Source organism: Stomoxys calcitrans, chromosome 2, assembly GCF_963082655.1.
Source record: "Stomoxys calcitrans chromosome 2, idStoCalc2.1, whole genome shotgun sequence".
NCBI classification, from domain to species: Eukaryota; Metazoa; Arthropoda; class Insecta; order Diptera; family Muscidae; genus Stomoxys; species Stomoxys calcitrans.
In genome coordinates this window covers 176,152,653-176,296,831 of record NC_081553.1, presented here as the reverse complement: position 1 = coordinate 176,296,831, position 144,179 = coordinate 176,152,653, and the positions used below count along the sequence as shown (strand labels likewise).

The window sequence follows — 144,179 nt, the reverse complement described above, 5'->3', positions numbered from 1 at the left end:
AGAGTAAACGCGGAGCAAGGCAGACAGCAAGCTGATTAAAAGCGAGAAAAGAACAATGTTTACATTATTGATCTTTACTTTTCAACGTGCAGTCGTGTTCTTTAATATTAAACAAGTAAAAACGTGCTAAGTTCGATTGGGTCGAATGTTATATACCCTTCACCATGAATCGCATTTGTCGAGATCTATGCGCCGCATCTCTTCTTTGGCAAAAAAAGTATATAAGAAAAGATTTGCTCTGCTATTAGAGTGATATCAAGATATGGTCCGGTTTGGACCACAATTAAATTATATGTTGGAGTCCTGTGTAAAATGTCAGCCAATTCGAATAAGAATTGCGCCCTTTGGGGGCTCAAGAAGTAAAATAGAAAGACCGATTTATATGGGAGCTGTATCGGGCTATAGACCAATTCAGACTATAATAAACACGTATGTTGATGGTCATGAGAGAATCCGTCGTACAAAATTTCATTCAAATCAGATAATAATTGCGACCTCTAGAGGCTCAAGAAGTCAAGATCACAGATCGGTTTATATGGCAGCTATATCAGATTATAGACCGATTTGAACCATACTTAGCACAATTGTTGGATAACATAACAAAACACGTTGTGCAAAATTTCATTCCAATCGGATAAGAATTGCGCCCTCTAGAGGCTCAAGAAGTCAAGACCCAAGATCGGCTTATATTGCAGCTGTATCAGGTTATGAACCGATTTAAACCTTATTTGGCATAGTTGTTGAAAGTCATAACAAAACACGTCTTGCAAAATTGCATTCAAATCGAATAAGAATTGTGGATCAAGAAGTCAAGATCCCAGATTGGTTTAAGAAGTCAAGATCCCAGATCGGTTCAATATCAATGTTGAGATATTGAGCTGAAACTTTGCACAGATTATTTTTCTGTCCATTGACAGGTTAAGTTCGAAGATGGGCTATATCGGACTATATCTTGGTATAGCCCCCATAGAGACTGATTAGCCGATTTAGGGTCATAGGCCCATAAATGCCATATTTTTAAACCCCTTTTTTTAGACCCTCCACCATACGATGGAGGGTTAGACCCTCCACCATAGGATGAGGGTATACTAATTTCCTCATTCTGTTTATAACTATCCGAAATATTCATCTGAGACCCCATAAAGTATATATGTTATTGATCGTCGTGTCATTTTAAGCCGATCTAGCCATGTCCACACGTCCGTCCGTCTGTCTGTCGAAAGTACGCTAACTTTCGAAGGAGTAAAGCTAGCCGCTTGAAATTGTGCACAAATACTTTTTATAAGTGTAGGTCGGTTAGGATTGTAAATGGGCCAAATCGGTCTATGTTTTGATATAGCTGCCCTATAAACCGATCTTGATTCTTGACTTCTTGAGTTTCTAGAGGGCGCAATTCTTATCCGATTGGAATGAAATTTTGCACGACGTGTTTTCCTATGACTTCCAACAACTGCACTAAATTAGGTTGAAATCGGTCAATAACCTGATATAGCTTTCATATAAACCTATCTGGGGTCCTGACTTCTTGAGTGTCTAGAGGGCGCAACTCTTATCCGATTGGAATGAAATTTTGCACGACGTGTTTCGCTACGACTTCCAATAACTGCGCTAAATTAGGTTGAAATCGGTTAATAACCTGATATAGCTTTCCTATAAACCGATCTTGGGTCTTGACTTCTTGAGCGTCTAGAGGGCGCAATTCTTATCCGATTGGAATGAAATTTTGCAAAAAGTATTTTGTTATGGCCTTCAACAACTGCGCCAAGTATATGGCTCAAATCATTCCATAACAGGTTGTAGTTGCCATATAAACCTATCTGGGATCTGGACTTCTTGAGCCTCTACAGGGCGCAATTCCTATTCGGTTTGGCTGAAATTTTGCATGGCGTATTTTGTTATGACTTTCAACATCTGTGCCAAATATGGCTCAAATGGTTACATGACCTGATATAGCTGTCATATAAACCGATCTGGGATCTTGACTTCTTGAGCCTCTAGAGGTCGCAATTATTATCCGATTTGCCTGAAACTTCGTTCGACGGATCCTCTCATGACCATCAACATACGTGTTTATTATGGTCTGAATCGGTCTATAGCCTGATACAGCTCCCATAAAAATCAATCTCTTTATTTTACTTCTTAAGCCCCCAAAGGGCGCAATTCTTATTTGAATTGGCTGACCTGTTCCACAGGTCTCCAACAAATAATTTAATTGTGGTCCAAACCGGACCACATCATGATATCGCTCTAATAGCAAGGCAAATCTTTTCTTTTATCCTTTTTTTACCTAAGAAGAGATGCCGGGAAAAGAACTCGATAAATTCGATCCATGGTAGAGGGTATGTAAGATTCTGCCTGGCCGATTTGCCTTAATTTTGCTTAATTTTGCATTCCTTTACAATTTGGCCCAGATCGGTTTAGATTTGGATATAGCTGCCATATAGACCGATCTCGCGTTTTAAGGTTTTGGACCCATAAAAGGCGCATTTATTGTCCGATGTTGCCGAACTTTGGGACAGTGAGTTAAGTTAGGCCCCTCAACATTTTTTTGCAATATGACAAAGATCGGTTCAGATTTGAATATAGCTGCCATATAGAACGATCTCTCGATTTAAGATTTTGGGCCCATAAAAGGCGCATTTATTGTCCGATATCGCCGAAATTAGGGACAGTGAGTTGTGTAAGGGCACAATGACCACTCAATGTCCGTGTCGAATTTGGTCCAAATCTGCTATGGGGGCATACGTTATGCATTTTCACCGGATTATGACGAAAGGTGGTTTACATACAATACCCGAGGTGGTGGGTATCCAAAGTTCGGCCCGGCCGAACTTAACGCCTATTTACGTGTTCTTGTATGTCGCGTTGCTGTCTTAACAGCCAATAGCATTGTGGTTGCATCGGTATTGCAGTATAAGGCAAAGGGTTGTCGCGCAGTTCTCATGGCATGGTGTTGGGTGGATGATCGCATATCGTAGCTATGCATTTGTTTTTCAACAGATGGCAATAATAGAGAAAACTGTGACATTTGCAGGACTTTAGAACGAACTCAGCCACTTAGACAAAAAAGTCGTGTTTCATGGTTTGATATCTCGCCGTTGAGGGTAAAGTTTCTTCCACGGTCGTTTAAAACGAAAGTGGGACCGAAGATGTCACCAGCCCATAAGCCACATCAAACCGATAGTTTTGTTTCTTTGCGTATCCATTTAGCTTTAAATGAGTGTTATAGTTGAATAAAAGTTTGCTATAAAATAATGGATTTTTTCGAACAAAAATATGGACCATACGAATAGACCAAATGGCTTGGGACGGATTAATATCCTTACCCTCTTTTAAAGCTCACCTAGCATAACCTAAATGAATGTAATAAAAATTTAAATATATGATGCAAATTTGAGTGTTTTATAACATATTGAAAAAACCCCTAAAAATCACCCTTAGTTCTATTTTAAAAGTGTTTTCTATTTTACAACTTACAAAATACCTTTTAAATGACCGACTTGAACTGAAAGAAAAGTTGTCCCAAAATATAAGATTTTTCCTTATTCGCAGGATCTTAGCATTGAAAACGAGCCAAAGTACCAAAATTTTAAAATAAAGATGCTATCTTTAAATATAATTTCCCATTTACTAACGGGACCATCCGTTTCAAATTTTGATCGCTTATTGATTCTTACTTTAATCCATAGATAACTGCCCAATTTTTGAAAAATTCTTATTTTAAATGTAGCATCTAAGCCTAAAAAAAATAATCATTTAACAACGCTTTTATAGGTAAGGCTATTTTTCGTCTTTAACTACGGTTCACAGTTGTCTTGTCCCAAGGAAAATTTCTTTACTTTCGACGATATTTTGAACTTGATTTAAAATTGTTGTCTTTAATACCAAGACACAAAGTTGAGTAAGTATTAACCGACCATTAAAAAAAATCCTTAATGTGAAGGAAAACATTTCTCGCCAAAGGGAAAGTTCCTTAAAACGTTGAAAATTTGATCATCTTTAAATTAAGTTTGCTCTTTAACTCGAATCTTTAAAATTAGGACAACAATTTTTTCAGTGTGCTCTATACCTCTTATCATTTAAAAATCTCCGCCTAAAACTATGCTACAGAAAAAAGTTTAAGTTCTATTTTGAACCATTTGAGCCGAAATTTGACATCCAATTAGGCATATAAAGAAAACTTATGTCATGATTAAAAAGAAACATTTTTGAAAACGAGTCTCAAAAACTCAAGTTTTACTTCGAATAAAATTAAATCTTTAAAAATAAGATATTGCATTAAAACTTCGCCTTAAAATCTATAGCATAGAATGCTGACCAATAATGATTCCACTATAATCAAAAACATAATAAAGATCAGTAACACCAACCAATTTATTATTAATTTTTAAATGATTTTTTTTCGTTGCTGATTATGTGTTTTTTTTATGCCATTGAAATTACTTCATTCATCTATAGATTTGCATTTTCAATACACTCTTTCCCCACAAAGCACACTATTTACCCCCCCATCTGACCACCTCTCATTAAAACATGAACTCAAATCAATACGCTGACGAATACGATCATTAAATGGACCACCTTTTTCTACTCAAACAAAAATCATTAAATAAATTGAAAAAAAAAACTACTATAGTCCCTAAACTTATCTACATACATCGTAAATGTATATCAAAAATACAAGGAAAAACTACCCAAATTTTAAAAACAAAAAAATATAAGAAAATCATATCAGCAAATAATCGAATATTAACTATAACCCGATATATTAAACATTTTTGCTCATTACTCTATAAGTAAAACAAGGAATATTTGAAAGAAATCTCCCACAGAAGAATTAATCCAAACACAAATATGAATGTTTCAAACAAAACTACCAATACACCTAGAAGAAGACAAAAACAAAAACATACATATTCAGTGTCTATTTACGTGATATTCGCAGTAATAAGCAGAAAACATTAATTAAAACAAAAGAAAATTAATAATTTCACACAAAAATTTTGAAAAGATGCGATTATTTGGAGTTGGCAATAACATTTTTAAGAAATTTAAGACTTAACGCTTAAACCATTTTGAGGTTTGTCCCAGCTCACGAACTTTATTTCACTGATCCCTGCAGAACCATCACCATCATTTTTTTTGCTTCGCAGCACATTTCATTTTTTGCCTGTCCCACTAATTTTGTGTGACTCAAGTGAGTGACTTGACTCACGCAAACACCTGTTTTTCGTTTATGAAATCAGCTGGTTTTGATGAGAGCGAACGAAAACCGCCCATTTTCAGTGACACAAAGTTAGTGGGACTGGCAGTTAATACGCTCGACCTAACTGAACTGGAACTATTTCGGTTTCAGAGTTTGGGGTGGTTAATTCCAAGTTAGGGAATAAGGCCAGTAGAGCAAAATCCGTCAAGGGTTAAGAGTTCTCAGGCCAAATAATTTTAAGGAACCTTGACCAAAGACGAAAGACAGATGGGGGGATTAAGGCGAATTCTTGGTTGCATCTTAATAGTAACCCAAAAGACATGCCCCGAACAGCCACATTGACAGATTGGTACAATATTTTACATTAATAGGGAATATACTGCAGTAGAATACGAATCTCATATAAAAATCAGACCCGAGTATGGAGACGATATGCTTGAAGAAGCTTTCGTGTCTAAGGGCCAGGACCACTAACATTTTGCCTGTCGATTCGTTCCGCAAATCATTGAAATCATTTGTTTTCTCTCTAGAAAACCCCTAAGTGGTTAAATGAAAAAACAAGTAAAAGCGTGATAAGTTCGGCCGGGCCGAATCTTATAAACCCTCCACCATGGATCGCATTTGCCGAGTTCTTTTCCTGATATCTCCTTTTAGGCAAACAAAGGATAAAAGAAAATAATTGATTGAATATTGGAGCTATATCAAGTTATAGTCCGATTCGGACCATAATTGAATTGAATGTTGGAGACCATAGTAGAAGTCATTGTGTAGCCAAATCGATTAGGAATTGCGCCCTTTAGGGGTTTGAGAATTAAAATAGAGAGATCGGTTTATGTGGGTGCTGTATCAGACTACAGGCCGATTCGGACCACATTTGACAGGTATGTTGAAAGTCATGGAAGAAGTCGTTGTAAAAAATTTTAGCCAAATCGGATAATAATTACGCCCTCTGGAGGCTCAAGAAGTCAAGATCCCAGATCGGTCGGACGGACGGACATGGCTAGATCGACATAAAATGATATGTCGATCAAGAATATATATACTTTATGGGGTCAAAGACGAATATTTCGAGGAGTTACAAGCAGAATGACGAAATTAGTATTCCCCCATCCTATGGTGGGGGGTATTACAAGAAACAGACATGCGCGCTCTAGAGTCTCAAGAAGTACATTCGGGAGGTTGGTTGATATGGGAGCTACACCAGGTTCTGAACCGTTACAGACCATATTTACCACAAATTTTGTAGGTGATAGCAGAATTCATTCGGGAGATCGGTTTGTATGGGACCTATATCAGGCTATGCGCCTGTTCAGACCATACTTTGCACGAATGTTGAAGTTAACAGTAGACATAATTTTGCCTAGTTTCAGTTAAATCGGTAAAGAATTGCGGCATCTACGGGCTAAGGAAGTCACATCGATGCTTCGGTTTATATGGGGGCCTGTGGCATCACCAGCCCATGTGTCTAGGGGGCTAAGCCCGAATGAAAAGCATACAAATTAGTAAATTTTGTCGAAAACAACTTTTATTTTTTTCAATTCTAGGGGGAGGAAGCTCAAACTGTTATGGGTGCTTAGCCCACCCCTCAGTGATCTTTCTACGCTTATTATGGCGGTTATAACCATATCTTGACCGATATGTCTCATTTTCAATCCCCAAAGACCTACCACGCTACGAAGCATGTGTGCAAAATTTCAAGTGGCTAGCTTCGCCTGTTCAATCGCTATCGTGATTGCTACAGACGGACATGACTAAATCGACTCTATAGGGTACCAGATCAATATTTCGTGGTATAACAAAACAGAATGACTCGATTAGTACACTCCCATCCTGTGGTGGAGAGTATACAAATCTAACTCAGCAATTCCGAGGTACTATCAAAATTCCTTAATTATTCTCCATATCAAACGCTTAACTTGGTATTGTGTCCATCATGTCTAGTATTGTGTCCTCACTTAAGTGCCGGATCTGTTAGCTGTGAAAGCCCGGGAAAGACATAGGAAATACTCCAAAGTCTCATCATCTTCTTCCCATGCCCTACAAAGGCTGTCCCTTGTCGTACCTATTCTGCAAAAGTGAGCCCGTAGTTCTATGTTCCCCGTTATGATATCGAAGCTGTGAAATCTAACGGATCTCATTCACACGGTCAGGGTCTCCCCACAGGATTTTCGTCGTACCAACGATCGTTTCGCTGATCCACAGTGTTGCAAGCGCGTCTATCGCCTACGCCCTTAAATCGGACTTTGTCGCTTTGAAAAGCTTCGGCCGTCATTGCAGCATCGTCTGCACTATCCTTCCCTCTTAATCCTCTTGGCACGGCACCCTGATGGCCGTTGTTGTTGTTGTAGCAGTGTGTTGTCCACTGGGGCGGCAGCCCTTGCCGATGAATGATTCCATCGGGTCAATCCGGTACGTACAACTATCTGCCATGGCCGTGCTGGTTGTTTTGTATCCGTAAAGATGTTCACGCGCGACGTCCTGGCGTTAACACCATACAACCTGAATAGTAAGATCTCTGTTTACGGGATCTCAATGTAGACCCCAGGCCCTTCAATCTTCTTTCTTTGATCCATTTGTGTAGAATGAACATTCAGAGGGCAATACCACATTTACGTCAATCCAAGACTGTACTGCTGCCAACAGTGCCTCACACTCGACCTCAAGCGCCTTCTCAGGTTTCCGATCGAAAACCTCTTCATTTCCTTCGAGGTTTCCTATCGTCACCTCGATTATACCGCCATTCTTGATTATATATCCATTCTCCCATCGTTTTAACTCCCATAGTGCAGAGGCCGCCTGACATTAATCTGTATGTCTATGGGTTGGATATCTAGAATTGTCTCCTATGCCCTAGTGGGCGTGGACCTCATCGCTCCGCCTATGCCAAGGCAAGATGTTCTCTGAACTTGTAGTATTATCCATGCGTTGCACCTTTCCTCCATCGCAGTCCATCAAACTGTTAACTACTACTACTAGAGCCAGTGAACTATCCTCTGATTCCGGTCCTATTTTGAGCCTACGGCCCTTCTACATAGTGCTCAACACCTGTAAGTCTTCTGAATACGCTCTTGAACGTAACTCTTTCAATTCACTTTAAAGTCCAAGATCACTATCGTTAGTTTCCCATCACCTGTATTTCAAACGAAAATGAGAAGTGAAAATCCGAAGATCGATCAAATAAAATCAAGGCTAATAAAGTCAGTTGGAAGTCATGAAAGAAATCATTGTACAAAATATTAGTCTAATCGAATGAAAATTGCGCCCTCTATAGGCGCAATGTATCTTTAATGATATATTCAGTGTCGTTTAGCTTAGTTTTGTTTAGTTTTGCAAAAAAAAATTTAACTTTTGCTATAGTATCCGGAAAAATATTATCGATATTCAGCTAAAAGATTAAATATCGATATTGTCATCGATATTTTGCCAGCTCTACCACCTCCTGAACAGGCAGATTTCAGTCTTCTCTGGGTTAACATTAAGACCCCCAGATCTAACCCAGTCGTATCCATCTGAAAGACCCTTTCAACCATTCAGCATAGCTGTTTCGGATCCTTACCCATTAGAAGCATTATAACATCTCATCCCTCCTCAGTTAGCATCCGTAATAGGTTATTTATGGTTGTCATTCATAGGAGGGCCCATAAAATGCCCCCTTTTCTACCACCTTTTCCCTTATATTTATGTCGTGGGACCCACAATTTATCCACCTGTTCCCAAGCATATGGTTTATCCAATCTCGAAGGACCGGATCCACCCGGTACTGATATAAGGATTAGATCAGTGTGTCTTGGCATCGAAGGATTCTTCTCTTTCATACACAACATCGTGCAGAGGTCTCCACCGGACCTTCCCTTGGCAGAGGTATGCTGTTTTTATTTGAGCAGTTCGCTGGATGTCCTATTATTAATCATGATATTCGCAATACGTACCATAATTTTGAGTAGAAAGGATGTAAGGCTTATAGGTCTGTACACCCATAGGAAAAATCAAGTACTGTGTCTATAGAGCGATCACATTCGTTCATAAAAGTAAATTAGAACACAGATGTTATTAGATCAACCATAAATGTTTATAAACCAACAACAGCTACATACGTGGACAAAACGTCGACAGCCGTTCATATTCTGACAACCTCTAGTGCACAATTTTTTAAGACTTCCAAAAAGTTTTTGTATGCCCCTAAGTATCAACCTTGAGTTCCATCAATCCCATTGAGTTTTTACAAACACCTTACGACATTGCACCACGGCCGCATATGCCTTGCCGGGTTTGGGTTTAAATGCCACCCTTGCCAGGTTTTCGGGTTACAAGCAAGTCCTAGGCACGTGCAGTCGATGTGCCCGCTTTAACCCCATACCACATCACCATTCTGTGATATCGCGGAACTCTGTCTGAAGGATCGTATTATGATTAGGCAATGGGAAACAGAACATATCTAATTACTTGGGATCTTAATGTAGATCCCCAGGTCCACTCTGTCCTATAGCTTTGATCAGTCGGACAATGACAAAGGAAATGCTCCAACGTCTCATCATCTTCCCCGCCTGCCCTACACATGATATCACTTGCCGCACCGATTTTACATAAGTGAGCTCGTAGTCCTATGTGTCCCGTTATGATACCAATAGCTTTACTGACCTCCTTCTTTCTTCCTCTTAGCAATGGCCTCTTCTTCTCACGATCTGGATCCTCCCATAGGATTTTCTTATTATTTGCTTGGTAAAGGAATTTTCGTTTGCGACTACCGAAACGCTTTTGCCATTAAAGAGTTTACGGTTTTACAACAAAATAAATAACCTTTCACCGTAGGTAAAGCTGCTAAAGGTTTTACGTTTTTGAGATTCCATTGCAGGATATTGTCCGGCTTTAAACCATTGTTTAATGCTTTCTATTCAAAGAATAGTAAAGCAAAAAACATTTTTAAAATCAGCAAAAGTGTGTGTTGCTAGAAGCATTTGACTGGTTATGCCGTATTGCGATTTCCATTTCGACCCAGCAATATTATTAGCGGGTCATGTCAAATGAATCATGGTGCTTTACAGCCATCCCTACTAAAGTAGATTATAACGTACTCAACTGAATTTAAACAGGGATCGGTCCAGATTTGGATATAGCTGGCATATAGACCGATCTCTCGATTTATTGTTTTTGGAGACATAAAGGGCGCATTTATTGTCCGATGTCGTCGAAATTTGGGACAGTGAGTTGTGTTAGAGCCTTCGACATTCTTCTTCAGTAGGGCGGTCCAGATTCATATATAGCTGCCACATAGACCGATCTCTCGATTTAAGGTCTTGGGTCCATAAAAGGTGCATTTATTGTGCGATTTCGACGAAAATTGCGTCAGTGAGTAGTGTTAGACCCCTTTGATATCTCTCTTCAAATTGGCCTAGATCGGTCCAGATTCGGATATATTTGCCATATAGATCAATCTCTCGATTTAAAGTCTTGGCCCATAAAATGCGCATGTATAAATCGATTTCGCTGAAATTTGACACAGTGACTTGAGCTAGGCTTGTCGATATGCTTGTCTTATATGGTTCAGATCGGTCTATATTTGGATATAGCTACCTAAAAGACTAATATTATGTTCTACAAAATTAATCAATGACTTGTTCTTATTTGACAACTCAATGTCCGTGCCGAATTTGGTCCAAATCGAACCATATTTCGGTAAAGCTGCTATGGGGGCTTATATTGTGCATTTGTCACCGTATTATGACGAAGGGTGGTTAACATACATACCCGAGGTGGTGGCTATTCAAAGTTCGGCAGCCGATTTTCCTTGTTTGTTATCTTTTTGTTTTTGCCAACTCCTAAAACATCTTTTCATCATACAAAATCTTTATAAATTATTCAACAAAAAATTCAAACTAAACTTTGTGACAATATAAACTATACATTCATATTAAGACAACAAAATAAATTATATATATATGAAAATAATAAATATTTAGAGAAATTAAAGAATAAAAAAAACCAAACGAATTAATCACATATAAAAAAAAATAACAAAAAATTAAGATAGAACAAAACTTTAAAATAACGAATTTAAATATTAACTTTAACAATTTGGTAATGCAAAAAATACATATTCGGAAAATATCAATTTATAGAATAAACATATCTTCCATAGAAAAACTGAAAAATCAAATACAAAAAACTAAAGCAACAAACTCCAAATTTATTTAAAATTTATCGAAACAGCAACTTCAATTTTGAATATAATTTTTTTTTACAACTTTTTTACCCAAAAACTATTTACTTTACTTAATTATTTTATTAAACTGCCAATAGAAATTTGCCATGAATTGCAGAAACTTAAAACATATCCCCCTTGAAAGAAAAGAAAATGCAGAAAAAAGTCTTCTAACAACGATTTTTGATATCTTAAAAAAAAACAAACTTACAAATAATAATAATGGACTTTTATTAAGTACATGCCAATTAATTTAGTTATAAATTAGCTACATATTTATTAGAAATAATCATAAATAACCTAAATTGCCATGCTAAACTTCTTAAAAAAAAATAACCTAAAATAATCACGCGACAGTTTTATTGAGAACAAAAATTGATTTGCATTCCACGAGAACTAAACACAGACTACAGGTCTAGCATTGCAATAGAAGTCTTTTATACACATTAACAGCTCTCCCAATACTGAGAAGAAAAGAGAGAGAGAGAGAGAGAAACCAGCTTATAGTAGTCTACGCGATAATACTCTATGTTGGCTTACGACTGCTGTTTAACTTATTACAAAGCATAAACAAGTAAATGCTTGCGTTTTATGTCGCATTGAAAATAAAACAAAACCAAAAACACCCCACAGTATTGCATTTGATGTTGAAAGCAGAATTTAAATATATATAATGAAAAATAATTTTCTTTTTGCATGAACTACTTAAAAACATAACAAAATGTAGCTTTTAAGCTTTATATACACCAAATATAAGAGAATTTTTCTTAGGCGAACCAAACCACAATCCTTTAGTAGAACGAACGTCGTACTAGACTACTAGTCCCCTAGTTAAATTAATCTGAGCCCCAAACAACCTTACGATTTAAGTAGCTTTTAATTGAACCAAACAAATCAACCAGCCCAGAACGTAAGAAAATCAAATTTCAAAGTAACTCAAGCTAAACTCAAAAAAAAACAACTCTCCTAAATCAAGGCTTTATTTATCTCAAACTTGTATTTAACTCATAAAAGAGAAGAAGATGGGAAAAACTGAAAACCTCTGAGTTGTGTCTCAAAATATTTAAGTTTTTATTTTAAATTCAGAAATTTGTTTTATAAATTGTACCTATGACTCTACAATTTTAATTTTTTCTATAATCTTTTGATACCACTGATCGATAAGAAGTACTATAACTATAAAAATTATTTAAAAAAAAAAAATCATAAGCATAAAAATCCTATCATAAATTTGATTTTAAATGGGAATTTAAAAGCAGAAAGCAGCAAACAAAACAAAAATCATGCATACATACATATTTATACTCATATCCTCTTAAAATAAAAAAAAAAAACAACAACAAAACAAAAAGACAACAGAAAAAACTCTATAATTAAATTCTAAAGAAAATATATTATATATATAAAATATAATTATAATAAATAATATTTAAATCAGTAAAAATAATCAGTCATATATAAAATATATAAAAATTTACTATATGATTATATCAAGTAATATAACAAAAACGTTTATACAATAAAAATCGTTAAATATTAAAAAAAAACACTTCAAGAGTTTTATTTAAATTAATAAAGTGAGGGCAGAATGAATAATGGTTTGTATATCTTGGGCGCTGAGCTCCGATCATAGGATTGCTTATTTGGAATGAAGTTTTTACATGATAATCAAGAAAAGTTGATACCAAACATGCTCATTTCAGTACCATACGGTATTGATAGTAAACCAACACCGTATGGTATAAAAACAATACCGGATGGTATGGATGAAACATTAAATGATTAGTAGCGTTGGGTACTAACCTTCTTTGGAATGAAGTTTCTACACGATTATCAACTGTACACCAAGAGAATAGTTGATACCAAACATGCTCATTTCAGTACCATACGGTATAGATAGTACAGCAACACCGTATGGTATAAAAACAATACCGGATGGTATGGATGAAACATAAAATGAATAGTACCGTTGGGTACTAGCCTAGAGTTTTATTTCCATTAATAAAGTGAGGGAAGTATGAATAATGGTTTGTATACCTTGGGCCCTGAGCTCCGATCATAGGATTGCTTCTTTGGAATGGAGTTTTTACATGATAATCAAGAAAAGTGGATACCAAACGTGCTTATTTCAGTACCATACGGTATTGATAGTAAACCAACACCGTATGGTACAGAAACAATACCGGATAGTATGGATGAAACATTAAATGATTGGTACCGTTGGGTACTATCCTTTTTTGGAATGAAGTTTCTACACGATTATCAACTATACACCCAGAGAAAAGTTGATACCAAACGTGTTCATTTCAGTACTATACGGTTTTGATAGTAAAGTAACACCATATGGTATACAAACAATACCGGATGGTATGAATGAAAGATAAAATGATTAGTACCATTGGGTACTAGACTAGAGTTTTATTTCCATTAATAAACTGATCATAGGATTGCTTCTTTGGTATGAAGTTTTTACTTGATAATCAAGAAAACTTAATACCAAACGTGTTCATTTGCTTTACTATCAACACCTACGGTATAAAAACAATACCGTATGATATGGATCAGGATTCACTAATAGAAGGTTAGGTCACATGCAAAACACAAAGTGGATAGGCCCCATAAACATCATTAAGGATGTCAAATCTGACGATTGAAAATGTCATCATATAGGAGAAAACGTAAACAAAGAATGAATGTAAAAAGAGAACAAGTTGACATCCTCAATGCCAAGTACTGCCAAATATTAAAAAAAAAGTATATCGGCTGATCGCTTGGCTTAACCTTATTCAGTGAATCCTGGATATGGATGAAACATAAAATAATTAGTACCGTTGGGTACTAGCCTCTTTGGAATGAAGTTTTTACATGATTATCATCTATACACCCATAGAAAAGTTAATACCAAACATTCTCATTTCAGTACCATACAGTATTGATAGTAAACCAACACCATATGGCATAAAAACAATACCGGATGGTATGGATGAAACATAAATTGATTAGTACCGTTGGGTACTAACTTTATTACCGAATAGGTATTGGTTTTAATACCAATATGTTTTTGGTTTATGCACCAGACCGTTATTGGTTTTAGTACAAAAACCGTTTGTACAAATCCGGGATAGTTTGCTTAAGCTGGACTGGACTATATGTAAGTATAGGGCTTCTAGATATGTAAGGCAGTGCAATAAAAGAGAAATGAAATAAAAAGGCAGGTTTGTAGTATTCAATGTGGCAGTTGTGGGTTTTTAATGTTGGAGGCAGCAGCTTACCAGTTTGGATGTGTAAGCCCAAGTGAGTTTAAAATACAAATACGTCAGGCAGATATACTGATTTAGAACATACAACAATTAATTTAAGTTAATTCAGCAAAGAAATGGACAACATGTTAACTTCAATTGAGTAAAATGTTTCTCTATGTAACAGAGAAAGGGTTGAATAAAGGTGACCGCTTTGTTCAATTAATGGTATCTAAGAATTAATTTCATTAAAAATTTCAGTTAGTTCATATTTTTATTTCAAAAGTTCAATAATTTGGGGGAAGGGAGTTCAACAGCGTTATTGATTATTTCACCTCCTAATGAACCAAGAACAAGTAAAAAGGGGTTAAGTTTAACCGGGCCGAACATTGGATACCCACCACCTCGGTTATATATGTATATGTAAACCACCTTTTTTAATAATCCGGAGAAAAATTCATAATTTATGCTCCCATAGCAGCTATATCGAAATGGTCCTATTTGGATTGGTCTTTTTGGTAGCTATATCTAAACATAGACCGATCTAAATCATATGCGACACGGATGTTGAAAAGCCTATCATAAGTTAGTGTGTCAAATTTCAGCGAAATCGGATTACAAATTCGCCTTTTATGTGGGCCAAGACCTCGGACAATAAATGCGCCTTTTATGGGCGCGAAAACTTAAATCGAGAGATCGGTCTATATGGCAGCCATATCCAATTCTGTATCGATCTGGGCCAAATTGAAGAAAGATGTCGAGCCCTTTACGATTTTCCGCTGGCTCATCACCGAAGACATGGCGTATACCATAATTCGCAAATCAAATCGGAAAGGCAGGGAAGTGAACGCTGCCTTGAGTTTTACAAATCCAACTAACGCAATGCAATGGAAACCAACCACTTTGAAAGAGTTCGGTGCATAAAACAATGCCTTAGATTCGACAATGTAAATAAGCGACAAAAGCGACTAATCAACAGCAAAACTGCGGTTATTGAGGATGTTTGGCGAATGAACAGTTATTAGTATACAGAGATCATACCCGCTTCACACAATGCCAAAAACGCTTTAAACCAATCTTGGCATTGTGTGAAGCGGTATGGTGGTTTTGCGACTGAAAATCATATTATCCTGTCAAAGGAAAGATTTACTCTGTGAAATTGCCCGCCCAGGCACGAGATGTGAATCAAGGGCAATTTTCTCACAACTTTGGATTTGGTGCCTACTTATGTTGGAACAGTGCGCTTGAATAAGACATGTATGCCTCGGGAATTCCAAAAAAATCAACAACACATTGTTCGGCTTGAACGAAGACAGTATATCACTATGTTCATATGTGACCTAGAAGAACAAAGCGGTAATTTTTGGATTACAACACAGTTGATACAATGGACCAGATGATTAGCACATATGCCATTCAAGCCCTCAACAAACCGCTGGCCATTGGCCATGTTTTATAATAGGGTTGCTGCATTGACTGCATTTATTTCAAACAACCAGATGAAGCTAGTAAAAAGCAGTGGCAGACTACGGTCATTCCTTCTTATGCTGACAAAGCAAATGGCACTACCAAACATAGAGGAACGAGCGCTGAAGAACCGCATATCCAAGTAAATGAAACGCAATGGAAGCATTTGATGTTAGGATAAGAAAAAACAATTATAATGTTCAATACGGCCAGATGTCGCAGAATGAAATTTTCTGCCTTTCTTAGTCTTCCCAATCTTGAAAAAGACAGCTTTGCTCCCGTAGTGCGCCATGCCTTTAGTCTTATCCAAATTTTTCACGGAGACTTGATCAATGCCAACCACAATGAGAGTTCCTTCCTCCTTCTCGTCCAGTGGAAGACCTCCCACTTCTCGGGCAAAACCTTCGTTTTGCTTGGCCAAAAATCCCAACATGCATTCCGTTGCAAATTTGCTGCCCCATCGCTTAATGAAGACCGTAGCCTTTGTGAGCTGAGGGATATCCATCTTTCTCACCAGGTCGAGCTGTCGAGCTTTGCGCCCTCCCAGGGAGCGTGAATACCTCCGACGAGCTATTTGACGGTACCAATGCATTCCGCCGACGCAAAACTCAGTGTAAAGATGTCCGCTCTATACTCACAGCTCATAATTTGTATGGGTGGTCCCTCTACAGAGTTACACACATGTTCAAAAATCGAATCGTTAACCAGATCCTCCACTTGGGACCGATGATCTGGTGGATTTCTACTGGATGCATAGGCGATGTTGATGACTGCATAAGTCAGTTCATCTCTGTTGTTGATGTAGCAGTGTGTTGTAAACTGAGGCGGCAGCCCTTGCCGATGGAGAACTCCATCGGGTCAATCCGGTACGTACAACCGGCTGCCTTGCCACTCTGGCGTAAGAGGGCGGCTCCTTACCATTCTCAGCGATCATCTTCCCATTTCGCGATGGTTGTGGCCTTTTGGATTTTATTTTTTACAGTCATTGCTTTATTTTTGCCTCTGTTTTAAAACTAACGGCACTAACCATACGAGGGTTGCCTTTTATATTCGGGAAAACAAATATTAATCAGCTCGCATTGTGGTGGTGAAGAAAGGTCCGTCTTCGACGGTTGGTTTTCCAGGTTTCTTGAAAGACAACTGGCAAACAAATGGTTGTGTACCACTCAGAATTGATTGTTCTGAGTTGTTCTAGTGGCACGATTGCAACATGTCCAGATTTTCCAGATTTGATTCGTGCGCGAGCAACTTTTGTTGGATTTGGTTCATCTTGAAACACCCATACAGTCGACTGCTGATTATTTTCGGGCTCATACGAGTAAATCCACAATTCATCATATGTCACAATGTCATAGGCGTGTTTCTAAGCACCGCGATCGTATTTTTGGAGCATTTCTTTCGACCAAAATCGACAGGAGCCTTTTTTTGAGCCATTGACAAATTGTGAGGGATCCAACGCGAACAAATTTTTTTGACGGTCAAATGTTCATGCAATATGAAATGTATGCTGGTCCCACTAGTGCCTAAGGTTGTCTCAATCTCACGATAGGTCACATGATGATCTTTGGAACAACAACTGATTTTCGACGACCTTCACGAAATTCGTCTTTGAGTGAACTACGGCCTCAGTTGAATTCACCATACCATCGATGAAAACTTCTCCTTAATGGAGCTTCTCCGCCAAAAATTGAATTAAGTTCATCAATGCACTGTTGTTGAGTTAATCCATGTCGAAAGTTGTATAAAATATTCCCACTAAAATGTTCACCATTCAATTCCATTTCCTGGGAGAGTTGAATCTTTTAAGCTACTGTAAACAACACAAATAACGCTCGTATGTCAAAACGTTCTGAGTACTTATAACCTCAAAAATTTCAATCTTTACGATAGAGCTGTCAGTTGGCAGATTGCAACACAAGGGTTGTCCAATCCTGAAATATAAAAGGCAACGCTCGTATGTTCATGTCTGTGACACCTGACGTTGCCAAAATAGCTTTCAGTTATGTCATCTTTATGATCTCCTTCTCTTTTGGTAGATTTGTTTATTTTTGCCCACCGGGGCAACACTGTGCGAGGCGTCCCTGATCTCCGAGTACATCCTAAACCCACGTTTTCTACTCTGGTCGCTGCGCATAAAAATTGCCTGTGGGGGACCCTTCCCCAACGAGTTCTAACCTTCATTGTTAAAGTTCAAGTGAATTGATTGATTTTTGTCTATATCGATAAATGAAAATAATTCTGGATTTGTTTTTGTAAAACAACAACACACACATTGTCTTTATTATTAGTTTTAACTTCATTAAAAAAATATACATATTAAAAAATATTTAAATAAAATTATGAATGTAGAATTAAGTAGGTCAGAGTAAATGAGTGAATGAGAAAATGTAGTGTAGAGAGTGTGAGTGAGTAAGATCTAGGGAAAACATAAAACCTACACTGGACTGAATGAGCCATATCTTGTAAATGGTATTCTGAAGGTTATAGTGAAAGTACAGCACAGAAGTGAAATGAGAAAGAACCGATAGCAGTAGTTCCTCAACTCTATGTAACAAGGAGAAAAACAAGAAAATACAGTTAAATAAATACACAAATAGAAGAGAAAAGCTACTACGCAGAAGAAGATTCGTAAAAAAAGAAAACAGTTTGGGGAGAAAAGATTGTCGTATAAAGTCGCCGTATGCTGTTTAAAACTCTTGTCAAACTATGGATATTTTTCGTAGAACAACAGAGATGAAGCCAAGCCATGTTTCGTTTTCTTATTTGTGATAATAGGGACCATAATGAGCATGAGGATCAGCGTGAGCATAGGGCCCAGGTGCCAAGGCAGGGTAGGCAGCATGAAAATGTGGTCCTGGCAAAGGTCCTGGCAGTGGACCAGGCGCAGGTGCTGGTGCTGGAGCCACATGGTAGGCCGCGGGGTAAGCCACTGGATAGGGAGCTGGTGCAGGTGCTTTCGGTACTGCAGGTAATGGAGGCGCTGGAGCGGGCGCTGGTGCTACAGCAACTGGTGCATGAGCCTTATATGCCAAAGGCTCCTTGCGCACCACAGCATTGAAGCCATTGTGTGGATCAGCAGTATAGTCGACAGTACGTTTAGTGCCATCGGGATCAACAACAGAGTAGCTGCCTTTCACCACATCACCATGACGAGTTTCATGCTGACTCTTCAGATCGCCTGTATAGCCATCCTGAATGTCATAGCCAAAGCTATACTTTGGTGCAGGATCATAAGGCTCAGGAGCTGCCGGCTTGGGGGCTGAAATTAAATTTGAAGGTATTTATTTATATAAGAAACAAAATAAAGGGTGATTTTTTTGAGGTTAGGATTTTCATGCATTAGTATTTGACAGATCACGTGGGATTTCAGACATGGTGTCAAAGAGAAAGATGCTCAGTATGCTTTGACATTTCATCATGAATAGACTTACTAACGAGCAACGCTTGCAAATCATTGAATTTTATTACCAAAATCAGTGTTCGGATCGAAATGTGTTCATTCACCGTAACGTTGCGTCCAACAGCATCTTTGAAAAAATATGGTCCAATGATTCCACCAGCGTACAAACCACACCAAACAGTGCATTTTTCGGGATGCATGGGCAGTTCTTGAACGGCTTCTGGTTGCTCTTCACTCCAAATGCGGCAATTTTGCTTATTTACGTAGCCATTCAACCAGAAATGAGCCTCATCGCTGAACAAAATTTGTCAAAATTTGAACACATTTCGAACCGAACACTGATTTTGGTAATAAAATTCAATGATTTGCAAGCGTTGCTCGTTAGTAAGTCTATTCATGATGAAACGTCAAAGCATACTGAGCATCTTTCTCTTTGACACCATGTCTGAAATCCCACGTGATCTGTCAAATACTAATGCATGAAAATCCTAACCTCAAAAAAATCACCCTTTATATAAAATTTTGAAATCTATTACATTTGATATGCAAAAAAAAAACTCACCTGGAGCTACATGTGCTACTGGGGCTGGATACGCTGCGTATGGTCCATAATGCAAAGGTCCTGGGCCAGGTCCATAATGGGCATATGGTCCGACAACTCCACATTGACCTAAAGTCAATAAAGTTGCCACAAAGAGTATCTGAAAGAACCAGAAGATGAAATGGTGCGGGATCGGATTTTGAGAACCCACGACAATGGATTCTGCAAAAAATGTACACAAAATAAATTGTGTTGAAGGGCTTAATTCTACTAACTACTATATTTTTGCTAAACCAGGAAAGAATTAAAGCTTTTAGGAGTAAACCCTCCAATCGAAAGATCGGTTTATATTGGAGCTATAACAGGTTGTTAACTCATTTGGACCGTACTTGACACAGTTTTTGAAAATCGTAACAGAACACTACGTGGAAAATTTAAGCCAAATCGGACAAAACATACGTCTTCCACGGGCTCTAGACGTGATCGGTTCATACGGCTTGTAGGGGCTCATGAAGTCAAATCGAAGGACTTCCTTATATGGGAGGTATATCCAAATTTGAGTCGATATGGCTCATTAGCAATCCCCAAAGGCCTACTTCAATAAGAAATATCCGTGCAAAATTTGAATCAGCTAGCTTTACCGGTTCGACCGCTATTCTGATCCGATCTGAACCTTATTCGGACACCGAGGACTGTAGTGCAATTCACTGTTCCAAATTTCAGCGAAATCAGTTAACAAAAGCGGCTATTATGGGCTTAAGATACATCATTCGATCGGTCTAATAACGCTTAATATTGGAAACACCGCTATCTTTGTTAATAGGAAAATCTAATCGATGAGGTTCAGGATTGGAGGTTCTACATGGAGACTTCCTCCTCAGACCATCGCTACATTAGGTTTAGAATAGCATGGCCGGCGCCAAATTCGATTAGTTTCCGCAAAAAGTTAAAAATCAACGGGCCAAAATTCGGAAGACTACTCAGAAAAATACTTGGGCAAAATAATTGAGATTTTCCAAGCATAGAAGACATTGACGATAATTTCAACAGAATAACGACTACACAAGTGGAGTCTTTGGAAGATAGTTGTACTCTTCGAGAAAGGAAATCAGCCCTAGAAAAACCCTGGAAGACCGGGGAGATTCGCAAAATTGGGAAAGAGGGACGCAGACTTTATAACAGAGCTCGTCGTAAAAAAAGCGGAAATTTACTGGGAAGTGTACTACACAAGGGAGGCCACCGTAACGCAGAGGATAGCATGTCCGCCTATGACGCTGAACGCCTGGGTTCGAATCCTGGTGAGACCATCAGTAAAATTTTCAGCGGTGGTTTTCCCCTTCTAATGCAGGCAACATTTGTGAAGTACTATGCCATGTAAAACTTCTCTCCAAAAAGGTGTCGCACTGCGGCACGCCATTCGGACTCGGCTATAAAAAGGAGGCCCCTTATCTTTGAGCTTAAACTTGAATCGGACTGCACTCATTGATATGTGAGAAGTGTGCCCCTGTTCCTTAGTGGAATGTTCATAGACAAAAATTTGCATTTGTACTACACAAGGCTCAAGGAATACAAAAAGATTACCAGAGCGGCAAAAAGTGCCTCCTAGAAGCTTTTATGCGACCAGGTAGAAAGCCGTAATGACGCCGCCAAGATGAAAAAGTTTCTTCTTTAAATTTAGCAGACGGCATGGGAGTGAGAGCGGAGACAACGGAGGATATTTTGAGGCTTTTGATGAAAATATATTTTCCACGGGATACGACGGGACTAACGGAGACACTGGAATCTTGGAATAATGATGTTGATCGAAGGCTTATTAGTACACAATTTATGGTGAAGGAATCCTTGAGGAGCTTCAAATCATTTAAGCCACCCGGACATAATGGAATATTTCCGGCATTAATATAAAAGGAGGCCGACTATCTGGCCACTATTTTCACGGCTTAACTAGGACTTGCATATACTCCCAATGCCTGGCAGGAGGCAACGGATGTATTTATACCCAAGCCCGGCAAGGTAAGTTACGCGACACCAAAGGCTTACTGACCTATAATCCCTTAGTCCTTTCTACTTAAACCATGAAACGCATTGTGGATACCATGATAAAAGTGGGACACCTGGCGAACAGCTTAAATACAAACAGCATGCCATTGTCAGACTGCCCTGCGCGAGGTTGTGCATAAAATAGAAGAATCCTTCGATACCAAGACGTACAAATTGGCGGTTTACATTGACATCGAGTGGGCGTTTAACAATGTGCGGACTGACATACTGATCCAATCCTTAGAATAGTATCGAGTGGACCGGGTCCTTTAAAACTGGATAACCATATGCTTAGGAACATGTGGATATATTGCGGGTCACATGACATAAGCATAGGGGAGAAAGTGGCACAGGTCACTCCTCAGGGGGGCATTTTATCGCCACTCTTTTGGGTGACCACAATAAATAACCTATTACGTATGCTGACTGAGGAGGGATTTGAATCCGTCTGCTATGCAGGCGATGTTATTCTACGTCTTAGAGGTAAAGATCCGAACCAGCTTTACAAAAAGGTCGAAAAGGTCTTGCAGATGACAGACAAATGGACTAGACCTATTGGTCTCAATGTTAACCCAGAGAAGACTAAAATATACCTGTTTCCGAGGAAGACGAAGGTGGGCCAATTTGACGGACCACGTTTCCTCAATAAAACCATTTCGATATCTGACAAGTTCAAAGGAGTGATCCTAGAGTCCTAGGAGTGATCTTGGATAGGAAACTTAATTGGAAGTGTCACATTCAGTAGCGTACTGAGAAGCCTCACAGATATTGGACACTATGTAGACGGGTCGTAGGCTCGAAATGGGGCCTGAATCCGAGGTTATACAGAAGCGTGATTAGATCAATATTTACTTGCACCTCAGAATTTTGGTGGACTGCTATGGAGAAGAAGTGCAACATATAGACCATACAACGGGTTAGGAGAACATGTTGTCTTGGCATAGGCGGAGCCATAAGGATCACGCCCACTAGGCAGTAGGGGGACTATTCTATATATCCCACCTATTGACATACAGATTAAATGTGAGGCAGCCACTGCGGCTATGAGACTTAAGATGATAGAAAACCTGAGACGACACATGAGGTTGAGTACGAACGCTGCTGCCAGCGGCACAGTCTTGGACTGATTGAAACCTAGTATTGCTATCTGGAAGGTCATGTTACACGGATGGATCAAAGCTAGAGGGCAGAGTGGGCTTGGGTGTCTACATCGAGAACCCATAGTCTGAGATCTGTTTGGAAGAAAACACCTGAGACGACACTTGAGGTTGAGTGCGGACGCTGCTGCCAACGGCACAGTCTTGGACTGATGGAACCCTAGTATTGCCATCTGGAAGGTCATGTTACACGGATGGATCAAAGCTAGAGGGCAGAGTGGGCTTGGGTGTCTACATCGAGAAGCCATGAACTGAGATCTATTTTAAACAGCCTGATCCGGCCCGGCCGAACGGCCGATTCTTATATACCCTCCACCATGGATCGCATTTGTCGAGTTCTTTTCCCGGTGTCTCTTTTCAGGCAAACAAAGTAAAGGAAGGCATAAAAAACGAGTAAAAGCGTGCTAAGTTCGGCCGGGCTGAATCTTATGTACCCTCTACCATGGATCGCATTTGTCGAGTTCTTTTTCCGGCATCTCTTCTTAGGCAAAAAAGGATAAAAGAAAAAATTTGCTCTGCTATATCAAGATGTGGTCCGGTTGGGACAACAATTAAATTATATATTGGAGACCTGTGTAAAATGTCAGCCAATCCTAATAAGAATCGCGCCCTTTGGGGGCTCAAGAAGTAAAATAGAGAGATCGATTTATATGTGAGTTGTATCGGGCTATAGACCGATTGAGACCACAATAAACACGTATATTGATTGTCATGAAGGGATCCGTTGTACAAAATTTCAGGCAAATGGGATAATAATTGCCACCACTAGAGGCTCAAGAAGTCAAGATCCCAGATCGGTTTATATGGCAGCTATATCAGGTTATGAACCGATTTGAACCATACTCGGTATAGTTGTTAGATATCATAATAGAATACTTCGTGCAAAATTTCATTCAAATGGGATGAGAAATGCGCCCGCTATAGGCTCAAGAAGTCAAGACCCAAGATCGGTTTATATGGCAGCTATATCAGGTTATGGACGGATTTGAACCATACTTGGTACAGTTGTTGGAAGTCATAGCGAAACCCGTCATGCAAAATTTCAGCGAAATCGGATAGGATTTGCGTCCTCTAAGGGCTCAAGAAGTCAAGACCCCAGATCGGTTTATATGACAGCTATATCAGGTTATAAACCGATTTGAACCATACTTAATACAGTCGTTAAGTATCATAATAAAACACTTCGTGCAAATTTTCAGCGAAATCGGATAGGATTTGCGTCCTCTAAGGGCGCAATAAGTCAAGACCCCAAAACGGTTTATATGACAGCTATATCTGTTTATGAACCGATTTCATCCATACTTGGCTCAGTTGTTGGAAATCATAACAAAACACTTCATGCATAATTTCAGCCAAATTGGATAAGAACTTCTTCCGCTGGTGGTTCAAGAAGTCAAGATCCAAGATCGGTATATATGGCAGCTATATCAGGCTAATAACCGATTTGAGCCGTACTTGGTTTTTGGAAGTCATTTTCATTTTGGAAGTCATGACGAAACACGTCGAGCAAATTTCACCCAAATCTGATAATAATTGCGCCCTTTAGAGGCTCAAGAAGTCAAGACCCCAGATCGGTTTACATGCCAGCTATATATAAAGTCCGATTTCAACAATCCTTGGCACAGTTATTGGAAATCATAACAAAACACTTCATACAAAATTTCAACCAAATCGGTCTAAAATTTGAGCCCGCTAGTGGCTCAAGAAGTCAAGATCGGTTTATATGGCAGCTATATCACAACATTGACCGATATGGCCCATTTACAATCCCAACCGACCTACACTAATAAGATGTATTTGAGCAAATTTTCAAGCGGCTAGCTCCTTCGAAAGTTAGCGTGCTTCGACAGACAGACGGACGGACATGGCTAGTTCGACTTAAAATGTCATGACGATCAAGAATATATTTACTTTATGGAGTCTGAGACGAATATTTCGAGGAGTTACCAACAGAATGACTACTTGTGCCTCTATTAGCTCAAGTAGTCAAGACCCTAGATCGGTTTGTATGGCAGCTATTTCAAAACATGGACCGATATGGCCCATTTACAATCCCAACCGACAAAATTTCAAGCGGCTAGCTTTACTCCTTCGAAAGTTAGGGTGCTTTCGACAGACATACGGAAGGACGGACGGACAGACAGACGGATGGACAAAGGACCGGACATGGCTAGATCGTTTTAAAATGTCATGACGATCAAGAATATATGTCGAAATTAGTATACCCCCATCCTATGGCGGAGGGTATAAAAATATAACTCAAAGTGTGCTTCCATAATAATAGCGTATTAGTGCTTCTTCTCTTGTACTTTTACCGTCGGATGCGAGTTGTATGCTATCCAATTGCGAAACATAATTTCGATGGATTAACATTAGTAGTTGCCAACACGGACTGTTATGCCAGTCCGATTGTTGCCTAACCCCTTTTACTACTAAAACTAATATCACAACTTAGTGAATTTTTTGGCAACCCCGCAAAGAAAGGTAAAGAAGAATCAACCAATCGACTCAGAATTATGTCCTCAGTTTGTCTATGACCGATGAGGATGGTAACTGGCTCTGTTATATGCACAAACACTATGAATGACCACATTTACCGTTCTGGGTCAATCAATCATCATTTCATGATGATCACAAGTATGATTTATCACAATCTTCTTCATTTGTTTTCTTAATAAGTCCTTTTCCTTTTCTGTTTGCTCTATTAACACTCTCGTCGCAAAAACACACCTTCAACATTAACATATCACAAGGATATGTTACAACTTTCTTGCCGATCGTTCGCACAAACTCGCAAATGACGCCTGCGAGAGTCACAATGTTCTTTAGCTATGTATCCAGAAACAACAACAACAACAACGACTTAAGATTCACTTATCCCCACAATCCGTGTCTTGAGTTGGGCAAACAGTTTTAACTATTACTGAGGCTCTTGCCCTGACAGTTCTAAACTTTTATAGTCTGGCGTTTAGAAGTCAACGTTGTCGTCGATGGCGAAGGAACCCCTCAAGAAAAAGAGACACTCTTTTCGTGTTTTCATGTGACTGGTGGTTTGTCTGGCTGTTTGGTTGATTTTTCCTAAGAGCAAGCATTTGGTGTTTTGGCTTAAATGTCGCCAGCTTCACATGCTTCACACAAAGTAACCCAACCAATGTTAAGCCAGAATTGCAGGGGGATGTGGAGTTATTTTAAGATAGCGCTATGGAGTGCTATTATGCTTTTTATTCGGTTGTGCTTTTTGTCTAAATTTTCGTTTCCTAACCAACAAACGATTCGCTAGAAACCAGACATTTGGCCACTTGGTAAGAAATGGTAAACAATGCGCTAATTTAAGTAACAAATCTTTAAGAAACCATGCCAAACAGGCAGTTGGGGTAAGTGGACAGTGGGAAAAATGAAGGAAAATTTTACTGGTCGAAATGAAATGCCTGAAATATTGCTCAACTAAGAGTCAGACTCAATTTTATTGCAAACTACCTAATCCTGGAGAAATGAGGAGCATGATTAGACCAATAGGACTGCTGAGGAGAAGAAGTGCAACATAAGGATAATACAACAAGTTAAGAGAACATGTTATCTTGGTATAGGCGGAGCCATGAGGACCACGCCTACTAGGACACTGGTGACTGTTCTGTATATCCGACTCATTGACTCAGTAGGTGTAAGTACAAGATTGATGTACGCCTCATTAGATAGGATACCTTTATTTTCCGCTAAGAGTATTGAGTGTATACCACCTGGTTAGAATCAGGTCGAAATAGCAGTAACCCAACAAAAAGGCCCTTGGAAGCAATGGATTGCCAGCTGAGATTTCTTTAAGACCTACTGTGTGCCAGCTGCATATGAATAAGTCTCTTTCCAATCGCATACAAAATAGTAAGATATTGATATCTTGTATTAATGAAATAACTGGGCCCTACCATTGACATACCCCCATCATTGACCCATTCATTCTACGCCAGATCCGAGAATTACCTAAAAGAAACACATCGACGCCTTTCGCTGACATTTGACTACAAATCAGATTTCGAAAGCCTTTTATGTTCAACTGTTTTTATACCCTCCACCATAGGATGGGGGTATACTAATTTCCTCATTCTGTTTGTAACTCCTCGAAATATTCCTCTGAGACCTCATAAAGTATATATGTTCTTGATCGTCATGTCATTTTAAGTCGATCTAGCCATGTCCGTCCGTCCGACTGTCTGTCGAAAGCACGCTAACCTGCGAAGGAGTAAAGCTAGCCGTTTGAAATTTGGACCGAATACCTCTGATAAGTGTAGGTCGGTTGGGTTTGTAAATGGGCCATATCGGTCCATGTTTTGATATAGCCGCCCTATAAACCGATCTGGGGTCTTGACTTCTATTGCCTCTGTAGGGCGTAATTCTTATCCGATTTGGCTGAAATTTGGCGTGAGGTGTTTGGTTATGACTTCCAACAACTGTTCTAAGTGTATTTCAAATTGGCCCATAACCTGATACAGCTGCCACATAAACCGATCTTGAATCTTGACTTCTTGAGCCACTAGGTTAGGTTAGGTTAGTTTGAAAAGAGGGTGCAGATATTAATCTGCCCCACGCAACTATGGTCCTAAGCCAGTAATCGGCTTGTTATGCGCTCTAAAAACTATAAAGTAACCACTTAAAAAAAATTTTAATTTAGGATTTCCGTGCAACTTACAAAATCCTTAATTGTTTTCAAAACCATTCCCCTAAGTTGGTTCAAATCTGCTATTGTGTCTCCACCTAAGTGCCGGTAACTGTTAGATGCGAAAGCCGGGCAATGACACAGGCAATGGTCCAACATCTCATCATCTTCCCCGCATGCCCTACATATATGCTATCACTTGCGGCACCGAGTTTACATTAGTAAGCTCGTAGTCCTATGTGTCCCATTATGATACCAATAGCTATACTGGCCTCCTTCTTGCTTCCTTTCAGTAATAGACTCGTCTTCTCATGATCAGGATCCCCCCATAGGATTTTCGCCGTCCTACCGACTGTTTCGCTGATCTACAATGTTGCATGCGCATTCGTCGGCCACTCCCTAAACTCGACACAGTCCGAGTATATTAACGACAGTCCTCTGGCCTTCACCGCCAAATCGTCTGCCCTTTCATTTCCCCTTACTCCGTTATGGCCCGGCACCTAAACGATGCGGATTTTGCCATCCTCAGAGTAGTCGTTAATCTCCTTCTTACACTCCAAGACTGTTCGTGACTTTACCGTCGTGGTTGTTAGCAATAGGACAGTATTATGGTCAGGCAGTCTAAAACAGATCTCAGTCCCTGGGTTCTCAATGTTGACCCCCAGGTCCACTCTGCCATCTCGCTTTGATCCATCCGTGTAACATGATCCTCCAGATGACAATGCTAAGGTTCCGACAATCCAAGACCTTCCAGGTTTCCTACCGTCGCCTCGATTATGCCGCGATGATATGAGTTGCTCCCATCCTCAATTCATTCTCCCATCGCCTTAAGTCTCATAGCACCAGTGGCTGCTTCACACTTAATCTGTATGTCAATTGGTAGGATATCTAGAATAGTCTCCAGTGCCCTAGTGGGCGTGGTCCTCATCGCTCCGTCAATGCCAAGACAACATGTTATCTGAACCTGTTGTATGGTCCTTATGTTGCACTTTTTCTCCATAGCAGTGCCTCAGACTACTGAGGCGTAAGTAAGTGTTGGTCTAATCACGCTACTGTAGAGATAGTGGACTATCCTGGGATTCAGGCCCCAATTCGAGCCTACGGCCCGTCTGTCAGTCAGTTTCCTGTCCAAGATCACACCTAAGTATTTGACCTTGACAGATATCGAAATCGTCTGTGCGAAATGTGGTGCGTTAAGTTTGCCCATCTTGGTCTTCCTCGTGAACAGGCATATTTCCGTCTTCTCTGGGTTAACATTGAGACCTCTGGGTCTAGCCCAGTCATATGCCATATGCAAGACCCTTTCGGCCCTTCTGCATAGCTCGTTCGGATCCTTATGTCTTAGAAGTATAATAACATCGTCTGCGTAGCAGACGGGTTTTAAATCCCTCCTCAGTCAGCGTCCGTAATAGGTTATGGTGGTCACCCATAGGAATGGCGATAAAAAGCCCCCTTGTGGAGTGCCCTGTGCCACTTTCTCCCTTATATTTATGCCATGAGACACACAATTTATCCACCTGCTCCTAGCATATAGTTTATCCAATCTCGAAGGACCGGGTCCACCCGGTACTGGTCTAAGGATTGGACTGGTCTAAGGATTGGATCCAGTGTGTTCGTTTTGGCATCGAAGGATTCTTTTATTTTATGCACAACCTCGTGCAGGGTAGTCTCCACCGACCTTCCCTTGACATAGGCATGCTGTTTGTATTTGAGCAGTTCGCTGGATGTCATACTCTTTATCATGGTGTCCACAATACGTTCCATGGTTTTGAGTAGAAAGGACGTAAGGCTTATGGGTCTGTAGGCCTTTGGTGTCGCATAACCTGCCTTGCCGGGCTTGTGTATAAACACCACCCTTGCCTCCTGCCAGGCTTTCGCAGTATATGCAAGTCCCAGGCACGCTGTGAAAATTTTGGCCAGATGAGGCGCCAGATAGTCTGCCTCTTTCTGTAGTAACGCCGGAAATGTGCCATCGGGTTCGGGTAACTTAAAAAGTTTGAAGCTCCTCAAGGATTCCTTCACCATAAATTCCTAAATTATAAACCTTCGATGAACGTCATTATTCCAAGATTCCGGTGTGTCTCCGTGAGTCCCTTCGTATCCTGTCGAAAATGGGTTTTCATTAAAAGCCTCAACATGTCCTCCGTTGTCTCTGCTCTCACTCCCATGTCGTCTGCTAAAGTATCAGTTTGGTCATGGGTTTTTGAGAAAAACTTTTTTATTTTGGCGGCGTTATTAACGCTATCGACCTGTTCGTAGAGAAGCTTCCAGGAGGCACGTTTTGCCGCTCTGATAATCTAATTGTAGTCCTTGAGCCTTGTGTAATACACATACCAATAAACTTCCGCTTTTTTACGACGTGCTCTTTAAAAAAGTCTTCGGACCACTTGTGAATCTCTCCGGTCGTCCAGGGCTTTCCTTGGGCTGATTTCCTTTCCCGAAGAGGACAACTATCTTCGAAGGACCCCACCGGTGCAGTCGTTATCCTGTTGACATTTTCATCAATGTTTTCTATGCTTGGACAATCTAAATTATTTTGCCCAAGTCTTCTTCTGAGTAGTCTTCCGAATTTTGTCCAGTTGGTTTTCAAATTATTCCGGAAACTTATCGGATTCGGCGCTGGCCGTGCTATTCTAAACCTAATAAAGCGATGGTCAGAGAAAGAGTGTTCCAGGGAGACCCTCCAATCCTGAACCTCATCGATTAGGTTTTCCGAACATATTGTCACATCTAATACCTCCTCCCTAATCCTATTAACAAAGGTAGCGGTGTTACCAATATTAAGTGTTATTAGGTCGTTAGTATTCAAGAACTCTGCCAGGGCTTGGCCCCTGTTATTAGTGTTGGTGCTACCCCACGAAATGTGGTGAGAGTTCGCATCGCACCCTATTAGTACTCGTTTCCTGTCTATTTTGCTTTTCTCACCAGCCGTTGTAGCTCCGACGTATAGCGGTGTCAGGTATGTTCCATCGTCACCCTGTCTCACCACTGTTGCATTCGACCTTGACTACTCTGGGGAAAATATATATTGGGTTGCCCAAAAAGTAATTGCGGATTTTTCATATAGTCGGCGTTGACAAATTTTTTCACAGCTTGTGACTCTGTAATTGCATTCTTTCTTCTGTCAGTTATCAGCTGTTACTTTTAGCTTGCTTTAGAAAAAAAGTGTAAAAAAAGTATATTTGATTAAAGTTAATTCTAAGTTTTATTAAAAATGCATTTACTTTCTTTTAAAAAATCCGCAATTACTTTTTGGGCAACCAATAATTCAAATTTTTATGACAAATAACGCAGGTCCTTGGCCGAGTACCAGTGTTAGCATAGAATAATTCGTAGTTGATATGGTTCAGTCCAGAAACTTTGTTCCGGGTCGTCGATGGCTCCTGAGAACCATGGACGACCGGAAACAGAACCTAAAGTGGAACTCCTTCTACCTTCCAGTGCTGCGGGACACATACACATCAGAAGTTCTATAGTCTCCTCTTACTCGACGTCCTTACAGCTTCTGCGGGAGTCTTTACTTACAACCTTCAGTCTGTCGGCATGTTTTCCGATCAGACAGTGACCTATCATGACGGGCACAATAGCTGAGACGTCTTTTCAAGCCAGTGACAGCGGTAGGACTCTTCAGGTCTAGATTTGGCCTCATAATTTTGGAGTGTTTACAACCGACCCTTTGTGACCATCTGCCATACGTTGACCTTCGATCCTGATCCTGAAGACTTAGCTTACATGTCGCTAGAGGTACAACTCCAGAATTAAGCTACCCCGAAATGTGTAGGGTAGTTTCTAGTCTCACAAGCTCGTCTGCTCTACGCTTCCCTGGGATAGCTCTGTGGCTCGGCATATGTAAAATTTGAACTATTCAGCCATTTGGTTGAGAGATCTGTGATAATCGAATGCAGTTTTTGAATTCAGAAATACGTTCCCGAGATATTTAATGGCTCAGAAGATATTTATGCCAATTCGTTGGTATACAGCTATTAGCTTGCTTAACTTTCATAAAGGATTGGTTGACACTGCCCTCCATGATGAATTCTGAAATCGTATGGAGGGTCCAATTAGGAGGAAAGTGGCCTCCGCAATATGTCGCTTCTTCCCCTCTGTTGTGGCTTTTTTTACAAAGAGCTTCCTCGAACCATGGGAAAGGCTGTCAGGCTCTGCTGGGTCTCAGGCCATCAAGTTGTGATGGGGAACGAAGCGACCGACAAACTGGCCAAGAATGGATCGCAGATTGTCGCAGATCATGCTATGGAATTAGTGAGCTCTCCACTCAGCGATCTTCTTGGTAGGGCGAAGGTCTTCTACGATGACTGCGCAAATAAGGCGTGAGCTGGTGCTGTAGATTTGTAGGGTGTCAAGGGCCTGTGCTTGGCACAATTAGTACAATTCGCGGTTTACAATTTCAACAAAATCGGATAAAAATTTAGTTTTTATGGGCTAAAGACCCTAACTTAATCTGCGTATAGACAAAATGCGGATCTGTGCCAAACTTTGCCTCAATATCTCCATTTTTGAAGGCTGTAGCGTGATTACAACAAACGTCTTAGAATATTATGACGTTTCAAAATATATATACTTTGTTGGGTCGGAAATGGGTATTTCGATGTGTAGCAAACGGAATGTCTAAATGAATATATCTACTTTCCTATGGTGGTGAATATAAAAATCCACGGAGTTTGTTGCTTGATCCTTTTTAGTTTCTACATATAAAAAGAACTTGACAATTGCGATCAATGATGGATGGTATACTATACTTTTACTCATGTGTCTCCTGCATATGCGGTGTTATGATGAGTGTTTACCAAAAACAACGCAAACGCCGCGGTGTTTTCATATCGCCTTACATTCACTCATGTCCGTCATGGGCAAAGAATATGCGGTGGTACGCTAAGCATAAACATGAATTTACGATCGCATCAATTACAGTGGCGATAGGACTAACACCGCGTATGAGTATACCACAAATCAGAAAAATACCACCGCTTAGTTCTCTTTTGCCTACGTCAATATAATTATCATCATAATGGGTGAGTGGCTGCGTTCCCTCTTTTATTGCGCACTTCGATTGGGAATATGAATGAGAGAATATTAATAAGAAAAGCATTATCCAAAGAACAACTAAGCTAGTATTATTCATCAAAAAAAGAAAGCTGAACGTTTTCCGGGGTAGGCTGAGGTAGGCCATGAACCAAGACGTGATTCTTGACCAGAAACTGAGTTGGAGAAGAAACGTTGAGAAAATTGTCAGAAGAAGGTTTAATGCACTCTAGAGTTTTGCGATAAGGCCGGGGACACTACATCCGCAGAATAATCGGAAAACTGCTGTGTACTGCTGCCATGCTGATCGCTGGAGAAAAGAAGAGTGACTCGATTTTTTGCCTTCGCGGCAACGAATATCGGTTTTACATTGAGGTTACCCACAACCTCCTTAAACTATGAGCATTTTTCAGTTCTGATGTGGGCTGGTCATGTGGCGCGGCGGTAGGTTATATGCGGAATATGTACAATGGGAGTCATTGTGTGTTGACGTACTGGATGTAATTCTTTTTCCACTGTCCCAGGACCTTTTGTATAAAATCATAGTTCTAAATTCAAGAGCAGAGCCAGTGCATGAGTTTAAATTGAGTTCCTTATACTGTAGGCTTCTGCGCGGGAACAGCGTCTTTCATGCTGAAGTCTTTACCTTCATGAAGGTAATTTTAACATGGTCGATGTAGAAGTGGTTGCCCGATTGGTCTATCTCGATATATGTAGACAATTAGGTGGTTCTGAAGGTTCTGGCATTAGGCCGTGTGAAGTCGAGACTGGTTTCTAAAAGCCATATGGAAGACTTTTCCATTAACAAGTGGAAAAAGGAACGACGCGGCTGGCGAGCTAGCCAGAAACTAATTTTACGAACTCTGCTCAGCTGGAGCTGCTTGGTAGTGTAGATGTCTTTTAATACAACAGCGCGAATGAATCATAGGCTGACCACGTGGTTTGCAGGCCTAGGCCCACTGATCTAGTGTTTCGCGCAACTGGACCTCACTTATTCTGCAGCTGAGGAAGCATGATATCAAACTAATTGTAAGTGTCTTAACATCGCACAAAGCATTGACGGAGGCGGAGTTCTGCAGGGTCTGAGATACCGAGGAGCAGATGCAGACGGTCAAGAACTTTAAATCATTGCCCCGCAATTGCCAGGAAAATATAAAGGATTATGGATGAACACCCCTCTCCGTGGCTGGTTTACTCCCAGGTACTTAGTCCATATGTCATTGTGGATTAATGTAGGAGCTTGAAATGGCAGAAGCTATTTCACAAATTCGTTGATCATTGTGCTGGCATCAGCTTTCTGGAAAGTCAAACGAAAAGATCAAATGTTGTATCGTTTTTAGTTTTGCGGTACATTTGGCCATGGAAAACAATTTTAACTAGTAAAAGCTTGCTAAGTTCAGCAGGGTGGAATCTTATAAATCCTCCACCATAAAAGCATATGTTAAGTTCTTTGCTTGGTGTCTCTTTATTGGCAAATAAAGGATAATATATAAGAATTGCTAGGGTTTTGGAGCTATATCATCTTATTTGAGCCGTACTTGTTTGGATGATGAGACTATAGTAGACGTCATTGTGCGAAATTTCAGGGTAGCTCTGTAGGGGCTCAAGAAGTAAAATCGGTAGATAGGTTTACCTATATTGGAGCTATATCAGGTTATGGACCGATTCAGACCAAATTTTTAATGTAGGTTGAGAGCCATAGGAGGAGTCTTTGTGCAAAATTTCAGACAAATCAGGCAAGAATTGTAATCGGGGCCACTTAGCAGGAATGTTGAAGATCATAGAAGAGTCAATGCGCAAAATTAAAGCCAAATTGGATAAGAATTGTAAACCCCCAGAGGCTTATGAAGTATATTCGGAAGATCGGTTTATATGGCGCCTATATCAAAACATGGACCGATTTGGTCCATTTACAGTCCCAACTGACCTGCACTAATAGCAATTATTTTTGCAAAATTTCAGACGGACGGACGGACAGACTGACAGACAGACGGAATATATATATATATATATATATATATATATATATATATATATATATATATATATATATATATATATATATATATATATATATAATGTTCGTTGTTGTGTTTCAAATCATTATTTCGATGTTGGTATACCCCCATCCCAGATATATTGATACAGGTAAGTGCAGTCGTCTAACAACAAAAAATCGATTTTACTATCTATCAAAATTAGTGTTTTGAGCTACTCTGATTTTGAGTATGTTACCACTCAGCAGGTCAAACGGCTATCACGACAAATACTTCTTTAAGATACTTTAAATTTTGTCACCTATACGGGATATCTGCTTATGTTTCTTACAGAATGTCTGTTATAATGTTTGATTGTCGACGAACTACCGCATCCACGAACAAATCTGCAAAATTTTTTTAATGACAAATTTTATTTAGTTATCGCGAAAATGCATGCATGACATCTTTAGCGACATTGTGAACAAACATGTCATCAATGAATATATAGCTGACAGAATCCCTCTATATTCATTAATGGCAATATTCCAAAATATCTGCAAGTTTGTCTTTTACTTAGCTGTTTGCTGTAGGCTACTTTTTCATTATATCATGCCCCCTCCTATGATGGACGGCATAAAAATTATCGAGGGCTGAGAGTACCACGCAACAAAAATGTATCTTCAATTTACCTTGATAAATGCTATCAAATCGCTGCGTTATACCCAACATCTTATACCTATCCCTTATAATTATGGTGGATTTCTCCACTATGATCCGTTCTTTGTCAAATGATTAACTGCCAACAGCATTGGCATAGTTTCCTTAAAATATCTACTGAATTAAATTTCATCCCACTGTGCTACCCCATATGGCGCAGTGATCACCAAAACAAAATAATCGCCAATTTAATGCAATATGGGTAAAAAAAAACGACAAAATGCTTGCATTGGTCGTACACTTTTGTATAGTTTAGGGATTTTCGTAAAGACCGTTCATTCAACCACAAACCACCTACAATTTGGTTGGGATATCAAAAGCATGAAAATCCACATCGAAGAGGCGGTTAAATAGCAAAAGGTTACTCAGTTTTCCGCATCTAAATAAAATGCTAAATAAGGGCTCACAACTCGTTTTCCTCATTTACCCACTTTTGCAACAATATAACCGGCCGATTATACAATTGTGTTTGAAAGGTGTCTAAAATTTCGGTCTTTGGGTCATTGGGCAAAAAAGACAGGCCAAAGGCAAATAAACACAAAATGGTCTTTGAAAGCGGCGAAAAAATATGTGTCAAAGATGGCAGTTCCTGGTGGGAACTGCACAAAGACTCAATTGAAACAACAACCAAACATCATCAGATTGGAAAAACAAAAAAAAAAAGATTAAAATTCACTTTCAATTGTCTTGTAATTGTCATTGATTTACATCTGCTCGTAACCTTTTTTTACACGATATGTCTTCATTGTCTTTAGGAAAAGCTAAAGATCGAGTTGGGATACTGGCGATGTTTAGCGAGAATTCATGCATGCACTTATTCATGTTGTCACCATGATCATCATCACTGGGGCATCATTAAAGCGTTGTCAAACAGATCTTGAGATTATTATTGTTTTTCTTTGTAAATGTTTGGCGTTTTTTTTTTTTCAAAAATTCCAATGGCATAGTGAGACATGTCAACTTCACATTGACGGCATATAAATTAAATTATAATATGAGTCGAACAACAATAGCAGCATACAAGATTATTTGTATTTTTTCTACAATGCGCTCAATTCTTAAAGACTGTCCTAAGACTTCTAATAAAAAAAAAAACTATAAGTTATGGGTATAGTCTCGAACGCTTTCAAAAATCATATTGATCCTCAACCTGATAACGAAAAAATCTAATAGAAAAATTAAGGTGTATATTAACATTTGTTTAATTAGCTATAACAGAACATTTGTCTCACTAGCCGAACTTAGTATAGATTTCTCAGCGCCCCGATCCACTGCGCTCCTTCTGGGATCTCTGACACCAAGTTTCGAGATGTCGTGCACTACTTGATCTTTCTATCGGAGTTTGGACGTCCCAGTTCGCGTGTATCACAGTGATCGCCTTCAAAAAACTTCTTCACTGCAGCTTCTTCATGCATTCTGATCAGACTTGATTCCATCAGGCTTACCTAGTTCCTCTAGTCCTACAACATCTGTCGCACGTTTATCACAACCAACCAGCCGTAGCACATACGTTGAGCCTACCAACATATTCGAATTTAAATACGTTTCACCATCTAAAGTCATATCCTCCTGAGTTGTCTTCAAATTTAATCCTATGGGTTCTGACATTTTACACCCAAAATTCTTTAAGCTTCTCCTACCATTCATTCTTTCACATGTTACATACATCTTCAATACAATAATAACAACAAGCACATTCCCTAATATATGGTAACACGCTAAGATTATTCCTATTGCGAAACCTAATAAAGAATATAGGCCAATAGTGATGTTACCTTTCCTATCTAAAGTGTTTGAGAAAATTATCCACAAGCAGATAACTTATAATAATCATGACCAACACTGATTAGCTCTGAATGCTGATTCAGGATTCAGAGCTAACCACAGCTGTATCACAGCACCAATGAATGTATCAGAAAATATCAGGAATAACAACGACTCCGGAGACATTACATTTCTAGTTCTTTTGGATCACTCGAACGCCTTTGATTGCATAAATCTTTGATATCGGGAGGGGAGCGGACCCTCCCCCTTGCCCCAAAAGTACTACCCAAAAACAAAAGTGAACCAATCGGGACAATATGGGATTCAAATGAAAGGTATTCAAGAGTAGAGAACGAATTTCATAATAAAAGTTGGCTCCAAGTGCCTGGGGTGCCGCCCCAGCCCCAAAACCCCTTAAAATAGGTTTATTTGGCGATCATGACAATATGGGACTCTAATGAAAGGTATTCGGGAGTAGATTACGAATATGGTCCGGAAGTAGAAATAGCCTTTATAATTTATTGATAACGGAAGGGGGTGGATCCTCCACCGTTACCACAAAAACACCACCTAAAATCAAAAGTGGATCGATAAGGACAATATGTGTATCAAACGAAAAGTATGCGGGAGTAGATTACGAATCAGACTTACAAATTCATGTCGAATTAAAGGGTCAGCCCATCCCCACTAAAACACCCAAAATGTGCACATTAGCCAATCACGGATATATGGGTCTCTGTTTGTTTTTTCCGTATAGACTGAAAAATGGCAGAATGGATTTTCTCGAAATTTTCGCATATTGTGTAGGTTGGTCTGAAAGAAAACATAGGCTGTATAATTTTTCGGTATCGGAAGGGGGACGGACCCACCCCCCTTATGCTAAAAACACAACCCAAAATCAAAAGTGGACCGATAGGGATAATATAGGTATCAAATGAAAGGTATTGGAGAGTACAATACGAATATGGTATTAAAATTTGTGTCTAAGTACCCATCGGGCCGCCCCAACCCCAGAACTCCCCCAAACAGACACATTGGACGTTCATTTCAATATGAGGCTCAAATGAAAGGTATTCGGGAGTAGATTTCGAATTTGGCATACAAAATCAGATCGAAGTATAAGGAGTCACGCCACCCCTCAAAAACGCCATTAGACCCATTATGACTATGTGATACTTGGCTGAACCGATTTTCTTATCATAGATTGTGTACGTTTGTCTGGAAGGGAACATAGGCTATATAATTTTTAGATATCGGGTGAAGGCAGACCCTCCCCCTGACCCCAAGAACGCCAAACATATCAGAAAATGGTCCGATGGACACAATAAGGGTATCAAATGAAAGGTATTGTAGACCAGAAAACGAATATGATATTAAAATTTGGTTCCAAGTACCCAGCGGGCCCCCCAACCCAAAAACTCCCCTAAACAGATATATTCGAAGTTCATGTCAATATGGGACTCATATGAAAAGTGTTAGGCAGTATATTACAAATATGGCATAAAACATTAGGTCCATGTAATGGTAGGTCGCCCACCCCCAAATACCTTTAAATGAAAGGTATTAAGGAGTAGATTACGAATATGACATTAAAATTTGCATTCAAGTTTAGGTTATTTGACCCATTATGACAATATGGGAAATGAAAGTTATTTGAGAGTAGAAAACGCATTCGATATCCAATTTTGGTGTTTTAGGTTAGCTCTAAAGCACCCCCTAAACTGAACTTCATTTTCGTTGGGTATAGAGAACGAATTTGATATTTATTTTTAGTGCAAAGAGCCGGTGGCCACCTTAAAACACCCTCCAAACGGTTTATTATTACCGGTCATGGCAAATTAAATTAAAGGGATTTGGAAGAGCTGCACAAATTTGATAACCATATAGAAGTCGAAATATTTGAGGTGCCATCCCTCCCCTAAAAGCACTTCTCATTACCCTAATTTTTAAAAACACCAGGATCCGAGCAGGGCAAACTTCTCACACATCAATGAGTTCTTTCCGATTCAAGTTTCAACTCAATGATAAGGGAACTTTTTTATAGCCGAGTCCGAACGGCGTCCTGCAGTGCGACACTTCTTTGGGAAAAATTGTACCTCGCAAAGGGGATAAACACCGCTTTGTCCAATGTTCTCGCCAGGATGCTAACGCGTTCAGCGTCATAGGCTACAATGGCCCGAATTCGATATCCGCATTCGGGGCGAAGTGTACCCACCCTAAAAAGATATTAGAGAGTTAAAGAATGTGCAGTGGAGCGGGCCCGGTTCGGCTAGTGTCTTTTAATAAGCAAATCAAAACTCGACCAGTCCCTAATTGATCATCGCTTCGTATTGAATAACCAAATAATCACTGTTGTCAAAGATGTAAAAAATCTTGGAGTAATTTTCAATGATCGCCTTACATGGCATGACCACATAAAAATCGCTAAAGGGAAAATGTTTGTAATGCTCAGAATACTCTATGGAAGCCAATCTTTTACACCTCTATATATCAGAGCGCTATTAGCAAAAACATACCTAGTTCCGCAATTTCTGTATGGATGCGAAATATTTGCATCTTGCGACGAAAAAAGTCATCATCGATTGAATGTGACTTACAATGCCATCCTAAGATACGTTTGCCGCCTGCAACGCCAAGAAAGCTCATCCCAGCATTCAAAAAAACAATAGGGAGTTACTTTTGATAATCTTTTAAAAATCAAAATTCTAACAGTTCTTCACAAACTCATATATACTATGCAGCCGAGGTATCTGTTCGATTACTTACAATTCGCTCAGTCCACCAGAGGAAACAAGTTGATCATACCACTACACCTTGCCAAGATTTCTGAATGGCATTTTTTCATACACTCAATAAAATTTTGGATCCAATTACCAACCAGCACCCAACTCCAAGGCAATGCTATAACGTTCAAAAGCACATTTTACAGAATGTTTGGACAGATATAGTGTAACACCAATTTTTCATGCTTGTTAACTTATATGATCTAATTTTGATACGATTAACTATGCTAACGTCGTCATACAGCTCATTCAAGTCATGTTTCATACGACATCAATACTCTACATCAATGCAAACAGGTTCATAAAAATGACAAGGATTCTTACCTCAAACATTCAAAGAACTGTCTTGTCTGCTTTGACAAGTACCCATGCCTCGGGACCATGCATCACTACACCCGTAGTAAAAGTGACTTTAAGCGTAATTTTCGCCTGTGTAGATGTGGCCTTGTTTTTAAACTCCCTACTTAATCCAAAAGAACATCTGTTTACCAATATTATTTTTCGTTTTATTTCAAAACTGGTGTCACTCGTGACGTTGCTGACTATCACAAAGTTGTGGTTCTCAACTCACTCTATCTCCATCAACTCGGTTATAGAAGATGTTGTGGCAGTTGATAACATCCATTTTGTCTTATCTCCATTTACTGCTAGACCCATTTTTATTGATTCTCTTTCGATTCTTTCAAAGTCTGTAGTTATTACTTCCGATGACCGACCCATGATATCGATTTATTCAGCATAGGTGGGTAGTATGTGTTTTCTTGTGCCATATCTATTCACATCTGCATCACGTATAATCTTCTCCAAAAGGTTATTAAAGAGATCAGCTGCGCCCCTGTCTAAAACCTCGTTTCGCATTGACTGGTTGGAAGAGACTCTCTCTTATTCTTACCGATGAACGTGCATCATATAGCGTTATCCTACAGAGTAGTATTAATTTTGAAATTTCTTGAGCTTTTAGGGCTGTCCAAAGCGGTATTGAGGAGATAGTTGTGAGGAGATGGTAAGCGTTGACCTGTCCTTCTCTGATCTTTTCCAGGATTTGGCGCAGTATGAATTTCTGGTCTATGGTGGATGTACCAGGTCTAAAGCAGCATTGAAAGGGCCCTATTATTGACCCATTGACTTTAGGTTTCTCTTTCACACAATACGATCGAGTGTATCTTGTATGCGATAGCGAGGAGACTTATTCCTCTGTAGTTGGCACATTCCGACTTGTCTCCTTTCTTGTATACAGGACAGAGTATGCTGAAGTTCCAATCATCGGGTATGCGTTGAGATGGGTTTCTACCGGGTAAATACCCAACGCTTTGGGTATATGTATCGCGACACCGGTCCATATGGCAGCTATATCTAAATATGGTCCGATCTGGACTACATTTGACAGGAATGGGTAGGGGTCTACCAAAACACACTGTGCCAAATTTCATCGAATTCTGGAAAAAAAAATTTTTTTTTATGGCCTCAATACCATATATCGGGAGATCGGGCGGTCGGTGTAAGGGCAGATATATCCAAATAAAGTCCAATCTGAATCGCACTTCACAGAAATGAGTAGGGATCTATCAGAACCCACTGTGCCAAATTTCATTGAAATCGGATGAAAAAATGACCAATTTATTGCCTCAAGATTTTAAGTAAGAAGATTGGTCTATATAGCGGCTATAAATAACTAAAATCCGATTTTATGAGATCAGAAGATTAGGTTGATATGCAAAGAATACGAAATCATCAAAAATTTGGACAATGTTTTTATACCCAAGATATCTGCAAAATTATAAATACCCAGCTTTTGGGTATAAATGGGTAAATACCCAGGAATTTACCCAATTTAACCAAATTTGTCGGGTAAATACCTTTTGGGTATTTACCCATCGCCCATCTCTGGGTATGCGTTTTTCTGGCCAGATCGCGCAGACAAGATGATACATATGCCCTATCAGCATATCGCCTTCGTGCTTCGATAGCTCAGCGGGCAACCAATCGTCTGCTGTTGCCTTGATGTTCTTCAGTCGGGTCAGTGCTCCTTGGACCTTATTCTGACTAGTAGGTAAACATTCTATACCATGATCTGGGATTGGTTCTGCGGTATGCTCTTCGCCTTTCTGAGTCGAACTAGCCATGTCCGTCCGTCCTTCTGTCTGTCGAAAGCACGCTTACTTTCAAGGGAGTTAAGCCAGGCATTTGCAATTTTACACAAATATTTTTTATTAGTGTAGGTCGGTTGGGATTGTAAATGGGCCAGATCAGTCCATGTTTTGATATAGCTGCCATATAAACCAATCTTTGGTCTTGACTTCTTGAGCCTTTATAGGGACCAGTTCTCTTCCTATTTTGCACGTGGTGTTTTGGCATCACTTCCAATAACTGTGCTAAATATAGTTCAAATCGGTTCATAACTTGATATAGCTGTCATATAAATCGATCTTGGGTCTTGATTTCTTCAGCTTTTAGAGAGCGCAATTCTTATCCGATTAGACTGTAATTTTGCACATGTTGTTTTGGTATCAACTACAACAACCGTGTTAAGTTTGAGTCAATTCTTATCTGATTTGTCAGAAATTTTGTACAACGGCTTCTCCCATGACCTTCAACATACGTGTCCAATATGGTCTGAATCGATCTATAGTTTGATACAGCACCCATATAAGCCGATATCCTGATTTTGTTTCTTGAGCCCATGCAAGGCGTTATTCTTATCCGAATTCTTGAGCCCCTACAAGGCGCCATTCTTATCCGAATGGAATGAAATATTACACAATGACTTGTACAATATTCAGAATTTAATTAATTTATGGTCCGAATCGGACTATAACTTGATATAGCTCCAATATCATAACAGTTCTTATTCATTATTCTTTGTTTGCCTAAAGAGAGATACAGTACAAAGAACTCAACAAATGCGATCCATGGTGGAGGGTATATAAGTCTCGGCCCGGCCGAACTTAGCACGCTCTTACATGTTCTATCTCTGTAGGATGATGCGCCTATGCAAAAGCCATTATTTTAATGTTTGATACTTTGGTAAAATTTTCGGACTGCATTTTGACTTCTGTACATCTATATGCTCTCACACTCACGTCTTGGAGTGGATTTCCTTTTTCTTTCTGCGGAATAGACGTTTCTTCTATATCATTTTCTCCCGACAGTTCTCCATCGTCTGGGGTGTTGATGCTGATTGCAGAGTTACTCTATATGCCTCATTCTTGGCTTCAGTAGTATTTCGACTCTTAGTCTTAGGGGTGGCTTCTGGTTTCCAAATACGGATTTCGCGTCATATTCCATGAAGTCAGCAATGGTTTGCCGCTTCACCGTTATACCATCGGAACAAGGATGCTTTCATCAGGCAGTTGGGTCAGTCGAGTGGAATATGCCGTTGTCATCTATAGCAGCTATTCAATGTCTAGCTTCCGAGCAGTGGCAGATCTTACATTTTTTGCTCGCTCAAACGGGTGTGAACATTTGCTGCAACAAGATAACGATGCGAATCTACAATATGTTCACTCCTCGGATTGATAGTACATCTTATACGCTGTATGAATGCCTTCCATCTAATACAATGTGATCAATTTGGTTCCCTACTTCTGGATCTGGGGACAACCATGTGGCTTGGTAAATCTTTTTATGTTGAAATCTGATGTTGCTTATTACCATGTGTTTTGCCACAGCGAAGACTATTAGCTCCAATAAACTATCGGGCGCTATCTTGTGGAGGCTAAATTTTCCGACTGTTGGACCAAAGATATTCTTCTTCCCTACCTTCAAGTTTAAATCGCCCAGAACGATTCTCCAGGCGCTCGTAGAAAATTTTCTTTGTCTGCTCGCCCTCGTCTTCAGTCGGGACATTGTCACAAATAAGGCTGATGTTGACTAAATCCACAGCCAAATTCATGCCTCTTTCCATGGCAGTGGAGAACTATAGTACATCAACGGTTGATGCTGTTGCGACATCTTTTCCCATCCATGGCACTTCCTGTAAGCCGGTACATTTCCATTACATTGACTAGTACGTATAGTGCAACTTCTCTATAGAGTAGAGAGTAAATTTACTAAATAAAGCCGATTTTTAAATCATCTTTGCCCGAAATGGGTGTTTTGAAGATTTTTGTAAAAAAATTCGTGAAGAATTTAGTTTGGGGTTTTTAAGAAAACTTTTGTATGAAAAGGTCCAAAAAAACATTATTATGATATCTTTGTTCGTTTTAATACCCTCCACCATAGGATGGGGGTATACTAATTTAGTCATTCTGTTTGTAACACCTCGAAATATGCATCTGAGACCCCATATATATTCTTGATCGTCATGTCATTTGAAGTCGATCTAGCCATGTCCCACCGTCTGTCCGTCCGTCCGTCTGTCTGTCGAAAGCACGCTAACTTCCGAAAGAGTAAAGCTAGCCGCTTGAAATTTTGCATAAATACTTTTTATTAGTGTAGGTCGGTTGGGATTGTAAATGGGACAAATCGGTCCATGTTTTGATATAGCTGCCATATAAACCGATCTTGGGTCTTGACTTCTGGAGCTTCTAGAGGGCGCAATTCTTATCCGATGTTGTACGAGGTGTTTTGGTATTACTTCCAATAACTTTGCTAAGTATGGTTCAAATCGGTTCAAATCTGGTATACCTGTCATATAAACCGATATTGGTTCTTGACTTCCTGAACCAATGGAACGCTCAATTCTCATCCGATTTGATTGCAATTTTGCATGAGGTGTTTTGTTATGACTTCCAATAACTGCGCTTAGTATGGTTCAAATCGGTCCATGTTTTGATATAGCTGCCATATAAACCGATCTGAGATCTTGACTTCTTAAGCCTCTAGAGGGCGCAAATTTTCGTCCGATTTGACTGAAATTTTGCACGCAGTATTGTGGTATCACTTCCAATAACTTTGCTAAGTATGGTTCAAATCGGTTCATAATCTGGTATAGCTGTCATATAAACCGATATTGGTTCTTGACTTCTTGGGCCAATGGAACGCTCAATTCTCATCCGATTTTGTTGAAATTTTGCAATAGGTGTTTTGTTATTACTTCCAATAACTGCGCCATATAAACCGATCTGGGATCTTGACTTCTTGAGCCTCTAGAGGGAGCAATTCTCATCCGATTTGGCAGAAACTTTGTACAACGGCTTCTCTCATGACCTTCAACCAACGCGTCTATTATGGACTGAATCGATCAATAGCTTGATACAGCTCCCATACAAACCGATCTTCCGATTTTGCTTCTTGAGCCCCTACAATGTGCAATTCTTATCCAAATGAACAGAAATAATACACAATGACTTCTACAATGTTCAGCATTCATTTATGGTCCGAATCGGACTATAGACTGATATAGCTCCAATAGCAAAACAGTTCTTATTCAATATTCTTTGTTTGCCAAAAAAAAGAGATACCGCGCATAGAACTCGACAAATGCGATCCATGGTGGAGGGTATATAAGATTCGGCCCGGCCAAACTTAGCACGCTCTTACTTGTTTTCTATTTTGTCCGCAGTCGGACAGATGTTAAAAATATAAAATCGGAATATCGGGCTATATATCTATATAGACCTATACCAGATTTTGTACCGCTTAGGACAATGCTTGGCATAGGTGTTGAAAGCTATGAAATAGTTCAATGTGAATAATGCCTGCCAAATTGAATCTGATGTGAGCCTTCGAGGTGCTTCGGAAATGACATCGGCTGAGAGGTTTGTATGATGGGTTCGATGATAGGCCGAACAAGCGACAAAATTGGAAGCCATTCCTACTCAGCTTTAATTCGTCGCCAAAAGCACTACCGCTTTATTCGGCCCATCACAGTCCTTATGAACTTTTGTTCGTCAGCTGCATATTGCCAGATTTTCCATACCTCGACAAATCCCCTTTTAACATATTTTATGCTTTTATTGCAGTTGTTTCGCCGATTGTGGCTCATGGAAAAAAGCATGTCATTATGCTTGTTGACCTTTTCTACGAAGCAAACAACTTCACAGATTCCATTCATCCATTGAGGAAAGGCGCACAGCACTGGTCTCAGACGATCGAGAATGAATAGTTAGTTGGCTGCTTGGACGGCCAGTTGATAGTAACATAGTTGACTAGGTGGCTTGGCTCGTTGGTGGCAAAGTACTAGTCTTGTTATTCCGCATGGATGGTAAACTAAAGGCGCACTCATCTCGGAAACATGCCATGACTTGGTTAGCGGACCAATAGCGAGTAACTCGTGTTGTCTGTCGCAGATGTAAGTGCCTCTTATATTGGACGCTTTATTGGCATATATTTTTTGGAGTATTGCACTCCGCGTGATCATCGCTGATATGCGTTTTGTTTCTCTGTGTGATTGGAAATCTTTTTGGTGTCGTTTATTTGTAGCACTCTATGGACCATAGATAGATATTTCCGTAGCCCAACATTAACCTTTTCGCTGTTTAGTGGTGGATGTTGTTTTGTAGGGGATTCCTCTTTCATCTGTTTAACGATCTAATAAAAACGAAAATAACAAACCTTACACAACGCTAGAGATTGTAGTTGAATGTCTATGGTATGTTTCAAAGTGTCTCATGTTTTGTTTTACATTTTCCTTCGGTCGGTCTGCTCTTTAGATGGCAGGTGACTTTTTTTTTGTGTTTCGAAAAAAGAACATGCAATTTGAATAACGAATGTTCATGATGCTGTTAGAAATGGAGTATATAAAGGGTGATTTTTTTGAGGTTAGGATTTTCATGCATTAGTATTTGACAGATCACGTGGGATTTCAGACATGGTGTCAAAGAGAAAAATGCTCAGTATGCTTTGACATTTCATCATGAATAGACTTACTAACGAGCAACGCTTGCAAATCATTGAATTTTATTACCAAAATCAGTGTTCGGTTCGAAATTTTGACAAATTTTGTTCAGCGATGAGGCTCATTTCTGGTTGAATGGCTACGTAAATAAGCAAAATTGCCGCATTTGGAGTGAAGAGCAACCAGAAGCCGTTCAAGAACTGCCTATGCATCCCGGAAAATGCACTGTTTGGTGTGGTTTGTACGCTGGTGGAATCATTGGACCGTATTTTTTCAAAGATGCTGTTGGACGCAACGTTACGGTGAATGAACACATTTCGAACCGAACACTGATTTTGGTAATAAAATTCAATGATTTGCAAGCGTTGCTCGTTAGTAAGTCTATTCATGATGAAATGTCAAAGCATACTGAGCATCTTTCTCTTTGACACCATGTCTGAAATCCCACGTGATCTGTCAAATACTAATGCATGAAAATCCTAACCTCAAAAAAATCAACCTTTACATGGCTTAAATCCAAATATTTGCAATAATCCAATTTTAGACGCTATCATATTGCATCACATTATGCGAAAAGGTTTGCCATTTGAAACCGCACCAAATTGGGAACAGATCCAAATGAAGGGATACATATTTTATGCATTGTCAACCATTCATATGGGGATAGAAATTTGTAAATAAATTTTTACAAGTAACATAAACAAGAAAAAGCGTGCTATGTTCGGCCGGGCCGAATCTTATATACCCTCCACCATGGATCAAATTTGTCGAGTCATTTTCCCGGTATCTCTGTTGTGCTGTTTCAGGCTATAGACCGATTCAGTCATAGGAGAAAACGTTGTAGAAAATTTCAGCCAAATCGGATAGTAATTGCGCCCTCTAGAGGCTCAAGAAGTCAAGATCCCAGATCGGTTTATATGGCAGCTACATTAGATTATGTACCGATTTGCCCCATACTAAACACAGTTTTTGGAAGTCATAATAAAACACCTCATGCTACAAAAAATTTCAGCTAAATCGGATAGGAATTGCGCCATACTAAACACAGTTTTTGGAAGTCATAATAAAACACCTCATGCTAAATTTCAGCCAAATCGGATAGGAATTGCGCCCTCTAGAGGCTTAAGAAGTAAAATAGGGAGATCGGTTTATATGGGAGCTGTATCGGGCTATACACCGATTCAGACCATATTAAACACGTATGTTGATGGTCATGAGAGAATCCGTCGTACAAAATTTCAGGCAAATCGGATAACAATTGTGACCTCTAGAGGCTCAAGAAGTCAAGATCCCAGATCGGTTTATATGGCAGCTATATCAGGTTATGAACCGATTTGAACCATCCTTGGTACTGTTGTTGGATATCATAACAAAATACTTCGTGCAAAAATTCATTCAAATCGGATAAGAATTGCGCCCTCTAGAGGCTCAAGAAGTCAAGACCCAAGATCGATTTATATGACAGCAATATCAGTTTATGAACCGATTTCAACCATACTTGGCTCAGTTGTTGGAAATCATAACAAAACACTTCACATGCAAAATGTCAGCCAAATCGGATAAGAATTGCTTCCTCTAGTGGTCCAAGAAATCAAGATTCAAGATCGGCTTATATGGCAGCTATATCAGGTTATGAACCGATTTGAACCGTACTTGGCACAGTTTTTGGAAGTCATGACGAAACACGTCGTACAAATTTTACCCAAATCAGATAATAATTGCGCCCTCTAGAGGCTCAAGAAGTCAAGATCCCAGATCGGTTTATATGACAGCCACATCAGGATATGGACCGATTCCAACCATCTTTGGCACAGTTGATGGAAATCACAACAAAACACTTCATGCAAAATTCCAACCAAATCGGATAAGAATTGCGCCCTCTAGTGGCTCAAGATGTGAAGATATAAGATCGGTTAATAGGGCAGCTATATCAAAACATGGACCGATATGGCCTATTACACCCATACGAATTATTTGTGCAAAATTTCAAGCGGCTAGATTTACTCCTTCGGAAGTTAGCGTGCTTTCCACAGACAGACGGACGGACATTTCTAGATCGACATAAAAAGTCATGACGATCAAGAATATACATATTTTTGGTGGTCTGAGATGTATATTTCGAGGAGTTATAAACAGAATGACGAATTTAGTATACCCCCATCCTATGGTGAAAGGGGTATAAAAAGTGAACAAGTAGAGCAACGAGGAGTTTTTAGGCGAAAAATTGAAACAGGCGGGAAAAATTTAAACAGTACTGTGAAGAATTATAGACCAATCAGTCTGTCATCGATTTTGCTTAAAACACTGGTATGTTTGGTAGATCCAAAGGTGAAGGGGGGATTGACACTGGAGAATTTCAGTGGCGCACAACATGCCTACCTCAAGGAGACGTCAGTGTAGATGGCCCTACATGAAGTGGTACGAGAGGTCTCCCCAAACGAAGGAGTACATGATGACGGCCTTCCTCGATATTGAGGAGGCATTTAACAACGTTAAGATAGTACAGATTGTCGTCAGTCTGAACCACAAGGGGATCCACCCGAGCATCTCCCAGTGGACGGATAATATGCTCCGCGACAGGATTATTAACGCGGATTTGGGGAAAAGTGTGGTCTGAAGGCGTCTTATTGATTTGTAGCAGATTCTGTCGACGATCAGCGAGATTATGGTACGATCACTGAGAGGGCTACCGAGATGGAAGACGAAAAATGGGCTGAGGACTAACCCAAGGAAGATGGAGCCGATGCTTTTTACTCGGAGATATAAGATAACGCCGATTCTGCAGAACCTAGTGATAAACGAACTCCAATTGAATCTCAACGGAGACAGCGTGAGTCTAATCGCATATGCGGACGATGTCGTCTGATTGATTAGAAGCAGGTTTTTGTCGACGATCAGCGAGATTATGGTAAGATCATTGGGAAGGCTATCGAGATGGAAGACGAAAAATGGGCTGCGGAATAACCCAAGGAAGATGTAGTCGATACTTTTCACTCGGAGATATAAGATAACGGATTTCAGGCTTCCGTCATTAGACGAGACAAAGAAGGGGTGTTCTCGCCGATTCTCCAGAACCTAGTGATAAACGAATTCCAATTGGATCTCAACAGAGTCCGCGTGAGACTAATCGCATATGCGAACGATGTCGTCTTATTGATTAGAAGCAGATTTCTATCGACGATCAGCGAGATTTTGGTTAGATCACTGGGAAGGCCATCGTGATGGACGACGAAAAATGGGCTGAGGACTAACCCAAGGAAGATGGAGCTGGTGCTCTTCACTTGGAGATATAAGATAACGGATTTTAGACTTACGGCTTTGGACGAGATCACTTTTCAGTTGGCAAGGCAGGCGAAAAGCATAGGCCCAGTCCTCGATTCAAAACTGTCCTGATAAAGGAATACAAAGGAAAAGTGCTGAAAGGCGAAGCGCGCGTTCTACTCCTTTAGAAGTATGTTCGGTAGGAAATGGGAAGGCAACCCGAAGTTGATATACTAGATGTACACGGCCATTGTGAGACCAGTGTTGGCACTTGGAGCACTGGTATGGTTTTTGTAGCCACAATTTGATGTTAAGGTGGCGATTCTCGTTAAGCTTTTGTAGGTGAGCAAACTCGTTCCGCCCAAAGGACCGATCGCCGCAGGAACAGGGTTATTTAAAGGCGCCAATAACTCGCCTTGTCATATCAAGCATCATAGGCACTCAGTATTTGTGCAAGAGCCGGTGCCGCCCCACCTCTCACTGAGACTCTCCGCGAGATACCGCCAAATAGCCGCGGCAGCAATTGCAGCGAGTCCGTATGGAGCATTCCACAATCCGCAAGCTGTGGACGCTCCCGGTTGCTCGCAGCTAAACTTCTTGTGGCAATAATGAACACCACATAGATCGGACCTCAATGTTCTAGCCTGTGTGGTGCGCACAGCTATCCCATGCCGCGACTGGTATGGTGAAAGGCCGTGGAGAAAATATATATGAACCAGGAAACTTTGGAAGGTCCAATAACTTGTCTCCGTCGGGATCACGGGGCTACCGCTGGCTGGTCTGGAGGCGATGCTGAATATACAACCTGTTGAGGTCTATATTGAGTGATGTGCCGCTAAGGTAGCATTTAGGCTGGGAGAACTTGGCATGTTGAGAGAAGATGTCGTGGATGCGGAGGAGGGTCTCAGACTACCTGTCCCCGAGACCCAGTAAAGAGGTTATTCCTCATTCGTTTTTCCTGAAAGCGGAAGTGGTAGGCGGATGCTCTGATTGAGTTGGATAAGGACTGGGTTTCACTGGGGAAGGGATTGGGGGAAACTCAGAGATACTCCATATTGATATGTCAGTCAGGCATATATCTGTATGTCAGAGGTCTGGTCCAATACATTGACCGCAAAGGAGATCCGGAGGATGAGCCTAAAATCTTCGAAACTCAGGATATATGTGGACAGTAAGTCTGCCCTCAAATTCTTAAATTCAAGGACGATGAGTTCGAAATGCATTACGAGTGTTTGGGGCCCAGGACGGGCTCTTTGCCCATGACGTTGGCCTGGGTTCCCGGACACGTTGACGTTCGGGGGATTGAAAGGGCGGACGAGTATGTAGGGATCATAACTTGGTGTAGATCAAATAGCATAGCGATTCCTATCCATTATCCTTTGTTTGCCCATAAAAAGAAAGAACTTGACAAATGCTATCCATGGTGGAGGGTATGTAAAATTCGACTTGGCCGAATTTAGCATGCTTTAACGTGTTTTTTAATGCTGCTCATTAGACTATTTTGTTTCTTTAATACATTCTAAAAGCTGCCATGATTTCGTGAAAAAAAAACTTCCTATTTCGATAAAAAAAAAGTTTTCAAAACTAGAGTATATTTTTACAATAGGAGTAAAATTGTCATAAGACACTCGGTCAATGACTATTGTAGTCGTTCTAATTGTTATTTGTTTCAAATCGGGGTGTTTAACTCACGATGATAAAAAAAGTACTACAGGTGGCCTCCTGAATTAATGTCGTGGTGGTGTCTTTTTTTTTTCTTTTGCTGCACACAAAATACATACATGATTCATGTGTCGTGATAAAAATTGGACTAATTGCCACATATGTATACCCAGAAAATCAATTGGTGTAGAAAGTGGCTTCTATACAAATTGCCGACTTTAAACATGCATCAGCAATGTTTGTGTATGATACTCTTTTTAATTTCGATAAATTCAATTCGCCTGTTTTGTATACTTTTCATATACTTGCTTTACTTTAATTGGCTATGACAGAACATTTGTTTCACTAGCCGAACATAGAATAGCGTTCCAAGCGCCTCGATCTTCTATGCTCATTCTAAAATCTCTGACACCAAGTTTCGAGGTGTCTCCCTTTCCATCGGGCTTTTGGTCTTCCCGGTTTGCGTGTACCACCGTGTTTGCCTTCAAAAGACTTCTTTGCTGGAGCTTCTTCATCCATTCTGACAACATGACCTAGCCAACGCAGCCGTTGTATTTTGATGCGTGTAACTATGCTATCTTCGTCATACAGCTTGAGGTTCGTACGTCGCCTATATTCTCCATTAACGCAAACTGGTCCATATATTTTACGAAGAATCTTTCTCTCAAATACTCCAAGCACTGCTTCATCTGCTTTCACAAGTACCTATGCTTCAGAACCACATAACATCACGGGTAGTATCAGTGTCTTGTATAGTGTAATCTTCGCCTGTCGAGAGATGGCATGGTTCAAAACTGCTTACTTAGTCCAAAGTAGCATCTGTTTGCCAGTATTATTCTTCGCTTAATCTCAAAACTGGTGTCATTCGTTTCGGTTACGGTGGTGCCGAGGTAGATAAAGTTACTGACTGTCTCAAAGTTGTGGTTCCCAACTTTCTCCATTTTCTTTATCTGCTCGGTTCTGCAAGGCTTTTTGAGAGTTGAGACCATCCATTTTGTCTTATCTCCATTCACTGCCAGACCCATTTTCACTGACTCTCTTTCGATTCTTTCAAAGGCTGTAGTTACTACTTCCGGTGACCGATTTATGATGTTGTCATCGGCATAGGCGAGTAGCATCTCTTCCTTTGTGATTAGTGTGCCATATCTTTTCACATCTGCATCTCGTATAATCTTCTCCAACAGAATATTAAAGAGATCACACGATAGGCTGTCTCCTTGTCTGAAACCTCGTTTGGTATTAAATTGTTCGGAGAGATTCTTTCCCACTCTTTCAGAGGAACGCGTATCAGCAAGTGTCATCCTGCAGAGTCTTATTAATTTTGCAGGGATACCAAACTCAGACATGGCTTGAAATACCTTTGAACGTATGGGGGTATTGAAAACGGCTTTGTGGTCAACAAAGAATTGGTAAGTATTGATTTGTTCTTCTCAGGTCTTTTAAAATATTTGGCGCAGTGTGAATATCTGGTCCAGGGTGGATTTATCAGGTCTAAAGCCGAATCGATAGGGCCTAATTATCTCATCGACTTTAGGTTTTAATCTTTAGTATGCTCTAGAGTACCTTGTATGCTTTGGGGAGAAGACTTATTCCTCTGTAGTTGGCACATTCCGTCTTGTCTCCTTTCTTGTGTACGGGACATGGTATGCTGAGGTTTCAATCATCGGCTATGCGTTCTTCTAGCCAGATTGCGCAGATAATCTGATACATACGCCTTATCAGCGTGTCGCCTTCGGTTTTAAATAGTTCACCGGGTAAACCATCGGCTCCTGCTGCCTTGTTGTTCTTCATTCGGGTCACTGATACTTGGACCTCATTCTGACTTAGAAGTAAACATTCTATAACATCATCATTGATTGGTTCTGCTGTATCCTCTTTGCCGCCAACTTCAGACACTAGCAGTTGGGTAAAATGTTCTTTCCATATCCTCAGCAAGTTATATGTGTCAGTTACCAGATTTCCTTCTTTGTCTCTGCAGGAGGATGTGCCTGCACCAAAGCCATCGGTTTGATGTTTAATTCTTTGGTAGAATTTCCGAACTTCATTCTGACTCCTGTACATCTCAATTCGCTCACACTCACCTCTTTCCATTTCCTTATTCTTTCTGCGGAATAGACGTTTCTCCTCTCTCCTTTTCTCCCGATACCTTTCCTTCATCTGGCGCGTTGCTACTGATTGCAGGGTTGTTCTTTCTGCCGCATTCTTGGCTTCAGTAGCATCTCGACACTCTTGGTCGTACCACGGGTTTCTTGGAGGAGACTTCCGGTACCCAAATATGGATTTCGCGGCATTTTCCATGGAGTGGGCAATAGTTTGCCACTGCGCCATTATATCATCGGAACAAGGAGTGCTTTCTTCAAGCAGTTGGGTCAGTCGGGTGGAGTATGCCACTGCCATTTGTTGTGTTTGCAGCTTTTCAATGTCCAGCTTCCGTGCAGTGTCAGATCGTACTTTCCTCGCCATGTTCGAACAGGTGCGAACGTTTGCTGCAACAATGTAATGATCCGAATCAATATTCGCTCCACGGATTGATCGTACATATAACACGCTGGATGAATGCCTTCCATCTATCACAACGTGATCAATTTGGTTTCTCGTGTTTTGATCGGGTGACAACCATGTGGCTTTGCGAATATTTTTATGTTGAAATCTGGTGACACTAACTACCATGTTTTCAGCCTTTACCCATTACTGGACGTTATCTCGTGGAGGCTAAATTTTCCGACTGTTTGACCAAAAATGTCTTCCTTCCCTATCTTCGCATTAAAATCTCCCAGAACGATTTTTATATCATGGGCGGGGCAGCGGTCATATTCTCTCTCTAGGCGCTCGTAGAAAATATCCTTGGTCGTCTTTGTCTTCCGTCGGAGCATGGGCACAAATAAGGCTGATGTTGAAGAATTTGGCTTTCATGCGGATTGTGGCTAGCCTCTCATCCACCGGAATAAATCTGGAGACAAGGTGTTTCAGTATCCGACTAACCACAAATTCACAGCCAAATTCATGCCTCCTGTTATGGCAGCTATAGTTTAGTTCGTCACCGTTTGATGTTGTAGTGACGCCATACCCAGTCCATCGCACTTCCTGTAAGGCGGTAATATCTGCCTTGTACTTCTCTAATACATTCGCCAGCGCGTATACTGCACCTTCTCTATAAAGCGTGCGGTCATTGCAGCCAGATCCGCAAATCATGGTCCTTTTTCGTTTGCGTGCGTCGTCAACGTTGGGGGGTCCGATTTTATACCCTCCACCATAAGATGGGGGGTATACTAATTTCATCATTCTGTGTGTAACTACTCGAAATATTCGTCTGAGACCCCATAAAGTATATTCTTGATCGTCGCGACATTTTATGTCGATCTAGCCATGTCCGTCCGTCTGTCCGTCTGTCTGTCTAAAGCACGCTAACTTCCGAAAGAGTAAAGCCAGCCGCTTGAAATTTTGCACAAATACTTCTTATTAGTGTAGGTCGGTTGGGATTGTAAATGGGCCATATCGGTCCATGTTTTGATATAGCTGCCATATAAACCGATCTTGGGTCTTGAATTCTTGAGCCTCTAGAGGGCGCAATTCTTATCCGCTTGGAATGAAATTTTGCACGACATGTTTTGTTATGATATCCAACAACTGTGCCAAGTATGATTCAAATCGGTTCATAACCTGATATAGCTGTCATATAAACAGATCTGGCTGACATTTTACACAGGTCTCCAACATAGTATTTAATTGTGGTACAAACCAGACCATATCTTGATATCGCTCTAATAGCAGAGCAAATCTTTTCTTATATCCTTTTTTGCCTAAGAAGAGATGTCGGGAAAAGAACTCGACAAATGCGATCCATTGTGGAGGGTATATAAGATTGGGCCCGGCCGAACTTAGCACGCTTTTACTTGTTACTATTCCCTTGTTTCTCATAAAAGTTCTCATAGGTTTCCGGGGGCGGGTTACTGGCCCAGCGCCCCAACCGCATGGATTTTGTGGGATTGCACATGTATCCCTCGTTGGGGCGAGCCGCTTGCTACAAGACCCGACGCTCGCCGCCAGCCGCCCCTAGCCTGGGAACAAACGCTGATGTTGGCCATTGGTTATTTGCAGGCACCAATAATTCGCCTTGTCATCCCGAACAATATTCTGAGTATTTTGATAAAGTTCCCAAATAAGGGTCGATTTCAAAATAGCGATTTTTACACCGAGTTTAGTGAGGGCGGAATGTTTTATACATGAATGGTGTCATCAGAATAAGGTCAGCGTAATAGAAAACCGTCCGTAAAAACCAAGGCACCAGGAGCCGATGGGTTACCAACTGATCTATCTAAGGCGACAGCGTTCTTTTGTAGAGGGACTCGAATCTTCTACTCCAGAACTTACCTATAGAACTTATATGAACAAACCCTAAAATTTTGGAACCTTTGTTGGTTATTGTACGATAATAACATTCCACTTGTTATCCACTAAGATGTGTTACGAATGTGGGGTCACATGATTTTATTAAAAAATATCTGTGTTTTAATTTATCTTTCAAATTTTCCTAATTAGTGTCAAGCATAGAACTTACCATAAGATTCGTCTAATTTTATACTCACTACTTTGCTATAATAAATGAAACTACATTTAAAAAAAAAACATGGGAAGTTATTTGACTATTTTTGTCAATTGTATTTGCTTTTATTTCTTTGGTAAATTTGTGCTAACTCTAAAATAAATTCAATACATTTAAGGTCTTAATATGTGCTATTAGAGATAAATTCATTAATAATACTAGCAATAATTAGAATAAAAAAAATATTAAAAATAACAATTTGTATCCTGTATATTATTTGTACCCATTGATGATACGGATTTGGACAAGGTATCGGTTGATGTGGTACGCTTCTCCAAAAAACTGAAGGTGTACCAGCGTTCATGTCTGCCGAAGTTTTCTCCATCATTAAGTGAAGTGGGTAGGGTTCTGAAATGAAAAGATGATGATGATTAAGGAAATTCAATATACACCAATATCCAGATATTGGTATTGATTGATATTGGTTTCCCTTATATCATACCTGTTTAGAGTTTCTGGCAACAACAGACATAAACCTGCACCCAGTAATGAGATCAAACCCAATATAATCTCTGGCAAGGGGGGAAACAATTGACGTGTATGTAGAATATACGAACTGAAAAAGGTAAAGGCATAGCCCATGACATGCACAGCAGCCACTCCTTGTCCTCTGACACAAGTGGGTATCAATTCGGTGGCATACTGAGCTCCTGAGTTATAGGCCACTGTAACACCAAATCGTCCGATCACAGACAAAGTTACCACCAATGTTACACCTGTGAATGAGAATGGCAGGGTTAAAAATGTAAGCCAAATGAGTAACAGCGTAGCTCCTCAGCTAATCGTAACCAAATATGCCATAAACATTGCAATTGCTCCAACTGAATGACAAACTTTGTATATGTATATCCTTATTGTGGAGAATATTAAAAATCTTAGCCAATTTTTTTTTTCTTCTTCCTTTTGTGTTCACTTACTTTGACCAATTGAACCTTCCGCTTTGCAAAAGAGTAACGCTCCCGTTGTCGATATGAATATACCGCTCAGTAGCAAAGACATTGATGCCATGGCTTTACGACCGATACGATCTTGCAGAGCAATTAGAAGCAAACAGGCTGGCAAGATAGTTGTGGCACTCAATGAAAACATGACAAATGGGGAAATGCCAAGACCTTGCACATTTCGTGAGACAGCATCATAGCAAAGGGTGATAACCATTCTGCGCAGGGTGAGGTAGCCGAGTTAGAGCCGCCATTGGAAGATCATAGTCATCATCAGCCACATCACGTTGCACATGGACATAATTGAACATTAATAACAGCTCATTAATGTTGAACAATTTTTTGCCTAAATGCTGCATGCAGCGTATATGCGCATGCGCACGAACATTTACTTACGATTTGAAAAATAATATCAAAGTATTACGCCTTAGACGCGGTGTGGCAAACAGGCCCAACAGATTCGGTTCCACTTTGGTGTTGGCCTCTTGCTGCTGCTGGCTGTGGCTGCGCTTGCACTCCTCAATGAATTCGTGGTAAATGTTCTCATCCACAACTTTGCCATTTATTTTGGCCACACGTTTCAAACAGTCAACAGCATGTTCGTATTTCTGTTTCGATATCAGCCATTGAACGCTTTCGGGCACAATGAAATAGAATAGTGGCACCATAATAAAGGGTATGGAGGTTGCGATCAGGAAACCCCTCCACGATTGCATCCACACAGCAATCCAGGGTGCGGCCATGGAACCAATGCAATAGAAAAATCCAATGCAGATACTTAGGCCAATGGTGCGTAGGGAGGGGCGCAGATATTCCATAACTGTGTTGAGGGAAATTGATAGTCAATTACAACATTTGAGGAAATTTTAGTTAATTCTATTCAAAAATCAAAATAACGATTCTAAACTAAAACTAAGTGTAACAATCAGAAGAAAGAGAGTTGGACCTATTACTAAGCGTGTGTATTAGAGCTGGCAAAATATCGATGGCACTATCGATACTATCGATTTTCTATTTTTTCTCTGAAGATCGATTATTGTTTGTTTCCTATCCATACTAGGGAAAAGTTAATTTTTTACAAAATTTAATAAAAAATATGCGATCCGATACTGAACATATCATATAAGATACATTGCTCCTATAGAGGGCGCAGTTTTCATCCGATTGAGCTAACATTTGAACAATGATTTCTCTCATGACTTCCAACTGTCTATATTGAATTTGGGTTTTTCGGTCTGTCCGAAAATCGGTCTGGTTTCTATATAAATCGATATCCTGATATGTACTTCTCATTTTCTTTTGAAATATAGTTTATGGGGAAAAAACAATAGTATCGAAACTATCGATGTTTATTGTTAAGAATGTAGAAAATGCCAGCTCTAGTATGTATCGGCTCAGAATCAGTTCCTGACTCGATCACGCTATATCCGACCGCTAATTTCTAATAAAAATTTCCCACTTTTCATTCAATCATTTTTCAGCATCGTTTTTACTCAGCTATAAAACTTATTGTAATTAAAAGAACTCGGCCCAGATTTAGGTTAAGCTCCCATATAAATGAGCCCCTTGATCAGAATAAGAGACGAAATATGAAAATTAACTGCAAAAACCACTAACTTCTTTTCACTCTATTAGTTCGCCAGTTCATCGAAATCACCTGATTTTATAAAGGAAAAACAGCTGATTTTGATGACATCAAGTAAAAAGGCCGCGCGCAACTTTGGATATCCACCACTTCGGGCATATATGTAAACCACATTTTGTCATAATTCGGTAAAAAATGCATTTTTTATGCACCCATAGCAGTTATATCGAAATGTGATTCGATTTGGTCCAAATTCGGCACGGACATTGAGTGGTCTAATAAATACAAATCACTGTTCAATACAGGTTTTGGCAGCTATATCCAAATAGAAACCGATCTGAACCATAAAGGACATGGATGTCGAAAAGCCTAACAAAAGTATAACTGCGTCAAATTTCAGCCAAGTCGAATAATAAATGTTTCTTTTATGGGGCCAAGACCTTAAATCGAGAGATCGAACTATATGGCAACTATATCCAAATCTGAACCGATATGAGCTGTCTTCTATTTTGACCTCCAAAAACTGTGCCTAGTACGGTCTTAATCGGTCAAGTACCTGATATAGCTCCCATATAAACCGATCTCCCGATTTGACTTCTTGAGCCCTTGGAGGAATCTATTTTCATCCGATTTGGCTGAAATTTTGCACATAGTATTCTGTTATGACTCCTCACATCGGAGCCGAGTACGGTTCAAATCGGTAAATAACCTGATATAGCTTCCATATTAACCGATCACCCGATTTGACTTACTTGATTTGACCCAGGAAGCTGCAATTTTCGCCCGATTTAGTCCATGGTGTTCTGTTTTGATTTCCAACAACGGTGCTAAGTACAATTCAAATCAGCTCCCATATAAACCGATCTCCCGATTTGACTTCTTGAGCCCTTACAAGCCGCGATTTGTATCCGATTTGGCTGAAATTTTACATACAGTGTTCTGTTATGACTCTCAACAACTGCGCCAAGAACGGCTCAATTCGGTCAATAACTAGATATAACTCCAATATTTTAGCAGAACCCATGGTGGTGGGTTCTCAGAATCGGCCCGCCGAACTGCACGCTTTTACTTGTTGTACCCTCCACCATAGGATGGAGGCATACTAATTCGTCATTCCGTTTTAACTCCTCGATTCGTCTAAAAACTCATAAATAATATATATTTTTGATCGTCATGATATTTTTAGTCGATCTAGCCATATCCGTCCGTCCGTCCGTCTGTCTGTCTTTCGAAGGAGTAAAGCTAGCCGCTTGAAATTTTGCACAAATACTTCTTATTAGTTTAGTTCAGTTGGGATTGTAAATGGGCCAAATCGGTCCATGTTTTGATATAGCTGCCATATAAACCGATCTGGGATTTTGACTACTTGATCCACTAGTGGACGCAATTCTTATTCAATTTGGTTAAAATTTTGCAAGAGGTGTTTTGTTATGACTTCCAACAACTGTGTCAAATATTATTCAAATCGGCCTATAACCTGATAGAGCTGCCATACAAACCGATCTTGGGTCTTGAACCTCTAGAGGGCGTAATTATTATCCGATTTGGCCGAAATTTTGTATAACGGCTTCTCCCATGACCTTCAATATACGTGTCAAATATGATCTAAATCAATCTTCAGCCTGATGTAGCTCCTCTATAAAGCGATCTTCCTATTTTATTTCTTGAGCCCCTAAAAGGCCCAATTCTTATTCGATTTGACTGAAGTTTTACACATAGACTTTTACTGTGGTCTCCAACACTCAATTCAATTATGGTCCGAATCGAACCTTTGTTTGCCTAAAAAGAGATACCTGGAAAGAACTCGACAAATGCGATCCATGGTGGAAGGTATATAAGATTTGTTTTTATACCCTCCACCATAGGACGAGGGTATACTAATTTCATCACTCTGTTTGTAACACCGTGAAATATGCGTCTAAGACCCCATAAAGTATATATATTCTTGATCGTCTTGTTATCTTAAGTCGATCTAGCCATGTCCGTCCGTCCGTCTGGTTATTGAAAGCACGCTAACTTTCGAAGGAGTAAAGCTGCTTGAAATTTTGCACAACTACTTTTTATTAGTGTAGGTCGGTTGGTACTGTAATTGGGACAAATCAGTCCATGTTTTGTTTGGGACAAATCAGTCCATGTCTCGAGCCTATAGAGGGCGCAATTCTCATCCGATTTAACTGAAATTTTGCACAGGGTGTTTTGGTATCACTTTCAACAACTGTGTTTTGTATGATTCAAATCGATTCATAATCTGATATAGCTGCCATATAAACCGATCTGGGATCTTGACTTCTTGAGCCTCTAGAGGGCGCAATTCTCTTCCGATTTGGCTGAAATTTTGCACGAGTTTTTTGTTATGACTTCCAATAACTGCGCTAAGTATGGCTCAAATTGGGTACATAACCTGATATGGCTGCCATATAAACCGATCTGGGATCCTGACTTCTTGAGCCTCTAGAGGGCGCAATTCTCATCCGATTTGTACAACGGCTTCTCTCATTACCTTCAATATACGTATCTAATATGGTCTGAATCGCTCAATAGCTTGATACAGCTCCCATATAAACCGATTTCCCATTTTTGGTTCTTGAGCCCCTACAAGGCGCAGTTCTTATCCGAATAAACTGAAGTATTACGAAATGACTTCTACAATGATCAGCATTCATTTATGGTCCGATTGGGACTATAACTTGATATAGCTCCAATAGCATAACAGTTCTTATTCAATATTCCTTGTTTGCCTAAAAAGAGATACCGCTCATAGAACTCGGCAAATGCGTTCCATGGTGAAGGGTATATAAGATTTGGCCCGGCCGATCTTAGCACGCTCTTACTTATTTTATTATAACTTAGCGTTCTCTAAATAAGAAAAAAAAAATACGAAAAGAATGAGTTACCCGAAAAAAAACATTTTTAAAGATATATTTTATTACAGATTTCCACATCACAAGTTGATACGGCTGGGTCAGAAAGGGTAATATTTTTGCTTTGTTGCTGAGAATGTGAACATTGAACTGTTTAAAATACAGTAAACCACACTTGGTTAGATGGCCAATGCTAATATTTTTGCATTAATTACTTCTTCATTTCTATCTGTAAACTACGTTTCACATGGCAGATCTTCAAAAAAAATATCAACACTATTTAAATCTATTTTCTAGCTATCGATGTGATAATTTATTGCAAAATTTAAAATATGTATAACCTTGTAGCGAAAGTGAAATGATACTTAATTAGTACACCATTTCCATACCATAATAGCATCATTAAGCGATATTGCTTAAAGATATAGCAAAACTATCAGGGAAACTCTCAGAACTTCGTCTGATGAAGCGATTATTTGAAGAACAACAACTTAATACTACACAAACACCATGACGTTCGTCAACAAAACTGTGAGGATTAAATGATAACATATGTATGTTCAAAACATATGCACCTCTATTTGATCAATAGTCTATTTAATTACTGTTTAGCAATATTTGGTTAAATAACTATGTTATTAGCAACGACTAAATGGTTCACAATATATTCACTTACCCAAAATGTACATCATCACAAAATTACTATCCGTGGCCAAGCCCGATATAAATCTAAATATTGAGAAACTTATCAAGTCGGTGCCAAAAATAGTCAAAATATTTCCCAACATGGCAACCAAATTTGCAGCTATTAAAATAGGTAGGCGACCTGTAATTCACAAAATAAAATGGATTATTAGATAACATCTTCATTAAGTATTTACATTGCACTGCACTTAGACTTACCCACCATATCCGCTAAGACTCCAAAAACTAAACTTCCTACCACCGATCCCACAAAGAACATACTCTGACCCAAAGATAGCTTCCAGCCATCATTGCATATCCAATTCAGTTCACTAGTAAAACTCTTGTATCCCATATACAAGTCATAATGGAATTTATTGCAAGTGCTGGTTGGATCGTTGCGATTTGCCAGGCAGGATGATTCCATTGATAGTGGTGTAGAAGTGGCAGATACATCAAGAGCAGCTAAGTCATTTGCACACCTAGGGAGGGAGCAGATCAAAAAATTTAATGTCTGAAATTAATTTTTAAGTCACTTAGCAGACTCTTCGCGGCTATAAGCACCACATAAAACAATAATATTCATCATATTTGAAAATACTCAATCCGCACCCTCTTCATTTATTGGTTTGCCCAAAAAGTAATTGCGGATTTTTTAAAAGAAAGTAAATGCATTTTTAATAAATCTTAGAATGAACTTTAATCAAATATAAAGGGTGATTTTTTTGAGGTTAGGATTTTCATGCATTAGTATTTGACAGATCACGTGGGATTTCAGACATGGTGTCAAAGAGAAAGATGCTCAGTATGCTTTGACATTTCATCATGAATAGACTTACTAACGAGCAACGCTTGCAAATCATTGAATTTTATTACCAAAATCAGTGTTCGGTTCGAAATGTGTTCATTCACCGTTCAGCGATGAGGCTCATTTCTGGTTGAATGGCTACGTAAATAAGCAAAATTGCCGCATTTGGAGTGAAGAGCAACCAGAAGCCGTTCAAGAACTGCCCATGCATCCCGAAAAATGCACTGTTTGGTGTGGTTTGTACGCTGGTGGAATCATTGGACCGTATTTTTTCAAAGATGCTGTTGGACGCAACGTTACGGTGAATGAACACATTTCGAACCGAACACTGATTTTGGTAATAAAATTCAATGATTTGCAAGCGTTGCTCGTTAGTAAGTCTATTCATGATGAAATGTCAAAGCATACTGAGCATCTTTCTCTTTGACACCATGTCTGAAATCCCACGTGATCTGTCAAATACTAATGCATGAAAATCCTAACCTCAAAAAAATCACCCTTTACTTTTTTTACACTTTTTTTCTAAAGCAAGCTAAAAGTAACAGCTGATAACTGACAGAAAAAATGCAATTACAGAGTCACAAGCTGTGAAAAAATTTGTCAACGCCGACTATATGAAAAATGCGCAATTACTTTTTGGGCAACGCAATATAAACAAAGATGGAGGAACATCAGGGAAATTTTGATAATTTTCCCACGAAGAGAGCGGAGAAATACTGTTACTTCTCCTTGACACATTTCTCCCACTCTGTCCTCTATCTTTAATCCATCCGTGTAACATGATCTTCCAGATGCCCCGCCCTCGACCGCAAGTGTCGTATAAGGTATCCGATCGGAAACCTCTTCTCTTCCCTCCAGCTTACTTATCGTCGCCTCGATTACACCGCGATGGTATAAGATGCTCCCATTGCCTTAAGTCTCATAGCCGCAGTGGCTGCCTCACACTTAATCTGTATGTCAATGAGTCGAATATCTAGAATAGTATCCAGTGCCCTAGTGGGCGGGGTCGTCATCGCTTCGCCTTTGCCAAGACAACATGTTCTTGTATTATCTTTACGTTGCACTTTTTCTCCATAGCAGTCCACCAAACTACTGAGACATAAGTAAGTATTGTTCTAATCACGCTACTGTAGAGCCAGTGGACAATCCTCGGATTCAGGCCCCATCTACGTAGGGCCCAACATATCTGAGCCTTCTCTGTACGCTCCGGAATGTGACACTTCCAATTCATTTTCCTGTTCAAGATCACACCTATGTATTTGACCTTGTCAGATATCGAAAATGAGAATGGTTCAAATCAATCCATAACCTGATATTACTGACATATAAACCGATCTTGGATCTTGACTTCTTGAGCCAATAGAGCGCGCAATTCTCATGCGATTTAGCTGAAATTTTGTACAACGGCTTCTCTCATGACCTTCACCATACGTGTTTAATATGGTCCGAATCGATCAATAGCTTGATACAGCTCCCATATAAACCGATCTCCCGATTTTGCTTCTTGAGCCCCTACAAGGCGCAATTCGTATCCGAATGAACTGAAATATTACACAATGACTTTTACAATATTCAGCATTCATTTATCGTTCAAATCGGACTTTAACATGATATAACTCCAATAGCATAACAGTTTTTATTCAATATTGTCTGTTTGCCTAAAAAGAGATACCGCGCATAGAATTCGACAAATGCGATCCATGGTGGAGGGTATATAAGATACGGCCCGGCCGATCTAAGCACGCTCTTACTTGTTTTTTCATTATGCAGATATTTGATTTCTTCGGATGAGTGTTGATCAACTTTTAAATACAAAAGAATTTAGCGAGAAGTGCGTTTTATACATATAATCCTCTAAAAAAACCCAAATGACTCGATATTTCATATCAAATTAATTTTTTTTAAATTATTTGTATACTTATTGTAGTCCTGTGTGCATTTATTTACAATGTTCGCCTATTTGAATAATGTCGAGTGTGCGAGTTGCCCCCTTCACTTCATAATAAGTCAAACCAAGTCAATAACCCTTTAATATATGTACATCACAATATGAACAAACACTCACCAATACTTGGGCACAAAACTGATTATCGTCTGCGAGTAATAATGCACGGCTGAAAGCAGATTGATGACGCAGAACAATAACAACATGATTGCCTGCAAACGATGACGATCGCCGCATTTTTCGAGTATCTTATCAAGTTCTAACATGTTGTCGATTGAATGGGATGGTTGCTTCTCATTCGTACTCGGCTTTTACTGGGTCATTGGCTGCCGGTAGTGCGATGTGATGTCACTATCAATGAGCAACGCGCACTGCACTCTCTCAGTCAACTGCTGACAAATTAGACGTCACACGTTTTTGCCTCGGCAGACTGGCCGCTATCACTGCGAAGCGAATTTTCGTTTGTTTATAATTCAATAGCAGGAACTTTTGTTTTTGTTCGGCTTTTGTTTTTGTAGTCTTTAATTTATCTATGCATGAGTTTTGCAATGATTTGTGATTTTTTTTGCTTTACCGTTGTTAATTTTATTTTTGTTTATATTCTTTCGTTTTTTTCTAGCACATCTGGGGTTGCAGTTCACTTACTAGGTATTATTTAGTTAATTATATTTGTTCATCAAAAATCATGAAATCATGTGAGCCTTTAAATGCAGGCTAGTAGATATGGATGCACATACATATGAGAAGATATGAAGCAATGTGTTTAAATAATGTAGGCGTTAATAATAATTGCGAAAATTGTTATACGTAGACTTATATTAAATTTGTGCATTTAATTTAGACAATATGCGGAAAGGTTTTTGCTGCCAAGATGTAATTTTGAATAATTTTTAATGGAGATCTATCATTTTTGGGGAACCACAATGTGAGTGACACCCTTCGATATTTAACAGTGAATTTTTGAACTTTTTAGTTTGTTAAGTCCCGTTAGCGCAGTTTGGAATTGCCAAATGTGGCAACTCTGAAAGTTGTGCACATTGTGTGATGCGTACAAATCATTTAATATGAAAAATGGATTTTGTAAAAAAAATTTAATTCTTTCGAATGAAGCGAGCTCCTATTTCATTGAGCATGTAGACACATTGCTATCAAAAATAAGTCCGAAATATTTGAGAATACAAGCCGTTAGAGACCGCTTTATTTGTATTTGACATATGTACATAGGAGTAGTCATGAGGGTACTGAAAGTGACAGGTTTTATGCAAAGCGTATGTCGTGTAATTGTACCTTTAGGAAATCGTCAAACATAGACCAAAAGTCAAATTTTCAAAATGACAAATTGCTGAAGTGAGTGATTTGTGTGAGTACTTTAACAAGTAACTTTGGATACCTACCGTCTCAGGTAGGTATCCAAACCACCTTTCAACATAATCCGCTGAAAAATTTATAATTTATGCCCCCATAGCAGCTAAATCGAAATATGACCCAATTGGACCAAATTAGCAATATTCGAAAATAGGCCGATCTGAACCATATACGGACGTCGAAAAGCCTAACATAAGGCACTGTGTAAAATTTCAGAGAAATCGGATTATAAATGCACCTTTTATGGGACCAGGTCTTTAAATTGAGAGATAGGTCTAGCTTTATTCAAATCTGAACCGATCTGGGCCAAATCGAAGAAGGATTTCGAAACAACTATTGTTCCAAATTTCAGCGAAGTCGGATTATAAATACGCTTTTAATTGGCCCAAGACCTTAAATAAAGTGATCGGTCCATATGGCAGCTGTACTCAAATCTGGACCGATCTGGGCCAAATTGAAGGAAGATGTCGAAGAGCCTAACACAACTCACTGTGCCAAATTTCAACGAATTCGGACAATAAATGCGTCTTTCATGGGCTTAATACCTTAAATCGAGAAATAGGTCTATATGACAGTTATATTCAAATCTGGACCGATCTGGTCCAAATCAAAAAAAGGATGTCGAAAGGCCTGACACAACTCACTGTCCCAAATTTGGCGAAATCGGACAATAAATTCGCCTTTTTCGGGCCCAAGGCCTTAAACCAAGAGTTCGGTCTATATGGCAGCTATATTCAAATCTGAACCGATCTGGGCCAAATTGAAAGAAGATGTCGAAGAGCCTAACACAACTCACTGTGCCAAATTTCAACGACATCAAAAAATAAATGCGCACATCGGACAACAAATGCCCTTTTTACGGGCCCAAAACTACAAATCGAGAGATCGGTCTATATGGCAGCTATATCTAAATCTGGACCGATGTGGTCCAAATTAAAAAAAGGTGTAGAGGGACCTAACGCAACTCATTGTCCCAAATTTCAGCGACATCAAAAAATAAATGCGCACTTTATGGCCCCAAAACGAAAGATCGGTCTATATGACAGCTATATCCAAATCTGAACCGATCTGGTCCAAATTAAAGAAGGACGCCGAAGAGCCTAACGCAAATCATTGTCCCAAATTTCAGCAAAATCGAATAATGAATGTGTCTTTTATGGGCCTAAGACCTTAAATCGGTGGATCGGTCTATATGGGTCCTAAATAGACCGATATAGCTCATATTCGAACTTAACCTGCCTATGGATAAAAAAAATAATCTGTGTAAAGTTTCAGCTCTATATCTTCGTCGACATCAGAAAATAAATGCGCCGTTTATGAGTCCAAAACCATAAATCGAAAGATCGGTCTATATAACAGCTATATCCAAATCTACACCAATCGAGGCCAAATTGAAGAAGCATATCGTGTATCCTAGCACAACCCACTGTCCCAAATTTCGGCGACATTAGAAAATAAGTGCGTCTTTTATGGGCCCGACAGCTTAAATCGAGAGATCAGTATATACGGCAGCTATATTCAAATCTGGAACTATCCGAGCTAAATTGTAGAAGGGTGTCGAAGGGACTAACGCAACTCACTGTCCCAAATTTCAGCAAAATCGGATAATAAATGTGACTTTTATGGGCTTAAGACCTTAAATCGGAGGATCATATTCGAACTTAACCTTCGGATGTACAAATAGAGGATCCGGTGCAAAGTTTCAGCTCAATATCTCTATTTTTATATCCACCACCATAGGATGGGGGTATACTAATCTGGTAATTCCGTTTGTAGCGCCTTGAAATATTCGTCTAAGACCCCCTAAAAAGAATGCATATTCTTGATCGTCTCGTCGCTCTGAATCGATCTAGCCATGTCCTTCGGTCTGTCGAAATCATGAAAGCGTTCGAAAGCATAAAGCTAACCGTTTTTTATTTTGCACACATATATAATATTGATGTAGGTCATTGGGGATTGCAAAGGGGCCATATCGGTTCAGATTTAGATATAGCTCCCATATAAACTGATCTCCCGATTTGACTTCTTGAGCCCCTGGAAGCCTCAATCTTTGTCTGATTCGGGAGGTCGGGTTATATGGAAGCTATCTCAGGTTATAAACCTATTTCAACCGTACTCACAGTTATTGGAAGTCGTAACAGAACACTTTATGTAAAATTTTAGCCAAATCGGACAATAAATGCGGCTTATAATGGCTCAAGAAATCAAATCGGGAGATCGGTTTCTGTGGGAGCCATATCAGGTTATAGACTAATTTGCACAGTACTTGACACAGTTATTGGAAGTCATAACAAAACACCTTATGCGAAATTTCAGCCAAATCGAATGAGAATTGCGCGCTCTATTGGCTCAAGAAGTCAAAATCCAAGATCGGTTTATATGACAGCTATACCAGATTATGAACCGATTTGAATCATACTTAGCACAGTTGTTGGAAGTGATACCAAAACACTACGTGCAAAATTTCAGTCAAATCGGACCAGAATTGCGCCCTCTAAAGGCTCAAGAAGTCAAGACCCAAGATCGGTTTATATGGCAGCTATATCAAAACATAGACCGATTTGAACCATACTTAGCGCAATTGTTGGAAGTGATACCAAAATACCACGTGCAAAATTTCAGTCAAATCGGACGAGATTGCGCCCTCTAGAGGCTCAAGAAGTCAAGACCCAAGATCGGTTTATATGGTAGCTATATCAAAACATAAAGCGATTTGGCCCATTGACAATCCCAACCGACATACACTAATAAGAAGTATTTTTGCAAAATTTCAAGAGGCTAGCTTTACACCTTCAAAAGCTTTACACCTGCTTTCGACAGACAGACGGACGGACATGACTAGATCGGCTTAAAATGATTTTCAAGAAGATATATACTTTATGGGGTCTCAGACGCATATTTCGAAGTGTTACAAACACAATGACGAAATTAGTATACCCCCATCTTACGGTGGAGAGCTCAATTTTGTTAAATCAAAATTGAGCTCCGTATTTTATTAGACAAAAACTCTTGGAATTCGGCGTAGATTAAGATTTTGACAAACGGCTGGTGTGTTTTTATGGTGCACACGAATTGACTCACAATAATGTGGACGGCTGCTCTTTCTTGAGCCTTATAGCTTCAATTTTGAGACATAATTTCAACTTTTATTATATCACCATTTAAGCCTAGTACTGACTTCCTTCGCAGCGAATGGCTATTAAACTATTGCGACATCTGACGGACTATATTCTTCACTCAAGCACAAGTCAAATAACAACAAAGATAACGGCATTAAAGCAGAGTTGATTCGTGCCCATTTCTAGAGCTTTTAATCACGTTTGCAATTTATTGAAGCGAAGGTTATACTGACGCAGCGACATGTCGCTTGTAATTTTCTCATAAAACTCGTTATCACTTCTACGGAATGTGTTTAGATTTTCTTCTTCATCACTTCTGTACAATGCGTTTTGTTCGGGCGAAAAGTCGAAACATATTGAATTTTGTTCTTTCCAAACTCATGCAAAACCACTTGCGGCAAAAGGGAATGTTATTATTTTTATTTCGGCCCATTTGAAATCAAAATATCGATATAAAGAGAAAAACAACAAACCTGTTTAACTTATGAATGATGATACGATGACCGGTAGATTAAATTGCAATGGACCAAAAATATTTTTTTTTCCAGGAAAGTGATTCCCCAAACAATATTAATACGTCTTTAAATTTGGCAAAAATATATTGACGCAGTGGCATATTTAAACATACTAATTTATTACACGTTAAGAAATATTGATTTGTTCATAAAATATTATTTAAAAAAATATATTCCACACTTTTAAAACACATTTTTCTTCTACTGGGCTGATTTTAATACCTCACGAACGTTTCTGCTTCTAAAAATCAAAACGCGTGGAATTCGCCACATTTTTCCTATTCTTTGAATGAATTTTATTTATAGGTCAACTGCTTGTTTCTCTTTCAAGACAAGCTCAATTTTCGGAGATTTTTTTTGCAAATGGAAAAGGATAGCCAGATATCACAACACACTCCAACCACTATGGGACGCGTTTCGTCATTTGGTTAGAATAACTCATCGGCCATAATAGGTGTGAAGGCTTCAAGAGCCGTACGTTTGTATGTTATACTTATACCTCTGTAATATAAAAAACCACATTAACCACACTCGACAACCGTGTCTGTTAGCTGTACTTTTCCCAATGTATGTGTTTTTGTATGATGGCAGATTTTTTGTCTACACAATCACACTATTCTCATGGCATACATACGATTCTGTGCATCTGTTGGAAGTTGTATTGATGGCTTCGAACGCTAGACAACGGCAACGGCTCTACCTGTTGGTCCGTGTGCCAGGTTCGAATGCCGGCAGGGCTCTGCCTAATTTCCTGGTCACACAGAGCAATAGCGAGCCGTTGCCGTTGTCTAGCGTTCGAAGCCATCAATACAACTTGCAATAGATGAAAAGGATCATGTGTATGCCACTGGAGTAGTGTAATTGTATAGACCAGAAATCTGCAATTACACAAAAACACATGCATTGGGAAAAGTACAGCTAACAGACAGATTTTCGAGCGTGGTTAATGTGGAATTTGTATCACAGAGGCTTTTTAGCAAAAAATTTGCTATAAGTACAACGTACGGTCCTTGAAGCCTTCACACCTAAATGGCCGATGAGTTATTCTAACCAAATGACGAAACGCATCCCATGGTGGTTGGTGTGTGTTGCGATCTTTGGCTTTCCTTTTCCATTTGCAAAGAAAATCTTCGATCATTGAGCTCGTCTCGAAAAAGAAACAAACAAAAGTTGTAAAATTAAATGATCTGCCATATGTATTTGCTGAAGAAGTCAATCTTAGGTCATGGCTTTTTGACTTGAACTATACTTGGCCGGGATATTGAAAGTCACAACAGACCCATTTGAAATCCAAACCGATTGGGAGATAGTTTAAATTTTGTCTTAAGCCTAGTACTGAGTTCGAATATCCGCCAAAACGTAATACAAACAAAACGCACTACAAATAAATAAAAAGGCGTTAAGTTCGGCCGGATCGAATTTTGGATACCCGCCACCTCGTGTATATATATATGTAAAAATCTTTTTTCATAATCAGGTGAAAAATGCGTAATTTGTGACCCATAGCAGCTATAGCGAAATATGGTCTAATAAGTACAAGTCATTGTTTAATTTTGTAGAACAATAAAGGCAATAAATGCGCCTTTTATGGGCCCAAAACCTTAAATCCAGAGATCAGTTCATATGGCAGCTATATCCAAATCTGGACCGATCTAGGCCAAATTGCAGAAAGATGGCGAGGGGCCTAACGCAAATCACTGCCACTAATTCAAATTCAAAAGCGGACAATAAACTCGTCTTTATGGGCCCCAGATCGGGGCCAAATTGAAAAAGGATTTCGACTGGCCTAACACAACTCACTATCCCAAATTTATTCAAAATCGGACAATAAATGCGCATTTTATGGGTCCATGACCTTAAATCGAGAAATCGGTCTATATGGCGGCTATATCCAAATTTGGACCGATCGGGGCCAAATTAAAGAAGGATGTCGACTGGCGTAACACAACTCCCTGTCCCAAATTGCAGCAATATCGGGTAATAAATGTGGCTTTTATTGGTCTAAGGCCATAAATCGGCGGATCGGTCTGTATGGGGGCTATATCAAGATATAGTCCGATATAGCCCATCTTTACTTAACGTGCTCATGGACAATAAAAGATTATGTGCAAGTTTCAGCTCAGTATCTTTATTTTTAAAGACTGTAGCGTGATTTCAGCAGACAGACGGACGGACAGTCGAACGGACTTGGCTAGATAGACTTAGATTTTTACGACGATCAAGAATATATATGCTTTATTTGGTCGGAGATGGCTATTTCGATGTGTTGCAAACGGAATGACAAAATGAATATACCCCAATCCTTCAGTGGTGGGTATAAAAATTGGTGACGAAATGATCAAAGTGACATTCCGCAGAAGTGCAAATGTAATTTCAATGTATTTAGGTGCTTATATTTTGCGTCGCTGTATAGTTTTTTTTATACCCTCCTTCATAGGATGGGGATATACTTATTTCGATATTCCGTTTGTATTCTTGATCGTCATGACATTTTTGACGATCTAGCCATGTCCCTCCGTTTGTCGAAAGCACGCCAACTTTCGAAGCAGTAAAGCTATTAGCTAGTAGTAAGTAAAGCTATCAGTGTAGGACGGTTAGGCTTGTAAATGGGCCAAATCGCCCCATGTTTTGATATAGCTGCTATGTAAACCGATCTTGGGTTTTGACTTCTTGAGCCTCTGAAAGACGCAACTTCTATCCGATCTGGCTGAAATTTTGCACGTAGTGTTTTGGTATCACTTTCAATTTTGTGCCAAGTACTGTCCAAATCGGTTTATAACCTGATATAGCTGCCATATAAACCGATCTCCCGATTAGACTTCTTGAGCTTCTAGAGATAGCAATTCTAATCCGATTTGGTTTGAAATTTTTAGGGTGATAATCTGATATAGCTGCCATGTAAACCGATCTCCCAATTTAACTTTTTGAGCCTCTGGGGGGCGCAATTATTACTCGATTTCCCAGATATTTTGGAGGTGGTGGTTTTTCTATGACTTCTAACAGCCATGGGTAGTAAGGTCCTTGTTGGTTAATAACTATATAGCACATATATATATATATATATATACATATATATATATATATATATATATATATATATATATATATATATATATATATATATATATATATATATATATATATATATATATATATATATATATATATATATATATATATATATATATATATATATATATATATATATATATATATATATATGTATATATATATATATACATATACATATACATATATATATATATATATATATTTAAAAAAGTCATTCATACAATTTGACAAATTCGATCCATGGTGGAGGGTATATAAGATTCAGCCCGGGCGAACTTAGCACGCTTTCATTTGTTTAGTGTTATTTTGTCCAATAGAATTGCGGCATTTTTCACAATCAATTCATACACAAAGTACTAGGCTTTAGACTAAAATTTCAATACATTACATATGGAAAAACACCGTCCAATAGTCAAGAGTATTAAAAAATATTTCGAAAATGACTTTCAAAAACAAAATTTTCTTAATCTGAAATATGGTTTAAATTCGATTTATTTTTATTGTATGAGATGCCAGTATAACACTAAATTCGATAACAGGTCATGTAATTTTTTTAAAACAATTATTTTTTAAAACTATTACGCAAACCAGGTATAATTGAGCAATGAACAATAAACAAACGCAAGTCATTTTTTTGCTAAGCGAATGCTTAAGCAGAAATAAAAATGGGTGTTTTTTGATAAATGATAAAAGTGATGTAAATACAACAGATATCATATAAAGATGCCATAACAAAGCACTTCATGCAAATATTAAGTAAAATCAGAACCGAATTGGCTCTTTAGAAGTGTGGTTAACTTAGGAGAAACAAACAACCGGCATATTTGGAACCCAAAAGTTAGGCCAAATCTGCCGAGAACATTAGAAAAACATATTCAGTGATGGTTATCCTCTCCTTAGGCTACACCGGTAGTTGAGTTAGTAGCCTGCACGGATTGTTAGTGCCGGGGTCCAGGGTTCGATTGGAACATGAGGGATGATGTGGCTTTAAAGATTAGGATAAGTCTAAAACCGGTATGGAAGGGCAAAAGTCGGGCGGTGCCGACTGTATTACCCTACACCTGCCCCATAAGTACAATGTGGGACCTGAATCCAATTCTAAACCAATTTTAATTGACCTTGGCGAGGAAATGTTCAAACTGTAAAAACTACGGTTGACAAATGACAACATTATGGCAAATTACCCAAAATCTGACGAACATATATAGGGGAGCTATATGTAATTCTGAACTGATTTCGAGCAAACTTCTCACATAATGGCGATATACATATACGACAGCTATATCTAAATCTGGGCCCATTTCTATGAAAGAAATCATAAGAAAATCCTTCGTGCGAAATTTCGACTGAATCGGTTAACAAATGAGCACTTTTTTGTAATATTTCTCAAAATAGGACGAACAGATATATGAGAGCTATACCTAAATCTGAACCGATTTCGAGTAAACTCGTCAGATACTGTGGCAGTTGTCGAGGATAGCGTTTTGCAAAATTTTGGTAAGATGGGTCAATAAATGCCTTAGCTGTGGCTCTAGAAGATGAAATCGCGCGATATATATAAGAGCTATATCTAAATCTGAACCAGTAATATTGAGAGTCACAAGAAAATCCCTCCTGCCAAATTTTGAGAAAATCGGTTAACAAAAGACCAGTAATATTGCATACTACTGCAAATCAGACGAACATATATATGGGAGCTATATCTAAATCTGAACCGATTTTGACCAAACTCTATGTATATTGTGGTAGTCGTCGAGGAAGGCGTTGTGCTATATTTTGGCAAGATTGGCCAATAAATGTGCTTGCAGTGGTTCTTGGAGTGGAAATCGGGCTATATATATATATATGAGGGCTATATCTAAATCTGAACCGATTTTCATTAAATTCACCATCAATGTCGAGAGTCAAGAGAAAATCGGTTCTACCAAATTTCAAGAGAATCGGTTATCAAATTACCATTTTATTGTATTATTACTGGAAATCGGACGAACATATATATGAAAGCTATATCTAAATCTGATCCGATTTCCATGAAATTCATCAGTAATGTTGAGACTCGTAAAAAAATCCTTCCTGCCAAATTTCGAGAGAATCGGTTAACAAATGACCATTTAATTGTATTATTACCGAAAATCGGACGAACATATATATGGGAGCTATATCCAGAACTGAATCGATTTTTTCCAATTTCAATAGGATTCGTCTCTAGGCCGAAAAACATGCCCCTACCCAATTTGAAGACGATCGGAGGAAAACTTCGAGTTGTACTTTGTACACAAATTAACATGGATAGACGGACAGACAGACAGACGGACGGAAAGACAGACAGACAGACGGACATAGCTAAATCGAATCAGAAACTGATTCTGAATCAATCGGGATACTTATCAATGTCTCTTCCTTTTGGTTGTTACAAATAAATTCACTAAGTTAGAATACCCTATACCACAGTAGTGGTGTAGGGTATAAATAGTGTGTTGGCAATCGGAGCAAACCATAGCTCTGATTTTATGGCCAAATGTCACCACCGATTGGTCAGTTCCTGCTCTAAATAGTGACCACGAATTGCAAAAAAAAATAAAACATAGATTGAAGTATCTTTACCAGTTTCACGGTAACATAAGAATTTTGGCAATTTTCGATTTTGAAAAAATGTGGGGTGGCCCCCTTCCCAAATAAAATCCTGGCTACGTCCCTGGCCCGCATATAAACCAGGCCTCCGATTTGACTTCTCTAGTCCTTAGGGGCCTCAATTTTCATCCGATTTGGCTGAACTTTAGAATAGGGACTTGTGTTATGACTTCCAGCATTCGTGCCATGACTTCCAGCATGATGCGGATCGGTCCATAAACATATATTGCCCCCGTATAAACCGACCCACGGTTTTGACATCATAGGTCCCTAGGAGCCACAATTTTCATCAGATTTGGCTGACATTTGGAACAAAGACCTGCGTTATGACTTCCAACATCCATTCCAAGTACAATCCTAGCCGGTCTATAAACTGTTATAGCCCCCATATAAACCGATCCCCGGATTTGACTTCTTGAGCCACTAGAAGCCTCAATTTTCATCCGATTTGTCTGAAATTTGACCCTTAAACCTATCTTATGACTTACCATATCAGTGCCTGAATCAATCAAAATGGTGATATAGATCCCCCTAAGTATCGATATCCCGATATGACTTCTTGAGACCATTGAAGCCTTAGTCAATTCCCGATTTGATTGCTACAAAATAATTCAAATACAAACTCAGTTAATGAGGGTAAATTTTAAGCGGAATTTATGGTGATGGGTACCCAAGATTTGGTCCGGCCGAACTTAGCACGTTTTTACTTGTAAGTGCTTTTTATACCCAGTCATCATAGGATGGGGGTAGACTTATTTCGGCATTCCGTTTGTAAAACCACGAAATATGCGTCTGAGACCCCATGAAGTATATATAATCTTGATCGTCATGTCATTTTAAGTCGATCTAGCCATGTCCGTCCGTCTGTCCGTCCGTCTGCCCGTCCGTCTGTCCGTCCGTCCGTCTGTCCGCCCGTCCGTCCGTCTGTCCGCCCGTCCGTCTGTCCGTTCGTCCGTCTGTCTGTCGACAGCACGCTAAATTTCGAAGGATTAAAGCTAGCCGCTTGAAATTTTGCACACATACTTTTTATTAGTGTAGGTCGGTTGGGATTTTAAAAGGGCCAAATCGGTCCACATTTTGATATAGCTGCCATATAAACCGATCTTGGGTTTTGACTTCTCGAGTCTCTAGAGGGCGCAATTCTCGTCCAATTTTACTGAAATTTTGCACGTGGTGTTTTGGTATCACTTCCAATAACTGCGCTAAATATGGTTCAAATCGGTCTATGTTTTGATATAGCTGCCACATAAACCGATATCGGGTCTTGACTTCTTGAGCCACTAGATGGCGCAATTCTCGTCAGTTTTGACTTCTTGAGTCTCTAGAGGGCGAAATTCTCGTTCGATTTTACTAAAATTTTGCACGTGGTGTTTTGGTATTACGTCCAATAACTGCGCTAAGTATGGTTCAAATCGGTCTATGTTTTGATATAGCTGCCATGTAAACCGATCTTGCGTCTTGACTTCTTGAGTCTCTAGAGGGCGCAATTCTCATCCGATTTCACTGAAATTTTGCACGAGGTGTTTTGGTATCATTTCCAACAACTGCGCTAAGTATGGTTCAAATCGGCCTATGTTTTGATTTAGCTGCCACATAAACCGATATCGGGTCTTAACTTCTTGAGCCTCTAGAGGGCGCTATTCTCATCCGTTTTGACTGTTTGAGTCTCTAGAGTGCGCAATTCTCGTTCGATTTTACTGAAATTTTGCACGAAGTGTTTTATTATGACTTCCAATAACTGCGCTAAGTATGGTTAAAATCGGTCTATGTTTGATATAGCTGCCATATTAACCGATATTGGGTCTTGACTCCTTGAGCCTCTAGAGGGCGCTATTCTCGTCCGTTTTGACTGAAATTTTGCACATGGTGTTTTGGTATCACTTCTAACAACTGCACTAAGTATGGTTCAAATCGGTCTATGTTTTGTTATAGCTGCCATAAAAACCGATCTTGGGTCTTGACTTCTTGAGCCTCTGGAGGGCGCAATTCTCTTCCGATTTTACTGAAATTTTGCACGTGGTGTTTTGATATCACTTCCAATAACTGTGTTAAGTATGGTTCAAATCGGTCTATATTTTGTTATAACTGCCATATAAACCGATCTTGGGTCTGACTTCTTGAGCCAATAGAGGGCGATATTCTCGTCCTATTTGACTGAAATTTTGCACATAGTGTTTTGGTATCGCTTCGATAACTGTGTTTTGTATGATTCAAATTGGTTCATTACGTGATATAGCTGCCATATAAACCGATCTGGGATCTTGACTTCTTGAGCCTCTAGAGGGCGCAATTCTCATTCGATTTGGCAGAAATTTTGTACAACGGCTTCTCTCACGACCTTCAACATACGTGTCTAATATGGTCTAAATCTATCAATAGCTTGATCCATCTCCCGATATTGCTTCTTGAACCCCTACAAGGCGCAATTTTTATCCGCATGAACTGAAATATTACACAATGACTTCTACAATGTTCAGCTTTTATTTATGATCCAAATCGGACTATAACTTGATATAGCTCCAATAGCATAACAGTTCTTATCCAATATTCTTTGTTTGCCTAAAAAGATTCCGATGCAGGGTATATAAGATCCGGCCCGGCCGAACTTAGCATGCTCTTACTCGTTTTTAATTTTATTTAACAAAATAATGGAAAATTTACGATTACAAGGTGCATGATAACGAAACTCCGCCTTTGTTCTATCACACGCACAAAGTAATTCATATGCGGCTGAACGGAAACGGAAACTAAAACGTGAAACCTAAGCAACTTTTAACTATCGCTCGAGATACAAACTTATTGTTGATACAATTTTCATATGCACTGTTTTTTTTTGTTTGTTTGAATTTCCAGAAATTTTCTAGAAAATAGAAATAGATACTCATCACAACTGTTTAGGAGCTGTTTAATTATTTTTATTGTAAAATTTCGGAATTGCTTGTTTTTTTTCATCAACTTATAACAATTATCACTCAACTATCACATAAACTTGGTTTATCTTTTCGTTTTCAATGAAAAATTTTAATTTTTTACATATTTCCGCATAAATATTTTCAACGGGTCCAGCAGCAAGCAATGTTGCGAATGCCACGATCTTTTACGGAATGATTCCATCTTTAACTCACAATATGCGATACAAATAAGCGAGCGACCATAAAGAATTGCCGTTCATCATTTGCTCAGCGAGGTGGTGGGTGGGTGGTGGGAAATGTATGAACTACGACAAAAAAAAATTTGTTTTGTCTTTCTTTTGCAAAAAAAAAAACACATATAAACAAAAACATATATGAAGTGTTTAATTTCTCTCGGTTTGTAAAATGGAAAAAAAAATAACCAATAACGTAAAAAACACTTGTATTTGTTCAACACAGAAAATATTCGTGCCACCGGAATCAAAGCAGACGTTGAAAAGATACTCTTGCCAACATTGGGGCCCTGCTAAGAAGAAGGGTGGCAAAGACCATTGATTGGCCAGGTTCATTCACTTTTGTTTTTATTTTCAATTTTAGTCCCGAACATTTCCAAAACAGCGCTACCGACGCCACCGCCACTGTCTATCTGTATTTGATTTGTTTCTTGATAGAGGGTCCGATCTCAACTGATTTCAGATTGTTGCCCTTTTCGGGTTTCTATTAGAAATGCCAAATCTCCAACACATTTGTCATGTGTGTTGGGGGATGACTTGAAATTAAACTTTTTTGTTGTGCATTTTTTTCTCCCTCTTTTTATTAAACACAGGTGAAATTTTTAGTCAATGATTTGTAGCTACCCAAACCCAATAAAAATATTTGCAAAACTAAAACAGCCACACGCGATTTTTATCGGCATTTTTTCCTACCTTATTTTTTTGTAGATATCAGCGAAGACAAAATGCAATAACCAGAATGCATGTTGCGGTAGTGTTTTCTTATCTACACCGTTTCCAAATGAAACAAATAAATAAACAAGTGATGTGGTTTCTTGGTAACGATTTTAACCAATTACAAGAGCATGAATGCCGGTGCCTGGCGGAAATAATTTTTTCGCAATAAGTCAATATGACCCTTAGGAAAGTATTTATCAGGGTTAGATTGTGTGAGATTATGCTGGCGGTCTTCAATTTGTTCCACACAGACATTTTAGTGGATCGCAATAACATGGAATACAGAATGCCAAGTAGTCGTTAACAATAAAATGTCTAACAATTTGATTGCCTTTGGACAAATGTTATATTCTGCAACCTTCGATGGCCCCGGAAGCCTAGTTAATAGCGTACTGGGATTACCAGTTCGGGGGTCTTGGGTTTGATGCCCACCAAAGGCCTAGTCTATCGCTACACTGGTATCACAATGGGACTAATAGTCTAAGTGATTCTGTTTAAAAAATAGACTTCCATATAACCATACCTTAATTTACCTATGTGCAACCTTTAGACAGTCTGCATTTTATAACCTCCATCATAGTTATATGTTCTACCAATCCAACAACCATTAAGCAGCCGTTGAGTGTAGCGGACGTGTTTTCATTTCGTTCCTCAAAGAAAAATATCCGTATCTCGGAATAGTTACTACCTATGACGAAAAATCTTGAAGCCTTTTTGGAGTACGCTCAAAATAGACTCTAAAGACCCAACAGCTGGTGGTGTCAGACCATAGCATGTTGTCCTCCCCTCCTATAGGTGTGGGTGCCTAGGCACTTGTGGCTCAAAAAGTCAAGATCTACAATCGGTTTTTATGGCAGATAAATCAGGTTATATACCGATTTCAACCATACTTAGTACAGTTGTTGGAAGAGATAACAAAACACCTCATGTAAAATTTCAGCCACATCGGCGGAGAATTGCGCCCTCTAGGGGCAAAAGAAGTCAAGATCTATGACCGGTTTATATGGCTGCTATATCAGTTTACTAACCGATTTGAACCACACTTAGTACAGTTGTTGGAAGTGATAACAAAACACCTCATGCACAATTTCAGCCTTATCGAATGAGAATTGCGCCCTCTAGAGGCTCAAGAGGTCAAGATCCCAGATTGGTTTCTATGGCTGCTATATCAGTTTATTGACCGATTTCAACCATACTTAATACAGTTGTTGGAAAATGCATGCAAAATTTCATCCAACACTGATAAGAATTGCGCCATCTAGTGGCCTATGAAATCAAGATCCCAGATCGGTTTAAATGGCTGTTATATCAGTTTATTGACCGATTTCAACCATACTTAGTACAATTGTTGGAAGTGATAACAAAACACTTCATGCTCCATTTCAGCCAAATCGGTTAATAATTGGGCCCTCTAGATGCCTAAGAAGTCAAGATCCAAGGCGGGTCTATACGGCTGCTATATCAGTTTATTAACCGATTTAAACCACACTTACTACACTTGTTGAAAGTCGTAATAAAACACTTCATGCAAAATTTTGGCCAAATCGGATAATAATATGGCCCTCTAGAGGCTTAAGAAGTAAAAATTCAAGATCGGTTTATATGGCAGCTATGTACCAGGTTATGTACCAATTTAAACCATACTTAGCACGGCTGTTGGAAGTCATAACAAAACACCTCGTGCCAAATTTCAGCCAAATCGGAAGAGAATTGCTCCCTCTAGTGGCTCAAGCAGTCAAGATCCAAGATCGGTTTATATGGCAGCTATATCAGGAGGCCATCGTAGCGCAGAGGTTGGCATGTCCGCCTATGACTTATCCCATGGTTATCCCCTCTACGTGTTGGCGACATTTGTGAGGTACTATGCCATGTTAAAACTACTCCCCAAAGAGGTGGCGCACTGTGACACGCCGTTCGGACCCGGCTGTAAAAAGGAGGTCCCTTGTCATTGAGGCTAAAATTTGAATCGGACATCACTCAGTGATATGTGAGGAGTTTGTCCCAGTTCCGTAGTGGAATGTTCATGGGCAAATTTGCATTTGCATATCAAACCATGGACCGATATGGCCCATTTACAATCCCAACCGACCAACACTGATAAGAAGTATTTGGGCAAAATTTCAAGCCCCTACCTTAAGGTTAGGTTAGGATGAAAAGAGGGGGCAGATATTAATCCGCCCCATGCCACTATGGACATATACCTAAGCCAGTAATTGGCTTGTTGTGCGCTTTAAAAACTATAAAGTAACCTCTTAAAAAGAAAATTTTAAGTTAGGAATTCCGTGCTACTTACAAAATCCTTAATTATTTTCAATTTAGCCATGATTCGATTTAGCCATGTCCGTCTGTCTGTCTGTCTGTCTGTCCGTCTGTCCATGTTAATTTACGTACAAATTACAGGTCGCAATTTTCATCCGATCGTCTTCAAATTTGGTATGGGAATGTTTGTCGGCCTAGAGACGAAGCGTATTGAAATTGAAAAAAATCGGTTCAGATTTGGATATAGCTCCCATATATATGTTCCTCCGATTTTCAGTAATAATGCAATAAGAAGGTCATTTGTTAACCGATTCTTTCCAAATTTGGCAGGAAGGATTTTCTAATGATTCTCGACATTATTGGTGATCTTCATAGAAATTGGTTCAGATTCAGATAAAGTTCTACTATATATATATATATATATATATATATACTCGTCAGGTTTTGGGCAATTTTTGCACGTAGTGTTTTGATATCACTTCCAACAACTGCGCTAAGTGTGGTTCAAATCGGTCCATGTTTTGATATAGCTGTCATATAAACCGATCTTGGATCTTGACTTCTTGAGCCAATAGAGCGCGCAAGTCTCATCCGATTTAGCTTAAATTTTGCATGAGGTGTTCTGTTATGACTTCCAATAACTATGCTAAGTATGGCGCACATCGGTATATAAACTGATATAGCTGCCGTATAAACCGATCTTGGGTCTTGACTTCTTGAGCCTCTAGAGGGCGCAATTCTCAACCGATTTGGCAGAAATTTTGTACAACGGCTTCTCTCATTACCTTCAATATTCGTGTCCAATATGGTCTGAATCGATCAATAGCTTGATACAGCTCCCATATAAACATATCTCCCGATTTGCTCTTTGAGCCCCATACGAGGCGCAATTCTTATCCGAATGAACTGAAATGTTATTTGTTGGCGTAAAAAGAGATACCGCGCATAGAACTCGACAAATGCGAGCCATTGTGGAGGGTATATAAGATTTGGCCCGGCCGAACCTAGCACGCTCTTACTCGTTTTTTATTAATTATTGTTAAATAGGGGAGAAATCGAGTTTTACCATCTTAAATACAGGGCACCATAGGATGGGGGTATACTAATCTAGTCATTCCGTTTGTAACACCTCGAAATATTTATCTAGGACCCCATAAAGTATATGTAGACGATCAAGAATATGATCGTCTCGACATTCTTAGTCTTACTAGCCATGTCCTACCGATCGTCTCTCAAAATCACGATAGGGGACGAACGCGTAAAGCTAGCCACTTGAAATTTTGCACAGATACTTTGCATTGATTTAGGTCGTTAGGGATTGCAAATGGTTCATATTGGCTCAGATTTGGATATAGCTCCCATATAAACTATTCTCCCGATTTGATTTCTTCAACCACAGGAAGTTTTTGTCCGATTAGGCTGACATTTTACACACAGTGTTCTGTTATGACTTCTAACAACTGTGCCAAGCACGGTTCAAATCGCTCAAGAACCTGATATAGCTCCCATATAAACCAATCTCCCGATTTGACTTCTTGAACCCTTGCAAGCCGCCATTTTTATCCGAATTGGCTGAATTTTTGCATATAGTGTTCTGTTATGACTTTCGACAAAAGTGCAAAGGTAGTACTATAATTGTAAGTTGTAAAACTTGTTGTACTATACCTCAAAATAAATAGATAAATCTGTGTTTGCTTAAACTAATTGGCCTATAACTATTGGCAAGTTTACCGGGTTTGTGAATTTTAATGACTTTGGCTTAATTTCAGCAATTGGGGAAATATGGAATATTTAAACATACATTAAAAATAAATATTTTGTTTCTTCGGTTGGCAAATGTTTAACCATCAGACTGATTATCATATCAAAACCTGTAGCTTTCCTGGTTTTCAAGCCCATTATTGACGGTCGAATTAAATTTATTGTTAAAAGTTCTCTGGATGGTTCTACTTGGGTATATTAACAAAATTGAGAAACTTTAGTTTCTATAGTTCTTTTTTTATTAATATTTTTTTAAGTCTTTAGATAACAATAACAAGTAAGAGCGTGCTAAGTTCGGCCGGGCCGAATCTTATATACCCTCCACCATGGTCGCATCTGTCGAGTTCTTTTTCCGGCATCTCTTCTTAGGCAAAAAAGGATATAAGAAAGGATTTGCTCTGATATTAGAGCGGCATCAAGATATGGTCCGGTTTGGACAACATTTAAATTATATGTTGGAGACCTGTGTAAAATGTCGGCCAATTCGAATAAGAATTGTGCCCTTTGGAGGATCAAGAAGTAAAATAGAGAGATCGATTTATATGGGAGCTGTATCAGGCAATACACCGATTCAGACCATATTAAACACGTATGTTGATGGTCATGAGAGGATCCGTCGTACAAAATTTCTGGCAAATCGGTTTGTTTGGCAGCTATATCAGGTTATGGACCGATTTGAACCATCCTTTTTACAGTTGTTGGATATCATCACAAAATACTTCGTGCAAAAATTCATTCAAATCGGATAAGATTTGCGCTCTCTAGAGGCTCCAGAAGTCAAGACCCAAGATCGGTTTGTATGGCAGCTATATCAAGTTATGGACCGACTTGAACCATACTTTGCGCAGTTGTTGGATATGATAACAAAACACGTCGTGCAAAATTTCATTCAAATCGGATAAGAATTGCGCACTTTAGAGACTCAAGAAGTCAAGACCCAATATCGGTATATATGACACCTATATCAGGTTATGGACCGATTTGAACCATACTTGGCCCAGTTATTGGATATCACAACGAAATACTTCGTACAACAATTCATTCCAATCGGATAAGAATTGCGCACTCTAGAGGCTCAAGAAGTCAAGACCCAAGATCGGTTTATATGGCAGCTATATCAGGTTATGGACCGACTTGAACCATACTTTGCGCAGTTGTTGCATATGATAACAAAACTCGTCGTGCAAAATTTCATTCCAATCGGATAAGAATTGCGCTCTCTAGAGGCTCAAGAAGTCAAGACCCAAGATCGGTATATATGACACCTATATCAGGTTATGGACCGATTCGAACCATACTTGGCCCAGTTGTTGGATATCATAACAAAATACGTCGTGCAAAACTTCATTGCAATCGGATAAGAACTGCGCCCTCTAGAGGCTCAAGAAGTCAAGACCCAAGATCGGTTTATATCACAGCTATATCAGGTTACGAACCGATTTAAACCATACTCAGCACAGTTGTTGGAAGTCATAATAAAACATCTCATGCAAAATTTCAATCAAATCGGATAAGAATTGCGCCCTCTAGAGGCTCAAGAATTCAAGACCCAAGATCGGTTTGTATGGCAGCTATATCAAAACATGGACCGATTTGGCCCATTTACAATCCAAACCGACCTACACTAATAAGAAGTATTTGTGCAAAATTTCAAGTGGCTAGCTTTACTCCTTCGAAAGTTAGCATGCTTTCGACAGACAGACGGACGGACAGAAGGACGGACGAAAGGACGGACGAAAGGACGGACGAAAGGACGGACGAAAGGACGGACGGACATGGCTGGATCGACATAAAATGTCACGATGATCAAAAATATATATACTTTATGGGGTCTCAGACGAATATTTCGAGTAGTTTCAAACAGAATGACGAAATTAGTAAACCCCCATCCTATGGTGGATGGTATAATAATTCAAGGAGCCAAAATTCAAAGACTGTTATATACAGAAGTACTGCCAATGTAGCGTTTTTCACATAAACATCCGGGCCTCCTTGCGACCACCTTGCAATAAATTAACTTAATTTTCAGGCAAAACTTCAAAAATTAAAGGTAAATAGAATTCAAGAGATCAGTGGTCCTTAGTAGTAATTAAAAATATAATTTAGCAAGCCTACAAGTTCCATCATGCGAAACGCATGTCCTTCAGTGTCTCTCCAATGAACGTCCACCCAAAAATGGTATTCTGGGCGTAGGGTAGGCCCCGTTCCAAAATTGGCAAACCCATGTACACGCGTTCTGCAACGTCTTTGCACAAGATGACATGCATATTAGTGGGCATATGAGGTGTCTTGTTTGCCAGTGCATCTCCCGGATATACCTTGAGCAAGTCCTCCAGGTCTAACATCTTGGCCGGTTCGGTTATGGGGGACCGATCTTTTGCGGAATACTGTTGTGAGAGTACGCACATTTTTATTTATAGAGGTGAGTACCACTGGGAGATTTAATCCGATGTCCTGTTTGACCAGAGGTAGGTATCCGGCTCGAAGGACCATATGTCAACGTCCACCGCCGACTTCTGGCGTACTCCAACCACCTCGTTTGCTCACCCTTTTTCTATGGTGCCTTAGAGCTCCCGTCTAGGACGGCAATCGCAGGCACAAATCAACAAAAGACCTCGACGATCGTGTGTACAACACAGTAGGGGTAAGTCGCAGGCTTGCCTATGACCACTTGATTAGGACCACCGAAATAAGTAGCTTTAAGTTATTTTCGTATTCACAAATGCCTTTTTTATTCAAAAAAATCTTTAATGGTTAGTTAGACACGACTTGTACGAGATAATAGCACTAATAATAATGAGCAAGAAGGTAACAATGCAAAAAGGGAAAATGTAATAATTAGATTTAATCGGTACTCATACGAAGGTAATGAACCCATCCCTTTCGACGGAGACAAAATAATAGAAATTGTTTTTGAACCGATTCTATCAAATCAGAACGAATATTGTGGTACGGATCCCATATCACTGAACTGTACTCAATATTATTGGTTTGCCCAAAAAGTAATTGCGGATTTTTCATATAGTCGGCGTTGGCAAATTTTTTCACAGCTTGTGACTCTGTAATTGCATTCTTTCTTCTATCAGTTATCAGCTGTTACTTTTAGCTTGCTTTAGAAAAAAAATGTAAAAAAAGTTTATTTGATTAAAGTTCATTCCAAGTTTTATTAAAAATGCATTTACTTTCTTTTAAATAATCCGCAATTACTTTTTGGGCAACCCAATATTTCTGACTAGCGAAGTATATACGTTTATCGTCACAGAGAAATCATTAAGTTCTTTACTCCAGCGTTTCATGAAGTCAAAAGCACCACGTGATTTCTTTATAACCATTGAGATGTGTTGACGGAAGTTTATGCGTTGGTCTAGAAGCAATCCAAAGTCTTTAAAGCTAGAGACTACTTCAAGTTGATTGGAACCCAAAAAGTAGCAAAGTTTTAAGAGAGATTATTCTTGAAAATGATATGTGTTTGCATTTGGAAATATTAAGGTTCATAAATTTCTGGATGCACCATTCGTAAAGAGTATCAAGGTCATGCTGAAGATAACACTGCTCATCAGAGTCTCTTATCGATGTGGAGATGTTTACTGCAATGCAAATCTGCATAATTTGCAATTTTTGCTTATGAACATTCCACTAAGGAACAGGGGCAAACTTTTCATATATCAATGAGTTCAGTCCGATTCAAGTTTTAAGCTCAATGATAAGGGACCTTCTTTTTATAGCCGAGTCCGAACGGCGAGGCGCAGTGCGACACCTCTTTGGAGAGAAGTTTTACATGGCATAGTACCTCACAAATGTTGCCAGCACTAGGAGGGGAAAACCACCGCTGAATTTTTTTTCTGATGGTCTCGCCAGGATTCGAACCCAGGCATCATCTGCATACGTCAAAATATTAAAAAAAGGAAGATCGTCTATGAACAAACAGAACAGCACAGGGCCAAGATGTCTATCATGTGATTTGGAAACTGAAGTACCAAATTTAACTTTTTGAGTACGTCCCGTCAGTTATAATCTGATCCACTTTAGTATAGAGGGACTGAAACCAATAGTGTCTATTTTTCTTAACAGAAGCTTGTGGTTGACTTTATCAAATGCTTTACTAAAATCGGAATAGATAGTATCCGTTTGGTAGCGTTCCCTAAAACCATCGGTGACCAAATAAGTTAATACTAAAATATTTGTTATCGTCGATTTCGATATCCGGAAACCATCTACATATATGGGATGAGACTTGAAGTGTAATGCTGTCAGTCAAAATTTTCTCTAATAACTTCGAAATAGCATTAAACATAGAAATGCCATTATAATGAAAGGCCTCATTGCGATTTCGGTCTTTAAATAACGGTCTAATATACGATTGCTTCCACAATTGCGGCAGATATCCATTCTTTAATGAACTGTTGAAAAGTGTACCAAGGCGATATGAAAGACAGCGCAATGCTTTAAAATTTTCGATGGAATTCCATATGGACCGGGATTAAAAGTTATCTTCAGTTACTAAATTTTCATGTACTACGTTTTCGCCAATCGCAGACATGTCTATAAAAGCTGAATTGTTGATTGTGTATGGATATGTTCCACATAAATCATAATAATTATCTGAGTAAGTAGTGCTAGAAAAGCCAGCAAAGATCCTTATCAGCTACTTTAGCTTTATCTCTAAGAAATTTCGGTAAACTATTACAACGGGGCTTTGAATTCACAAATTTGTAAAAAGATTTGGGATTTGATTTCAATTGATTTCTAATTTTATTCAAATAACTGTCATATGCCAATTTGTTATACCCTCCACCATAGAGTGGGGGTATACTTATTTCTCCATTCTGTTTGTAACTACTCGAAATATTTGCCTGAGACCCCATAAAGTATACATATTCTTGATCGTCATGTCATTTTAAATCGATCTAGCCATGTCCGTCCGTCCGACTGTCTGTCGAAAGCACGCTAACTTTCGAAGGAGTAACGCTAGCCGCCTGAAATTTTGCACAAATACTTCTTATAAGTGTAGGTCGGTTAGGATTGTAAATGGGCCATATTGGTCCATGTTTTGATATAGCTGCCATATAAACCGATCTTGGGTCTTGACTTCTTCAGCCTCTAGAGGGCGCGATTTTGGTCCGATTTGACTGAAAAATTTGCACGTGGTGTTTTGGTATCACTTCCAACAACTGCGCTAAGTATGTTTTAAATAGGTCACTGGTTTGATATAGCTGCCATATAAACCGATTTTGGGTCTTGACTTCTTGAGCTTCTAGAGGGCGCAGTTCTTATCCGATTGTAATAAAATTTTGCACGACGTGTTTTGGTATCACTTCCAACAACTGTGTCAAGTATGGTTCAAATCGGTCCTTAACCTGATTTAGCTGTCATATAAACCGATCTTGGGTCTTGACTTCTTGAGCCTCTAGAAGGCGCAATTCTTATCCGATTTGAATGAATATTTGCACGAAGTATTTCGTTATGATATCCAACAACTTTGTCAAGTATGGTTCAAATCGGTTCATAACCTGATATAGCAGTCATATAAACAGATCTGGGGACTTGACTTCTTGAGCTTCTAGAGGGCGCAATTCCTATCCGATATGGCTGAAATTTTGCATGACGTATTTTATTCTTACTTTCAAATACTGTATCAAATAAGGTTCAAATCGGTACATAACCTGATATAACTGCCATATAAACCGATCTAGGATCTTGACTTCTTGAGCCTCTAGAAGTCGCAATTATTATCCGATTTGCTTGAAATTTTGTACGATGGATCCTCTCATGACCATCAACATACGTGTTTATTATGGTCTGAATCGGTCTATAGTCTCTCCATTTTACTTCTTGAGCCCCCAAATTCTTATTCGAAATGGCTGATATTTCACACAGGTCTCTAACATATAATTTAACTGTGGTCGAAACCGGACCATATCTTGTTATCGCTCTAATAGCAGAGCAAATCTTATCTTATATAATTTTTTGCGTAAGGAGAGATGCTAGGAAAATAACCCGACAAATGCGATCCATGGTGGAGGGTATATAAGATTCGGCCCGGCCGAACTAGGCACGCTTTTACTTGTTTTCTTTATTATATTCACATCTTGCTAAAGAATACTTCGAAAAGTCAGACGTTGACCCTAGGCGTTTAAACCTTTTATATAATTTATTCTTCTTGTTCATCGGCCTAGAAAGATTGGTTGTATTCCATGGAGGACTAGATGCGTTCCAAATCGTAGTTTTAGGGACAGATTGAGAAATAAAATCAAGAAGCACATTATTTATTTACTTTACTTTAATTGGCTATGACAGAATATTTGTTCCACTAGCTCAATGTAGAATAGCGTTCCAAGCGCCTCAATCTTCCGCGCTTATTCTAAAATCTCTAGCACCAAGTTTCGAGGTGTCTCCCACAACTTGATCTTTCCATTGGGCTTTTGGTCTTCCCGGTTTGCGTGTACCACCGTGTTTGCCTTCAAAAGACTTCTTTGCTGGAGCTTCTTCATCCATTCTGACAACATGACCTAGCCAACGCAGCCGTTGTATGTTGATGCGTGTAACAATGCTATCGTCGTCATACAGCTCATACAGCTCGTGGTTCATACGTCGCCTATATTCTCCATTAACGCAAACTGGTCCATATATTTTGTGAAGAATCTTTCATACGATTTCTACATTCTGGTTCATACGATTTGTACATTCGCCATTAACCCAAACTGGTCTACATATTTTACAAAGAATCTTTCTCTCAAATACTCCAAGCACGGCCTCATCTGCTTTCACAGGTACCCATGCTTCAGAACCATAAAACAATACGGGTAGTATCAGTGTCTTGTATAGTGTAATCTTCGTCTGTCGAGAGGTGGCCTTGTTTCTAAATTGCCTACTTAGTCCAAAGTAGTATCTGTTTGCCAGTATTATTCTTCACTTAATCACAAAACTGGTGTCATTCGTTTCGGTTACGGCGATGCCGAGGTAGATAAAGTTGCAAATGTCTCAAAGTTGTGGTTCCCAACTTTCTCCATTTTCTTTATCTGCTCGGTTGTGCGGGGCTTTTTGGGAGTTGAAACCATCCATTTCGTCTTCCATTTACTGCCAGACCCATTTTCACTGACTCTCTTTCGATTCTTTCAAAGGCTGCAGTTACTACCTACAGTGACCGACCTATGATATCGATATCGTCGGCATAGGCGAGTAGCTTGTGTTCTCTTGTGATTAGTGTGCCATATCTATTCACTACTGCTTCTCGTATAATCTTCTCCAGCAGGATATTAAAGAGATCACACGATAGGCTGTCTCCTTGTCTGAAACCTCGTTTGGTATTAAATGGTTCGGAGAGATTCTTTTCTATCCTTACTGAGAAACGCGTATCAGCAAGAGTCATCTTTCAGAGTCTTATCAATTTTGCAGGGATACCAAACTCAGACATGGCTTGAATTACCTTTGAACGTAAAGGAGTATCGAAGGCGGCTTTGTAGTCAACAAAGAGATGGTAGGTGTTGATTTGTCTTTCTCCGGTCTTTTCCAGGATTTGGCGCAGCGTGAATATCTGGCCTAGGGTGGATTTACCAGGCCTAAAGCCGCATTGATAGGGCCCAATTATCTCATTGACTTTAGGTTTTAATCTTTCACACAGTACGCTCGAGAGTATATTGTATGCGATGGGGAGGAGACATATTCCTCTATAGTTAACACATTCCATCTTGTCTCCTTTCTTGTGTGCGGGACATAGTATGCTGAGGTTCCAATCATGGGGTATGAGTTCTTCTAGCCAGATTGCGCAGATAAGCTGATGCGTACGCCTTATCAGCGTGTCGCCTGCGGTCTTAAATAGTTCAGCAGGTAACCCGTCAACTCCTGTTGCCTTGTTGTTCTTTAGTCTAGGAGGTAAACATTCTATACCATCATTAGAGATTGGTTCTGCGGTATCCTCTTCGCCGCCAACGTCGGACACTAGCAGTTGGGTAAAATGTTCTTTCCATATTTTCAGCATGTTATCTGTGCCAGTTACTAGATTCCCTTCTTTGTCTCTGCAGGAGGATGTGCTTGCACCAAAGCCATTGGTTTGGTGTTTAATTCTTTGGTATAATTTCCAGACTTTATTCTGACTCCTATACATCTCAATTCGCTAACACTCACGTCTTTCCATTTCCTTTTTCTTACTGCGGAATAGACGTTTCTTCTCTCTCCTTTTCTTTCGATACCTCTCCTTCATCTGGCGCGTTGCTACTGATTGCAGGGTTGCTCTATATGCTGCATTCTTGTCTTCAGTAGCATCTCGACACTCTTGGTCGTACCATCGGTTTCTTGAAGGAGGCTTCCGGTACCCAAGTACGGATTTCGCAGCATTTTCCATGGAGTGGGCAATAGTTTGCCACTGCGCCATTATATCATCGGTACAAGGAGTACTTTCATGAAGCAGTTGGGTCCGTCGAGTGGAGTATGTCGCTGCCATTTGTTGTGTTTGCAGCTTTTCAATGTCCAGCTTCCGTTCAGTGTCAGATCGTACTTTCCTCGCCATGTTCAAACGGGTGCGAACCCTTGCTGCAACAAGGTAATGATCCGAATCTATATTCGCTCCCCGGATCGATCGTACATCTAAGACGCTGGATGAATGCCTTCCATCTAACACAACGTGATCAATTTGGTTTCTCGTGTTTTGATCGGGTGACAGCCATGTGGCTTTGTGAATATGTTTTTATGTTGAAATCTGGTGCTACTAACTACCATGTTTTTTGCCGCGGCGAAATATCAGCCTCAACCCATTACTGGACGTTATCTCGTGGAGGCTAAACTTTCCGACTGTTGGACCAAAAATTTCTACCTTCCCTATTTTCGCATTAAAATCTCCCAAAACAATTTTAATATCATGGGCGGGGCAGCGGTCATATTTTCTCTCTAGGCGCTCGTAGAAAATATCCTTGGTCTGCTCGTCTTTGTCTTCCGTCGGGGCATGGGCACAAATAAGGCTGTTGTTGAAGGATTTGGCTTTTATGCGGATTGTGGCTAGCCTGTCATCCACCGGAGTAAAGCTGCAGACAAGGTGTTTCTGTGTCCGACTTACCACAAATCCATAGCCAAATTCATGCCTCGTGTTATGGCAGTTATAGTCTAGTTCGTCACCGTTTGATGTTGTAGTGACGGCAATCCCAGTCCATCGCACTTCCTGAAAGTCGGTAATATCTGCATTGTACTTCTCTAGTACATCTGTCAGCGCGTATACTGCACCTTCTCTATAAAGAGTGCGGACATTCCAGGTGCAGATCCGCAAATCATGATCCTTTTTTCGTTTGCGTGGGTTTACTATTCCTTTGTTTTTCATAGTAGTTCTATGTTTTCCGGGGGCGGGTTACTGGCCCAGCACCCCAACCGCATGGGTTTTGTGGGATTGCATGTATCCCTCGTTGTGGCGAGCCGCTTGCTCCAAGATTCGACGCTCGCCGCCAGCCGCCCCTAACCTGGGAACAGACGCTGATGTTGGCCATTGGTTATTTGATGGTGCCAATAACTCGCCTTTTCATCTCGAGTATCATTGGCACTCAGTATTTAACTGAGACTCTCCTCTCGAAAATCGCTGACTGCCCGCGGCCGCATTTGCAGCTACTCCGCATAAAAACGGAGCTTTCCACCATCCGCAACCTGTGGACGCGTCCGGTAGCTTTCAGCTAAGCTTCCCGTGATAACGATGGGCACCACACAAGTCGGAGCTCAAAGTTCCAGCCTGTGTGGTGCTCGTATCGGCCGGGCGATTTAGGTCATTGGGGATTGCAAATGGGCCGTATACGCTAAGTATGGTTCACATCGGTGCATAATCTGAAATAGCTGCCATATAAAGCGATCTTGGGTCTTGATTTCTTGAACCTCTAGAGGGCGCAATTCTCATCCGATTTGACTGAAATTATGCATATGGTATTTTGGTATCACTTCCAACAATTGCGCTAAGTATGATTCAAATCGGTGAACAACCTGATATAGCTGCCATATAGACCGATCTAGGGCCTTGATCTCTTGAGCCTCTAGAGGGCACAATTCTCGTCCGAATTGACTGAAATTTTGCACGTAGTGTTTTGGTATCACTTCAACAACTACGCTAAGTATGGTTCAAATCGGTACATAACCTCATCTAGCTGCCGACTTGGGATCTTAACTTCTTGAGCCTTTAGAGGGCGCAACTGTCATCCGATTTGGCTGAAATTTTGCACGTAGTGTTTCGGTATCACTTTCAATAACTGTGTTAAGTATGATTCAAATCGGTGCATAACCTGATATAGCTGCCTTATAAACCGATCTGGGATCTTGACTTCTTGAGCCTCTAGAGGGCGCAGCTGTCATCCGATTTGGCTGAAATTTTGCACGTAGTGTTTTGGTATCACTTCCAACAACTACGCAAAGTATGATTTAAATCGGTGCATAACCTAATAGCTGTCTTATAAACCGATCTGGGATCTTGACTTCTTGACCCACTAGAGGGCGCAATTCTTATCCGATTTGGCTGAAATTTTGTATGCAGTTGCTTGTTATGGCTTCCAACAACCGTGCTAAGTATGGTTTAAATCGGGCGATAACCTTATAAAGCTGTTATATGAACCGATCTGGGATCTTGATTTCTTGAGCCTCTAGAGGGCGCAATTCTCGTCCGATATGACTGAAATTTTGTACGTAGTGTTATGGTACCACTTCCAATAACTGTGTTAAGTATGATTCAAATCGGTGCACAATCTGATATAGCTGCCATATAAACCGATCTAGGATCATGACTTCTTGAGCCTCTAGAGGGCGCCATTTTCATCCGATTTGGATGAAATTTTGCACGTAGTGTTTTGTTATGACTTCCAATAACTGTGCTAAGTATGCTGCCATATAAACCGATCTTGGGTCTTGATCTCCTGAGCCTCTAGAGGGCGCAATTTCTACCCGATTTGGCTGAAATTTTACATGTGTTTCACTATGACTTCCAATAACTGTGCTTAGTATGGTTTAAATCGGTCCATAGCCGGATGTAGTTGCAAAAAAAACCGATCTTCAATCTTTACTTCTTGAGCCACTAGAGGGCGCAATTCTTATTTGATTTGGCTGAAATTTTGTATGGAGTTGTTTGTTATGACTTCCAACAACTGTGCTAAGTGTGGTTTAAATCGGTCGATAACCTTATATAGCTGTCATAAAAACCGATCTGGAATCTTGACTTCTTAAGGGCGCAATTCCTATCCGATTTGGCTGAAATTTTGTACAACGGCTTCTCCCGTGATCTTCGACATGCGTGTTTAATATGGTCTGAATCGATCTTTATCCTGATGCAGCTCCCATATAAATCGATCTCCCGATTCAGCTTCTTGAGCCCTTTCAAGGCTGAAATATAACACAATGACTTTTACTATGGTCTTCAACATCAACATTACGGAATCGGACAATAACTGGATATAACTCCAATAGCAAAACAGTTCTTATTCAATATTCTTTGTTTGCCTAAAAACAGATACCCCGCATAGAACTCGACAAATGCAATCCATGGTGGGGGGTGTATAAGATTCGGCCCGGCCGAACTTAGCACGCTCTTACTTGTTTTTTAATATGAAACGATTTTCATGCGCGATCATTCACAATTGCTTTTCGCTTTGACGGCAACTTTTTTTCTTAATTTTGAATGACTGTCAATTGACGCTTAGAAATTTTCAAAACGTCATTCCAACACCAGCTGTTTCCTGGCGCTTTTTCGTACATGCTTTCAATTCGTTCTAACCACGCGCATATATGAGAGGGATGTTTAAAATGAACAAAGAAAGTCAAGAGTTGTCAGTGTTAAAGTGTACAGCAAATTGAGAAGATCGGTAACTAATGAAAAGTAAAAGAAACATAAAAAACTGAAAATTTTAAAAAAGTGTTTAATATTTAACTTGAGTAACATTAGCCAAACACGTGTGAATATATAATGTGGATATTTTTGTTTTAAATTCAAGTTTATCTTCAAATTGAAATTTTAATTTGTAAGTCAAGAGTTTCTAAGGTGGGATATTTAAGAACCACTAAAAATTCATAACAATTACTAGACAGCAATAAAAATGTATATTTATATCCTATATGGAAGCTATGGAAGAGCGAGCGAACGAGAAAGGTAGTGAAATATTTGAACAAATATTCTATCACGCTGCCACGAAGAGATTTACCTCATATTAATGACTGTTGTTCGATTCAAGTTTTAGCCCAATTCGAATATTAAATTTAAGTTAAATCCTATTATAAAAAAAAACCATCTATCTTTAGCATTTCAAAACATTTGATACAATACAAAACAGAACTCCCAACTGAAACATCAAACTTCCTCATATTGTTTTTATACCCTACAACACTGCTGTTATACAGGGTGTTATAACTTTGTGAATTTGTTTGTAACACCCAGAAAGAAGAGAGATAGACCAAATGAAAAATATACCGATCGACTCAGAATCACTTTCTGATTCGACTTAGCAATGTCCGCCTGTCTGTTTGTCCCTTTGTCTGTTTGTCCCTCTGTCCATAGTAAATTGTGTACAAACCACAGATCGCAATTTTCATCCCATCATCTTCAAATTTGGTACAGATATGTTTTTCGGCCTAGAGAAGAAGCCTACTGAAATTAAAAAACATCGGTCAGATTAAGCTATTGCTCCCATATATATGTTTGTCCGATTTGTAGTAATCTTATATGTAAACAAATAAAAGCGTCCTAAGTTTGGCCGGGCCGAATCTTATTGCGTTGCCCAAAAAGTAATTGCGGATTTTTCATATCGTCGGCGTTGACAAATTTTTTCACAGCTTGTGACTCTGTAATTACATTCTTTCTTCTGTCAGTTATCAGATGTTACATTTAGAAAAAAAGTGTAAAAAAAGTATATTTGATTAAAGTTCATTCTAAGTTTTATTAAAAATGCATTTACTTACTTTTAAAAAATCCGCAATTACTTTTTGGGCAACCCAATATATACCCTCCACCATGGATCGCATTTGTCGAGTTCTTTTTCCGGCATCTCTTCTTAGGCAAATAAAGGATATAAGAAAAGATTTCCTAATAGCAGACTATTAGAGCAATATCAAGATATGGTCCGGTTTGGACCACAATTAAATTATATGTTGGAGACTTGTGTAAAATGTCAGCCAATTCGAAGAAGAATTGCACCCTTTGGGGGTTCAAGAAGTAAAATAGAGAGATCGATTTATATGGGAGCTGTATCGGGCTATAGACCGATTCAGACCATAATAAACACGTATGTTGATAGTCATGAGAGAATCCGTCGCACAAAATTTCAGACAATTCGGATAATAATTGCGACCTCAAGAGGCTCAAGAAGTCAAGATCCCAGATCAGTTTATATGACAGCTATATCAGGTTATGAACCGATTTAAACCTTATTTGACACAGTTGTTGAAAGCAAGAATAAAATACTACGTGCAAAATTTCATTCAAATCGGATAGGAATTGCGCCCTCTAGAAGCTCAAGAAGTCAGCTATATCAGGTTATGAACCGATTTGAACCACACTTGGCACAGTTTTTGGATATCATAACAAAATACTACGTGCAAAATTTCATTCCAATCGGATAAGAATTGCGCCCTCTAGAGGCTCAAGAAGTCAAGACCTAAGATCGGTTTATATGACAGCTATATCAGTTTATGGACCGATTTGAACCATACTTGGCTCAGTTTTTGGATATCATAACAAAATACTACGTGCAAAATTTCATTCCAATCGGATAAGAATTGCGCCCTCTAGAGGCTCAAGAAGTCAAGACCCAAGATCGGTTTATATGACAGCTATATCAGTTTATGGACCGATATGGACCGACCATACTTGGCACAATTGTTGGATATCATAACAAAACACGTCGTGCAAAATTTCATTCCAATCGGATAGGAATTGCGCTCTCTAGAAGCTCAAGAAGTCAGCTATATCAGTTTATGGACCGATTTGAACCATACTTGGCACAGTTTTTGGATATCAAATAACAAAATACTACGTGCAAAATTTCATTCCAATCGGATAAGAATTGCATACTCTAGAGGCTCAAGAGATCAAGACCCAAGATCGGTTTATATGGCAGCTATATCAAGGCCAAGTGACTGGAGGACCATAATTAATTAAGTCACCCTCGAACCCCGGTAGACCTGACGACAGGACCGCAGTCACTTTTGGCGTAGTAATGGTGACTGAGGTGCGTCAGGTTGTTTAACCGTCAATTTATTGTGTATCCCGAGAGTGAAAGAGCTAGGAGGAGAGCCATTGTCGTATCCGTGATCTCCGAGCCGAGGAGCAGCCATCAAAATTTTAACGTGGGCGAAATTGCGAATGTCATCTGTGGCGCCAAGTCATCCAAGGTGTTTGGCGCCGACGCAATCTCTACACTGATGCTGAAGAATCTGCATTTACCTGGAGTTGAGTACCTTTCGACGGCCCTCAACCTGTCTCTGAACTCTCTTATAGTACCCGATGTCAGGAAGGTAGGCAGAAAGATCCCGCTACTAAAGTCTGGAAAGAATCCGAGTAAGGGGGAACCGTACAGATCGAGCTTCCTACTCTCAGCAATAGCCAAGACGCTTGAGGGACTACTAAGCTGAAAGTTAGAAGTAACGACTTCTGCAGAAGCTGTTGCGTTGTATATGTCGAACTCAACATCGAACATCTCAAAATTAACAAAATGTTTGAGTGTCACACAATAAATCGTGATACTGGTAGCTTTGCCAAACGCAATTGGCAATTTCCAGATCTTCATCCATTTGATTGTCTCCATGGCATGGATTTCGTTAAATTCGAGCCTTTACTCTCCGAAACATTTCAGGTGCTGTTGCAGTTTTGTTTGGTGGTAAAGGCGTTAACATAGAAGCTTTTTGATTACCAACTTTTATTTTCTTTACTTTAATTGGCTGTGACAGAATATTTGTTCCACTAGCCGAACATAGAATAGCGTTCCAAGCGCCTCGATCTTCTGCGCTCATTCTAAAATCTCTGACACTAAATTTCGAGGTGTCTCCCACAACTTGATCTTTCCATCGGGCTTTTGGTCTTCCTGGTTTGCGTGTACCACCGTGTTTGCCTTCAAAAGACTTCTTTGCTGGAGCTTCTTCATCCATTCTGACAACATGACCTAGCCAACGCAGCTGTTGTATTTTGATGCGTGTAACTATGCTATCGTCATCATACAGCTCATACAGCTCGTGGTTCATACGCCGCCTATATTCTCCATTAATGCAAACTGGTCCATATATTTTACGAAGAATCTTTCATACGATTTCTACATTCTGGTTCATACGATTTCTACATTCTCCATTAACCCAAACTGGTCTACATATTTTACGAAGAATCTTTCTCTCAAATACTCCAAGCACTGCCTCATTTGCTTTCACAAGTACCCATGCTTCAGAACCATATAACAGCACGGGTACTATCAGTGTCTTGTAAAGTGTAGTCTTCGTCTGTCGAGAGGTGGCCTTGTTTCTAAACTTCTTACTTAGTCCAAAGTAGCATCTGTTTGCCAGTATTATTCTTCGCTTTATCTCAAAACTGGTGTCATTCGTTTCGGTTACGGCGGTGCCGAAAATACCCCTCAATCAGATATCATGAGAATATCGGACTGAAATAAAGAATTTTAAGAATGGAGTACACCTTACATTCAAACTTGAATTCGTAGACCAACAAAGATCATATGGGATTCAGATCAAGTTCAAGTTTGCATGGTATTTCACTAAAAGGTCTTCAATTGTCGCAAATAAATATTGCAAGGAAACTTTTGTTCTATATAAAGTAAAAGAAGGCGCAACGGAGCGGGCCCGGGTCAGCTAGTTAATCATAAAATCGAGTTTTCTTCGCTAAATGGTCATAAAATGTTAAGAAAAAGGCTTTTTCTGATGTACGATTTCAACATTTCATATTTCTTATCGAATAGTTGTCAAGACATCGATCTTCTTTAACAAATTTTTTTAATTTTACCCTTCTCCGTTCACTGTTAAACTAAATAAGCAATTTCGTACTTTTTTTGGTTTAGTACCAAAATGGGCGAATATCAACAAAATCTTCTAGTCGTCCGGTACATACTGCCAAGATGTGCCTGTATACTAAATTTCAAAACTGTAGCTTCAAAATGTGCGAATATCAACAAAATCTTCTAGTCGCCCGGTACATACTGCCAAGATGTGCCTGTATACCAAATTTCAAAACTGTAGCTTAATCTATAAAGAAAGTACTAAATAGTACCAATGAAAGCACTTAAGTACTTTTTATTCCACTTCTTGTACGATTTCAACATTTCATATTTGGTACAACTTGTCGTATATTTGTCAAGACATCGATCTTTTTAAGCAAATTTTTTTAATTTTATCCTTCTCCGTATCCTTGTCAATAAGCAATTTCGTACTTTTTTGGTGCCAAAATGTATGATTTGTTAAAAACTGCTTTGTCAGCCATTATATATTTCTTAGTAGAATCTGCATGTTAAATTTCAGATCTCTTGTTCAATTCGTAAAGAAAGAATGAAATGGTGCCAAATATGGTACTATACGTAAGTTTCTTCCGTTTCCATTACTATTTTTTGATATTTTTTCTATCTACCCCCTTTATTTCGCAACAACAATCATTTAAGCCAAACGTCGAAGTTCTAGCTCTACCCGTTCGCTCTATGCAAAGTCCACCTATTTCGTACCATTTTAGCTACTTTTTTGTTTCTCAATGTCCAAAAACTCTTTTGGCATCCCAACTTAGGTTGCCGTAGTGTACCTAAATTTTAAATTTCAAAGCTCTAGCTCATTTAACAAACATGGTACCAAAAAAGTACCAACTGTGTTACTAAACGTATCATCTTTTCCACTTTCGGTACTATTGTGGGAAATTTTTGTCACCAAAACTTGTTTTTTTGAGATGCTCTTTGATTGGAGCCCAAAATCATAATTCCAGCCACATCCTTTAGCGCTGGGTAAAATATCACCATTTCGCACTTTTTAGTACCTAAACGTATGAATATCACAAAACCTCTCTCTTTAGCCGTTTGTGCTGGGCGTTGATCAGTCAGTCAGCCAATTAGTCAATTACACGTCTCAATTAATTACAGAGATAACATTTCATCAAAATCGGACAACGCAATTAAAGGACAGTCGTAATGGGTTAAAATTTTGTCTTTAAAATTTTTTATTGAAATTTGTCTATAGAAAAAATTTTGGGAAAATGTTGTTTGGGACAGATAAACGTAATAAAAAGACTTTAAAAATATTAATGCAAAATGTAAATTCAATTTTTTTTAGAAAAATGTCATAAAAATAATGTTCTTACTAAAAATTTCATTACAATTTCTCCTAATAATTTTAAGGTGGCCCTGGCGTCATCAATATGTTGTCTTCGTAGAATATCATAAATATAAAAATTTGTTATTATAAACAAGTAAAAGGCGTTAACTTTGGATACCCACGACCTCGGGTATATTTGAAAACCACCTTTCATCAAAATCCGGTGAAAATTGCATACCTTATATCCCATAGCATTGTTTGATTATTCAATTGTGTATAACAAAATATTGGTCTTTTTTGAAGCTATATCTAAAAATAAACCGATCTGAACCATATATATAACACGGATGTCGAAAAGCCTAACATAAGTCACTGTGACAAATTTCAGTGAAATCGGATTATAAATGCGCCATTTTTGGGGCCAACGCTTTAAATGGAAATATCGGTCTAATGGCAGCTATATGCAAATCTTGATCGATCTAGACCAAATTGCAGAAATATGTGGAGGGGCTTAACTTAACTCTCTGTCCTAAATTTCGGCAACATCGAACAATAAATGCGCCTTTTATGGGCCCAAAACCTAAAACCGAGAGATCGGTCCATATGGCAACTATATCGAAATCTGGACCAATCTGTGCCATATTGCAGAAGTATATCAAGGAGCTTAATATAAGTCACTGTCCCTAATTTCGGCGACATCGGACAATAAATGCGCCTTTTATGGACCCAACGCCCTAAATCGAGGGATCGGTCTATATGGCAGCTATATCCAAATCTGATCCGATCAGGACCAAATTGAAGAAGAATGTCGAAAGGCCTAAGACAACTCACTATCTCAAATTTCAGCAAAATCGGAGGATCGGTCTATATGGCAGCTGTATCCAAATCTGGACCGATCTGAGCTTAATTGACGAAGGATGTCGAAGGGCCTACCACAACTCACTGTCCCAAATATCTGCAAAATCAGATAATAAATGTGGCTTTTATGGGCCTAGGACCCTAAATCGTAGGGTCGGCCTATATGGTTGCTATAACTAAATCCGATCCGACCGATCCGGCCCAATTTAACGAAGGATGTCGTGGCTTTAATGGCCCTAAGACCCTAAATCGGAGGATCGGTCTATATGGCAGCTATATCCAAATCTGGACCAATCTGGACCAAATTGACGAAGAATGTCGAAGGGCCTAACACAACTCACTGTCCCAAATTCGGATAATAAATGCGGCTTTTATTGGCCTAAGACCCTAAGTCGGCGGATCGGTCTATATGGGTCTATATGAAGATATAGTCCGATATAGCTCATCTTCAAACTTGAACTGCTTATGGACATGGAAAGAAGAATCTGTGCAAAATTTCAACTCAATATCTCTATTTTCAAAGACTGTAGCGTGTTTTCAACAGACAGACGGATGGACATGTCTACAATAGATCGTCTCAGATTTTTACGCTGATCAAGAATATATATTCTTTATAGGTTCGGCAATGGATATTTCGATTTGGTGCAAACGGTGGTGGGTATAAAAATGTTAATGAATTTTTTGTTTAGAATAAATTTAACTTAATATTTTTCAGTAGACAAAATCAAAATCGGGACCGGGTCCCCCCCCCCCATGGCTACGTCCCTGGCTCTCATATATATATCGCCCGATTTTCACTCCTAGAGCCAGTGCAAGCGCATTTATTCCCCACTATTGACAAAATTTTGTACAACGCTTTACTCGACAACTTCCACAATATCCATATAGTTTGGTCAAAATCGGTTCAGATTTAGATGCGGGTCCCATATATATATTCGTCAGATTTTGGATAATTTGCCATAATGTTGTAATTTGTCACCGTATTTATTACAGTTTGAAGATATTGCTCGAAATTTAATACGGATTGTTTAATAACTCTTCTGAAAACATCCTCCGAGGTCCATCAAAATTGGTTCGGAATTACATACAGGGTGGCTGATGAAAGCCGCTACCAAAAAAAAATGTAATAACTTTTTTTCTATTTAATAATAATAATTTAATAATTAATTTAATTAATTAATTAATTAATTTAATTAATAATAATTTAATAATTAATTTAATAATTTAATTTAACATGAATAAAAGAAAAATGTATTCCATACACCGAAAAAAAAATGTAGCAATATTCATCATTGTAGCAATATTCATCAGCCACCCTGTATAGCTCCCACTTTATACCTGTAGGGTAGGTGGTGTAGGGTATTATAAAGTCGACACCGGCCGACGTTTGCCTTTTTCCTTACTGGTTTATGTATAAGTATTTTTTTTTTGTGTGTTTACTATCATCATCGTCGTTGGTTATATGCGGCAAGGAAATCTTTAAGAATTCATTTCATTTGTATTGATACGACAATTTGAGACAATTAAAAGCAACACATTGAACTGTAGCCAATTGTTTTATGATTTTGTGTTTGACATGCTTTAAATAAATTTTTGTTATACCCTCCACCATAAGATGGGGGGTATACTAATTTCGTCATTCTGATTGTAACTACTCGAAATATTCGTCTGAGACCCCATAAAGTATATATATTCTTGATCGTCGTGAAATTTTATGTCGATCTAGCCATGTCCGTCCGTCTGTCCGTCCGTCCGTCCGTCCGTCCGTCCGTCCGTCCGTCCGTCCGTCCGTCCGTCTGTCTGTCGAAAGCACGCTAACTTCCGAAGGAGTAAAGCTAGCCGCTTGAAATTTTGCACAAATACTTCTTATTAGTGTAGGTCGGTTGGTATTGTAAATGGGCCATATCGGTCCATGTTTTGATATAGCTGCCATATAAACCGATCTGGGGTCTTGACTTCTTGAGCCTCTAGAGTGCGCAATTCTTATCCGATTGGAATGAAATTTTGCACGACATGTTTTGTTATGATATCCAACAACTGTGCCAAGTATGGTTCAAATCGGTTCATAACCTGATATAGCTGCCATATAAACCGATCTTGGGTCTTGACTTCTTGAGCCTCTAGAGTGCGCAATTCTTATCCGATTGGAATGAAATTTTGCACGACGGGTTTTGTTATTATATCCAACAACTGTGCCAAGTATGGTTCAAATCGGTCCATAACCTTATATAGCTGCCATATAAAAAGATCTTGGGTCTTGACTTCTTGAGCCTTTAGAGTGCGCAATTCTTATCCGATTGGTATGAAATTTTGCACGACGTGTTTTGTTATGATATCCAACAACTGTGCCAAGTATGATTCAAATCGGTTCATAACCTGATATAGCTGCCATATAAACCGATCTTGGGTCTTGACTTCTTGAGCCTCTAGAGTGCGCAATTCTTATCCGATTGGAATGAAATTTTGCACGACGTGTTTTGTTATTATATTCAACAACTGTGCCAAATATGGTTCAAATCGGTTCATAACCTGATATAGCTGCCATATAAACCGATTTTGGGTCTTTACTTCTTGAGCCTCTAGAGTGCGCAATTCTTATCCGATTGGAATGAAATTTCGCACGACGTGTTTTGTTATTATATCCAACAACTGTGCCAAGTATGGTTCAAATCGGTTCATAACCTGATATAGCTGCCATATAAACCGATCTTGTGTCTTGACTTCTTGAGCCTCTAGAGGTCGCAATTATTATCCAATTTGCCTGAAATTTTGTACGATGGATCCTCTCATGACCATCAACAAACGTGTTTATTATGGTCTGAATCGGTCTATAGCCCGATACAGATCCCATATAAATCGTTCTCTCTATTTTACTTCGTGAGCCCCAATGGGCGCAATTCTTATACGAATTGGCTGAAATTTTACACAGGCCTCCAACATATAATTTAATTGTGGTCCGAACCGGACCATATCTTGATATCGTTTTAATAGCAGAGCAACTCTTTTCTTATATCCTTTTTTGCCTAAGAAGAGATGCCGGGAAAAGAACTCGACAAATGCGATCCATGGTGGAGGGTATATAAGATTCGGCCCGGCCGAACTTAGCACGCTTTTACTTGTTTTTCTAATTAAAACTTTTGTTTGCCTTAAACCAAATGTTTCAGACAGTTTTATATTGAACTGTCGTCAGTATGTTTGAATTTCATTAAATATTAAATTATTTTTAGTACTTTTCTTCCTGTAGTTTGAAGTAATAAAATCGTGGGACCTTGCAAACTTTTAAGTCATAAAATATCTGGGTAAGACGTGGTAGACCTTTGTAGAAAAAATATATTACGTAATCTTAACACCATAGGGGAGTTGCAAACAGAAATTCGGCTGAATTTAGCAGCAGTCAAGGCACCAATTATACACGAGAGAAGTTGCCAATGTGACACATAGCTTAGGCAGCAGTCTGCCATCAGACTTAGGTGGCAGTCTGCCATCACTTAGACGTTTTTGTCCATTGTAATACCACAGGAACAGAATAAGGAAGATACCTTCTAGTTCCTACCGTTGAACCATCCAGATCGCTTTAAAAAGCCCAATAACTTGCGAATGTTCACATCCGCTAAATCAGACACGTTCTCAAAGAAATGAGAACCTAAAGTGGAACTCCTTATAACTGTTAGTGCGGGACACACACACGCAGAAGGTGTTCTATAGTCTCTTCTTCTTCGATGTCCTCACAGCTTCTGCAAAAGTCGTTGCTGGCAACCTTCAGTCTGTCAGCATGTTTTCCGATCAGACAGTGACCTGTCCTAAAGGACACAATGACTGAGACGTCTGTTCTAGCCAATGACAGCAAAGCAGTAGACTTCTTCAAGTCTAGATTAGGCCACATAGTTTTGGATTGCTCACAGCCCCCTCTATGTGACCATATATCATTCGTTGCCCTTCGGACCTGGTCCTGCCAACTTAGCTTACATGTCGCTAAAGGCATACCCACAGATTCCAGTGTCCCTGAAGTGTGTAAGGTATTTTCTACTCTCGCAAGCTCGACTGCTTTAGAATTCACTGGGATATCACTGTGGCCCGGCACCCAGTGTAGGTGAATTATGAACTGTTCATCCATCTCGTTGAGAGATCTGCGACAGTCGAGGACGGTTTTTTGTTCAGCAATATGTTCTCTAGGGATTTAATGGCTGTCTGAGAAGATATTTATGCCAATCGTCGTAATGACATTATATCCCGGCCATCCCACCACTTCCTTAATTACAAGGATCTCTGCTTGATACACACTGCAGTGGTCGGGTAACTTTTTCGATATGAACAGTTTTAGATCTTTAGAGTATACCCCAAAGCCCACCAGGTCGTTTAGATTGGAACCAAACGTATAGAAGTCTTTGTACCAGGGATATCGTAGTTCCAATCGGTTCTATCAGGAATAGAGGTACAGTAATATTTATCACAAAGCGGCTCAGGTAGGATGTTATCAACACTGCCTGGAACATGGGATATTATATCAAGTATAACACAGTGTCCGTGGCCGCCACATGACTAATGAGAAAGCGCCCTTAATCTCACGGCAGTGGTCGTTGCAATTTGGGTAGCCACAATGTCCAGAGGCATAAGATGTGGCATTTAATTAAGTGCATCAGATGGCGTCATCCTCAGTGCGGCTGTGATGCACAAACAAGCCATCCTTTGGATCCAGTTAAGTATTGAGCAGTAGGTTGATTTTTAAAGCGCCGTCCACCAGACCACAACACCATATAGCATTATAGTTCTGACAACTGCAGTATATACCCAATGCATGACACGCGGTCCAAATCTCCAACTTTTGCCAATGGCTCTCTTGCAAGTGTATAGCCCAAGAGTGGCCTTTCTTGTCCTTTCCAAAATGTTGGATTTAAAGTTCAGTTTCCTGTCCAGCAAGACACCCAGGTATTTTACGCTTTCTGTAAATGGAACATTCTATTCTCTCAAGGAGAAGGGCGCCGCTGTAGGCAGTTGTAATACAAATTGATGAAGAGAATTACTTCTGTCTTGCACGGATTTATACCTAGACCACCTTCGATAGCTCATTTTGCTGTTGCACGTAGAGCTTCCTAAAGTATATATGTTAGAGTGCAGGGAAACTTTCCCCTAAACGCAATTGTCATGTCATCAGCATACGCGACCACTTTTACAGCTTTTTCTTCCAGAGATAATAATATATTGTTTATGGCTTTATTCCAAAGTAGAGGAGGGAGTACACCTCCTTGAGTTGTTCCTCTATTGACCCATGTTTTTAGATCCACAGATCCAAAGACTGCCGTAATGCATCTTTTAGTAAGTACGTTATTAATAAACTTTCTTACGGTAGAGCTGATGCCAAGAAATTCCAACTCCTTTATGATTGACGTCGGTTTTACATTATTGAAAGCACCTTCAATGTACAAAAAATGCTACCAATGTATATTCCTTGACAGCGAGAGAACCCTCTATGTAGCCGACTAGGTCGTGGATTTGCCTTTACTTTATGCACGCTGCTGCCGCGTCAGGCGATCTCCATGAATGTTTGCCCTGAGATATGTTTCTTTCAACCTCTCAAGAGTCTTCAGCATAAAGGATGACACACTAATATTATGAAAATCTTTCGCCGACGTGTGGTAAGGTTTTCCTTCTTTCGGAAATGAAAATGGCCCTTGTGTCCCTCCATCTCACAAGTATATATGACATGCTGATACGAGCAGAGTATATCTCAATAAGCCGAGGAATCAGTCTATCAGACACAGCCTGTAATTCAACCGGCGATACATCATCAGGGCCTGGCGACTTAAAGGAGTCGAAACTTCGTATCTCCCAAAGGATTTTCGGCTCAGACATAATTTGCCTAATAATCTACGGCGAATCTATACTAGTGACAACCTCTTCTGGCGCCACGTTGTCCTGGTCATCTGTTCAGATTTAGATATATTGGGTTGCCCAAAAAGTAATTGCGGATTTTTTAAAAGAAAGTAAATGCATTTTTAATAAAACTTAGAATGAACTTTAATCAAATATACTTTTTTTACACTTTTTTTCTAAAGCAAGCTGAAAGTAACAGCTGATAACTGACAGCAGAAAGAATGCAATTACAGAGTCACAAGCTGTGAAAAAATTTGTCAACGCCGACTATATGAAAAATCCGCAATTACTTTTTGGGGAACCCAATAGCTCCAACGTACAGGTATTGCCTGATTTTCGCTTCTGAAGTCTTTGCAAGTGCAATTTTCCACCGATCTTCTCAATATTTCGTCACAATGCTATTATCTACGACTACCACAACATATGCTGATTTTCGTCGACATCGGTTCAAATATAGATTTAGATATAGATTTGGTGATTTGTTAACCTTCTTCACTAAATTAGGTATGGAGGTTTCTCTTACGACTCTTCTGATCACCAGTTAATTTCATATCAATCGGTTTATATTTCGATATAGTTCCCAAGATTTTCGCCTTTATGGCCTTTGCAGACCCATTTATCAAGCGATCTTCTCGAAAACTTTGAACGGGTTTTGGTAGAAATTCTATATTTAAAATTTAAGCTGATTTCAATTTCGACGCCACATACCCAATGTGGCATATAGTATCAAAAGATCGGCCGACTTTAGCCTATTTTTAATTATTTATTTAAAGCACATATATGTAGGCGTTTGCTAACCTTTTTGGTTCGCCACCCTACACTGAAAAAAAAAGTCAGCCCAAAATTTAGGATTTTTCCCTATTTGTAGGATTTTAGCAATGAAAACGAGCTAAACAACCAAAACTTTAAAATAAAGATGCCATCTTCAAATTTAATATCCTATTTACCAAAGGACATCTATTTCAAGCTTCGATCGCTGATTGATTCTTATTTGACTACACAAATGATCATCCAATTATTATTTTTTGAAAAAATCTTTTTTTAAACTTAGCATCTTAACCTAAAACAAGTAAAAGCGTGCTAAGTTTGGCCGGGCCGAATCTTATATACCCTCCATGGATCGCATTTGTCGAGCTTTTGCCACGGTGTCTCTTTTTAGACAAACAAAGGATAAAAGAAAATAAATGCTATGTTATTGGAACAATATCAAGTTATGGTTCATTTCGGACCATAATTGAAGGGAATATTGGAGACCATAGTAGAAGTCATTGTGTAAAATTTCAGCCAAATGTAGTAAGAATTGCGCACTTTAGGGGTTGAAGAAGTAAAACAGTGAGATCGGTTTATAGGGGAGCTGCATTAGGCTATAAACCGATTCGTGCCATTTTCGACACGTATGTTAAAGGTCATAAGAGAAGCCGTTGTACAAAATTTCAGCCAAATCGAATAATACTTGCGCACTTTAGTGGCTCAAGAAGTCGAGACCACAGATAGGTTTATATGACAGCAATATCAGGTTATGAACCGATTCACACAGGTGTGGAAATTCATAACAAAACACGTCATGAAATATTTCAGCCAAATCGGATAGGAATTGCTCCCTGTAGAGGCTCAAGAAGTGAAGACCCCAGATTGGTTTATATGGCAGCTATATCAGGTTATCTACCAATTTGAACAATTCTAAGCACACTTGTTGAAAGTCATAACAAAACACCTTACGCAAAATTTCATCGAAATCGGATAATAATTGCATCCTCTAGAGGCTCAAGAAGTCAAGACATCAAATCGGTATATATGGCAGCTAAATCAAAACGTGGACCGATATAGCCCATTTACAATCCCAACGGATGGCCATGTCCGTCCGTCTGTCTGTCGAAAGCACGCTATCTTTTGAAGAAATAGAGCTGGCCGCATGAAGTTTTGCACAAATACTTCTTATTAGTGTGGGTCAGTTGGGATTGTAAATAGGCCAAATCGGTTCATGTTTTTATATAGCTGCCATATAAACCGATCGTCGGTCTTGACTTCTTGAGCCTCTATAGGGCGCAATTCTCGTCCGATTTAACTGAAATTTTGCACGTAGTGTTTTGATACCACTTCCAACAACTGTGATAAGTATGATTCAAACCGGTCCATAACCTGATATAGCTGCTATATATAAACCGATCTTGGGTCTTGACATCTTGAGCACCTATAGTGCGCAATTCTCATCCGATTTGACTGAAATTTTGCACGTGGTGTTTTGGTATTACTTCTAATAACTCCGGTAAATATGATTTAAATCAATCCATAACCTTATATAGCTGCTTTATAAACCGATTTTTGGTTTTGACTTCTTGAGCTATTAGAAGGCGCAATTCCTATCCGATTTGGCTGTAATTTTGCTCGTGGTGTTTTGGTATCACTTCCAACATATATGCGAAATGAAATAGCTGCCATATAAACCGATATGGGATCTTGAGTTCTTGAGCCTCTATGGAGCGCAATTCTCATCCGATTTGGCACAGATTTTGTTCAACGGCTTCTCCCATGGCATTCAACTTACGTGTGCCATGTGGTCGGAATCGATCTATAGCTTGACACAGCACCGATATAAACCGATCTCCCGATTTTGCTTCTTGAGACCCGAATCAGACAATAACTTGATATAGCTCCTCCTCCTCCTCCGTCCATATTCATTATTTTTTGTTTGCCTAGATACGGCGCAAAGAACTCGACAGATGCGATCCATGGTGGAGGGTATATAAGATTCGGTCCAGCCGAACTTAGCACGCTCTTAATTGTGTATATTTAACTATGGTACACTGCTGTCTGGTCGTAAAGTCAATTTCCTAACTTTCAACGATATTTTGACCTTCATTTAAGGTGTTTTCTTAAATAACAAGGCACAAAGTTAGGGACCTACTAACCTACAATTAAAAAAAAAATCCTTAATTTCAAGGATAATATACTTCACCAAATGAAATGTTTCCTTAAAATTTGGAATTTGTATAACCTTTGTATTAAGTTTTCTTATCTTTGGCTCGAGTCTTTAATTATTAAGACACAATTTTTTTCAGTGTATTTAGTTTTATACAAATTATTAATTTTTTTCTACACTGCAAATTGTTTTGCTGTTATGATGGTCAGAATTAACATAAAATTAGTTAATGGATAAATTAAAGACTTACCCATACTTAGCTCAATATATGCGGGTTTTAGTAAAACCAAAGCCACAACCAATCATATAAGGAAGCATTTTGTAAATTTTTCAAACAGCTACTTCAAAAGAATGACAGAAAGTGTTTGATCATTTAATAAAAGACTTCCAAACTAAAGAGTCAGTGCACCATCCCAATAAGTTAAACATTGCACAACAATTGAGCTATAAATTTAGTAAGCGAACTATAGATGTGATATTCTTGAGGATGTAGGCAAGTAATTTAATTGAACCACTTAAGGGATACAATTGGATACCATTTCTTTTTAACAAAAACAAGTAAAAGAGTTTTAAGTTTGGCTGGGCCGAAAACACACTCCACCATATATCGCATTTGTCTCAGTGCAGCTGTAATGCACAAACAAGCCATTCTTTGGATCCCGTTGAGTATTGAACACTAGGTGGACTTTTGAAGCGCCGTCCACCAGATCATAATACAATTAAGCATTACAAGTCTGACGGCTGCAGTAAGCACCCAGTGCATGACATGCGGTTTAAACACCCCACTTTTGCCAATGGCTCTCATGCAGATGTATAGGGCAATAGTTGCCTTTCTTGCCCTTTCCAAAATGTTGCATTTGAAGTTCAATTTCCTGTCCAGCAAAACACCTAGGTATTTTGCGCTTTCATTCTTTTATTGTCCATAAGCAGGTTTAGTTCGAAGATGGGCTATATCTTGACATTGCCCCCATATGGACTGTAATTCAACCGGCGATACATCATCAGGGCCTGGCGACTTAAAGGAGTCGAAACTTCGTATCTCCCAAAGGATTTTCGGCTCAGACATAATTTGCCTAATAATCTACGACGAATGCATATCAGTGACAACCTCTTTTGGCGCCACGCTGTTCTGATTGTTGTTGGTGTCGAAAACACACTCCACCATGGATCGCATTTGTCGCAGTCTTAGCATTTGTGTAATGCACAAACAAGCCATTCTTTGGATCCCGTTGAGTATTGAACACTAGTTGGACTTTTGAAGCGCCGTCCACCAGGCCATAATACAATTAAGCATTATAAGCCTGACGACTGCAGTAAGCACCCAGTGCATGACATGCGGTTTAAATACCCCACTTTTGCCAATGGCTCTCATGCAGATGTATAGGGCAAGAGTTGCCCTTCTTGCCCTTTCCAAAATGTTGGATTTGAAGTTTAGTTTACTGTCCAGCAAAAAACCCAGGTATTTTTCGCTTTAATTCTTTTTTTGCCCATAAGCAGGTTTAGTTCGAAGATGGGCTATATCGGACTATATCTTGATATAGACCCCATATTGTCCGATGTCGCCGAAATTTGGGACAATGAGTTGTGATAGACCCCTCATCATCTTTCTGATTGGGCCCTTCGATATCCTTCTTAAATTTGGCTCAGATCGGTCCAGATTTGGATATAGCTGCCATATAGACCGATCTCTTAATTTAAGGTTTTAGGCCCATAAAAGGCGCATTTATTATCCGATGTCGCCGAAATTTGAAAGAGTGAGTTATGTAAGGCCCCTCAACATACTTTTGCAATATGGCCCAGCTCGGTCCAGATTTGGGTATAGCTGCCATATAGACCGATCTCTCGATTTAAGGTTTTAGGGCCATAAAAGGCGAGTTTATTGTCCGATTTTGCCAAAATTTGGTACAGTGAGTTGTGTTAGGCCTTTGAACATCATTCCTTTATTTGGCTCAGATCGGTTCAGATTTGAATAGAGCTTCCATATAGACCGATCCGCTGATTTATTGTCTTAGGCCCATAAATGGCGCATTTATTGTCCGATATCGCCAAAATTTGGGAGAGTGAGTTAAGTAAAGCCCCTAGTCTTATTTCTGCAAATTGGCCCAGATCGGTCCAGATTTGGATATAGCTGCCATATAGACCGATCTCTCGATTTAAAGTCTTGGCCCCATAAAAAGCACATTTATAATCCGATTACGCTGAAATTTGAAACAGCGACTTATGACTTTCGACATCCGTGTCGTATATGTTTCAGATCGGTCTATATTTGGATATAGCTACCAAAAAGACCAATATTTTGGACTATAAAATTGAACAATGAATTGTACGTATTAGTATTTGGTACAAATCGAACGATATTTCAATAAAGTTGCTATGGGGCATAAGATATAAATTTTTCACCGGATTTTGACGAAAGTGGTTTATATATAAAGGGTGATTTTTTTGAGGTTAGGATTTTCATGCATTAGTATTTGACAGATCACGTGGGATTTCAGACATGGTGTCAAAGAGAAAGATGCTCAGTATGCTTTGACATTTAATCATGAATAGACTTACTAACGAGCAACGCTTGCAAATCATTGAATTTTATTACCAAAATCAGTGTTCGGTTCGAAATGTGTTCAAATTTTGACAAATTTTGTTCAGCGATGAGGCTCATTTCTGGTTGAATGGCTACGTAAATAAGCAAAATTGCCGCATTTGGAGTGAAGAGCAACCAGAAGCCGTTCAAGAACTGCCCATGCATCCCGAAAAATGCACTGTTTGGTGTGGTTTGTACGCTGGTGGAATCATTGGACCGTATTTTTTCAAAGATGCTGTTGGACGCAACGTTACGGTGAATGAACACATTTCGAACCGAACACTGATTTTGGTAATAAAATTCAATGATTTGCAAGCGTTGCTCGTTAGTAAGTCTATTCATGATGAAATGTCAAAGCATACTGAGCATCTTTCTCTTTGACACCATGTCTGAAATCCCACGTGATCTGTCAAATACTAATGCATGAAAATCCTAACCTCAAAAAAATCACCCTTTATATCCGAGGTGGTGGGTATCCAAAGTTCGGCCCGGCCGAACTTAACGCCTTTTTAATTTGTTTACTTATTTCAATCTACATTCAAAAATGCTCACTTTTCTCTTTAAAATGCAAACAAATTCAAAACTTGCTATCTCAAAATTTACTCCGCCATCATTTGGCCAAATTTAAACACCGTTGTTTACATTTAGAAGAAACTGGATTGACATTTGAAATATTCAAATTTTCTGCATTAATTTTAAACCGAATCATTTTGTTTATATTTCATTGGAAACCGTTTAGAGTTCTTGACGTAGTAATTTAAGGCAGGTTTTCTAAAATATGTGCCATGTTGCAGCGAAAGTGAAATGATTGGACAACCGTGGGTCAACGACTTTCATTGTCTGCCAATTTGGCAAAATGAGTCGACATATATAAACAGGGGCTTTGAAGATAGAATATATAATAGTATGGGTTGAGTTCAAAAAACAATGGGAATTCCTAATGGGCAAAGCAACTGACAAACGCCTAAATGAAGTGTAGGTGTAAGATTATTTAACAGAGCAAAGTGGTACATTATAGACTTTTATCAGACGTACGAGGTCTGATAAAAATAAATCTTTATTTTCCAATTTCGTGAGTTGCGTTTGTGTGATTTCCGCGTTTTAAACCCTACACCACCACTGTGGTACAGGGTAGGAAGAGAGATAGACCTATTGATAAGTATACCGAACGACTCAGAATCACTTTCTGATTCGATTTAGCTGTGTCCGTCTGTCTGTCCATGTTAATTTGTGTACCAACTTCTCGTTGCAATTTTCATCCGATCGTCTTCGAATTTGACACAGCCGCTTTTTTGTTACGTAGAGACAAAATCTATTGAAATTGGGGAAAATCAGTTCAGATTTGCATATAGCTCTCATATATATGTTTGTCCGATTTTCAGTAGTAATGCAGTAAAATGGTCATTTATTAACCGATTCTCTCGAGAGGAAGGATTTTCTTTTAACTCTAGACATTCCTGGTGAATTCCGTAGAAATCGGTTCAGATTGAGATATAGCTCTCATATATATATATCGCCCGATTTTCACTCTAAGAGCCATTGCAAGCGCATTTTCGACAAATCTTCCCGAAATTTTGCACAACGCTTTCCTTGACATCTACAACAATATCCAAGAAGTCTGGTTGAAATCGGTTCAGATTTAGATATAGCTCCCATTTATACGTTCCTCCGATTTTGAGACATATTGCAATATGATCATTTGTCAACCGATTCTCTCACACTTTGACAAGAAGGATTTTCTTATGGCTCTTGAAGATTTTTGTGAATTTCATAAAAATCGGTTCCGATTTAGATATAGCTTCCATATATATTTTTAGTCCGCTTTTCACTTCTAGAGTTATTGCAAGCCACAATTTTGCACAACGCTTTCCTCGACGACTATCACAATATCTAAGAAGTATGCTCGAAATCGGTTCATACTATGGGTTGCACAAAAAGTAATTGCGGATTTTTCATATAGTCGGCGTTAGCAAATTTTTTCACAGCTTGTGACTCTGTAATTGCATTCTTTCTTCTGTCAGTTATCAGCTGTTACTTTTAGCTTGCTTTAGAAAAAAAGTGTAAAAAAAGTATATTTGATTAAAGTTCATTCTAAGATTTATTAAAAATGCATTTACTTTCTTTTAAAAAATCCGCAATTACTTTTTGGGCAACCCAATAAGATATAGCTTCCATATATATGTTCGCCAGATGTTGGGTAATTTGCAATAATGTTGTCATTTGCTAACCGTAGTTATTACAATTGGAACATATTTGCTCAAAATTTGATACGGATTGATGTAAAGGGTGATTTTTTTGAGGTTAGGATTTTCATGCATTAGTATTTGACAGATCACGTGGGATTTCAGACATGGTGTCAAAGAGAAAGATGCTCAGTATGCTTTGACATTTCATCATGAATAGACTTACTAACGAGCAACGCTTGCAAATCATTGAATTTTATTACCAAAATAAGTGTTCGGTTCGAAATGTGTTCATTCACCGTAACGTTGCGTCCAACAGCATCTTTGAAAAAATACGGTCCAATGATTCCACCAGCGTACAAACCACACCAAACAGTGCATTTTTCGGGATGCATGGGCAGTTCTTGAACGGCTTCTGGTTGCTCTTCACTCCAAATGCGGCAATTTTGCTTATTTAAGTAGCCATTCAACCAGAAATGAGCCTCATCGCTGAACAAAATTTGTCAAAATTTGAACACATTTCGAACCGAACACTGATTTTGGTAATAAAATTCAATGATTTGCAAGCGTTGCTCGTTAGTAAGTCTATTCATGATGAAATGTCAAAGCATACTGAGCATCTTTCTCTTTGACACCATGTCTGAAATCCCACGTGATCTGTCAAATACTAATGCATTAAAATCCTAACCTCAAAAAAATCACCCTTTATAACCTATCTGAACCCATCCGCCGATGTGCATCAAATTGGTTCAGAATTAGATATAACTCCCACTTTGTACTTATATGGTAGATGTAGGGTATTATACAGTCGGGACCGCCCAACTCTTTTCTGGTTACTGGTTTTCCTGTTATGTTGGTACACATGTCTGTTATATATGTATGTTGATCATATCAGCCATTTTGGATTGCCAGTTTGTTTTTGATAGATAAAAAGGTTAGACGTGTATTGATGTGCTCTTCAATTTTTAATATTCGAAAAAATGGATCAAAGAGACTGTATTAAGTTTTGTGTAACCAAGAAGCGCGTTTCTGAAGTGTTTCGAGGATTGGAAAAAATTGAAAAAAGATATCTAAGGGGGATTACTTTACAGGGGACAAGATAGTTATTCATAGCGCATTGCTGTTGATAGCAGAGTTGCTCTGTATGCCGCATTCTTGGCTTCAGTAGCATTTTAATACCCGTGTTCGTACCAAGAGTTTCTTGGCGTAGGCTTCTGGTACCCAAGTACGGATTTCGCGGCTTTTCCATAGAGTGGCCATTGGTTTGTCACTGCACCGTTATATCATCTGGACAAGTATGCCGTTGCCAACTGTTGTGTTTGAAGCTTTTCACTGTCCAGCATCCGTGTAATGTCAGATAGACCTTTTTTCGCCACGTTCAAACGGATTACAAGGTGAATAATTTGGTTCCTTACTTCTTGATCTGGGAGCAACCATGTGCCTTTCTTAATCCTAATCGAAATATTCGTCTAAGACCCCACAAAGTACATATATTCTTGATCGTCTCGATGTTCTGAGTCGACCTAGCCACTCGAGCGCGTAAAGCTAGCCGCTTGCATAGATACCTAATATCGATGTAGATCGTTGGGGATTGCAAATGGGCCATAACGATGCAGATTTGAATATAGCTCCAATCAGGGACGTAGCCAGGGGGGGGGGGGGGGGGCTCGTCATTCTGGTTGAGACCCCATAAAGTATATATATATATATATATATATATTCTTGATCGTCTTGTCATTCTAAGTCGATCAAGCCATGTCCGTCTGTCCGTCGAAAGCACGCTAACTTTCGAAGGAGTAACGCTAGCTGCCTGAAATTTTGCACAAATACTTTTAATTAGTGTAGGTCAGTTGGGATTGTAAATGGGCTATATCGATTAATGTTTTGATATAGCTGCCTTATAAACCGATCTTGGGCCTTCATTTCTTGAACCTCTAGAGGGCGCAATTCTCGTCCGATTTGAAATTTTGCACGTGGTGTTTTGGTACCACTTCCAACAACTGCGCTAAATAAAGTTTAAATCGGTCCATATTTTGATATAGCTGCCATATAAACCGATCTTGGATCATAACTTCTTGAGCCTCCAGAGGACGCAATTTTCATCCGATTTGGCAGAAATTTTGTACAACGGCTTCTCCTATAACCTTCAACATACGTGTCTAATATGGTTTGAATCGATTAAAAGTTTGATACAGCTCCCATATAAACCTATCTCCCGATTTTGCTTCTTGAGCCCCTACAAGCCGCAATTCTTATCCAAATGAACTGAAATATTACACAATGACTTCTACAATGTTCAGCATTCATTTATGATCCAAATCGGACTATAACTTGATATAGCTCCCATAGCATAACAGTTCTAATTCAATATTCTTTGTTTGCCTAAAAAGAGATACCACGCATAGAACTCCACAAATGCGATCCATGGTGGAGGGTATATAAGATTCGGCCCGGCCGAACTTATATACCCTTACAAATAAATAGGCAAACCAACAAAAACCCCCTTCAAAGAGTTTCAGCTATGTGGTGTGTTAAATACTACCAATGCACTGCTTAGGTGGAAGCATCTAATCTTTTGGCGGCATGGCAATCTGATGAACCCTCTGACAAAGGGCGAAATCACGATCGCTGCACCACATAGCTGAAACTCTTTGAAGCGTGTTTGTTATTTTGCTTTTATATTTGAAATAGAAACAAGAAATAAAGACCATATACAAAGAAATAGTTTTGTGACCAAACATACAAATTTTTAACAAATATATTGTAGCTCTTCCAATTAATTTTATTATTTTAAACATATGATGGGGTTGACTATTTTTATTAAAAAAAAAACATTTTCTTTGGGATTTCTACAAGAAATGAAACAATGATTTGGGGACACTTTTCACAGTGAACGATCCCTTTACGGAACTTTGTTAGAAATCGGATTCCTGTCGACGGATGGACTATGTCGTTAAATCGGGAAGGTCAATTTTTTTGGACACCTGAATTCTTGGGCAAATTTTCTTAGCATTCGGATCCGAAATTTCCTTTTCGTTTTAATGCTGAACATTGCGTTACCATGTCTTTTAGGATGTTTTAATGACATTTAACTCATGACTAGCATTTCTTTGTTACTTTATTAAAAATGTTCTATGAAAAAATCTTTATTGGATAGATATGTGATAAGTGATTCAAAAAAGTGGATGATCGTAATTCCATTTATGGGGAGGATTTTCACCCCATTGCCTGTCATATATAAGGGTTACTTGCGTCTCACTAAACAAATATTTGGCTAACTGTTCTTAACAGAGCAATTTATTAATAAAAAAAAACAAACAACATCAACAATAACCAGAATCACTTTCCCGCAATCTAAGTATAAGATAAACAATTTAGAAGGCAATGCAACTGCTAAAGAGCCGCATAAAAATAATCTAATTTTGCGGTAGTAACAAGTTACCAAAAAGAACCTCATTTTAATACTTGTCGTCTGTAGTTAAAGATCCAAATGAATTAAGACAAAAATATTAAAAGAAACCAACGGTTGGCGTTAAAGCATTAGTGGCCCTCAAGTGACTGAGCAACGACGTCTCAAACATGGATTTTAACCATGTCCTGGAGAAATGTGGCAACTTTGGCCGTTATCAATGGATGCTGTTACTGCTCTACGGTTGCACCAACATTTTGTCCTCCATGCACTACTTCTCCCAAACTTTGATCAGTTTTACCCCCGAGCATTGGTGTTATCATCCACAATTGGCGAATAAATCATTTGAGGATATCGATAAAATCTACAAGCAATTCAAGAGGCCACATTGTACTCTGCTGGAGAAGTTCGATGATGAAAGTGGTATAGCTACCCCAGCAGAAGGAAGTGAATGCCGTGAATGGTTTTATAGAAGACAAGATGGCTATGAGAGTATTACAACTGAGGTGAGTCCAAAAATATACAAAGTGTTTTATTTTTATGCCCTCCTTCATAGGATGGGAGTATACTAATTTCGTCATTCTGTTTGTAACACCTCGATCGACATGATATTTTAAGTCGATCTAGCCATGTCCGATCGTGTGTCCGTCCGTCCGTCTGTCTGTCTAAAGCACGCCAACTTTAGAAGGAGTAAAGCTAGGCGCTTGAAATTTTGCACAAATACTTCTTATTAGTGAAGGTCAGTTGGGATTGTAAATGAACAATATCGGTCCATGTTTTGATATAGCTGCCAAATAAAGCGGGTCTTGACTTCTTGAGCTTCTATACCCTTCACCATGGATCGCATTTGTTGAGTTCAGGCGCCCTTTAGGGGCTCAAGAAGTAAAATAGGGAAATCGGTTTATGCGGGAACTGTATCAGGCTATAAACCGATTCAGACCATTTTTGACACCTATGTTGAAGATCAAGGGAGAAGCTGTTGTACAACATTTCAGCTAAATCGGAAAATCAAGTCAAGATCACAGATCGGTTTTATGGCAGCTATATCAGGTTATGGACCGATCTATACCATATACCATGGCACAGTTGTTAGAAGTCATAACAAAACACGTCATGCAAAATTTCAGCTAAATCGGATAAGAACTGCGCCCCCTAGTGGCTCAAGATGCCAAGATCGGTTTATATGGCAGCTATATCGGGTTATGAACCGATTTGAACCATACTCAGCACAGTTATTGGAAGTCGCAACGAAATACGTCGCGCAAAATTTCAGCCAAAGCGGATAAAATTTGCGGCCTATTGTGGCTCAAGAATTCAAGACCCCAGACCGGCTTATAAGGCTGCTATATCAGGTTATGGACCGAGTTGAACCATACTTAGCACAGTTGTTGAAAGTCGCAACGAAACATGTCGTGTAAAATTTCAGCCAAATCGGATAAAAATTGCGCCCTATAGTAGCTCAAGAGGTCAAGATCAAAGATCGGTTTATATGGCAGCTATATCACAACATGTACCGATGTGGCCTATTAACAATCCCAACCGACATACACTAATAAGAAGTATTCGGACAAAATTTCAAGCATCTAGCTTTAATTCTTCGAAAGTTGGCGTGATCAGCCATCAGACAAAATAAGATCAATTTATATCTAATTAGACAAAATTAGATAGGTTAGGTTAGGTTGAAAAGAGGTGCAGATATTAATCCGCCCCATACCACTATGGACATACACCTAAGTCAGTAATCGGCTTGTTGTGCGCTCTAAAAACTATGAAGTAACCTCTAAAAAGAAAATTTGAAGTTAGGAATACCGTGCTACTTACAAAATCCTTAATTGTTTTCAATGCCACTCCCCTAGGTTGGTTCATGTCTGATATTGTGTCTCCGACTAAGTACCGGTATCTGTTGGACGCGAAAGCCGGACAATGGCAAAGGAAATGCTCCAACGTCTCATCATCTTCCCCGCATGATCTACACATGCTATCACTTGCCGCACCGATTTTACATAAGTGAGCTCGCAGTCATATGTGTCTCGTTATGATACCAATAGCTATACTGACCTCCTACTTGCTTCGTTTTAGTAATAACCCCGTCTTCTCACGATCTGGATCCCTCCACAGGATCTTCGCCGTCCTACCAACCGTTTCGCTGTTCCACAATACTTCATGCGCATTCGTCGCCCACACCCTTAAATCAATCCTATGGCAGCCGGTTGGACGTACCGAATTGACCCGATGAATTCCTTCATCAGCAAGGGCTGCCGCCTCAATGTACCACACACTGCTACTACAACAACACCCTTAACTTGGACTGCGTCGACCCGAAAGGCTTCGAGTTAACCAAGTTTATTGACGGCAGTCTTCTGGCCTTCACCGCCAAATCGTCTGCCTTTTTATGTCCCCTTACTCCGTTATGGGCCGGCAGCCAAACGATGCGGATTTTCCCATCCTCAGAGAAGGCGTTAATCTCCTTCTTACACTGCAAGACTGTTCGTGACCTTACCGTTCTGGTTGTTATTGCCCTTATGGCTATTTTACTGTCGGTAAAGATGTTCAGACTTGACGTCCTTGCATTAGCACCATACCACTTCACGCATTCCGTGATCGCCCGGATCTCCGCCTGCAGGACCGTATTATGGTCAGGCAGACTGAACCAGATGTCAGTCCCAGGGTTTTCAATGAAAACCACCAGGCCCACTTTGTCCTCTAGCTTTGATCCATCCGTGTAACATGATCCTCCAGATGTCAATATTAGGGTTCCGTCAATCCAAGACTGTGCCGATGGCAGCAGTGCCTCGCACTCGACTTCAAGGTTCATCTCAGGTATCCGATCGAAAACCTCTCCACTTTCTTCAAGGTTTCTTATCGTCGCCTCCATTAAACCGCGTTGGTATGAGCTGCTCCTATCCTCAATCCATTCTCCCATCGCCTTAAGTCTCATAGCCGCAGTGGGTGTCTCACACTTAATTCGCATGTCTATTGCTTGGAAGAAGAATAGTCTCCAGTGCCCTAGTGGGCGTGGTCCTCATAGCTTCGCCTATGCCAAGACAACATGTTCTCTGAACCTGTTGTATGGTCCTTATATTGCACTTTTTCTCCATAGCAGTCCACCAAACTACTGAGGTGTAAGTAAGTATTCGTGTAATCACGCTCGTGTGGAACCAGTGAACTATCCTCAGATACCCGCCCCATTTCGAGCTTACGACCTGTCTACATAGTGTCCAACATCTGTGAGCCTTCTCGGTACGCTCTTGCATGTGATACTTCCAATTAAGTTTCGCGTCCAAGATCACACCTTGTCAATTTATCGAAATCATCTTATTGAGGAAACGTGGTGCGTTATAGTGGTCCACCATCGTCATCCTCGTGAACTGGCATATTTCAGTCTTCCCTGGGTTAACATTGAGACCTCTGGGTCTAGCCCAGTCATATGCCATATGCAAGACCTCTCGGCCCTTCTACATAGCTGGTTCGGATCCTTACTCCTCAGAAGCATTATAACATCGTCTGCATAGCAGACGGGTTCAAATACCTCCTCAGGCAATATCCGTAATAGGTCATTTATAGTGGTCACCCATAGGAGTGGCTATAAAATGCCCCCCTATGGCGTGCCTTGTGTCACTTTCTCCCTTATATATATGTCATGGGACCTGTTCCTCAGCATATGGTTTATCCAGTGTTTAAGGACCGGGTCCAACCGGTACTGGTCTAAGGATTGGATCAGTGTGTCGGTCCGCAAATTGTTAAGAGCCCCCTCGATTTCAATTCATACCGCCAGGGTGTACGTTTTGGCATTGAAGGATTCTTCTATGTTATGCACAACCTCGTCTCCACCGACCTTAGCTTGACATAGGTATGCTGTTTGTATTTGAGTAGTTTGCTGGATGTCCTTCTCTTTATCGTAGTCTCGACAATACGTTTCATGGTTTTGAGTAGAATGGACGTAAGGCTTATGGGTCTGTGGGCCTTTGGTGTCGCATAACATGCCTTGCCGGGCTTGGGTATAAACACCACCACTTGCCTCCTGCCAGGACTTTCGGAGTATATGCAAGCCCTAGGCACACTGTGAAAATTTTGGCCAGGTGAGGCGCCAGATAGTCTGCTTCTTTCTATAGTAACGCGGGAAATATTCCATCAGGTCCAGGTGACTTAAATGGTTTGAAGCTCCTCGAGGATTCCTTCATCATAAATTCCGTAATTACAAACCTTCGATCAACGTCATTATTCCAAATTAAATACAATTGTACGAAATTTGATCTCAAATTTGTTTTCAATTTTCAACTTTTTTACTAAGGCAGACATTTTTATGGGACTATGGACGAAATTCCAAAAAAAGTATGTGTGACGAAGGACTCTTTATATAACTAGTTAATTTCATATACATGTATTATCCGATTCGTCGCCTTCAGGCCGTAAGTTGCTGTTTGAAGCCGAGTCTGCAGGGAAAAACAGAATCATTGTGGGCCGGATATGGGTGCGTGTTATGCACTGGATATATACTGCAGTTGTCAGTCCAATAATGCTATATTGTGTGGTGGTCTGGTGGATGGAGCTTCCAAGTCCACCTACTGTTCAATACTCAGCTGGATCCAAATGATGGCTTGTTTGTGCATCACAGAGGGCGACACCATTTGATGCATTGAATTTACCTTATCCCTCTGGACATTGTGGCCAGACGAATTAGTGCGACCACTGCTGTGAGGCTATAGGAGTATTCTCTTTGGTCATACGGCTGCAATTCCACAAAGTGTGGAGTAAAAATTGTATGAGCCGCTTATTCATAAACGTACTGTACTACTATTCCTGGTAATAAGAGTTATATAGACATTTATACGGGTGGTTCCAAACTAGACGACTAGGTGGTTTTTGTGGTGTAATCTGAGGAGTTGGGACTGGTCATATCGCGAAGGATAACCGAGCACTTAATTCCAAGCGGAGATCATTGCAATGAAAAAAGTGTTGGAAAGACTACAACATATCTCTGAATACAAAAACTGCCCTCCACTGTCGCAGGTCTCTCAATGCTATGGCTGAAAAGTTTAAAATTCACCTGTTCTGCGTGCCGGGCCACAGATATATCCCTGGGAATTGTAGAGCAGATCAGCTTGCGAGACTAGAAACTGTCTTACACATTCCAGATGAATAGGTGCTCAATTCTTTTTCTATGAAAACACAAAACGAAAAGTTTTTTTTTCTTTTTTATAGAATTTCTGATTCCTTCCCCCAAAAACAAAAGGTAAAAGCGTGATAAGATCGGCCGGGCCGAATCTTAGGAACCCACCACCATGGATTCTGGTAAAAATTTATACAAACTAAATTTAGTTGAAGTGCATAATTTTATTGGCTTGTAAGGGCTCAAAAAGTCAAATCGGGAGATCGATTTATATGGCAGCTACTAGCTGGACAGGGCCCGCTCCCCTGCGCCTTCTTTAACTCTCTAGTATCTTTTTAGGGTGGGGACACCACGCTCTGAATGTGGATATCGAATTCGTGCTACTGTAGCCTATGACGCTGAACGCCTGCGTTCGAATCCTAGCGAGAACTTCAGAAAACATGTAAAGCGGTGGTTATTCCCTCTTAATGCTGGCGACATTTACGATGTACTATGCCATGCATGGTCGTGTATAAAATTCTCCCCAAAGAGGTGTCGGACTGCGGCACGCTGTTCGGACTCGCCTATAAAAAAGGTCCCTTATCGTTGATAAACTCAACATGAATCAGAAAGCACTCATTGATGTGTGAGAAGTTTGCCCCTGCTCGGTTGCTGGGCAAATTTTTACTCTACTCCCAAATGCCTTTCTATTGAGTCCCACATTGCCGTATTGGTAAATATTTCAGGTTTAGGGGGAATTTCAGGGGTGGAGTGGCCACCCAGACACTTGGCCCTTAAAGTAGATATAAGATTCGTGCTCTACTTTCAAACAAAGTTTATATGAACCCCATAATTGCATGATCGTTAAATAAGTTCTATTTGAGGGTATGGTGGACCCCAGGGTCTTTGTTCTGAAAATGAGTATCAATATCTTGAAAATCGATCAATTTTCACCATAAATAGCTTTTATATAATTGGGAGGTATTATGGGGTGCGGCGGCCCCCCAAATACATGGCTCTTCGATGGGATATCAAATTCGTTTTTTTCTTTCTCTCAACCACCTTTCGTTTGAGCTCTAAATTGTCGTGACTGGACTGGCGAGGCATCCGACCCCAACAATAGAAACCATGTTTTGATTTGAACGAATCGCATTACCAATCTCCGAGATATGCCGTTTTGAAAATTAGGGCAATGAGAAGTGCTTTTTAGGGAAGGGATGTCACCTCAGACATTTCGAATCAAATATGGATTTCAAATTCAATGGATTTGAGTCCCATATTGCCTTGGTCGGAAAATATGAACCGTTTGGAGAGTGTTTTGGGGCTGAACGGCCACCGGCACTTCTGGGTATAGGGCCGGTGGCCGTCCAGCCATAGATATCAAATTCTTTACTTCCAAATACCGTTGATTGGAATTTGCCATAATTGGAAATAAAGTTCAGTTTAGGGGGTTCTTTAGGGCGCACCCCAAACACTTGGTTCCAAAATTGGATATCAAATTCGTTTTCTACTCTCAAATACCTTTCATTTGAGTCTCATATTGTCATAATGGGTTAATCAACCTATTTGCCTTATTTTTGGAAGGAAAAGTGCCACCTAGACAAAATTTTAATGTCATATTCGCAATCTACTCCCCAATACCTTTCATTTGTGTCCCATATAGACATGGTCAGCTAATATGCTCATTTGGAGATACTTGGAGGTGGGACGACCTCCCATTACTTGGACCTAATTTTGTATGCCATATTTGTAATCTATTGTCGAATACTTTTCATTTGAGGCCCATATTGATATGAACATGGAATATATCTATTTAGAGGAGTTTTTGGGTTCGGGATGCCCGCTGGTTACTTGGACCCAAATTTTAATAGCATATTCGCTTTCTAGTGTCCAATGCCTTTCATTTGAAACCCATATTGTGCCGATCGGTCCACTTTTGGTTTTGCATGACGTTGATGGGGTAAGGGGGAGGGACCGCCCTCATCCGATGTCTAAAAACAATCTGTGAAAGTTTTAAGAAAATCGGTTCAGCCGTTCTTGATTCTACGGAACAGACAAAAAAAAACCGAATCCCATATAGTCAATCTAATTTTGTATGCCAGATTCGTAATCTACTCCCGAATACCTTTTATTTGAGGCCCATACTGATATGAACGTCCAATATGTCTGTTTGGGGGAATCTAAGAACTGGGGCGGCCCGATGGGAACTTAGACCCATATTTTTATACCATATTCGTATTCTATTTTCCAATACCTTTCATATGATACCTACCCATATAGTCCCGATCTGGTGTACAAAGTACAGGTCGCAATTTTCATCCGATCGTCTTCAAATTTGGTATGGTCATGTTTTTCGGCCTAGAGACGAAGCCCATAAAAATTGGAAAAAATCGGTCCAGATTTGGATATAGCTTCCATATATATGTTCGTTCAATTTGCAGTAATAATGCAATAAAATGGTCATTTGTTAACCGATTCTCTCGAAATTTGGCAGGAAGGCTTTTCTTATATCTCTCGATATTATTGGTAAATATCATAGAAATCGGTTTGGATTTGGATATAGCTTCCATATATATGTTCGTCCGATTTGCAGGAATACAGCAATAAAATGGTCATTTGTTAACCGATTCCGTCGAAATTCGACAGGAAGGATTTCCTTATGATTTCCAATGTTACTGGTTAATTTCATAGAAATCGGTTCAGATTTGGATATAGTTTCCATATATATGTTCGTCCGATTTGCAGCAATACAGCAATAAAATGGTCATTTGTTAACCGATTTTCTGGAAATTTGGCAGAAAGGATTTTCTTACGACTCTCGATATTACTGGTGAATTTCATAGAAATCGGTTCAGATTTAGATATGGGTCTCATATATATATATCGACCGATTTTCTCTCCTAGACCCACTGCAAGCGCATTTATTGACCATTCTTCCCAAAATTTTGTACAACGGTTTCCTCGACGACTTCCACAATATCCATAAAATTTGGTCGAAATCGGTTCAGATTTAGATATAGCTCCCATGTATATGTTCGTCAGATTTTGAGTAATTTGTTGTCATTTGTCAACCTTAGTAATTACATTTTGAACATATTTGCTTTGGCCGAAATTCGATACAGGAATTTTAATAATCTATCTGGATACATCCGCCAAGGTCCATCAAAATTGGTTCAGAATTAGATGTAGTCCCCTTTTGTTTTTATAGGGTAGGTGTAGGGTATTATAAAGACTGTCTGACTTTTGCCTTTCTTTACTGGTTTTTGTTAAATTTTGCAAAATTTTGACTTTGTCAAGTCCGATATTCAGAAAAAAATTAAAATATCCATAGTATCGATAATGCCATCGATATTTTGCCAGCTCTATTCAATATGCCGCATTTCGATATAATTTCTCTATACCCCAGCAAAACCTTAATAAATTCTTTATTGCTTACTTTTTTGACAGTTAAACTGGGTATGTGACGATGCCTTCCGTAACGCTGTGGGCCAATCCTTCTATTTTCTGGGCGCCGTGGTGGGTACCATCAGTTTTGGTGCTTTGGCTGATCGAATTGGACGCTTGCCCGCTGTGCTTCTGAGTACTTTTACAGGTGGCTTGGGAGATTTCATAACAGCATTTGTGGGAAATGTAACATTCTATGCCATCAGCCGTTTCATATCCGGCTTATCAACAGACACTTTTTACATGTTGATGTATATACTGGGTAAGAAATTGGAACAAATATTCATAACTTAAACCCAATATTATCTCATTTCAGTCTTTGAATATCTGAGTCCGAAAAAACGTACTCTAGGCCTAAATATTGTACCCACCATATTCTATTGCACCGGTCTTATGTTATCGCCTTGGTTTGCTTTATGGGTACAGACATGGCGCAAATATCTGTTTGTGGCCTCAGTGCCAGTCCTTTTGGTCTTTGCCTATCCCCTGCTGGCTTGTGAAAGTGCCAATTGGTTGCTGACTCGCAAAAAGTATGACCGTGCCGTCAAGTGCCTTAAACGTGTGGCCAAATTCAATGGACGTCAAGTCGAAGAAAAGGTATTTGAGGATTTTGTAGAGTTCTACAAAAAGAAGATAGAGGTTGAAGATGAAAAACTTAAAAACAGCAATGATACCTTTTGGGGTATGTTTAAGACGCCAAGATTAAGGAAGTTTACCATTATACTGTTGGTGAAAAGGTGAGGCTACATATTTGAAAAAAATTCAACAACAACAAAACCTTATTCGTCATGCTTTTTCTGTTTATTTCTCTAGTGTCATCATAACCATGGCCTTCGATATTATTTCGCGGAATATGGAAGGCATGGGCTCTTCACCTTTTAAGCTGTTCTCCTACACTGCCATTTGCTATGTTCCCGGTGGTCTCACCATTATTGCCTTTCAGAATATAGTGGGCCGCAAAGGTATGGCCAGTTTGTCTTTGCTTGTAGGTGGTATTATCACTGCCGTTACTGGGTTTCTGGTGGCCTTCATGGATGCCAAATCGCATGCATTGCTATTGGGTATTATGGTTGGTCTCGGCCGTTACGGAGTTGTGGTGGCCTATGATGCTGAAGTGCAATATTGTACAGAAATTATTCCCACCAGCGTAAGAGGTCGCGGGGTGGCCAATATTCATGTGCTGGGCTATGCCTGTAGCTTCCTTAACTCCTATGTCTTATATTTGGCCACATTTTATAGGCCATTGCCGGCGCTCTTTATAAGCATTATTATGTTAATAGGAGCAGCTTTGTGTCTATTACTTCCTGAAACCTTGAACAAGTAAGGCAAGATTTCTCAGTTTCGACGTAAAATTGTAACCTATTTTTCTTTCTTTCAGAAAACTTCCAGAAACTCTTAGTGACGGCGAGCTCTTTGGCCTCGATGAAAAATGGTATTATTTCCCCTGTTGGAGTAGAACTCGCAAAAACTCAAATGTATCCAAACAAATCTCAAATATTCAACAAATGGACAAAGAGAAAACTTATTTTTAAGTTATTGACTTTTAATCGATTTTGTTTTTAAGAAATCTTAACTTAAATAGTGTACTTAGTTATCTTATTTAATTGTTTACAAATTAAAACAAACACCATTGAAATGAATAGAGAGAGAGAAAGAGAACCAAATTTTAAGTAAACAAGTAAAAGCGTGCTAAGTTCGACCGGGCCAAATCCTATATACCCTCCAACAGGGATCGCATTCGTCAAGTTCCTTGCCCAGTATCATCTTTATAGGCAAACAAAGGATAAAGAATAAAAATTGTCATGCTTGTTGAGCCATATAAGATTATGGACCGATTCGGACCATACTTCGATTGGATGTTGGAGAACACAGCAGAAGTCATTGTGCTTGATTGCAGCCTAATCGAACAGGAATTGCGCCCTATTGGGGCTCAAGAAGTAATTTCCGGAGATCCATTTATATGGGAGCTATATCAGATTATTGACCGACTTTGCCATATCGACTAAGAATGCCCAGACGATATATTGTAGAATATATGCACTTTTTTGGATCCATATTTAGACGTGCTATAAAAGTCTAACATAAGTCACTGTGTCAAATTTGAGCGAAATCGGATTATAAATGTGCCTTTTATGGGGCCAAGACTTTAAATGGGGAGAGATCGGTCTGTATGGCAGCTATATCCAAATCTGAACCGATCTGGCCAAATTGAAGAAAATTGTCGAAGGCGCTAACACAACTCACAGTCCCAAAAATTCAGCGACATCGGACAATAAATGAACCTTTTAAGGGTCCAAAACCTTAAATCGATAGATCGGTCTATATGGCAGCTATATCTAAATCTGAACCGATCTGGGCCAAATTGAAGAAGGATGTCGAAGAGCCTATCACAACTGACCATCTCAAATTTGGGAGAAATCGGAAAATAAATGCGCCATTTATGGCCCCAAAACTTTAAATCGAGATATATGGCAGCTATATCAAAATCTGCATCGATCTGAACCAAATTGAAGAAAGATGTCGAAGGGCCTAACACAACTCACTGTTCCAAATTTCGGCGAAATTGGACAATAAATGCGCCTTTTATGATCCCTAAACCTTAAATAGAGATACCGGTCTTTATGGCAGCTATATACAAATCTGAACCGATCTGGGCCAAATTGAAGAAGGATGTCGAAGAGCCTATCACAACTCACTATCCCAAATTTTGGCTAAATCGGACAAGAAATGCGCCTTTTATGGGCCGACAACCTTAAATCGAGAGATCGGTCTATATGGCAGCTATATCCAAATCTGCACCGATCTCAACCAAATTGAAAAAAAATGTCGAAGTGCCTAACACAACTCACTGTCCCAAATTTCAGCATAATCGGATAATAAATGTGGCTTTTATGGGCTATAAACCCCAAGTCGAGAGATCGGTCCATTTGACAGCTATATCCAAATTTGGACCGATCTGAGCCAAATTGAAGAAGTATGTCGAAGAGCCTAACACAACTCACTGTCCGAAATTTTGGCTACATCGGATAGTTAATGTGCCTTTTATGGGCCAAAAACCTTAAATCGAGAAATCGTTATATATCCAAATCTGAACCGATCTGAGCCAAATTGAAGAAGGATGTCGAAGGGCTTAACACAACTCACTGTCCCAAATTTTCCTGAAATTTGGGACAGAAAGTTATCGAAGATCCTAACACAACTCACTGTCCCAAATTTCGGCGAAATCGGATAATAAATGCTTCTTTTATGGGCTTAAAACCTTATATCGAGAGATCGGTCTATGTGGTAGCTATATCCAAGTCCGGCCCGATCTGTGCCATATTGCAGAAGTATGTCGAGGAGCTTAACTTAATTCACTTTCCCAATTTTCGGCGACATCGGATAATAAATGCGACTTTTATGGGCCCAAGACCTTAAATCGAGAGATCGGTCTATATGGCAGCTATAACCAAATCTGGACCGATCTGAACTAAATTGAAAATGGGTATCGAGGGGCCTAACACAACTCACTGTAACAAATTGTTGGCGACATCGGACAATAAATGCGCCTCTATTGGGCGCAAGACCTTAAATCGAGAGATCGGTCTACATGGCAGCTATATCCCAAATTGAAGATGGATGTCGAGTGGCCTAACGCAACTCACGGTCCCAAATTTTAGCAAAATGGGTTAATAAATGTGGCTTTTATAGGCCTAAGACCCTAAATCATCGGATCGGTCTACATGGGTGCTGGTGATTAATAAATGTGGCGTTTATGGGTCTATGGCCCTAAATCGCAGGTCGGTCTATATGAGGACTATATCAAAATATAGTCCCACATAGCCCATCTTCGAACTTAACCTGCTTATGGACAAAAAAATAATCTGTGAAAAGTTGCAGCTCTATATTTTTAAGACTGAAGCGTGATTTCAAAAAAAAGAAGGACGGACATGGCTAGATCGTCTTAGAATTTTACGGAATGACAAAATGAATATACCCCCATACTTCGGAGGTAGGTATAAAAAACAATAGAGGTTTAATTTATTTAATTTAATTTATCAAGAATAAAAATTGTTATTTAGAGAAAAACTAATTTCTTATTGTCATAACGTTAGGTTAGGTTGAAAAAAGGGTGCAGACATTAATCCGCACCAGGCCACTATGGACATACACCTAAGCCAGTAATCGGCTTGTTGTGCGCTCTAAAAACTATAAAGTAACCTCTAAAAAGAAAATTTTAAATTAGGAATTCTGTGCTGCTTACAAAATCCTTAATTGTTTTCGATACCACTCCCCTAAGTTGGTTCATGTCTGATATTGTGTCTCCACCTAAGTACCGGTATCTGTTGAACGCGAAAGCCGGGCAATGACAAAGGAAATTCTCCAACGTCTCATCATCTTCTCGCATCATCTTGCCGCACCGATTTTACATAGATCGTAGTCCTATGTGTCCCGTTATGATACCAATAGCTATACTGACCACCTTCTCACTTCCTTTCAGTAATAGCTTCGTCTTCTCACTATCTGAATCAGCCCATAGGATTTTCGCCGTACTACCGACCGTTTCGCTGTTCCACAGTGTTGCATGCGCATTCGTAACTTACTCCCTTAACTCGGACTGTGTCGACTCGAAAGGCTTCGGGTTAACCAAGTTTATTGACGGCAGTCTTCTGGCCTTCTCCGCCAAATCGTCTGCCCTTTCATTTCCCCTTACTCCGTTTTGGCCCAATACCCTAACGAGGCGGATTTTGCCATCCTCAGAGAAGGTTTTAATCTCCTTCTTACACTGCAAGACTGTTCGTGACCTTACCGTCCTGGTTGTTATTGCGCTTAGCAATCCACCAAACTAGTCAGGCGTAAGTAAGTATTAACCTAATCACGTAGATCACTGTAGAGCTAGTGGACTATCCTCGGATTCAGGCCCCATTTCGGGCCTACGGCTCGTCTACATGTTGGCCAACATCTGTGAGCCTTCTCAGTACGTTCCTGAATATGACACTTCCAATTCAGTTTCCTGTCCAAGATCACACCTAAGTATTTGACCTTGTCAGATATCGAAATCGTCTTATTGGGGAAACGTGGTGCGTTAAATTGGCCCACCTTCGTCTTCCTCGTGAACAGGCATATTTCAGTCTTTTCTGGGATAACATTGAGACCTCTGGGCCTAGCCCAGTCATATGCCATATGCAAGACCCTTTCGGCCCTTCTGCATAGCTCGTTCGGATCCTTACCCCTTAGAAGTATTATAACATCGTCTGCGTAGCAGACGGGTTCAAATCTCTACTCAGTCAGCATCTGTAATAGGTCATTTATGGTGGTCACCCATAGGAGTGGCGATAAAAAGGAATGTTAAAAGACCCCTCGATGTCAATGCATACCACCAAGGTGTACGTTTTGGCATCGAAGGATTCTTCTATTTTATGTACAACCTCGTGCAGGGCAGTCTCCACCGACCTTCCCTTGACATAGGCATGCTGTTTATATTTGAGTAGTTCGCTGGATGTACCCCTGGATGTATTTTCCCACATGTTCCGGTTAAAGGATTTGCAAAATGAAAAATTTTCTTCGCATTCCGGATTGCAAAGATTATCATTATGATTGATTAAGCGTGTGTTGCAATCAAATTTCAACATAGTTAGAGGAACTTCAAGCGATCCCAAAGCGTCTAAGTAAAAGGTTAAGTAGATGAATGAAAATCAAATTTTACATTTTATGTAGACTGCTACTTGGGGATATTTCATATTTTTATGGTATTTCAAAATCCACCACTATAGGATGACGATATACTAACCTCACCATTACGTGTTTAGCACCAAAAAATAACGGTTCGCATATATATACCGTTTAGTTCGCCTTCCAAGTGCTTGGAAACTAGAGCTATCCGCTCTAATTACTAAAACAAGTTAAGGCGTGCTAAGTTCGGCGGGCCGAATCTTGGGAACCCACCACCATGGCTTCTGCTAAAAGTTTCTACAAAATAAAATTAGTTGATGGGCATAATTTTATTCTATATACCAAACTTCTGTCAAACGAGCAAAAATTAAATCTTTTAGGAACCGAGCAGGATGATCGAGAGACGGCTTTACATGGGAGCTATATCAGGTTATAGCCTGATTTGGGCCGTACTTGACACAGTTGTGGAAAGTCAAAACAAAATACTACATGCAAAATTTCAGCCAAATCGGACAAAACATGCGGCTTCCAAGGGCTCAAGAAGTCAAATCGGGAGATCAGTTTATATGGGAGCTATATCAGGTTATAGACCGATTTGGCCCGTTCTTAGCACAGTTATTGGAAGTCATATCAGATTACTAAATGCAATCTTTCAGCTAAATCGAACAATAATTGCGACATCCAGAGGCTCAAGAAGTCAAACCGGGAGATCGGTAAATATGGGAGCTAAATCTTTATCTGAACCGATATGGCCCATTTGCAATCCCCAGCGACATACATCAATAATAAGTAGCTGTGCAAAATTTCAAGCCGCTAGCTGTACGCGTTCGACCGCTATCGTGATTTCGACAGACGGACGGGCATGGCTAGATCAACTCAGAACGTTGAGTCGACCAAGAATATATATACTTTATGGGGTCTTAGACGAATATTTCGAGGTGTTACAAACGAAATTACTAGATTAGTGTACCCCCATCCTATGGTGGTGGGCATAAAAAAATGCAATTCATTCATAACTCCCCAAAATTTATATTCCACGGAATCATTTAAGTTTGGCATATTCAATGTTGTACTGCATTACTTCTGAAGATAAAGGAATAGAACAAACTTTGTCACTTTCGAAGTACATAAAATGCTGTTCTTCCAAATTATTCTGCTGGGTTAGTGAAACTTAAATATTTTAAAATTAAGTAAATAACATGCCATAACTTTTAATTATATATTATCTTAGACTTGACGCCGTATTTATTTGCTTGTCGTTTCTATAGAGATATAAAGCAAACATTTAATTAAATATTTGGTAACACCAAATATTATTTAGGTTAGCAAGCGTAAAAAGCACAAAGTCATATAAAAATTTTGCAGCTGCTCAAAGCCTATTTTGGCGATAAACTTTCGCTTTCAGATTTCAAGTTGCAGAGGTTCCGAACTTTTAAATCACTCTTACTTATATAGGGTGTTAGGATAGGTAGGAGTGATTGTCATTTACAGATTCATTTAGACGATTTGAAGTTCATAGTGATACCACAATAGATCAAGGCCTCTGGTGGGAATCGAAATCATGACCCCTGCACTGGCAATCCGAACACACTATCTAGTCGGCTATCGTAGCTCCCGCGTATTTGTATAAGAGTACATTTAATTTTTATACCCTCCACTATGGGTCATCACTCGACTGAGGCCACCGTAGCGCAGAGGCTAGCATGTCGGCATATGACACGGAACACCTAGGTTCGATTCCTGGCGAGAACACAAGAAAAATTTTTCAGTCGTGGTTATACCCTCCAAATGCTGGCGACATTTGAAAGGTACTATGCCATGTTTGAATTCGATATTTTTGATAGTTTTAATAATATTGGGTTGCCCAAAAGGTGATTGCGGATTTTTTAAAAGAAAGTAAATGCATTTTTAATAAAACTTAGAATGAACTTTAATCAAATATATAATTGCCATTTTGTTCGATAACCTTTTGCCATCTTCCTGGCAAATTTTGTATTCCACGCTCATAGAACTTCTGGCCTTTATCTGCAAAAAGTGAACCAAGTGCGATTTTATAGCCTCATCATTGCCGAAAGTTTTACCATTTAAGGAGTTCTGCAAAGATCGAAATAAATGGTAGTCTGATGGTGCAAGGTCAGGGCTATATGGTGGATGCATCAAAAGTTCCCAGCCAAGCTCACTCAGTTTTTGGCGTGTGACCAAAGATGTGTGCGGTCTAGCGTTGTCCTGGTGGAATATGACACCTTTACGATTGACCAATTCTGGTCGCTTCTCCTTGATGGCTGTATTCAATTTGTCCAATTGTTGACAGTAAACATCCGAATTAATCGTTTAGATCCTTGGAAGCAGCTCAAAATATACCCCACCTTCCAATCCCACCAAACAGACAGCATAACCTTCTTTTGGTGGATATCAGCCCTGCAAGTGGTTTGAGCTGGTTCACCATGCTTGGACCATGATCGTTTTCGACTAACGTTGTTGTAAACAATCCATTTTTCATCTCCAGTTATGATTCGTTTTAAAAACGGATCGAGTTCATTGCGTTTAAGGTGCATATCACAAGCGTTGATTCGGTTTGTTAAATGAATTTCTTTCAATACATGTTGGGTACCCATATTAAAATTGACGCCAAACAAACAAATGTAAACAAAATTTCGAGCACTTTTTTTCTAAAGCAAGCTATAAGTAACAGAAGAAAGAATGCATTTACAGAGTCACAAGCCGTTGAAAAAAATTGTCAACGCCGACTATATTACTACTATATTACCGACAATTACCTTTTGGGCAACCCAATAAATATCGATAATAACCATATTATCATTAATTTCCCATCACCTATATTTAAAACGAAAATAATCAGTAGATCGATTCATATAGAAGCACTATCAATACACAGACCAAATAAAACCAAGGTCGATAAAGTCAGTTGGAAGTCGTAAGAAAAATCGTTGCACAAAAAGTTAATCTAATCGGATGAAAATTGCTCCCTCTATAGGCGCAAAGTATCTTGATGAATACATTCAATGACTGATTGCTTATTTTTATTTAGCTTTGCAAAAAATTTAACTTTTGCGATAGTATCCATCAGAAAAATATCATAAAAATACAGCAAAAAAATTAAATATCGATAGTATCGATAGTGCCATCAATATTTTGCCAGCTCTAATTGCCACAGCTGAAAATTTTTTTCTGATGTTCTTGCCAGGATTCGAAACCAGGGGTTCAGCGTCACATGCGGACATGCTAGCCTCTGTGCTAGATATAGCGTTTATTCAATATAGGCAAACTTAACGCGAACCTTAAGAACATTAAGACAAGTTAACGCTCAGAAGGTTAAGATTTGTCAAACATTGAAATAACTTCTTTTATCAAATTTTCCCAAAATTATGTCCCACCACCAAGGGGGTATACTAATATAGTCATTCCGTTTGTAACACCTCAAAATATTCGTCTAAGACCAAATAAAATATATATATATATATATATATTCCTGATCGTCTCGATGTTCTGAGTCGATCTAGCCATGTCCGTCGTTCGTCTGTCGACTAGAAATTTTGCACAGATGCTTAATATCCATGTAGGTCATTGGGGATTGCAAATGGGCCATATCGGTCCAGATTTACATATAGATCCCATATATACCGATCTCCCGATTTGACTTCGTGTGCCCTTGGAAGCCGCAATTTTGTCCGCTTAGGCTGAAATTTTGCATGTGGTGTTCTCTTATAACTTCCACCAACTGCGCTAAGTATGGTCCAAATCGCTCTATAACCTGGTATAGCTCCCATATAAACCGTTCTCCCGATTTGACTTCTTGAGCCATTACAAGCCACAATTTTTATCCGATTTGGCAGAAATTTTGCATGTAGTGTTTTGTTATAACTTCCAACAATTGTAGTAAGTATGGTCCAAATCGGTCGTTAACCTGATATAGCTTCCATATAAACCGATCTCCCGATTTGACTTCTTAAGTCCTTACAAGCCGCAATTTTTGTCCGATTTGGCTGGCATTTTCCATGCGATGTTTTGTTACAACTTCCAATAACTGTACCAAATACTGTCCAAATCTGCCTATAACCTGATATAGCTCCCATGTAAACCGGTCTCTCGATTTTGCATATCCAAAGACAAATCAAATAGAGTTATTTGAACAAACAAAATATGTCTAATTAATATGTCTAATGTGTATACAAAATCAACATTGTATAAATTTGCTGTATTTTGGGAAAATACTATAAAACAAGTTGCGAAATATTTGACTGATCTGAACCTACCTTTAGTTTCAAAAAACAAATAAGAATGGGCTTACTTTGGCTAGACCGAATCTTATTTTATGTACCCACCGCAATGGCCATTGAACACTGCCGCTGAGTTACGTTTTTCGGGCTGGCAACACTGATCGGTAATTGTGTCCAAACGTCATTTGTGAAGGTGGAAAGTGTCAAATATATGTTACTTTGCAATATCATCTCAGAGAAACTCACCAACGAGCAACGACTGATCGATGGTAATCCAAAGTTTTATCGAGAAATTGTGTTTAGCGATGAGGCTCATTTCTTGCTGAATGGACTCGTAAACAAGCAAAACTGTCGCATCTCGGTAGAAAAACAGCCACATGCTGTACAAGAGTTACTCCGAAAAAAAGACGGTCTAAGAAAAATTATTCAGTGCACCAGATAGTGTCGTCCTCAGAGAAGCTTTTGATCCGATGGGCTTTTGAAGCGCCGTCCACTAGGCTACAACACCATATAGCATTACAGGTCTGACAACTGCAGTTTATACCTTATACATGATAAGTCAATAGCTCTATTGCAGGTGTATAAAGCACTAGTTGCTTTCTAGCCCTTTCCAAAATGTTTGAATTAAAGTTCAATTTCCTGTCCAGTTTTTACAAATGGAACATTCTCTCCTCCCAAAGAGACAGGTGCCGCAGTGAACAACTTGTATCTGCTGCTGAAAAGGACTACTTCCCTCGAAGACGGACTTACACCTAAGCCACTTTCGGTAGCCCTTTGCGCTGTCATAGGTAGAGACCCCCTCTTAGAGTGCTTGGAAACTCATGATACATGTGTATGTATGCGTCGTATATTTTGGAAATAGGCTGAGCAACAACTTGAAAATGATTCGGATTGACATTGAAAAATCATCTTCACCGATTCTGTCTAAATTGTTTCGTCAATAAGCAAAATATGCGTTATTGGTCAGACAGCAATCCACACGTACTCCATGAGTCATCATTGCATCCAGAAACAAGTACAATAAAACTGTGTTAAGTTTGGCCGTGCCGAACTTTGGATAGCCACCACCTCGGTTATATATATATATATATAAATCACCTTTTATCATAATCCGGTGAAAAATTTATAATTTATGCCTCCATAGCAGCTATATTGAAATATGGTCAGATATGGACCAAATGGCAGCTCTATTCAAATCTGAACCGATCTCAGCCAAATTGAAGAAGGATGTCGAAGGGCCCAACACAACTCACTGTCTAAAATTTCGGTGAAATCGGACAACAAATGCGTCTTTTATGGGCCCAAGACCGAGAGATCGGCCTATATGGCAGCTATATTCAAATCTGAATCGATCTGAGCCAAATTGAAAAGGTATGTGGAAGGGCTCAACACAACTCACTGTTCCAAATTTTGGCAAAATCGAACTATAAATGCTCCTTTTATGGGCGCAAAACCTTAAATCGAGAGATCGGCCTATATGGCAGCTATATCCAAACCTTTACCGATCTGGGCCAAATTGAAGAAGGATATCGAAGGGCCTAACACAACTCACTGTCCCAATTTTTGGCAAAATCGAACAATAAATGCTCCTTTTATTGGCGCAAGATCTTAAATCGAGAGATCGGTCTATATGGCAGCTATATCCAAATCTGGACCAAGTTGAAGAAATGTGTCGAAGGGCCTAACATAACTCATTGGCCGAAATTTCAGCAAATATATGTGGCTTTTATGGGCCTAAGACCTTAAATCGGAGGATCGGTCTACATGGGGGCTATATCAAGATATAGTTCGAAATAGACAATTTTCGAACTTAACCTGCCTATGAACAAAAAAAAATCTGTGCAAAATTTCAACTCAATATCTCTATTTTCAAAGCCAGTACCGTGATTTCAAAAGACAGACGGACGGACACGGCTGGATCGTCTAAGATTGTTACGACGATCATGAATGTATATGCTATATAGGGTCGGAAATGGATATTTCGATGTGTTGCAAACGGAATGACAAAATGAATATAACCCCATAGTTCGGTGGTGGGTATAAAAATTACCGTTTGGTGCGGTTTATGGCCGGCGGCGTCATTGGGCCGTGCTTCTTCCGTGATAATCAAGACCGGTACTTTACTGTGAATGGGAATCGCTACCGTTCAATGATAACAGAATATTTTTGACACCAATTGGATGATATGAACTTGTAGGACAGGTGGTTCCAACATATCATCCAATTGGTGTCAAGAGAATATTTTTGACACCAATTGGATAATATGAACTTGGAGTACAGGTGGTTCGAACAGGACGGCGCTACAAACCACACAGAGAATGTCGCGATCTATTTATTGGAAACCAGGTTTGGAGAACGTGTTATCTCACGAAATGGTCCAATCTATAGGCCGCCTCGTTGGCGCCAATAGCCTATTTTCTGTGAGACTACGTCAAGTTTATGGTCTATGCCAATAAGCCAGCGGCGATTGATTAACTTTGTGCCAATATGAAACGCAAAATTTCAGCAGTATCGGCCGATTTATGCTTGAAAACCGTTGAAACTTGGGTTCAGCATTTGAACTTCTGCAAGCGTGACTATGGTGGCCATACATAATAAATCGAGTTCCATACATAAAGGCATCGAAAGTACTTTCACAGAAATAAAGAATTTCATTGATAAAGACAAGCGTTTTGTTTTATTTAAAAAAAAAAAAAAAACTTTTGTAGCGCCCTTATTAAGAAACCATACCGGGTTGTTTATGTTCTCAAGTTGAGGAAATAGTAAACCACCTTGAGGTGTCTCTGCTGCTGACCCATTTTTCTAGATATACAGATCCCAAGCCTGCGTTATGCATATCTTACTAATGCTTCATTATGCTCTAAAGGTATTCCCAATCTAAGCTTGACTTAGAACGTTGGCAGTCATAAAGTTTTCGAATCGTTGAAAAAATCGGCAATCTGTTAAGAAAAATATCTAAAACAAATTAAGGCAAATAAAGACTGTTGACATAACAACAGTGACGAATATGTTGTGTAATAAAAAAAGGGGAAATTCCAAAAATGTGTTAATTACTTTGTTATTAATTAAAGAAATTATGTTATGTTCAACAAATATATCAACACTTTGCCATCCAAACTAAATTTTACAAATTTGTTTAATTTTTAAATGAATATTTATTATATTTCCAATTAAATCTTGGAACTCATATTCTCTTCGCCATTGAAGATCATTTAAAATAATTAAAACCACGCACATGGCCCGCTTCGGCTTGGTTTAAGGGGGTGCTCTGTGCCTACACTGAAAAAAATTTTTGTTCTAATCTTAAAGATTTGAGTCAAAAATAAATGAAACTTAATTTAAAAAAATAAGTCCATTGTTACGCGTGCTGTGTGGCATGTGGCACCGTCTTGTTGAAACCACATGTCATGCAAGTCAAGCTCTTGTATTTTGGGCAAATGATAAGTTGCATATCATCTCATGATAGCACTCACTATTCAAAGTTACGTTACGATTCCCATCATCTTTGAAGAAGTACGGTCCAATGATGCCACCAGCCCATAAACCACACTAATCTGTGACATTTTTCTGGATGCATTGGTAGCTCTTGCAAAGCTTCTGGCTAATCTTCATTCCAAAAATTCACAATTCTGCTTATTTACGTACCCATTGAGCCAAAAATGAGCTTCGTCGCTGAACACAACATGAAAACGATGAACTTTCTTAACAGAGGACGCATTTTGATAAAAAAAATTCAATAATTTGCAAGCGTTGTTAATAATTTTTGGTCAGTCATCTGAATAGTAAAATACGTATCAATCAGCGATCGAAATTTGAAACGAATGATCGTGTCCGTTAGTAAATAGGCTGGAGATGAAGGCAAATCAGACAGGAAATGAGATACTAAGAAAGAGCGATGCGAGCTCTCACCACATTTCGTGGGGTAGTACCAACATTTATAAGCGGTGCCCAGCCCTGGCAAAATTCTTGAATACTAACGGCCTTATAACACCTTATATTGGTTAATAGGATTAGGGAGAAGGTTTTAGATATGACAATATGTTAAAAAAATCTAATCGATGAGGTAAAGGATTGGAGGGTCTCAATGGAACACTCATTCTCTGAACATCGCTAAATTATGATTGGAATGACACGGCCAGTTCCGAATCCGATAAGCTTCCGCAATAAATTGGAAACCAACTGGACAAAATTCGGAAGACTAATCAGAAGAAGACTTAGATTGTCCAAGCATAGAAGACATTGACGAAAATGTCAACATGATTACGACTGCAATAGTGGGTCTTTTGAAGATTGTTGTCCTCTTCAAGAAAGGAAATTAACCCGAGAAAAACCCTGGACGACCGGAGAGATTCGCAATATTGAGAATGAGGTCCGCAGACTTTATAACAAAACACGTCGTGTGTATTAGGGTAGGTTAGGTAAGGTTGAAAAGAGGGTGCATATATTAATCCGTCCCATGCCACTATGGACATACACCTAAGCCAGTAATCGGCTTGTTGTGCGCTCTAAAAACTATAAAGTAACCTATAAAAAGAAAATTTTAAGTTAGGAATTCCGTGCTATTTACAAATCCATAATTATTTTCAATACCACTCCCCTAAGTTGGTTCATGTCTGATATTGTGTCTCCACCTAAGTGCCGATATCTGTTAGACGCGAAAGCCGGGCAATGACAAAGGAAATGCTCCAACGTCTCATCATCTTCCCCGCATGCCCTACACATGCTATCACTTTCCGCACCGATTTTACATAAGTGAGCTCGTAGTCCTATGTGCCCCGTTTTGATACCAACAACTGACAGCCTCGTCTTCTCACCATCTGTATCCCCTCATAGGATTTTCGTCGTCCTACCGAACGCTTCGCTGTTCCACAATGTTGCATGCGCATTCGTCGCCCACTCCCTTAACTGGGACTGCGTCGACCCGAAAGGCTTCGGGTTAACCAAGTACATTGACGGCAGTCCACTGACTTTCACCGCCCTTTCATTTCCCCTAACACCGTTATCGCCCGGCACCCAAACGATGAAGATTTTCCCATCTTCAGAGAAGGCGTTCATCTCCTTCTTGCACTGCAAGACTGTTCGTGACCTTACCGTCCTGGTTGTTATTGCCCTTATGGCAATTTTACTGTCGGTAAGATGTTCACACTCGACGCCCTCGCGTTCGCGCCACACCACTTCACGCATTCCGTGATCGCCCGGATCTCCGCCTGCAGGACCGTATTATGGTCAGGCAGTCTAAAACAGATCTCAGTCCCTTGGTTCTCAATATAAACCCCCAGCCCCACTATGTCCTCTAGCCTTGATCCATCCGTGTAACATGATCTTCCAGATTGCAATGCTAGGGTTCGGTCAATCCACGACTATGCCGATAGCAGCAATGCGTCGCACTCGACTTCAAGGTTCATCTCAGGAATCCGATCGGAAACCTCTTTCCTTCCTTCCAGGTTTCCCATCGTGGCCTCGATTCTACTAGTGGACGTGGTGCTCATCGCTCCGCCTATGCCAAGACAACATGTTCTCTGAAACTGTTCTTTGGTCCATATATTGCATTTTTTCTCCATAGCAGTCCGCCAAACTACTGAGGCGTAAGTAAGTATTGTTCTAATCACGCTCCTGTAGAGTGTTCAAATTCCTGGGATGTGTATTACACATGTCTGAAGGAATACAATAAGATTACCAGAGCGACAAAACGTGCATCCTAGAATCTTTTCTGGGAACAGGTTCATAGCGCTTGGCAATCTGTAGAACAGCGAAACGGTCGGTAGGACGACAAAGATCCTATGGAGACATCCGGATCGTGGGAAGACGAGGCTTTCACTGAAAGGTAGTAAGAAGGAGGTCAGCATAGCTTTCGGTATCATAACGGGACACCGAGGGGAGGCCATCGTTGCGCAGAGTATAACATTTCCCCGTATGAGGCTGAATGCCACGGTTTGAATCCTGGGGAGAACATCAGAAAAAAATTGTCAGCGGTGGTTATCCCCTCCTAATTCTGGCGACATTGGTGAGGTACTATGCCATGTAAAACTTCTCTCCAAAGAGGTGTCGCACTGCGGCACGCCGTTCGGACTCGGCTATAAAAAGGAGGCTTGCAATTTGTAAGCATAGTTGTTGGAAGTGATATCAAATCACTACGTGCAAAATTGTAATCTAATCGGACGAGAATTGCGCCCTGAAAACATCATCAGAAAAAAATTGTCAGCGGTGGTTATCCCCTCCTAATTCTGGCGACATTGGTGAGGTACTATGCCATGTAAAACTTCTCCCCAAAGACGTGTCGCTCTGCAGCACGCCAATCGGACTTGGCTATAAAAAGGAGGACCCTTATTATTGAGCTTTAACTTGAATCGGACAGCACTCATTGATATATGAGAACTTTCCCCATGTGGGGAAGATGATGAGACGGTAGAGCATTTCCTATATCCTTGTCCTGCTTTCGCGACTAACAGACATCGGAGCTTAGGAGGGGACATCAGACCACACATGAACCAACTTATTTTGTAACAAGCACGGAATTTCTGACTTCGATTTTCTTTGAAGAGGTTACGTTTTATACCAACCACCAAAGGATGGGGGTATATTCATTTTGTCATTCCGTTTGCAATACATCGAAATATCCATTTCCTACCGTATAAGTTTATATATTCTTGATCAGCGTAAAAACCTAAGACGATCTAGCCATGTCCGTCCGTCTGTCTGTTGAAATCACGCTACAGTATTTAGAAATAGAGATATTGAGGTGAAACTTTGAACAGATTCTTTTTTTGTCCATAAGCAGGTTAAGTGCGAAGATGGGCTATATCGGATTATATC

The 144,179-nt window shown here is 39.5% G+C and overlaps 3 protein-coding genes across 14 annotated transcripts; 1 reads left to right on the top strand and 2 right to left on the bottom strand.

Moving 5' to 3' along the window:
* Window positions 1–18,540: 18,540 nt before the first annotated feature.
* Window positions 18,541–26,168, bottom strand: LOC106081494 (cuticle protein 7). The gene is made up of 3 exons (XM_059362673.1): window positions 25,980–26,168; window positions 20,074–20,212; window positions 18,541–19,370 (listed from the first exon to the last, which is right to left on the bottom strand). Exons 1-3 carry the CDS (start codon window positions 25,992–25,994, stop codon window positions 18,871–18,873), a joined length of 654 nt encoding a protein of 217 aa, XP_059218656.1. The 5' UTR covers window positions 25,995–26,168; the 3' UTR covers window positions 18,541–18,870.
* Window positions 26,169–56,516: 30,348 nt separating this feature from the next.
* LOC106081493 (organic cation transporter protein) lies at window positions 56,517–79,599 on the bottom strand. Of its 8 annotated transcripts, none has more exons than XM_059363792.1 (8): window positions 79,380–79,599; window positions 65,429–66,022; window positions 62,775–63,037; window positions 62,548–62,697; window positions 57,822–58,245; window positions 57,402–57,643; window positions 56,927–57,200; window positions 56,517–56,832 (listed from the first exon to the last, which is right to left on the bottom strand). In XM_059363792.1, the coding sequence occupies exons 2-8, from the start codon at window positions 65,572–65,574 to the stop codon at window positions 56,670–56,672; spliced, it is 1,662 nt and encodes a 553-aa protein (XP_059219775.1). In that variant the 5' UTR covers window positions 65,575–66,022; window positions 79,380–79,599; the 3' UTR covers window positions 56,517–56,669. The 8 variants fall into 8 exon arrangements, with proteins under 8 accessions (XP_059219775.1, XP_059219777.1, XP_059219782.1 ...); XM_059363794.1 differs by having other exon boundaries at window positions 65,429–65,952; XM_059363799.1 differs by lacking the exon at window positions 79,380–79,599 and adding an exon at window positions 79,136–79,298 and having other exon boundaries at window positions 65,429–65,952.
* A 16,010-nt stretch (window positions 79,600–95,609) lies between these two features.
* On the top strand, window positions 95,610–129,116 carry LOC106081492 (organic cation transporter protein). 5 transcript variants are annotated; one of them, XM_013243486.2, is made up of 6 exons: window positions 95,610–95,705; window positions 119,013–119,449; window positions 127,480–127,738; window positions 127,793–128,213; window positions 128,290–128,796; window positions 128,855–129,116. In XM_013243486.2, exons 2-6 carry the CDS (start codon window positions 119,114–119,116, stop codon window positions 129,006–129,008), a joined length of 1,677 nt encoding a protein of 558 aa, XP_013098940.2. In that variant the 5' UTR covers window positions 95,610–95,705; window positions 119,013–119,113; the 3' UTR covers window positions 129,009–129,116. The 5 variants fall into 5 exon arrangements, with proteins under 5 accessions (XP_013098940.2, XP_059219855.1, XP_013098938.2 ...); XM_059363872.1 differs by having other exon boundaries at window positions 95,617–95,719; XM_013243484.2 differs by having other exon boundaries at window positions 95,619–95,861.
* The last annotated feature ends 15,063 nt before the right edge of the window (window positions 129,117–144,179 follow it).

Coding starts and splice junctions, on each gene's coding strand:
- LOC106081494 (XM_059362673.1), bottom strand. Junction 19,371..20,073: donor AGTAGCACATGTAGCTCCAG/GTGAGTTTTTTT, acceptor ATTTAATTTCAG/CCCCCAAGCCGGCAGCTCCT.
- LOC106081492 (XM_013243486.2), top strand. CDS start 119,114: ATGGATTTTAACCATGTCCTGGAGAAATGTGGCAACTTTGGCCGTTAT. Junction 128,214..128,289: donor ATTATACTGTTGGTGAAAAG/GTGAGGCTACAT, acceptor TTATTTCTCTAG/TGTCATCATAACCATGGCCT. Junction 128,797..128,854: donor CTTCCTGAAACCTTGAACAA/GTAAGGCAAGAT, acceptor TCTTTCTTTCAG/AAAACTTCCAGAAACTCTTA.
- LOC106081493 (XM_059363792.1), bottom strand. CDS start 65,574: ATGTTAGAACTTGATAAGATACTCGAAAAATGCGGCGATCGTCATCGT. Junction 63,038..65,428: donor AGTTTTGTGCCCAAGTATTG/GTGAGTGTTTGT, acceptor CTCCCTCCCTAG/GTGTGCAAATGACTTAGCTG. Junction 57,644..57,821: donor TTGATATTATTTTTCAAATC/GTAAGTAAATGT, acceptor CACCCTGCGCAG/AATGGTTATCACCCTTTGCT.